This window comes from Gopherus evgoodei, chromosome 14 (genome assembly GCF_007399415.2).
Source record: "Gopherus evgoodei ecotype Sinaloan lineage chromosome 14, rGopEvg1_v1.p, whole genome shotgun sequence".
In the NCBI taxonomy this organism is placed as follows: Eukaryota; Metazoa; Chordata; order Testudines; family Testudinidae; genus Gopherus; species Gopherus evgoodei.
The window spans coordinates 13293911-13438089 of NC_044335.1; the positions used below are offsets into that span (position 1 = coordinate 13293911).

At 42.7% G+C, this 144179-nt stretch overlaps 4 protein-coding genes and 1 long non-coding RNA gene across 19 annotated transcripts; 2 read left to right on the forward strand and 3 right to left on the reverse strand.

Moving 5' to 3' along the window:
• Positions 1–3968: 3968 nt before the first annotated feature.
• CASS4 (Cas scaffold protein family member 4) lies at positions 3969–32865 on the reverse strand. 5 transcript variants are annotated; one of them, XM_030533483.1, is made up of 8 exons: positions 32659–32714; positions 29027–29185; positions 16444–16875; positions 11878–11982; positions 11249–11398; positions 7207–8565; positions 6039–6119; positions 3969–5243 (listed from the first exon to the last, which is right to left on the reverse strand). In XM_030533483.1, exons 2-8 carry the CDS (start codon positions 29036–29038, stop codon positions 4830–4832), a joined length of 2553 nt encoding a protein of 850 aa, XP_030389343.1. In that variant the 5' UTR covers positions 29039–29185; positions 32659–32714; the 3' UTR covers positions 3969–4829. The 5 variants fall into 5 exon arrangements, with proteins under 5 accessions (XP_030389343.1, XP_030389341.1, XP_030389342.1 ...); XM_030533481.1 differs by lacking the exon at positions 29027–29185 and having other exon boundaries at positions 32659–32863; XM_030533482.1 differs by lacking the exon at positions 32659–32714 and having other exon boundaries at positions 29027–29340.
• A 2503-nt stretch (positions 32866–35368) lies between these two features.
• CSTF1 (cleavage stimulation factor subunit 1) lies at positions 35369–51702 on the reverse strand. 2 transcript variants are annotated; one of them, XM_030533266.1, is made up of 6 exons: positions 51040–51702; positions 44901–45096; positions 41226–41503; positions 40381–40578; positions 38611–39001; positions 35369–36266 (listed from the first exon to the last, which is right to left on the reverse strand). In XM_030533266.1, exons 1-6 carry the CDS (start codon positions 51184–51186, stop codon positions 36007–36009), a joined length of 1470 nt encoding a protein of 489 aa, XP_030389126.1. In that variant the 5' UTR covers positions 51187–51702; the 3' UTR covers positions 35369–36006. The 2 variants fall into 2 exon arrangements, with proteins under 2 accessions (XP_030389126.1, XP_030389127.1); XM_030533267.1 differs by lacking the exon at positions 51040–51702 and adding an exon at positions 45794–48309.
• Positions 51703–51834: 132 nt separating this feature from the next.
• Positions 51835–68837, forward strand: AURKA (aurora kinase A). 7 transcript variants are annotated; one of them, XM_030533274.1, is made up of 9 exons: positions 51835–51913; positions 53862–53920; positions 55464–55752; positions 57059–57113; positions 58384–58575; positions 60007–60145; positions 61003–61151; positions 62935–63109; positions 64878–68837. In XM_030533274.1, exons 2-9 carry the CDS (start codon positions 53867–53869, stop codon positions 65067–65069), a joined length of 1245 nt encoding a protein of 414 aa, XP_030389134.1. In that variant the 5' UTR covers positions 51835–51913; positions 53862–53866; the 3' UTR covers positions 65070–68837. The 7 variants fall into 7 exon arrangements, with proteins under 7 accessions (XP_030389134.1, XP_030389130.1, XP_030389131.1 ...); XM_030533270.1 differs by lacking the exon at positions 51835–51913 and adding an exon at positions 52397–52513 and having other exon boundaries at positions 53859–53920; XM_030533271.1 differs by lacking the exon at positions 51835–51913 and adding an exon at positions 52397–52488.
• FAM210B (family with sequence similarity 210 member B) lies at positions 58455–80175 on the reverse strand. 2 transcript variants are annotated; one of them, XR_003996509.1, is made up of 4 exons: positions 79441–80175; positions 75707–75882; positions 72255–72594; positions 58455–58540 (listed from the first exon to the last, which is right to left on the reverse strand). XR_003996509.1 is itself a non-coding variant. In XM_030533277.1 (3 exons), exons 1-3 carry the CDS (start codon positions 79933–79935, stop codon positions 72378–72380), a joined length of 888 nt encoding a protein of 295 aa, XP_030389137.1. In that variant the 5' UTR covers positions 79936–80175; the 3' UTR covers positions 71665–72377. The 2 variants fall into 2 exon arrangements, 1 of the variants encoding a protein (XP_030389137.1); XM_030533277.1 differs by lacking the exon at positions 58455–58540 and having other exon boundaries at positions 71665–72594.
• LOC115635054 lies at positions 78583–91151 on the forward strand. Of its 3 annotated transcripts, none has more exons than XR_003996512.1 (3): positions 78583–79348; positions 83218–83286; positions 87837–88498. It is a non-coding gene; the product is annotated as an uncharacterized LOC115635054 (long non-coding RNA). The 3 variants fall into 3 exon arrangements; XR_003996510.1 differs by lacking the exons at positions 78583–79348; positions 87837–88498 and adding exons at positions 80116–80201; positions 91081–91151; XR_003996511.1 differs by lacking the exon at positions 78583–79348 and adding an exon at positions 80116–80201.
• Positions 91152–144179: the final 53028 nt, after the last annotated feature.

The following is a 144179-nucleotide window of genomic DNA, read 5'->3' on the forward strand; positions in this document are numbered from 1 at the left end:
GATGGGCACTAGGGTTGCCAACCTCCAGGATTGTTCTGGAGTAGGGGTCCCCAACACGGTGCCCACGGGTGCCATGGCGCCCACTGGGTTGTCTAAGTGTGCCTGCGTACTGGCCAGCGAATGAGCATCTGCCAAAATGCCACTGACAGGCTGCGTCATCCAGAGGCATCGCTGCTGAAATGCTACTTGGCGGCATTTCAGCAGCGCCGCCTATTGACGTTGCCAATTCTCAGTGGAATTTCGGCAGATGCTTGGGGGAGAAAGGTTGGGGACCACTGTCCTGGAGTCTCCAGAAATTAAAGATTAATCTGTAATTAATGATGAATATGTGATGAAGCCTCCAGGAATACATCCAACCAAAATTGGCAACCCTAGTGGGCACTGACAGGTGGGAGTGGACACTGATATATAGGCGCACGGAGATGGGCCTTGGGTTACAGGGAGGGCACTGACTTACAAGCACATGGGGATGGGCACTTGGACCCAGGGACAGGTACTGACACACAGGGATGGGAACTGATATATAGGCACACTAGAATGGCACAAACATATGGGGATGGACACTGATATGAAGGCACATGGATAGCATGGGTGCCTTAGGTTTGCCACCTGCCCGGGTTTTCCCAAGATCATCCCTTTTTGAGCTATCCTGGGAAATCTGTAAGGGTCCTCAGTATGCACCGCCAGCTGTCCAGTTTTTATGGGGGTCAGGACCATCCTGGATGTAGGGTAACCAGATAGCAAGTGTAAAAAATTGGGATGGGGGGGGGGTAAATAGATGCCTATATAAGAAAAAGTCTCCCAAATCAGGACTGTCCCTGTAAAATCAGGACATCTGGTCACCCTACCAGGATGTCGTGAGTTTTTGTACCTCAGAGGCAGGGCCGGCTCCAGGGTTTTTGCTGTCCCAAGCGGCAAGAAAAAAAAAAAAAGCCATGATCGTGATCGGCGGCAGCTCCACCGCGTCGCTTTCTTCTTTGGTGGCAATTCAGTGGCAGGTCCTTCCCTCCAAAAGGGACCCGCTGCCAAATTGCTACCAAAGACCCCAACATGCCGCCCCTTCCCCTTGGCCACCCCAAGCACCTGCTTGCTGGGCTGGTGCCTGGAGCCAGCCCTGCTCACAAGTGACAACCCTCGAGTGTATGGGGATGGACATTGGCAGAGGCACACAAGGACAACACAGGCACATAGGGATGGGCACTGACATACTGGCAAACTGAGATGGCACAGGTATAAGGGTCGGACACTAGCATGTTGGCACACAGGGACAGCACAGGCACAAAACACAGAAGATTGGGCACTGACATGTAGGTACACAAGGATGCATGGGCACATGGGGATAGACATTGGCATATTTGCATACACAGGGACCACACACAAAGACGAGTCCTGGCACAAGGGACAAATACCTGGGCCTGGGGACATGAGAACAGGTCAACAGAATGGATTCATGCACTGGCAGGCATGAATGAAAGATGTATGTAAATAAAATGAGCCCTTTTCTGAACCTTTTTCAGATTTCATTGGCCAGCCTCTGAGAACAGCCTGCCTTTAGGGTCTCTCTTTTGTGTACCTTTGACCTTGATTTATGTCAGTGTGAATGCAAAGCAGCAATAGTGATGTCACTTTCTCTTTCACATACGCACTTCTCATACACTTCATTTTACCTCCTCCAGCTCCTTCACCTTCACAAAACAAAATTTCAGTGGGAATTTTTCCAAAGTTAAGATTGCAGGATTGTGGTTTATTGCTATTCCTCATGTGTCTCCATCCAGTAAATTTCAAGGTCCATTAAGACCATATCCTTAGTGCTGAGCAGGGGTGGCTCTAGGGATTTTGCCGCCCCAAGCACGGCAGGCAGGCTGCCTCCAGCAGTTTGCCTACTGAGGGTCCACTGGTCCCGTCTGCGGGAGGTCCACCGAAGCCGCGGGACCAGCGGACCCTCCACAGGCAAACCACCGGAGGCAGCCTGCCTGCTGCCCTCGCAGCACCGGCAGAGTGCCCCCCGCGGCTTGCCGCCACAAGCATCCGTGCTTGGGGCCTGGAGCGTGCTTGGGGCCTGGAGCTGCCCCTGGTTCTGAGACTCTAAAAGGATGACAGTGGACACCCTCCCACTGAGAACTAGACTAAGATTAGATTTCTCGTAGGCCACTGAAAAAGGCAACAGAAAGGTTGAATTTAAACAAGCAGCCTAGAAGTAAAAGGTACTATATCCTTCTACCAAATCCTGGGCCAGTTTCTTTAATAAATCATTTTCATTATATTAAGACCCTTGTGTTTTTTAGTAATTTACTCTTCTTGTACCTGAATGTGATGCTTGCAATACTGTTTATGATATTCTCCTTTAAAACCCCTCCAATGATTACTGTTGGACATTGTGCAGTAAAATTACGTGCCCATTTTATATTTGAAAATCCCTACCTTAACATGTATCCTTTCCCATTCTTTCTTTGTTGATCAGAATAACAAATAGTAATAGTTATGTTGGGGTTCCATTTCTTTCAAGAGAAAATACTACCGTAACTTCCCCATCAAAGGGCCTACTTCTGCCCTGGTTTTATACATATACTATATTAGACTTCTTTGTGGTTGTTTCTTAGGCGATTTTCAGCAAGTTATAGCTCAGAGTTACTAAACCTACTTAATTGATACCATCGTTTAAAGTTTCTGATTCAAAGCAGAATTTGTTTCTGTTTGTTTTTTTGTTTTGTTTTGATAATAAGGTTCTAAAATTAAAATGCTTTCAGAAAACACAGCTAGGAGAATATGGGGAAATGAGCAAACTGGTTCAGCTATTAGTCTGAATTGATAGGATCAATGATAGCCTCATGACTACTTGTTCCTATTCTCACTCCCTTTTCTTGCATCAAATAACTAGAAAGAGATACCTAAACCGAGTACCCAATCTCCTGCCCTGCCCAATTAAGTCTGTGAGAGAGTTGTTAAGGACATAGGCACAACATCATTTTTGCAATGGTATATTGATAAATTAAACATATTTGTACTGATTTATTTATTAATATTTTGTGAACTACAAAAATTGTAAAACTAATTTAAAAGGGAAAATAGAAGAACAAAATTAAACATCAGAAATGCAGAGAACAAATTTCTGCAGATATCAGGCTAGGCCAAAATATATACTGTGTGTTCAAAATAAAGAGCGACTTAAATATTTTTTCTTTGCACTTCCATTGTAAATCTGTCTGAATGCAGCTGTTTCAGCAATGCATTCTGTTGCATGTTGGAACATTACACTGAGACAGCCAAATTTTCTTTACAGGGACAAATTGCACCCACATTTTTGCATCCACAAATGAATTGTGACTGCAAATACTGGCAAAACTATCTGCCTGATTATCAGAAGCAAATTATACAGATAGAAGTTGTACCTACAAAAGGAAGACAAGACTTGAAAATTTAAGCCATATTTTTTAAAAAATAAATTAGTTGGTAAAAAAAATACAAAACAACACACAAAAACCTATCTAGGTATTTATATGGCCCCCATCACTATAATATCTGAGCACCAGAGAGAGCAAAATCATACAAAAATCATTGGATCAAATTCCTGAACTATGCAGAAGTGTCTTCAAAATGAATGCACATGTATCCTGCAAAAGCAGCATTACTGTGCATGCATATTTTGGCCAGCAGCAGCCCAATAAACAGATTATTCCTGTCTTGACATTCACCCTAATTTTGCATGAACCGCCTGCACGGATCTTATGTGTGTTTAGTGATCATAAACATGCTGACCATGCTCCCTAAACTTTGAGGCCAATTCTGTAATGGTCCATTATAGCTTCTCTCATGGAAGACCTGTGAAGTTGCTCCATGGGTTTAGATGAGAGCCAGAATGGGGAGCACAGCTTTCTCTATGGTGCTGGGTATGGGTTTTCTAAGGCCTATATATACATAATCTGCCAGAATTTGTTCCATAATGTGCTCATAACACTGTAATATGAATGATCTGTAAATGACATTTTATTAAAAAATCTGTAGTTTAAAACAAATACGGTAAATAAACCCCTGGAAAAGGGAGAATGAAGATGGCTTCACATAAAAATATATCACAGTTTAAATCTTGGTCTGTTATCAAGAAAACCACTAAAACACTTACATTTCCAAGTGAAAAATAATAGAAAAATATATTTATCTGCTTTGTTTGGAAAGATAAGAAATCAGACAAATAATAAAATAATTGTATAACAATGCTCTATGGAAATTTTTGCCAAGCCGCTCAGACGATTGCTTGAAAGGGTTGACTTAGCATTTTCCAAACAGTGCTCTAAACTGTTGTGCAGAAAGTACAAATTCTATTCCTGGTCACAGTGGGTATTTCTACACAGCCCGTGGGAGTCAGCCTCCTCACCTAGGGCAATAGACTTGGGGTAGCTAGCTTTCATTAGCACTCTAAAGATAGGTGTATAGACAGCGCTTTGAAATTGCAGCTTGGGCTAGAGCACAAACTCTGAAGCCTAGGAGGGGTTAAGTTTCTCTGTCACTTCAAAGTGCTGTCTATACATCTGTTTTTAGAGCACCAGAACATGCCCTACTAACCCAAAACTCTCAACCTGGAATGGGAGGCTTGCTGACGCAGCCTGTGTAGACGTCCCTAGTGTCTCCTGCTCTCAGGGCCTTCATACACCTTTCATTGCCCAACAGCAACCTTTACAGGGTATGGCTGATATAAGACTCGCATTTGAGTTCTTGTGGAGTCCTGTCTTCCTCAGCTCTCAGGATACCATAGTTGAGGGGTTAAAACCCAGAAATAGGGGGAGATCCCAAAGTTTTCACCAGGATTCTCTTCTAAGAATGGAAAGACTTCTTCATTCCATCATCGCTCTAAACTGCTGAGTGTATTTAGACAGCTCTTTGGCTTGATTTTGAAGTTCCTGCATGGCACCTGCATTTGCATACTGTACTGCAGCATTTTTGGTGGCAACAGCCAAGTTCTTCAGCAGGCTACAAAAATGGCTGCTGCTGCAGAGGATGTCGTTCCGAATATCCTTTTCTTGAGTTTCCTGACAGAGAGAATCCACCAACTTTTGTCCCACCATAATGATCAGTTTGCTCTGTGCTATGAAGATTTCAGGTGGTTGATTATTGCTAAGACTACTGGTAAATACACTAATGGCCTTGTGAAGGGCCCCAAAATACAGTCGACAGTTTTCTGAGAGAGTGATTTTCTTTGCCAAGACCAGGTTGCTCTGAATATTATGCTTTTTTGAAGGTGGCAAAACCTAAAAAAGGGAGAAGAAAACAAGAAAGACATTCAGTTTGGTAACAGAGATTGTTTCCTTATCCTGTATTCTCCTGTAGTTTCAATTAAATAAATTATTCTTCTCGTCACTGCGGCTGATTTGCCACAGCCTCAAAATTGTCACAGCCTGGAGGTCTTTTGTAATGATAAAGCACTATTTCTAGCCTTGGTAGGCCATGAAATATCAGATCTTAAAATGATATGATCCTAACTGTAATCTGCCTTTTGCCCACATACACACACTTCACTTTCAACGTGATTTTAGTAGCTGATGTCACAGGAACTGCTGGAGTGAAAAATCAATGCTTTCAAAAGGTTGAACACTTTGAATTCTAGTTTTCAAATACTATAAAGCATTTAGGGCTGATTGTACAGGGTATTGGCTTCAGGGGAGTTGTTGCGGGTAATCAGAATTCTGAAAATCAAGGCTTTCGTCTCTTATTGTGGCTTTTGAGATATTAGCTGGTTCAGCCATACTCAAAATAAAGTGAACATGGCAAGACAGTAAATGATGCTATGATTTAAAAAGCCTGGATCTCATGACATGAGGATTAGAAGGACTTCCCTAGACTAGTACAAATGCTTTCAGGACTTGTAAATTGTTCCAAGCACTGGTCCCGGACAAAAGGTCAGTTAAAGACAAAATATCCCTTCATAAAAATTTATTTGTCCAGTCAAATTCTAGCTTTTAAAAATGTCAACAAGGTGTTGAAGCAATTTATAACTTCAGGGACCAAAAGCCTTTACTAGCAACAATTTTCAAAATCAGAAATACCTTTGTTTTTAAATCTGCATTCTTCTTTGCCACCTCTTTAGCTGAAAGGGGTTTTTGTGCCTGTTCCAACCCAGGAGACTTCTAAAAAATGAAAACACTTGAAATGATTTTTATATTGTTTTAACATACTATGTCAGGTTTTGTTTTATATAGTGGCATAAGAATTCCTTGTTTTAAAAATTACATGCAGCCCAAATGTTGCTACTGTATACAATGACACCTGCTGCTAGAAGCATAACTGATCAGCTGTAATTTCTACTACAGAATTTAGGAGCTGACCCTGAAAGGAGCAGTAGCATCGGGTCCATCATCAATGAACTACTTCCAGCTAATGATAGTATTCCAGTTATGACAGAGCCATTTACTGTCTGATACTTGTTCTTTATACTCTGTTCCCAGAGTAACTTCCAATATTGTTTAAGTCTAGATATTATATCCTGGCATTTGATTTAAATATTTTCTCTCTCTCTCTTTCCAGGTTTTATGCTTCTGCCCATAGTATCGGTGTAAAAGCAAGAGCTAGAGCAATGTTCCTAGTGAGCTTCTTTGAGTCTCTGGCATTTCTCCCTTTCTGGAAAAATTACTCAACTGACAAGCACCTGGAAAATTAATAAATAGGCCATGTAATCTACAGTATAAAATTTAGTTGCTTAGACCATTTGGTTTATTTGTTAACACATTTTGTAAATTACCCCTACACCTCAAAGCCATATTTTCCAGCAAATCACAAACAAGGAAGCTGACATTTCTTGCATCTGCACCGTAGCTGATGTGCACTCAAAACACAAAATTATGCCATATCCATTCATGTTGAGTATGCTGACTCAAAACAAATAGCACCCTAAAGATACACATTGTTTGAAACTGGGCTGAAAATTTAACCGTAAGCACATCTGTGTGGTGAGTTCAAGAATTGCTCTCGAAGAATGGACAAGCCCCACTTCTCTAGTCCTTCTATATTTGACTGACTGCCATGGTTGTGGCTGCTGTGGCACTTGTAGCCAGCCATAGCACTCCCAAAGCCCTGGAGGTAGGCAATTGGCTGGCAAGTGAAACTGAACATAAACCAAAGCGAGGTTTGTGATAAAGCAAAGTTAAAATAGAGCAAGTAAACTTCCCTGCAAACAACATGAAGCAGAAAATTGCCAGCAAATCATGTTACACTGACCTGTAACTGAACATAATCACAGTCTTCAGTGACATTTTCTCTTGATTTCTCAGAATAGACTTTGTTTTTGTTTGGTTTATCCAAAGTATTTCTTTGGAGTGAATCAAGTTCTCTTCTTCTGGGTATTGGGATCGGCTTTGCCATTTTATGGTCTGTACCAATTTTTGGTGACTTGATCTCTTGTTCCTTGCTATTCTTTTTGAAGAGAAGCTTTCCATTAGCTATGATAATAGAAACAAATCTCTTGATATCATCTGGAATTGCGCGGGCTACCATAACAAACCGATCAAGATCATCTGGGTTATTCTGAAGTTTCTTAATGACCAGAACTTCCAGTGACCATTTGCAGTTATTCAGTGCTTCTCTTGTTTCTACCAAGATCTGGAATGAGTCTTTAAGAATTTTCAGTTGTGTTTTAATTCTGGTTTGAAGGTTATTGTCAGTGACGCAAGAGGCATTCACCTTGATGACTTGAGCAAAGTCCAAGAATTCTCCCAAAGACACTTTTATGTGATCAATTGCTCTATGGATTTCCTCAAGGTTTGTCTCCAGGTGTTCCTGGAATCTCCACCTACTGCTTACAAAAATCATCAGACTTGCAACTGAACTGGATACACTGTGCTGCAGCTTGGTCAATGTCTCTATGGCTAAGTCAAGCTCCAAGTTAATTTCTTTTGCAGGTTCTTCTGATGATGACGTAGAAGAGGACTCAGCAGAAGTGCTTGATGATGTAGATAGGGTATTGATTCTACTGTCCGCACTGGAAACTGATAACCTGTCTTGTTCTAATTTGGCGTCTTTTGACAGTTGTGGAGGAATGTTGTAAGTATGGTTTCCAAAACTACTTTTGTTTTTTTCAGTCCCTTTCCTGTGCTGTAAAGCAGTAGGCAGCACTTTTGGAATATCATAAACATTTGGTTCAGAGTTCTGTTGCTCAACCCTTGGAGTCAGAAAGCTTGGTGGAACATGATAGTTACCGTTTTGCTGCAAAAGTAGCATGTCACGTGAGGATGGTACATTATAATGAGAGATATCAGGAAAGGTTAATTTTCTCTGTGTTGGTGGGACATCATACATTTGTGGATTCACTGATTTGCTTTTGATATTTGTTGGTTGAACATTTTGCAAACTAGTACCATATCTGGCTGGCGGTATGTCATACAGTACCTGCTTTTCCAGGGAACTATCGGAAGGATCTTTTTTTAAACCCATTTTTTCAGGTGATACCGGAATATCATAAATCCATTCTGACTTCCGAGGATTTGGCAAGGTGTTATAATGACCCAAACATTTTATTTGAGGCAAATTTTGTAGTGAAATGTCATGGTCTCTTGCAGTTGTGGGGGGAACATCATACACCTGGAAAGCAGTACACAAGGTTTATAAGTGGCATTTAGAAATATAAGGTCAGATCCATAGGCATAGGTCAATGAAATCCATGTAGCTATGCCGATTTACACCAGCTGTGGCTCTGGCACGTAGTTCTAATTCTGCTCCCTCTCTGAAATGCACAATCACATTACAAATATGAAATATCTAATATTTTGACCAAGTATATATTTGTCATATTCACAGATTATCAAACTGTAAGGTAATGTCGATCAAGGACAGTTTTATATAGTGCAGCAAACAAGATTTCATGAGCCTGTTAACTAGCAGAACTGATTCCAACCTCTTTAATTTCCTGTAGTCATATACACCCATGCACACACGCAAATTAAAAAAAGATGCATAGTTGACCACACTAAAATAATTGCACTGTGTTTACATTTTCAAAGGCTTCCTGAGATGCATACTGGTCTTATTCAATGGCCTACAATAGCTGCTTGTGTACATCTGACCTCTACAGCCTGCAAAATGATGACTGATTCTGGTGCAATAAGGCCAATATAAGAATAATATACACTTCAGGCCAGATAGTACTTTGCTGTTTTACAAGGGTGGTGAGGAGGGAGTTCAAGATGCAACAGGAGTGTGCAGTCGCTGAGCACAATTGCAGAGTCTGTGATTTGCCAAAGTTTCCAGGGGTGCAAGACACCCTCACAAGTGGCAGGGAAGAGGTGGATCCCTGACTTTCCCTTCTTCATTGGTCCATGCAGCTGGCCAGATATACAAGGCATGGGCAAGCTGCACCTCTAATGGCTCCCCTGAACAATGGGACGCTCACTGAGGCACAATCCCTCTCAGAGTTTAAGCTGGAGTGTGCCCCCTAACACTACCCCCAAAGCAAGCCAGTGTCCACTCATCACGACTGAGCCTACAGTTTTCACTTGTCACCCAAGGATCTCAAAATGCTTTAAAAATACTGGTGAAGTCTCACCACATCCCCATGAGGTGTAAGTATTATGTATTTAAAATTGTAAGTTCTTTGGGACATGGATCTCATTATCTATTTGGTTATCCTTGTAAAGCTCCCAGCACACTTTTTGGCATGATACAATTATTACTACTATTAATATAATTCCTATTTTTAAGTGGATGCAGTGTGATACGCATAGATTGAGTGTCTTGCCCAAGGTTGTACAGTAAGTCATTGGCAGAGCTATAGCCACTAGACCGCACTCTCTTCTTACAATACAATGCAAGTTATTTGTTTCTGCTTCAAGGTTACAAACATTCAGATATTCAAGAATATAAGAATCTGACATCACTTTTACTTACCAAATAGTTTCGTGAGTCACCTTTTTTAGTGACAATGTCACTTTAAATATAGTAAGCAAACAAATATAATGATAGTTCCATCTCCAGCAGATATCCAGTATAACTAGTCTCATTTCTTACTTTAAACTTACTTAATATTAAAAATAAGAAATCTACCAAATGTGGTCTAGATTAAATTACTATAAAATGGATGCACAACTGACTGAAAAACCACACTAAAAGAATAGTTATCAATGGTTCTCTGTAAAGCAGGGAGGACATGTCTATTGGGGTCCTGTGGGAGTCTGTTCTGGGTCAAGTACTATTCAACATTTTCATTAATGACTTGGATAATGGAGTGGAGAGTATGCTTATAAAATTTGCGGACTATATCAAGACAGGAGGTGTTGCAAGTACTTTTGAGGACAGGTTTAGAATTCAAAATGACCTTGACAAATTGGAGAATTGATCTGAAATCTATAAGATTACATTCAATACAAGAAAATGCAAAGTGCACTTAAGAAGGAAAAAAAGCACGAATACAAAAAGAGGAAATACAAAAAAGCTGGGTAATACTACTATAGAGAAGGATTTGGGGAGAGGGTTATAGTGGATCACAAATTGAATGTGAATCAACTGTGTAATGGAGTTGCAAAAAAAGGCTAGTACTCTGGGATATTGTGTCCAGTTTGGGGCAGCACACATTAAGAAAGATGTGAACAAAATGGAGAAAGTCCAGAGGAGAGAAACAAAAATGATAAAAGGTTTAGAAAACCTGATCTATGGTGAAAAGTTAAAAAAGTGGGTATGTTTAGACTTGAGGAAAAAAAGACCAAAGGGGGGACTTTATAACGGTCTTCAAATATGTTAAGGGCTGTTATAAAGAGGACCATGATCAACTGTTCTCCATGTCCTCTGAAGGTAGGAAATGAAATAATGGGCTTAATCTGTAGCGAGGGAGATTTACGTTAGATATTAGGAAAAACTTTCCAACTATAAGGACAGTTAAGTTCTCGAAGAGGTTATGGAGGGACTTTGTGGAATCCCCATCACTGGAGTTTTTAAAGAACAAGTTAGACAAACACTTGTCAAGGATCATCTAGGACAGGTGCACTTGGCCCTGTCTCAGCACAGGGGGAGGGACTAGATACCTCAAGGTCCCTTCCAGTCCTACATGTCTATGGTTCTATGATATTAAAGAAATGTAACATTCAAGTAGTGTTGTTTTTATGTTTATTCTTCCTGACAGATTGATGGCACTTAACTATTGTGCTGGTGCCCCATCTCAAATCAGAGGCATGTACAGCATATTAGTATAACCATACACCTTTTCATGTGTTCTGCTGTATGAGCGTGACAGTATTGAGAGACTATTCTCTGCCATTCAGTGAGTAACACTTACACTGCCCACTGGAGAGTCTTGCTGGACATAGATTTCTGCCTTTTCCAGGCTGGATGGGATGTCATAAAGCTGTTGCTGCTCTTCCTGGATATATTCTTTGTAGAGGATCGGCACAGAGCCCTTTCTGGCTGCGGGTGGAGTGGCACACCTCTGATAAAATACAAAAGTAAGGTTGGCTTAAATTCTGTTTATCACAGCACCAACTTGAAGACTTAGGGACGTAACTGTCTTGAGTTCATGCAGGTATTCTGCGTGTGTACGCAGAGCAGGATACAGTTCTTAGAATCTACTGGAGTGGACTGTAGAATAAAATCATAATGCTGTAGGGAGGGGGGATGGGCACTAGGTGGCGCAGTTGGATGTTACACTCAATTTTTGAAGATTTGGATTCAAATAAATTATTTTAAAAAAATCTATCAAATTTAAAAGAGAATGAGATTCTTATCAGTTTTTAAACTTTCCTATAGAATTCTCCACCAATCTTTATAGCATAGTTCAAACAATAAATTAATATAAAAGTTATCATTTACTTTTAAATTTTCTAGTACAGTTGCATATGATAAGGAACTCAGAAGTCCTGAATTCCAGTCCCACTTGATGGACATATTCAGGGACATGACAGGACTCACCTGAATGCATAAGGCCACCCGGTGTTGTGGTGATGGAACATCATAAACCTCCCTTTGTATATATGGTATGGAGGCCCGAGATGCTGTGGGAAGAGTAAATCGGTGCTTGTGGGGGGGAAAAAGAAGAATGTAATGAGAAAGTTAAAGTGACCTTAGGGCATCTGTGAGAATGGAAAGAGTCTGACGGCCATTGCTGGAAGAATTCCTTTTGGGGTGTTAATTAAAAAGCTTCTGTCAAATATTCATTGATCCTAAACTTGAAAACTGCTCATCGTCTACCTTTTAAGCAGACAGGGTTTATTTTTCCTATAAATCCCCTTTACTAGTATTTCCACTCTATTTCAGAGATGAATTATTGACATATTAAAAGCATTCTGCCTCACATATAGCCCAGGAAATAGAAAAGATGTGTAGTGAATAAATCCCGATCCAGATACCAACCAGATCTTTTGGCTCCCAAAAAGCAGAACAACTGAAAAGAGGTCCATGGGGTTTCTACATCAGCTTTCCTACGGGTTCAGGAACATAGGAACGGCCTTACTGAGTCAGACCACTGGTCCATCTAGCTAGTATCCTGTCTTCTGACAGTGGCCAGTGCAAGGTGCTTCAGAGGGAATGAAAAAAACAGGTAATCATCAAGTGATCCATTCCATGTCACCCATTCCCAGCTTCTGGCAAATAGAGGCTAGGGACACTTCAGAGCTTTTGCAAGACATCTGAAATTAGATTATAGTGGGTGGTAGCACCACAATTATTAAAGTATACGGTACTATAAAGGAGGTTGGACTTTTCTGAGAAGAAGCAAATCTGTTGTTCTCATCTTTACCTCTGGTCCTGTCCAACCCCTAGAGCACATGAGCCTGATGAGGGCGCTCTAATGCATAGACCAGTTACAGATTTATTTCATCGTTTGCTTGAAACGTTGTTTTAAGAGGCATAGAAATGAAAATACCTCCACAGACTGGAGGCTTTGGATAAGTTTAGCTAAAATGCTAGCAGACTGCTAATAGAAGCGAACACTGGGAAAAGAATTTTTCACTCACTCCAAAACCACCCTGAATTTTGTCTATTCAGCAGTGAGATGCCCTTGGGACTGCACAGTGGGTCTATAAATAAACCATTGCAACATCAAATTTCTGACCCGAAGGAGATTCTACTGAAGCTTTATGTTGCAATAAGCCATTTAAAAGTGAGAGGCAGTGTTCTTCTCCACCATATTAACAATCATACCCACCAAATTCAGAGCAATGTGGCAGAAGGACATATTGTGTGGCGGAAGGACAAGGTCCTAGCTTTTTATCTCCCTGTTTCATATTTGAGAAAGGCCTGGCTGACTGAAACGATGGTTTCTTGTAAGGACAGGAAATAAATAAATGAACATGAATTCCATTATTATTCTGCAAAAGGAGCCATCTCTCTTACAAACCATCTGCGCTGACAGAACTATAAGAGGAGGCTTTATTTTTCTGCGCAGAGTAGGTAAGAAGGTAAGTAGAGTCCAGCTAAAAGGTTCTGGTTTGGCCCAAACCTACTTTCACATACAGACAATCTTATTTGGTTGATAGTAAAATGTGAATATCGCACCCTATTACCAGATTTGCTACAGAAAATAAATCGCTTTGTATATTTTCAAGGTCAGGCAGGCTAAGACAACAAATGGCTGAAATTTTTATTGGATGAGAAGTAACAAAATTACAATCTTTAAAATGTAGGTGGAGAATGCTCGCAGTTTTTTTTTCAGAGGGGCTTATTTTTTTCAATCAGAGTCCCTCAAAGACTAAATAGCTTCACCCAGCTGCTGAGAGAACAGCTGAACATGTCAGAAGATATGCCAGTTGTCCCATACCATCTATATGGGGTAATCTAGGATACGTCAATTTGTACTGCTGCACTTAGATGGGCTGTCTACTTCTACACCTTTAAATGCGTGTGTATCTGTGGCTGCTGACTCCTGTGGTACAGTTGTTCTTTGTAGTAGCAACTGTGATATAGCTCAGACAAACCTGAAAGTGTAAGTATTAGAAACATCTTAAAGATTTTAAAGTATTTTTCGTTCCTTGTTAAAGAAAACAGCAAGAGCTGAACAAGGTAGATACAACATATAAGATAGCAGCTTAGCAGGTATCACAGGGCAACAGTATAGATAGATAGATAGATAGATAGATAGATAGATAGATAGATAGATAGCAAAGCCATGTAACTCTCAGCTTGTGCTCCTAATTCAATAGAAAATGGGTATGTGAAAATTTCAGAGCCTGATTTTTTTTTTAAAGTTGGGGGCACAATTGAATATACAAAATGTTCATGAAATGTCATACCCAATTAGTGTATGCCTTCTTTGTAATTAGGTGCATAGATCAGGTCATTGCCTGTGCAGAAGGCTAATTATGTTCCTTTGCACATTCAGTTACACAGTTCGATTGTGCAATTATGGTAATCACCCAGGGAAACTGGGAGTGCTATTTTGAAAAAAATGGACCTCAATCTCCACAGTGACACTAAGTTCACTTGGTTTTTCAGCATCTGTTCACCAGGTAATGCATAGAGCAACCCTGTTGTCACTGTATCTTTCCTTCTGATGCAAAGGTAGGGAAGATGGCTAAAGGAAGTAAATGGAGTGAAATGATGGCCCAGAGTAAATGATTAGATGAATCACCTGCATCCTTTATAGACTGACTTAATATTTAAATCTCTGCCTTAGATCATTTAACCTTTGTAGCATACGTTTCATTTAGGACAGGGGTTCTCAAACTGGGGATCGGGACCCCTCAAGGGTCGTGAGGTTATTACACGGGAGGTCGCAAGCTGTCAGCCTCCACCCCAAACCCTGCCTCCAGCATTTATAATGGTGTTAAATATATTAAAAAGTGTTTTTTTAATTTATAAGGGGGGGGGGGTCGCGCTCAGAGGCTTGCTATGTGAAAGGGGTCACCAGTACAAAAGTTTAAGAACTAATTTAGGGGATGATTAGTGTGAAGCTCCCATACCCAAGGCCCCATGAGCCTGTGAGACAAAACATAAAGTAAAGTAAAATAAACTGTAGTGAACTGCACTGATAAATCCCTGCTATTACTGCTCATTTTTAATTAGGAAGGCCTCTGAGGCAGTTATTTGCTACAGGGATGGCAGTTTTCAACTGCCTATGTTAGGGCACTCAATTCACGTTTAATAAGAATAATATGGGCACTTAAATGGGCTGTTGGAGCACCTGAGTATTGATGGGATCACCCAAATGTGAACTGGGTAATCATGCATCCAACCCTAAGAAAGCATGAACAGAGAAAGAGAGGGTCTCTCACTGAGAAGCTGAAACAAGGGAGCAGTTTTGAAGTGACTCCTGAAATGGGAGTCAATGGAGTTGACTGGAGAAGGGGGTGACCTGGTGCATGAGAAGACTGGCAGCAGCATTATGAACTTGTGAAAGAACTGGGATGTGGAGAGACTAAAGGGAAGAGCATTGCAGCATCTCAATGAGAGAAGATGACAGTCTGGCTGAGCAGTTCTATAACAGGGTTTCTCAAACAGCGGTCGGTGCTTGTATAGGGAAAGCCTCTGGTGGGCTGGGCTGGTGTGTTTACCTGTCCCGTCTGCAGGTCCAGCCAATCGTGGCTCCCACTGGCAGCGGATTGCTGCTCCGGGCTAATGAGAGTTGCTGGAAGCAGTGGCCAGTAAGTCCCACCCCCCGCATCGCTTCCAGCAGCCCCCATTGGCCCAGAGCAGCGATCCGCGGCCAGTGGGAGCCGCAATCAGCCAGACCTGTGGATGGGGCAGGTAAACACACCGGCCCGGCACTCCAGGGGCTTTCCCTACACAAGCAGCTGCCCCAGTTTGAGAAACCCTGTTGTATAACCACATTCTTACAAGAAAAAAAGAGTCCTGTGGCACCTTATAGATTAACAGATGTATTGGAGCATAAGCTTTCGTAGGTTAATATCCACTTTGTCGGATGCATGAAGTGGGTATTCACCCACGAAAGCTTATGCTCCAATACATATGTTAGTCTATAAGGTGCCCCAGGACTCTGTCGCTTTTTACAGATCTGGACTAACACAGCAACCCCTCTGATACTTGACACATTGTTACAAATTATCTTCTATAAGTGTCAACCCCACAAATGTGAAGAAATGTGTATCTGTGCCTCAACCACTGAAGTATGAAGCTCTGGAATTTTACAGCTTAAGGAATTTTAAGCAATTTTGTAGGACCCATAAATCTCATCTTCCACTCAAAGCAGTTATTATATTCCTCTTCACTTCCTGTCCTAAATGGTTGGGCGTTATATAACTGCCACTTACTGCCACAGAGGTGGCTGTATTTCAGTGGAGGATGTTATGATTCCAGGGATGACTGTATTGTTTTATAGGAACATTTCCAGTAGAATGCTATGAATGTATCACAGTATTTATTCAAGTTGCCTAAATAAAGCATCATTTACTTGACTGACTTCACTGCAACTTTCAACTGAAATTCTCAAGTCCATGAAAAAGTAAAAACCATCAGGCTTCCTTTCCCCTCTCACTGGTATTTTCCAACACTTGGCATCTTAATACTTGCTTATATTCTTACCTGATTGGTTAGGCTTTGGGTCTTTTCACTGAATAATTGTGCAGCTAAAGCTGGCACCTGATATATTTCTTGAGTAGGTGGAGAAGAAACAGGAGAACGAACTGGCTTAATCCAACTGTCCATCCGTTCATACGTAGGTGACAATGTGGAAGACTTGGGAGCTGATGGGACCTGGTAGATATTTTGTTGACAGATGTGCAATTCCCGGGAATCATGTTCAGAGGAGGGCGGCAACATGCCTGCCTGGGAACCAGCAAGGAGTTGGAGGCGATTAGCAGGAGCTAGGCCTTGTCTTCCATGGAGGGAACATTTCCACCATCCTTCACTCTCTAAGACATTCTGCTCAAGAACTGTTAGGATGTCTCCTTTGCGGAAGGCTAGCTCATCTGAACACTCAGCCTTGTTGTCATATAATGCTTTTGCCAAAGTATTCTAGAGAGGAAAAACAAATTTAAAAAACCACATGCAGTAACATTTGCACAGCTTGTATTATTTAAAAGTATTATATGGAGCTACCAGACTAACATTTCTCAGCACCTAAATTCATGCAAATTCAAAACTGCTAATATTTATCCTAAGGGTGAGTTCTCAAGGCACTGGTTTTATGAAGTTAAACTTTTTGAACATATGCCTGCCATGCTTTAGTGTGTTACAGAAATAAATAATACCAAAATAATACTGTGCATTTCTCCAGCACCTTCCATCGGAGGATCTCAATGAAAACATGAATTAAATAAGTCTCATGAACACCCCTGGAAAGTAGGAAAGCACATTAGCTGAGTTTTTCCTGATAAGGGTACTAAGGCAGAAAGCTACTAAAGTCACACAGGAAGTCTGAGGCAGATTCAAGAATAGAACCCTCATCTCCATCTTCTATCTAATCAATCTACCTATCTACAACTCTATCACATCTGGTATCTCAATGCCTCACAGCTTCTAGTGTTAACCACATATCCATCCTCCCTCTCTTTTCACATAAAACACAATGCTGGGGGTGTTATTATTCATTTCCTTTCTTAGAGCCAGATATAAATGAACCACCTGGTAGTCACTACCCTGAGGATTTCAAGAAAATATCATGAAAATAACCCAGCCATTCTAGATGACAAAGTACAGTAAATACAACAGTGGCCAGTCTACACTAGCATTTCCACCAGTGTTAGTACTGGGAGAGAAGCACCAGTGCCAGCACAGGGGTGGGGTGAGATTCCCCTAAAATATTCAGAGTAGGCAAGACCCTCTGCTATGAGCATGAGATTAAGGAAATTTCAAATCAATGAACATAATAACAGATCTGAGAATAATGATGTTATTTACTTTATTTGTGGAAGATAATCTCCATGAGATACTTATATTGCCCCCATTATGATAGCATCCAAGCATCTTCTCATGTATTTATCCTCACTGCATTCCCATTAGGTTAGGAAGTGCTATTAGCCACATTTTATAGGTGGGAACTAAGGCACACTACACATTTGTGACAGAGCAGGGACTTGAACCCACATCTGCTAAATCCCAGACAAGCATATTAACCCAGTGAACTATGCTTCCACTTGACTGAATATTTATGGTAATCATGTGCACGTGGCTAAACATGTTTTGTTCTTAGAACTCAGGGTTTTAGTAAGCAATTGATTTTACTATCATTAAAACAGCCAAAAGTAATAGCAAGCCTGGTGTTCATCATTGGAGGCATTTTGTACAATTTACTACAGCTGATGAAAGAACAAAAAGAAGTATGCACATACTATTTCCCATACGTGGATTTATTTTCAGCTTCAAAATAAGATCAACCACTTTCCCCATGGAATGTGGATTAGGAAAAACAGTTTCTTATCCAGAAGTAATGTCCAAAGAGATAGCGTCTGCACTGGAAACATAATGCCTTGTATTTTTATCCAGCGCATTTGCCATAAAGCAACAGCTGGTTTGAAGTATCAGGAGAAGAAAATCAATTTGTCAGCTCAGCTGATAAAAGTGGCCTGTTGTTGGTAGCATAAATTTCTTCATCGGGATGGCTGGGAACAATAGCCCTTTTATGATACATGGGTTTATCCACACATACTGCACTAGCAGCTGTCAGAGATGGACAGCAACAGTCCCACTTACCTTATGTCCTAGTCTGATTAAAATGCTCTTGTCGCCTTGTACGTGTCAGTCCCAAATTCTGCTTTGACGATACCAAATGCTTGGGACCACCTGTGTTTCAGTGAGACATTCTATAATCTCATCATACAGTATAACCCAGAGATGGATAGGGCATTTCACATTGTCACAATTGTGAATAAAGGCCAGATTTTCCTAGTATGATTAGCAGTAACATTACGATAGCAGCAAGCGACTCCAACCAATAGTGGGGTCCCACTGTGCTATGCACTGTATCAACATACAGTAACGGACAGTCCCTGCCCCTAAGAGCTTGTGAGCTAAATAGAAAGGATGAACAAAGGGAATATTTATATCATCATTTTGCAGATGGGGTGCAACTGAGGCATAGAGCAATTAAGTGACTTGTCTAAGCTCTCACAGGAAACCTGTGGCATAACCAGGAAATAAAGCCAGATAAAGGAGTTCCAAAATGGAATGGTAAGCACAAAACCATTTCCTAGTTGCACCAAAGTAAATGAGAGCTGATATCCATGATATGACTTGAAAAGACATTTGACCATCAACCTATCTGTCGCTAATTATTTGTTGAGAAAACGCTATGGTAAGTATTTTTATGCCTGAGTCTGCAATTGCAGTGTAAATAAAACAATCTGATTTCAGAAGGGTTGAATGCACTTGCAAGAAATTTAAGCTTGACCCATGTACTTCAGTAGGAATTTCTGCAAATAAGGACCACAAGTTATGGCCCATGTTATATGAATGTATGAAATAACAGTCACATCATCAGTTCTTCAGTGACACTCAAACGTGATTTCATCAGGCATTTCTGGAGGAAATATGCCAAGTACTCTCTAATCTCCTTGCATGGGAATAGATGGGTCTCCTTCTACTGTAAATATATGGGGCAAGACAATCCCACTCTCAGAGATGACACTGAAGAATCCTTAATCCCCATCCTTTATTCTTGTCTCTTAAAGTTCATTCTGCAGCAAAAATTGTTACAGAAAAGTTTTATTAGACCTGTACAAATAAATGTTTCATCTGGTGAATCATTATCAAGGTCCAATAATAACCAAGGGGGAACAAAAAATTAGTTGGAGGCTTAGCGAAAATGAGGCCTCATCTTCTTAAGTATAGGAGTCAGTTTGTCCCTTAAAAGCAGCAAAGAATCCTGTGGCACCTTATAGACTAACAGACGTTTTGGAGCATGAGCTTTCGTGGGTGAATACCCACTTCCTCAGATGCATGTAATATTGGCATTGTTAATAAAAACTGTGCACGTGGCCCAGAGTGCGTTATAACTTATAAGCAAACATTCATAAATATGATTGTTTGTGTTCTGTGGCTAAACTGGATTTGAGAAGGCAGTCAGTTTGGAACAAATGAAAACAAAGATGCCTCTACATTGCATATATTGACGTGTGGACTTTGGTCCCAAGGGAAGTCATTGTGTCACAAATACCTTAATGAGATTTACAGAAGGGCAAAGAGTAATTTTATGGCCATTAATATAGCTATGCAACCTAGAGTGATACTAAGGTAAATCTCGTGCTTCAGTGAATATGGTCAGCACCATGGGGGTCAGGAGCCAATTCCCTTCCATCTCCCTGTTCTGCACTGCACAATCAGGAGATACTATAGGATTTCTTCCTGTGCCTCTCCTCTGGAGCACAGGTACTGGCCACTGCTGGAAGTCTGATTCCAGAATAGAGAGACCAGTAATCTGACTGCTATAATAAATCTTATGATTGTAAGTGTTATTGTCTGTTCATCCGTTGGATGATATGATGTATGAAAATTGTCACTGTATGTTCAAAAGACATGGAAACTGCCCGAGTATATTAGTGAGGATTTTAGGCCTATTTTTCTTCGCACTCATATTTGAAGAGATTTTAGCAGCATGCGGAAACACTTACGAAACCTTATAAATGTGCTACAATGTTATCACCCAAATTCTAAATGTTTGTTAATTTACTGTTGTTACTTTAATCTCCTGGCACTAATTCCTGCCATAAATTGTAAAGCATTTTGCATCTAGATCTTGTTGCAAAACCCCAGCTTCCTCCTTTGAAAGGTTTCAGATTTCTGTGCATTTTCTGTGTTCACAGTAATGAAGGACTAAGGGAAAACCACAACAGCATATTGTTACACCAGCCCAGCAACACAAAGCCAGTGAAGCAGGTTCTGCAATTACCCCGAGCTCCACAAAATAAAGAAAAAAGAACATTTTTGAAGGGCATAAAAATGGTAAATTGTACAGCTTTGCCTTTGTTCCATGCCTTGTGTTCTCCTTTGCCTATCTATTAATAAGTATTGTAAGTACCATTTTTCCCCTCTCATTTCCTTTCTGACTATGGTGGTTAGTAATCATGACTCTTAGAACTTTGACAGCTAGGGAGTGAGCGAATGAGCATAATACTTTATGTAGTACCTTTTGTCTAAGGAATCTATATCAGCTTTTAATATAGCTTTTAGCAGCTCTATAATCATTACATATTATTTGTATCACAGTAATACTTTGGAGCCCCAATCATGGGCCAGCACCTGAATGGGTGATGTGCACACACTTTGAAAATCATTTGTAAGGCCATGGCTACACTAGAGAGTTGCAGCGCTGGTGAGGGGGTTACAGCGCTGCAACTTAGGATGTGGCCACACTTGCAAAGCACGGCCAGCGCTGGAACTCCCTGGTTGCAGCGCTGGCTGTACACCCGGTCGAGCCTCGGGTGTAGGGATTCCAGCGCTGGTGATCCAGCGCTGGTCAGCAAGTGTGGACGCCCACCAGCGCTTTTATTGACCTCCGGGGTATAAGGAAGTATCCCAGATTCCTGTCCACAACAAACTGGAAGAAAGGGAGAGCTCGGAGTTCAGCCAAACTGCTTATTTAAAAAACAAACACAGCTCCTGTTTGCTGAGCGAGCGGAGGCAGGCAGGGGAATTACTTTGGAATGTTCACAGCTGTTTGCTTGAAGAGAGAAACAGCACTCTCACACGGCAGAGGGGGAGGGGGGAGTCCGTGTTCAGCAGTTGCTTATCTGGTCTGACAGGTATTTAGAAGTACATAATTTGCATTTAGTGAATGAGAGAGGAGTGGGGGAAGGGAGTTAGAACTTTTAAAATGATTGAAGGTAGGCACTGTGTGTCTTCCAGTCCTTAGAACTTGCAAGGCAGGGAGCTGAGAACAGTGTCAACTCCAAAAATCCATTCTGTCTGTCTCCTCCACGCTCCCTGTCACATTCCACCCCACCCCCCTCTTTTGAAAAGCACGTTGCAGCCACTTGAATGCTGGGATAGCTGCCCACAATACACCACTCCCAACAGCGCTGCAAGTGCTGCAAATGTGGCCACACTGCAGCGCTGATAGCTGTCAGTGTGGCCACACTGCAGCGCTGGCCCTACACAGCTGTACGAACACAGCTGTAACTACCAGCGCTGCACAACTGTAAGTGTAGACATGGCCTAAGTAAATTTAGTGCTGGTGAAATATGCTAGATTGGCAGACTAAAGCCCTCTTTAATACCCCTGTGAGGAAGTTATTATTATACTGGTTTTATAGGTGACTAAACTGAGGTACAGTGAGATTAAGAGAGTCACTGACAGAACCTGGCATAACATCAGGAGCCATCATTCCCTGGTCTTTGCTCTGCCATTCACCAGTACTCTCACAGCATAGAAAACTGCACTCAGATCCTCCATTCTCGGATTTTCATTTACTCTGAGAAGCACAATGAATTACTAAACAGCCATTCGTTGCTCTAGTTGTTCCGAGACGCTTTACAATAAGACACTGACTCTTAAAGGAGCTCAGCCTGGTACCTGATTTTGTGCCCACAGTAACTATGTGCATAATTTTGTGGCTGCAAATAACTGCAGACCCATTTTATGAGATTTAAACACACATTTAAACCTGATCTGCCAGTACAGTCAGGCTGCTAGATATTTGTGTGTCATCAACAGTATCTGCAGTTATTTGCCCCAAGATTATTTGTGGGTGCAGAATTGGGGGCACCAAACTTCAGCTCATTTTTCAAAACCAGGCCCCAAATATGCTTTCACACTTGCCTGGGACATGTACAAAGGCTCACTATCACAGACTCTTTCTGTTATTTAAGCAGAAATGCTCCAGGAAGATTGTGTGTGTGTTTATTAGTCAATCATTCCCACGATCACTGAGACCTCTGTGGGCTGCTGGGATAAGAGATAGTTCTGCTCTGAAGCCAATGGGAATTGCATTTTTGTTTGTTACCAGAGAACCGGAAACTGGCTGTCTAACACCATCAGCCACACAATGCGGACTAGGCCAGCTGTATGCAGCTCTTGGGTAGTTTTACGTGATCTCTATACTTCTCTTTAATGCACACTTGAAATATTCAATTCAATAAACACTAAAGCAGCAGAGATCAGATCAAAGTATTTTTGTCTGTGTTGGTTGTTGCTTCTTTAAAGGTCCCATGTTCCCTAAAAAGGCAGTATAGCAAGGACACAAACATTTTCCCCATAAACCCCACTGCTATCATAAAAAGATAAAGGAACATGATTTATTAGAAACCAAATACAACACTTCATGAAGGTACCTCAACAGGTGATGTGTTAATCACTCCCAGCACCAGGCAAATTTCAGAGAGCCAATAACGAATTTAGGCCTAGAGAGTGAACATCATCCCTAAGCCTTCTTTGAATATGTATATATAACCCCTATTTATAACCACATGAATTAATTCCATAGCTTGAAGGGAGGAAAGTCACATTAAAGGCTGATAACGGAGATGGTTTTGCTGTCTCAAAACAGCAGTTTTAGTTCCCTGGCAACACAAGTTAGAATCCTAGTTCAGTTAACACAACCTTTCATCTTTCTGAAAAGGTAAATTAAATTCTTCCTTATCACATAATGCACTTGATCAGACAAAATCTGAAAAGGTTTTGCACTGACATAGGTCCCATGATCTGCCTGGCTGCTAATCTCCACTTCCCAACCTGAAATGATTCATGAACGTGCAGTACAAGAATTTGGGAAGCACTTTGGGATCCTTCAGGATGAAAGTTGCTCTGTAATTGTATGTCTATTAATGAAAAATAATGGGAAATAAAGTTGTTAGAAGTCCACAAAGCTGACAATGCAATTATTTAACCTCAAGTAGCTATAGCTACATATAGAAAAACATGGCATATATTTATAAATAAAGAAAAATGTTATTTTACAGCATGATATAGAATTAATATTTCCAAGAACTAAATTACACAACCATGGTAAAGAAGATAAAATCTAGTATAAATATAAGCAAATGTTACTAGCAAAATATTGCATGTTACAATAGTCAGCAAGGTTTCAAAGTGCTGGCATTTCACTTATGGACATCTGCAAATTGTTTTTGAAAATCCTTATGAATTATTAATTTTATTATTATTTAATACAATCCAAAACCATGATAGGCATTTGACAGAATCTTAATTTCTAAAGAAAAAGATTTTTTCCTTCTATTGTCTTTAGTTTGCTTTTTTTTTTTTTTTTTTTTAAAAAAGCTATTTAAAAGATCTGAACACAGATTTTTAGTCATGGGAATTCCTTCTGCACATTGAGACTTACATTCTTAAAAGATGTTGTAGCCACACTTTGAGTGTCTTTTAAAACCTTTAAAGTACGCTTTAGTGCAGGAAAAGATGACAAAATATTTGAGCAGAAGAAAAAGATACAATTAAAAGCTGTGGATAGTTTGCAAAACAATTATGTTGATGTATCAGTGACACCTCTTGGCATGTTTACTGAACTGTTTCCAGTTAATCTATTCACCTCTGAAAAGAGCTGAACAAACAAACAATCTCCACATGCCTTTTGAGATGTGGAATGAGGTTCCCAGATGAGTCCTTTTTAAATAGTAGTCTAAGTTAGGCCAATTTAACTTGACAAATTAAATTAACTGTAGATTGCGAACAGTTAAAATATATTAACACATGCAGAAGAAAAGGAAAAAAATCCTCAAATTGTCTGAAGTTTCCCTAAATATATGTGCCTTCATTCTGACTATGCCGGACCATATTTTTTTTTAATATAGATATATGTGGAAATATATCTCTCTCTTAGAACTGGAAGGGACCTTGAAAGGTCATTGAGTCTAGTCCCCTGCCTTTACAGCAGGACCACATACTGTCCCTGACAGATTTTTGCCCCAGATCCCTACATGGCCCCCTCAAGAATTGGTTTCACAACCCTGGGATTAGCAAGCCAATGCTCAAATCACTGAGCTATCCCTCTCTCCTTGGTTTGCTCTTGGTGTAGATGATGTGTAACATTTTTGGTGGAGCACAGCTGATCTGAGATGCTTTCATTACATCTGTTCCTCTGTTTGTGGTTAACGTAACTAGAAAAGAGCAAAAATGTAGCAAGCATTAACTATTTGGCTTGATTCGACACTTGTTCCATAAACAGAAGTCCCATGTTTTTGCATATGGAAATTTTTCAGAACTGGATATAAATAAGTGTTTGAGAGTTAGGAATGGAGAGGAACACTGTATCTATTTTATTCTCTATGTAAAGGGTTATCTAACTGTTAGAGGACCACTTAGGGATCTAATTAACTGTTCATTTCCTGTTTTTTAGTGGTTTGAGTGTTATTGAACTCTTCTGGAAGGGCATGAGATACCACAAGGCAACCATAGCTCTGCATTAATGAAGAGGTTTTTTGATCAGCGAATCTAAGCATCAGGTTTAAAATCCCAAGAACTACAAATTTCAGATCCAGAAGGATCAGCTTAGGTCTTGGAAGAATGAAGATCTTACCAAACTGGAAAAATTGGCTTCTATTCTATGGGCGGAACCTTTTGGAGGAGACTTTATACATGGAGTCCTGTTTCCTCAGTACTGTATTATGGGGAGTTGGTAGTTGCTCCATAGTTAAGCTAACTTCTTACTATAAATCTATTTTTCAACCCACCTCAAATTCCTTCCTCTCTCCCCCAAAACAGATCAATTCCTGACTCCACTGAAGTCAATGGCAAAACTCCCATTGACTTCAACAGGGCCAGATTTCACCCTGTTTCACTAAAATTTCGCATGCCACAGCTCCTGGCAGAACTTTTCTAGGAAGCTGGGGATCAAAAATAATAAATGAGTTTTAAAAATACAATTTTTTTTTAAATTCCCTGCACTTAACTTTTTGAAAACATTCACCCTCCACCCATTTTTTAATGTATTTAATTCATTTATTTATGTTTTGCCTGATTCTATCTCAAAATTGCCTTAGCCTAAAGGCTCCAAATGTGTTGGCTTGCTGGTTAGCAGCCTATTAATATTTTAGGTATGTTTAATGGGGCAATTACCAAGTTTAGATCTCAAGACATATTGAGAGCTTCAGCTGGGTTGTACATACCCATCACTAAAGTAGGCAACCAGGGGTGGCTCTAGGTATTTTGCCGCCCCAAGCACGGCAGGCAGGCTGCCTTCGGTGGCTTGCCTGCGGGAGGTCCACGGTCCCGCGGATTTGGTGGCACGCCTCCGGGAGGTCCGCCGAAGCCGCGAGACCAGCAGACTCTCCGCAGGCGTGCCACCAAAGGCAACCTGCCTGCCGCCCTCGTGGCGATTGGCATAGCGCCCCTTGTGGCTTGCCGCCCCAAGCACGCGCTTGGCGTGCTGGTGCCTGGAGCCGTCCGTGTAGGCAACAAAGAGGACTGACTAGAGCAAAGGTTCTCAACTTTTTTCTTTCTGAGGCCCCTCCAACAATCTATAAAAACTCCATGGCCGGCCTGTTTTTCACCATATAAAACCCAGGCCCAGTGTCAGGGGGTAGCAAGCAGGGCAATTGCCTAGGGCCTCATGCCATAGATAGCCCTGCGAAGCTAAGCTACTCAGGCTTTGGCTTCAGCCCCAGGTGGTGGGGCTCGGGGCAGTGGGTTTCAACCCCACAAGGAGAGTCTTCAGCTTTCTGCCCTGGGACCCAGTGAGTCTAACACCTGCCCTGTTTGCAGACCTTTTGAAACCTGCTTGTGGGCCCCCTGACCCCTGTTTGAGAACTGGCCACTGGTCTAGAGGATTATTAAAGGAGGGATATAGAAAAGAGGCAGAGAAAAGATCTGTCTTTTGTCCAGCCAGGAAACTTTGCCACCCAATAGGAACTGGAAGACAACGTCATTACTCTGCTTCATCCAAAGAGACTTTGTAAATTAAGGACCGTTTCCCCCCCCCCGAACTTTAGCCCCTCTGAGTAATACACTGTGCAGTACACCTTTTAAAAGCTCAAGTTGTAAAAAAGTCTGGAAACTGAGCAGTAAAGGGATTCAGTCAGTGCCCTAATCCCATCTATTGTTTCCTTTATTGCCCACTGGATCTAGAGGAAATTGATTTGCAGTAGTGCCATTATGCCATGTATCTAATCGGTTTCATTTTAGTTGTTGCTACATTTTCTTCCCCTTAATAGCATAATGGTGATTACATACTATCCCACAGGCTCATATGACATTTAAAATAAGATGACAGTGACAGGCTGAACTTGGTCAGAATTAAATTTGAAAGCCAAGGTAAAATAAAATGAAATTGGGGAAACAGGCTCATAGAAAATAATGACGAGTACTTGTGGCACCTTGGAGATTAATTTTGCCTGTTCATAGTGAATCAGTAGCCGGATCAGGACTAGAGGCCAGATCTCCTAGCTCCCAGGGCCCTAATCCTTGACAGAGGTGCCAGAAAATGTGCTCCCTTCCCCTCTTCCCCCCATTTGGAAAATGTCAACGAAAAGAAAAAAATGGTTAAATTCCCAAGTGTTTGTTTAAAGTTCCCCAAAGGCTTTTGTTTTCCTATTTCAAAATTTTAGAAAAGCAGGTACTTCTTGTGGAACTTTTCATTAAGTTGAAAACCTAGCTTTTCCACTTCAACAAACAAACAAAAGCTGATGGAATTTTTTTGACGAGCCATAATCACTAAATCATACTTCCACCTACATGCAGAAAACATAATTAGAAGGTGGTGAAGCTGATGATGTTAACATGACACTTATGTGCTAACGATGGGGAATTACCTGCTAAACTACAGTTGCCACAGGTCAACTTTATTTGCTAGACAAAAACCAAACACAGAGTTTTCCAGTTTGGGGCAGTTCTTATCTTTCTGCACAAAGGAAACTAATGCTAGAAGTCATCCCATCTGGCATCACAGGGTTAATAGAAAAATGTGGCCTGTGAAGTGCAGTCTTTTTAAAGCAGGGGTCTGGTAATCTGGACAATGATGTCTTCCCAGCTTGGCTGCTTTATAACCTTGGGCAAACATTTAAACTTCTCTGTGCCTCATGTTGCCCACTTATAAAATGGGGGAGCAAAATACTATTCACAAGATTTGCTGTGAGGACTGATACATCTTTGCAAAGTGTTTTGAGATAATCAGATGGAAGGAACAAGTGCAAAGAACGTTCATTACTAATATCAGCGGTTCAGCTTTCCATGACTAATGTGGGGGATCAATTTTGAAAATTACAACCTGCATCTCAAGCTGGACATTTTTATATGCTGTTACAGCAAGCTTGTGTGTGCAGTGCTGAAAATCCAGACCAAAATATTAAGACACATTTATAACAGATATATGATCAACCTGGCGTGGGGCTGTGTTGTTTTCCTATGAAAAAATGAGTGTATTCAAAACTTTCTAAAGACAAAAGGACGGGCTATTTGCTCTTTTTCAGTTCAGTCATTACTGTAGAACAGGTTTCAGAGGGGCAGCCGTGTTAGTCTGTATCAGCAAAAATGAGGAGGCGCCTTAGAAACTAACAAATCTATTTGGGCATAAGCTTTCGTGGGATAGTCCATGAAAGCTTATGCCCAAATAAATGTGTTAATCTCTAAGATGCCACAAGGACTTCTCAGTGTTTTTACTGCAGAACAGGATTTTTGATGTGTTCAGTCATTCTAGTGTATTTTGTCCTCTCTGCACAAATGTAACTCTTATTCATGTTACTTAACATTTGTACATCAAGGGGAGAATCATCAGCCCATAGGTTGTATTTGAACAGTTCCATAAATGATACATCTGTCTTCTACTATGCTGCAATTACATTGTTATAGCTTCCCTCTTTTGAATGAGATCCAAAATGAAGATGAGATGCAATCACTTGTGCTCATTAAAAATGCCATGGTAATTATGAAGGCACAATGGCCATTTAGACATTTAATAACCTGCCATTGTCATAAATGTTGCTTACCAGTACAGCATATCACTGTATAATTCTTACTTATAGAAGACTGAGTCAAACCTAACTTCTTTAGACAGAAACGTTTCCCCTCTTCTTGATAAAACAGAGTAGTGTTTTTTCAGATAACTATGTTAAAAATTAAGATTGTATGTTACAAAGTATCATGTTAGGAACTAACAAACAGGAATAGAGCATGCTTTAAACAGAGCTTGTAGCAGATGCAGATATACATTCCATATACATTCTCACAAAAAAATGAGATGCCATTAAATAAAATACAGCAGAGGTAATAATTTAGTACTTACATTGACTTTCATCTTGTCCTTTCTCTATTATTCCATTAGCTAAATGAATACAATACACTCTCCTCTTCCCAAGTGAAGTTCTTCAGCTCACACTGAAGTACGGTATGGTAAGGTTTGGCTAGAAGCCTACACCTCCCAGTGCTGGACTTGCTGTGAACCCTGCCGAGGGTGAAGTGAACAGCCACTGGGAATGAATGGAACTAATTACATAGTAAATTCTCTCTAACGTTACATGGCCTGCAGCTATGTTCATGCAAAAGAAGAAATGGCACTCGGTCAAGCCTCCAGGAAGAAAAGGAAGAAACCAAAACAGGAATTCTGATATTGTAGAGCTGTAAGAAGGTCAAATGGACACTGCAGTGAAGCTACAGATGAGTGTATTTTGGGGCTTTTTCCCAAGGCAGTATCAGTTCTTCTTCCTCCTTAGTTTGTATTTAAAAATACTTTGATTTTGAATTTTTCATGTTCCGGTCACTAGAAATGTCATGGCTCAGCAAGACCTTTACAGCTATATAAATCATTGCAGAAAAACCACATTTTAAAGGCAGAGAATCTGAGAGAACAACGCCTAACAGTTCATGTTTAACATCTTCTGTTTTGTACAGTTTTCAAAGGTTCCTTTATACAGAAAAGATCTTGCCTCCATTATTTCCCTTCCTCTTTCTACAATAAGTACGTTCCCTTTTTCTCCTCGAAACACTTTTGTAATGAAAAACTGTGCCTGTGTCTTGTAGGGGGCAACAGTTGGATTTTTTGATTTTCTTCTCTAAATTTTAATCTTTTGCACTTGGAGTGGACTTGGTAATGCAGAAGCATCCAACCAACTTTTCTAGTCATGCAAAATGTCTGGTACAATGAAGCTCACTTGCAACAAATTCTGATCCTTTTTAGGTGACAGGCATTTTAATTATCAGTTGTGAAAGCGCAAGAAGAGAATTCAGCCTAGAGAAATTGCACAAATGTACCACCACAGACCATAGAATTTTTTAAAATATATTTTAGGAACAACAATGCAATCTGTTGCCACAGAGCTGCCTTAAAGGTGGCATAACTGACCACAGGAAGACGACTATGCTGAAGGAACCTTCAATAGCATAGGGCCCACATAAGTCCTACGCTACTCCACAGCTGCCTCCTATACTAGAGGGTCAAGTGATTTAATTTAGAGAAAGAGAGCATGGCTGCCGATTCCATAACCCACATCTGCCTCCTGTTACCTAAGGCCCTTGGCAAGTAGTGTAAGTTAGGCTATTCTAACTTGTTGCTGGTGGCTGACTGGTACATAGCCAGCCCAGGCTCTGGGACCACAAAGATAGCTTAAAGTCCTTGCACAACACACAGCAGAGTCTGCGAGGTTGCTGTGGTTGCAAGGTGAGAATATGCAAATAAAATTCTAAGGGCTAGTTCAGGGGTTCTCAAACTGGGGGTTGGGACCCCTCAGGGGGTTGAGAGGTTATTACATGCGAGGTCATGAGCTGTCAACCTCCACCCCAAACCCCGCTTTGCCTCCAGCATTTATAATGATGTTAAATATATAAAGTTTTTAATTTATAAGGGGGGAGGTCACACTGAGGCTTGCTTTGTGAAAGGGGTCACCAGTACAAAAGTTTGAGAATCACTGTGCTAGGTGTTCTCCTCTGCAAGCTCGATCACTTACTTGCAAGTATGCAATTAAAAAAAGTGTGCGCACCTACTGAGCATTTCTTAAGGAGAGACATTTAAGAGTAAACTTAAGCATGTCTGACAGGAGCTTAGCTCTGTGCATCTTTTAGTTCTCACTTCATGCTGCTGCTAGACAGGAGCAACTTGGCAGCCACCCACTACAACTCAATATAGGACAGGCCCCTGTGCAGATACTGTGCTCCCTGCCCACCACTTTTTACTTTGTGCCATATGCATATAGGACTCTTCACTCGCAGGGTGTACAATCAGCGCTCAATACATATTCAAAAAAATGAGCAAGCTGTCTGTTGAGCATGCTAACGTACTGGATTCCTTTACAGAACCAGTTTATCCGGCAAAAGGGGGGACCCAAAATTGCTAACCATTAGCTGTGGCAGTAACACCCATAGACCCTAGAGCTGGGGGGAGAGGAGGCCCCCAGGCCACGGCCCTACCACTGTTTGGTCACAGTACCACTCACTCACATTGGCAAAGGAAGTGTCAGGAAGCTGATGGGGATGGGGGCTGAGGGGAAAAGGAGGGTCAGAGGTGTAAATCTACCTCTCCCGATACACACACACACACACACACACACTTAAATGGTGCTCAGGAGCCCTTGTTAACACTACTATTTAGTTCTTTCATCATAATGGGAATTTCTGCACAGCTACAGCTGCCAGCCACTCTGCTCCAGCTATAAAAGGACTCATTTTTGCCCACTCATCTTGCCAAAGTATTGCTATCTCAGAGTAAATTATAAAAAATGATGTAAGGCCATTAAAATGACATTGCCCGAGTTGCTGGGATAATAGGAACCAATAGGTCATTTAGCATGTTGCACCAGAATGGTTTCCTGATTTACCATACTTCATCTCCATAAGATGTGTATATTTGTATAAGGGCAATGCTCAGAATTTAAAAGTCAACTTGATTCTGCTAAATTCAGTGAGCCACTGCTAAACTATTTGTGACCAAAATATCATACCTAGAAATTTGCTAAATTGAAAATAAAAGTGTTAGGAGCCAAAGAGAGAGGTATAAGATAACTTCTTAATATAGGAGTTTCAAAACATAAATGGGTCAAAAGTTTTCATCTCAGTAATAGAGAGAAAAGTGTGTCCCATTTTCTTCTGATGGACTTAACATGGAATAAGAGAGGTCAATTTTTTTCAAACAGACCTTGACAGAAAACTCTGAACACAGTAAATGTTCCATGTAACTCGCATTGGGTGCTTTTCCTTATATTTCTGGTATCCAACTCCAATTCCCTCCGCTCCCCTGCAAAATCGTATTTACATTATCAAGGTCAAGAACATTGCACTGGGAGCCAAGAACACCAACATTCTCTTTGACCCTGACACACACTGTGACTTTTTGCAAGTTATTTATATTGCAGTCTGACCCACATTTTGCTAGGTAGAGTACGAAACACAGAGACAAGTTTCATAACCTGAAAAGCTTACAAACAGATTTTGTAACTCTGATAAAAAACCCTCAGTAATTTAACTTATTTTTTATTCTGCCTCTAAAATAGGGAACTAACTTATCTACCTTACAAATGTGTTGAGTATTTAGTTAGTAATAGTACATTATTATACCATCAAAGAGCTTTATGGGATGGTAATAAGAGAGGTGGTACCTTCAAGATAGAAGCTGGGGCTTACTTAACTTTTGTCAGTGTAATTAAGGCTTATAAAATCTCTTAGGTTTCCTTTCACTCAGAGTACCATCCAAGGAGAAATTTCTTCAGACACATTGCCACATCCAGGTCTCCAACAGCAGAAATACAGGCAATCATCAGGTACCTTAGCATCCAAACCAAAAACTCTCTTTCTACAATTAGCTGGTAAAGATATAAAACACGTATGATACAACAAGAGTTATTCTGAAGTGAAAAAATTTTAAAAATCACTTACTTGAGCTTCTAATATTTTAAGTCATTAAATTGTTCTCATGAACCATCAACTTACCTTTGCAGCTGTGTTGATTCTAGTATTTTTATCCATAGCTGTCACCAAGCAGCAATGTCACTTCCAATACTATAAATAATCACTGTATAACCAGTGTTATACAGAGCTGTTTTGCAAAGTCACAATGTGTCAGGAACCATTTCACAAGAAAAAAAAAAAAGAGTCTGACAAGTATTGTCCTGAAAGTATTTAGCTATACAAAAGGTTTCCCACAAGTCAATTTCTGTGACAGCAGACAAGATTAAAACAAAACCAAAAAAATACCCTAACAGTGTCTACAACTGAGAACAACGTGTGAAAAGTGGAGTTTTCCATGATCTGTCACAGACTTGTTGCAAATAACCACAGATACAAAAAAACCCACCCTTCTGCTTTGCTACATGTTCCTGTAGTTCCTAATTTAGAAGCTTGATGGAAGAACAGTTTACTACAAGTGTTTGCATAGCACTTTAATGAAATAAGACTGCCACAATCATATGAATTCAGGATTTCTGCCCCACATTTTCCATATGTTGCAAAATGTTCTCACATTTAATATAAAATATTTATTATAGCTGTGTTGTAATAGCCTGTAACTCTGTGGGGTAGGGAATTTGTGCTCTTACATACCTGTAAGGCACCAACCATATGTGTTGTAAGGTACATTTTGTATGAAAGACACTGAAAAATTTAAACAACTTTGACTCATCTCAGAAGACAAACTGATCCATCTGGTTTCCTGTGATGATTCCTCTCCATTTTAAGAGGAAGAATGGTGGACTATGACTCTCCCATCTAATTTACCATCTCCTCTGCTATCCAGCCACCTGGATTTTTTGTCTAACCATTTGGGCTGATGTCAAGTAGGTGCAGCATCAGCACATAAAAAGTGTTGAGTTAGAATGCTTGAAAAGTATCTGTCAAACTAAACAAGCTGAACAGAAATTTTCAGAAATCTTCGGAAAGAATTACTTGAACTGTGCTTTGACTTGTGGATTCTACTTTTGGTGTGCATGTGCTGTGTGAAAATGAGATCCAACTCATTTGGCAAGCAGTGTCTATTGGGGCCACACCTGTGCCCTAGATACTCTGCATTCCTCCCCCCACAGGGGCCCAACTGTTCCTCAGTTCCCTTTACTAATTCAGAATCCCACTTGTATAAGATGCTGTAGAAGCAGGAAAGGAAGGTGAGTCCCAGCATTTATGTGGACAACACTTCATGAAGAACCAGTTACTGTAGGATAACCATTCTCTCCCCCTCCCCCCAGTGACTGTACTGTCCCCATGGATTCCACTCTTGGTGGCTAACAGTCATCTATTTGCTTGGAAGTGGGTATAAGACCTATTTAAACAATGACTGCAGGACTAAATGGGCATCCAATTTTGAAGGTTCTGCCAAAGAGTAGGGACTTGTAAAGGTCTGGATTGAGCTTCACATTGCTGCCCACCGACTTCTGAGTCTAATCCTCACTAACTTAGAACACATTCTGATGTAGTCAGAATCCCACTTAAAAAAATCTCTGATAGTTCCCATTTCTTAACCTCTGCAAAGGTCCCAAATGGCCATGTTTGGCTTCAAAATTCGGCCCAAGCCAGACTTCTAAAGGGAAGAACAAAATGTCTCCCAAGAAGTGTGATGTAGTTTTTAGCATGTAAGCTTTTATATAAGGGCTTGCCTACATTTTCAGTGCTGTAGCAGCACAGATAACGGGAGAGCAACCATAAGTAGTCTGAATGGTTTTGTCCCATTAATGCAGTCTCTTATTACATTTGTGAAGTTTAACTTTCCCTGGGGTTGAATGAGATTTCAGAAAAAAGTGAGAGCTGAACTAGAATACTGAAACAAATATGGGCAGGAACTTGAGAGTGACCCTATCCTTACAAAATGCCATATAATGAGCAGCTGGTGTGGGGACCCCACAACTTTCCTACTCCTTCAGTTGATGTAATGGTTACTAAAGAGGCAGTCTTCATTGGTAGGTGGTATAGGGAGACCTATCCACCCTGTTAGAACAAGAGAGGGCGCTCCTCAACCTTGAACATAAATCAGGGCTCTAAGGAATCTTGCCACTGTAGGGAAGGAAAAAAACATGGCGGTGGAAAGTGTGGTGGTGTACAGATATTACTGCTGAACAGATAGCTGATAGACTTTCTATCTTATTCTCATAGCCCTGAAACAGTCTGCTGATTTTGTAGGTAGACACGCAGTGGGACCTTTACTGGCTTCTGGACCTTAAAAGATTAAGCTTATAGTTAGAGATGTGTAATGACTCATGTCTTGACTTGGTAGGAGTAAGATGACAATATGGACTTTGGGAGGCTGGGAGCCTGGTGTGGACTATGTGTCTGTGCACACCCTGGTGGCAGCTCATTAATGTACATTAGCCTAGTCTCTGAAATTGGACCAGATCAAAGCATATTAATGACTGTTAATGTATTCATTAGCAGGATGCAGTTAGTCTATGGCATGGGGGTGTGTGCATGTGAAACAGGGTGTGTACAGATTCACACTCCAATATGCCATGAACTAGTTCATATATACAAGCCCCGAGTGATAAGAGACTACCTAAATCAAACAAAGACCAAATGCATGCTATACAAATTACATGCTACCCGACACTTGTAATTGGGTCCTGGTCCTGATGGGTTCAGGTCAGCTTGCAAGCCTCTTATTTGCTTCAAGCTACAGCAGTTAGTTAAAAAAAAATTCAAATGAAAGAAAGTCAGCCACCAGATTTCAAGTCCAAGAGCTTTAATATCAGAACTAAAACATCATCATCTGTTGAATTCATCTAAACCTTTTAAAACTGGATGTTCAAATTCTTATGGCACAAAATTCTGGCTCAGAGATGAAGGGCTACTTGGCAAATTTAAAAAAGAAAATAGAATAAAAAGATACAAAACCAGAGCTTTCACTGCACAGTTCATATATCAAAACTGAAATACAACTTAATTCTTCTTTAAAATATCTGGACAAGTTCTGCTGAGAATTTGCGCAATCCATTCTTAAAAAAATTCTTTAATACGTTTGCACAGACGTAATGGAGAAATTCTACACAGATTGAGCAAGATTCACTTAAGTTACTAACATTCTGAAAATTCAGACATGTAAGAGCAAGTTTAAAACTATCCCTGCAGGAAGGATTAATTGTATTCAAGAATAATGGTTGAGACTACTTACACAACTGATGCCATACACACTAATAAGGTCAGTGAGTGAGGGAAAACTGAATTTCAGTACTTTTCTCACTATGTTTGACAAAGTTAAATACGGACACAGCATGGCTCTTGTTCAGGCATCTGTTGGCAGTACGCTTAATATAAGATGGTATAATTCATCTAGGTAATCACTGTTTTATTAAACTGTCTTTAGTCTGTGGTTGACCTTCGGTACCAAAATCGAGCTCTGTAGTCATCACTGCATGTCATGAAACCAGGATTGGTAGGAGAATGAACAATACACCGGACAATGCTGTTATGCCCCAATGACAGAAGATTTCGCCGTTCTGCCGTTCTTGAGTCCCAGCAGCAGAGACTTATGGTCCTTTCATCAGGAAGCAACACATAGTCCTCTGTGTGGTTAAAGACTGCCTGTGTTCTGTGTACTTGCCGTCCACTCAAACCAGCTCCTATAATAGCAGGGACATGATACTCATTAAAGCTGTAAGTAAAACATGTAACCTAGAGCAGCCTTGCTTAGGGGGGCAGATTGTCAAAAGCACAAGGAGTCTCTCTTTCAGATATTACTTGCTCAGGACCATCAACAAGGGCCAGCTTTGTGTTCACTGATTAACATTTAGAAGGGCTCTAACATTTCTCCTCCCACCCTCACTGCAGAAAGTGCTACTGAGATTTTGGCAAATAGCTTAAGGGAAACAGCAATAATCGCAGGCCTGAAGAATGACAATTACGATACGGAAAATGCTTTTTATATATGAGTGCACAATTTGCAAGGGCAACACACACATGCACACCTCTATGTCATGTAATAAAAAGATTAGTGTTAGAGGCCAAACACAGCTCAGATGGATTTGAGAATCAGATCACTAAAGAGTTTCAGCAAGTTTTGATGATAATACTGGACCATCAGAAGCCAGAGAACTGTAGAAAGAACTGTGAAATGGAGGCACAGCTTCATACTATTTTTTAAAATCTTTCTGGGCAGTTTCAGGATTTAAATCCTGATTTAAGTAATAAGAGATGAGTCTGGGAATAGGATGAAACCGTTTATTTATGCTGAATATTTAGCATGGTGGGCAATTTCTACTCAAGAGACTTAAAGAGTATTTTAACAGGGATGCTGAATTTCTCTTGTGATCTATCCAAGCTTGCACAGCACCTACCCACTTTTTACCCGACTCAACTAACAGTATTAGTCCCTCATGTGCAGATGCATTAAATTCAGATGCGCAGTGAAAGTGTATGCTTATTTATAGAGAAAATTCATGATGTTACATTTCCCTACATAACACCTATGCAGAAGTCATAACTATCGGTATTGGTGTTAGCAAAAACACATGTAGACTGCCTAACAAAATTTTATAAAAAATTTTTTTCCTCACTTAAAAAAATATGTCAGTGTGATCACTACAAGTGACTTTCAATGAGTTTGTTACAGCAGGAGGATTTTTTTTTTTCCCCAGCAGGGTGGTGGGGGTAGGGGTGAAAGAAATGATGCTGGACACAATACTTGCCAGATTTCAGCCTCTATATATAGGAAAGTTCAAAGAGCTGCTTAGAAATTTAAAAAAAAAAACAAAAACGAAAAGCCCTTTTAAATATGCAATTCCAGACTGTACTAGTCCATACCACCACAATGTGAGGGTTCAAAAACCATCTTAAGGAAAGAAAATCTATATACATTCCAACAAACAGTTTACCTGTGAAGGTAAGTATTCACACACCATTTCATAGAAATATAGAGAATACTTGAAGCCCTTCCTTCCTAACTGCAAACAAATCAAAAGACCTTTAGAGCAGTACACCAGTACTCTTAGTGAGAAACTTAGTAGGAAGCAATTGGTAATTAAAATTGGAAAGAGCACAGCTAATGGAGGAAAGTGCAAGTTCTCATTATCAATATCTATAAATATATAATCCATTATCTAGCTAGGCCATTACTCCCACTGTAGAAGTTTAGCATTAACTTTCTTATAAAAGTAAGATGTTTCAGATATAACTATGGCATACACAGACTTGATTTGATTAGAAAGATTATGTTTCTCTTATTTATCAAGCGAAGTGCTTTATAAACATTTTGAGGTTGTTTATGCAGGCTATGCTGCACCCTGCTGGTTAAAAATATTACTAGTTTATATTTTGGGCAACAAGATCACAGTTAAATTACTTTTGCAGATTGAATCAAAGTCTCAGTTCCTGGTTTTGGCAGATCAAACTGCCCTAATGTCTCTGGAATCTATTTCACAGCAACAAAATCTCCTGTGGAGGTTAGAGAAGACTGAAAGGAGCCCCCAGCCAGCAACTTCTTGCCAAAAAGATGTCTTGATATGTCTACTTTTCTTTTCTGGAGTAACCCAAGAGAGTTGTATTTGATGAAGCTTTCCCTTAACAGACAGCTAACAGCCAGCAGAATAGTAATACATCATTTGAACAAATGAAGTAATGATGGAAAGTTATCCAGATCCACTCAGATTAGTTTAAGATGATGACCAACATCTAAAGAAAGTCAAGAATGGAATGAGGTGACTTATCTGTGACCAAGAATAGAGAGAAAAACCTTGGGGAATCCTTGAACAGAAGAAACTTCCAATTAACTTTAGAGGTTACTGTTCAACAGCACAAGGCTATCATGATCTTATGAGTAAACTCTGAAAAATCGTTCACATATTTAACTGAGCACATCAGTCACTGGACTAAGCACTTAAAAATTTTGTACTGCATCAAATATTTATTCCCATCACTAGTTGATTACCACATGAACAATTTTTGCTTGATAAGTCATCTGCCACATACCTGTATATTTGACTAGTGTTCGACCTGTGGATATCTCCCACAGTTTAGCTACAGAATCTTTTCCACTTGACAGGATGTACTTTGAATTTTTGGAAAAGATGGCAGAACAGACTTCAGCTCCATCATGTGCTTTTTCAAAAGTAGTGATACATCGATTTGAAACTCCATCCCATAATTTGATGCATCCATCTTTGCTTCCTGTCACATACATGTTAGCACTTGCATTATAGTTTACTGAACATATAGCATCGGTATGTTGATCTTGAGGATTGCAAGACACAAAACACTGGAACGTATTGATATCATAAAGCCGTAAGGTAGGGTGCTGGGTACCAACAAGTATGAAGTCACCAGAAGGATGAAAAGAGATGGAGCGTAACATTTCTGCTTCCTGTGTGATAAGAAATATATCAATCTATAGAAAGAACCTATTTGCAGAAAGAAAATCCTGGTGGATTCACAAGTCTGAAGTTCTATGATATTTTCATATAAGTTCAATTCTTAATTAGTATAGTGTTTAGGGCAGGTTACAAATTGGAGAACACCACTCCCCTCTCCACTATATGGCAGTAACAAATTTAGATGGATCAGGATTATACTCTAAGCGGTTCTCACAAATTTTTTGGTGGCCTCAGAGTGCGGCCACCAACTCTTACTGGTGGCTGCTCTCATAATTTTTCCTAAAATACTTAATTAACTTTTGGAAAAACAAATACATATGCACATATACATATCCAAATAATTGTAATTTATTTATGTAGGATTTTTTCACAGACTCAATATTAAACAACATACAGTTGTCTCTATTCTTTATTGGACCTAATCAGAATAGAAACACAAATAAGGTGCTTTGCATGTTCCTGTCATTTCTTTTGCCTTTTTTTTTTTTTTTAAAAAAGACTTGCTAGAGAATACGTCTGTTGTGAAAAGTGCTAACAACAAACATACAAGTATCACTTTTCATAGCAGACTTACGGTCCAGCAAGACTGGGGACAAATTAAGACCTGGATGGGGAGGTGGATAGGGAGACAGTGGGGGTTGAGGTGATGGGGAGACAGCGGGGGGGGGGGGGAGGAGTAGGATGAGCTCAGGGACAGAGCCTGTCACCACGCGGCCAAGGAATGAAGCCTGAAGACCCATGGCTGGAGCCTGCCACCCAACAGCTGAAGCCCAATCCCACTGCTCCCAGGGAAGGTGAGGAAAACTCACTGGCTGCCTGCTCCTCTGTCTTGTGTCTCCCCAGAGCGGGGCAGGGCCCAACCACTACAGACATGACAGCCTCAGAGGGGCTGATGCTTTGTGCCCCCTCCATCCCTGCCTAGAAGGCTGTGGCCGCAAGGAAAGTCCCTTGTGGTTATATTTGAGAAAACATTGCTCTAAGTCCTATATCAATTTTCAATGCCTATTCATGGGATTGGGGGAGAGGAGGAAATTTCCCCCTTAACAACCGAAGAGAAATCCATAGAACTTCAATGCTGTTCATAAAGGAAATGCCAGAAGCACCACCCCTAACAGTTTCAGGTTTCCCCGGTGGCACGTATAGAAAGGAGAGCGGACATCAGATCTGAGAAGATGATCACAGGCACACATTTTATGTATCTAATTTGTATGCATAATTATCACAAGAGTATCTGCAAAACTGCATACTCCTGTGTATCTAGCTATTTCTCCATGCAGGTACAAATTAGATAATTGCTATCACTACAGTTGTAGACCTCAAGCTTTTGGGTTTTTGTTTTTTTTTTTTTTTAAAAAGACTAATCTCTAACCTGGATATACTTGAAGGCTCTTTTAGCAGAAGGTTTCGAATAGTCAAACAATTTAAGTGTATAGTCCCTTGAACCAGATGCCAGGATCTGTTCTGTTGGATGGAAAGCTAAACATGTAACCTCATCCACATGATCATACAGAGTCCGAATAACAGGATGATTTTCCATATTCTGCTGTGCTGTCTCATTCATCATGACCTACAGAAAACATTTAAACAAGTCAATGGAGAGTGTTTCCGAACCATAAACCACTATCCAACTCTTATGTTATTACTCTGGGCATTTAAAAACAAACATGTGGGATCTCCTGGTAGAAGAGAAAAAGTGAGTTTTAAACATGCATCAAAACCTGCCAACATCTTCCAAGCAAAGATTGCATTTTTTATGAAAAAACTATGCATATAATTAGAATGATAATGATTATCTCAAAGTTCTTTGCAAATATTGGTCATTAACATCCCTACGATAAATATACAATATCTTTCTTTTACAGAGAAGCAAAAAGAAACTGACAGAGGTTAGTGATTTGCCTAAAGTCAAAATGGAGTCAACAGCAGGAAAAAAATAAAACTCATCGGTCCCGAGTGTTAGTGCCCTGCTCTAACTCACAGTACTACTACCCTTCTTGAATAAAAATCACCTTTATAATTAAGACAAATGTTGCACTTATTTTGTTCACGGCAATATTCTTAAGACTGTGCACTGCTACTAGTTGTGTGCAGATTCTAGACAACAAAAAAAGGTACATGTCCTTAAGTACGCTATCGGAGGCAGAACAAATGCTATAAAATGGATGTAGCATTTTTATCATTCACTGACGGATCATGATTCATGTGATACTTTACCTCGATGGGCATGGCACTTTTTGCCAACATTCTCTCTGTATCGAGAATTTTTATTGAGGCATCAGCAGATCCTGTAGCTATTAATTGCCCATCTCTGCTATATGTAGCTACACGACATGGTCCTTTATGAGATGTGACGTAACAAGTCTCATATTCAGAAGCCTCGGGGGACATAGTCTGGACATCTGCATCAAATTCTAAGTCAATCCCTGTTCCTGGAGCTACTGTATCAGAGCGCCCAATTGCATACTGAACTGCGCTGTCATCATTCTCCATTCCTGAAGGATGAGAGATTAAATATATTTACTTTCTCCACAAAAAGGTTGACTAAGTCTTCATAAATATACTAGTAACTGCTTAGAGTAGCCATGATTGTATCTACAGCCAACTTTCACAAGAAACAGTAATGCCTGTATAGAAAAAAATATTTTTTTAAAAAGGACAAACATTTACAGAATCTTTTCCTTTGCAGCTCAATAAAGAATACCGGAACCACCACAATGAAGCAGTGTCACTAATAGGGTCGTGGTCCATGACTAGACCTCCTAGGTACTACAATAATTCAAATGAGAATAATGAGAAACATTATTCCTCCACACACTTATATCGCATATTTAACTCACTCTCTTCAAGGTTGCATCTACATTTCATTAGTGGAAGTTGCAGCTTAAGCAGCGTACAAGCTCATCATTTCAACCACATCATTAACCTAACTCTGAGCAAGGGTAAATGGTGTCCCTGGTCTATGTCATCTAACCCTGTTCAGAGTAGAATTGGATAACATGGTGTTGAAAATGCTTGCTGTTACCATCAGTAGTGCATTAGGGATCGTAATTTTCCTAGTTTAGATAGATCTAAAGTTTACTATATTTATGCTCCCAGAAATGTGTGAAGCACTGACTATTTCAATTTGCACCCTGTTATTACATTATTCAAGTAGATTTTCAAAGAGATCATGATGAAAGATAACTAGACTAAGACCTCAATTGTCTTAACACTAAAATATCATGCATAAATTAAATACCGCATTTCGGAGCTCCTTGTTAGTTACTGTCATTAGTTTTGTCTGTGCCAAACGCAAGCTAGTTGACATGCTAAGATTCAAAACTAGAGGATACACAAAATAAGGTAAGAAGGCAGTTTGAACCTTTGTTGTGATTTCCTAGCTCTTGAAGATTGTTAAAGCTTACAACACTTTAAATAATCGTTAAATAATTTTACTAATTTGGTAGTTAATTTTGCAGCACAGTTTTTTTTTTGCCAGTATAAATTTTATACTGGGGAGAATTTTTGTATCTGCTCCATGGAAAAATTAGGGGTATTTTCAGTAAACAGAATACTTTTATTCTCTGTCACTTTAACAATAAAAAGAATGGAGGTGTCCTTGTGGCACCTTAGAGACTAACAAATTTATTTGGACATAACCTTTCGTGGGCTAAAACCCACTTCATCGGATGCATGCCGTGGAAATATATATATACATACACACTCTCTCTCTATATCTATAGCTCTATCTAGATATAGAACTACACACACACACACAGAACATGAAAAAATGGGTGTTGTCATACCAACTATAACGAGACTAATCAATTAAGGTGGGCTATCATCAGCAGGAGGAAAAAAAAACAAAACAAAAACCACTTTTGTAGGGATAATCTGGATGGCCCATTTCCAATAGTTGACAAGAAGGTGTGATTAACAGGAGGGGAATGTTGTGTGTGTGTGTGTGTGTGTGTAATCTCTTCCTACTGTATTTTCCATGGCATGCATCTGATGAAGTGGGTTTTAGCCCACGAAAGCTTATGCCCAAATAAATTTATTAGTCTCTAAGGTGCCACATGTACTACTCATTCTTTCTGCTGATACAGACTAACACGGCTACCACTCTGAAACCTTTAACAATAATGTGTCCCCAAGACTAATACTGCAATAAACACACACACAAACCAGACTAGTGACAGATTAAGTTAACTTTGAAGCTAAGCTACCACACAGGGACACAATACTTTTTGATTTTAGCAGATTTCATTAACTTTTCCATTAGTATTCTTCTGCCTAACTCAATTATAAGACTCTCTACAATATTTTGTTATCTGTTGGTGAATAAATTACCCCACCAAACATTATTATTTACATTCCAGTAGCAGATAGAAGCCCCATCTGAGAGTGAGGTCCTGTGGTGCACACTAAGAGCCACTATACGCACTAAGAGAGTCTGTCATGGTAACAGACAGTTCCTATTCCAAAGACCTTATCCTGTAAATACAAGAGAAACAAAAGGGTGGAGAAAACACAGATGTACAGAGAGGTGAAGTGACTTGCCCGAAGTCACAAAGTAGAGAATAAAACCTAGGTCTGAGGCCACGTCTACACTACAGCATAAAATCGAAATTTATAAAACCGGTTTTATAAAATCGATTTTACGCGTCCACACTAGGGCACATTAATTCGGTGGTGTGCGTCCATGGTCCTAGGCTACCATCGATTTCTGGAGCGGTGCACTCTGGGTAGCTCAGTAAAAGAATGAGACCAATAACTTCAATTTCCGTCCACACTAACCCTAAATCGATATAGTAATATCTATTTTAGGGTTACTCCTCTCGTTGGGGAGGAGTACAGAAATCGATTTTAAGAGCCCTTAAAATCAATTTAAAGTGCCTTGTAGCGTGGGCGGGTACAGCGTTAAATCGATTTAACGCTGTAGTGTGGACCAGGCCTGAGTCCCAGTCCAGTATCCTAGCCACGGGACACTGCTTCAGTTGCACCCGATTAGACAGTAAACAACTTTTAACAGAGGTTTCCTATTAAGTTCCATCCTCCAATACATTGTGCATACCTGCTTAAAAAAGAAATATGTTTAGACTTACACCAGTCCCCAAACATTTGTCAGATAATTAAAAAAACACTGAAATTCTGATCTGACAAGTAATACCAGTGTCAGTAACAAAACTATTACAATATAACCTGAACAACCTGGGACCTACCTGCCTCCCCCACTTCTCTCCCCCCTAACATGAAACAGCCCTTGTGACATGTGGCAACCGAGCTGAAACCTCATAAGAGAGAGGGAGTGACTGGCAGAACATTCTCTGTGAGGGCCCTGGAACTCTGAAACCCATTTTCTTCTCAGATCTGTAACAGTCCACATTTGTCTGTCTTCAGGACACAATGCAAGGCCCACCATTTCTCCTCTGTCTGTGAGGAGACTGGTCTTGAGTACGTCTACTAGTGCTGATGTGTGATTTGGTGTCTCAGTTAGTTTCTATTATATTTATGAATGGATTATTTGATTTAATCTATGAGATCTAATGGCCCCATTTATTCAGTGTCCTTTTAGAAGATGTCAAGGATCCAGGGCATTGGATAGGCACTATTATAATTTGAAAAAGTATAAATAAATAAGTAGATCCCAGAAAAGATTTACTGAAAGACTTGTATTTTGTTATCTATGCATAAATATGACAACTGTACAGCAACATTAGGAGTTAAAGAGAACATTGACTTTTAGATTGCACTGAGTCCACTACAGAATCACAGAGATGTAGGGCTGGAAGGGACCTCTAGAGGTCATCAAATCCAGGCCCTGTGCTGAGCCAGGACCCACATACCTGAACTTCATCAAATAGTCTGCAATTCCTAGTTTATGTACATGAATCCTGCATTACAGTTTACCTAGTTTAATCAGATGCAGCAGTTGTTCAGAGGGTGCGCAGACTGATTGTGGTTTTATCTCATTTATCAGGCCATTGGCAATGTTTATGTATCCATCATACAGCAATTGACTAATAATCAGTTTGTAAAGTTGTTGACGATCTTTCAAGCTTACTTTTGTTCTATACATTGTGAGCAAGGAATGCCTTGCGGGTGCCTGAAACAAGAGAAAAAAATACTTACAAAACAGTTACATTGCAATGGTATAATCTTTCATACAGAACATACCCCAACACCTTTCAGCCTTAAACAGTGACTTTATAGTGATAAATTTAAAAGGTTTTGTATATGTAAAGGAAAGAGACTTTCAGCTAAGATTCCAAACTAGACAGACAAATGAGAAGAGATAACAGAAAGCTGTTGCAGACAGTAGCAACTACGGAGAAGACAGTCCACCAGTTACCAGCACTCAGACTGTAATTAAGGACTGTTACAAAGGTGAGTTAAGAGCAACACTGGCTAGCAACGTTTGTCTCCTGACAGTAACTTTTCTTTAATTTAATCAAGCAGGTGTTTTGTAGGGAAGCCTAGCGGCAAAACAAAACGTGTGTTGCAGGGTTTTCAGTGAAGCCACCAGCTGAAAAACCAAAACCTCCCCTGCACCCAATCCACCACCCCTTCCCCAATCCATTCATTTCCAGCCCCAAAGAACAATCGATTGTTATAAATGGGGAGGGGTGAAAGCAAACTAAAGGGGCGGGGGAGAAACTGACTGGAAGGAGAGTGAACTGCTTAGCGGTTCCGGGAGACCGCGGGCTAGAGGAAACGGCCTCCGGCAAGCAAGCAGAGCTGTACACCGCTCAGCTCAGCAGGGCATGTAGGAAAGGAGTTGTTCACACCGCCCCGGTACCTACCAGCCTGTCTTTCTGCCTCCCTTGCTCTCCCCCTAAAATGGCGACCGGAGCCCTGAGAACATCGATAGATGCTAGAGGCGGCAGCGGCTAAGTGTATCCCAATCGCTCCCCAGCGCAATATGCAGCTTTGCGCTACTGAGCATGCTCGTGGAGAGTGAACATACTCACGAACATCTGCGGCTGAAGCCCGCCTGCTGCCCTTACTGGGATACAAGGTCCCTGTTGTTCCCACAGCCGCGTTACAAGGGGACCGGGGACAAACCGGAGAGGTGGGATGCAATCTGCACTGCGGGGAGCCAGACTGCACGCCCCAAAGAGTCACGCAGCTAGCAGAAGGAGAGGGGCAAGATCAGGCATAGGGAATAGGGGGCAGGGTTAAAAGCCCCTGCCAGACAACGGGGAGAGAAGGGGGAAACTAGAAAAACAGGGATTTTACTAGAATTGGGGCTGTCTGTGGGGTTGCAAAAATAAGCTGTGCGTGGCAGAGAGGCTACTGTTTACTCATTTGGTAAGCAGCGTATCGCACCGCCCACTTACCACGGCTGTTTCTAAAGGCACAGTGCAACTCAATGCCTAAATAAGGCACCTCAACCTTATCTGAAATGATGTACCAAGCAGCTAAAGACTGAATACAGTGAAACGCAAACACAGATAGAAATCCTATGCATGCTTTTAGTATTTTACCGAATTCCCTTTTTGTTTATATGTCTGCATAAAGCCTCGGAGTAGTTCACTAATTTGTCTTATCTGCTGTTCCACTCCCTGAATTAGAGTCCCTTTCTTGTAATCCACTGTCAATGCAGTTTTCTGCCTCAATTATTTAGTTTTTTATAATTTATTACTCGCATTAATCTTACACTTCATTTACATTGTGCAAATAGATGCCATTGCACTATTTAATTTATACTTGAATAGCAAATACAGTAATTGAAAATATTAATAGTTGCTAGAGGTTAACAATCACATCTCACATCGTTTCTAGTCTAACACTATGTTTTTACTGTGATTTTGCAGTTTGCAATTTTTAATTTTTATTTGCACAATTTTTTTAAAATCAAATGAATAAGGCTGACATCTTTAGTTTCCCTTGCATTTCTTTGATTGGCCTGAAATTGTGCTTTCTGGGCACTGATCTAAATTTGGGGCCATTTGAACAAGGGGTTCATGAGATACAGTACCTGCTCCTCCCCCACCTTCCTTAACATTCGTGGGCTCTGATAATGAATGTTTGATCATAGATAGAGATCAAACCAGGTCTGAGATCATCATCACAGCAGGGCCTCAAATGCTTGAGAGCTACCTCAATGAAGTGCATGGTATCCACTATCCTTTTAGGGGAAATCAAATTACATTATTAGCAGAAAACTTTAATTCTCCTATTAGGCGCACCACTCTTTAAAGTGCTTGATGGCATGCCACATAGATTATACTAAGCCTATACAGAGAGAGAGTGTAGCTGGAAACTACCTCTACATCACACATCTTGAAAGGCTCCAGGGGAACTGTTATGATCACCAAACCTAAGCCACAGCCTGGTGGCAAATACAGCCCAGGACAGAAATCCGAAATAAAAGCAGTAGTTTGCTCCAATCTGCCTCTGGCAAAGGGAGTTTTGAATGTGTGGTAATGTAATCTGAGTACAGCACAATATTCTGAAAGTGCTGAAACTTTTTTGGTTTTTAAAGAACATGAATGGAGTGGAAGAGTAGGTGGGAATGGAGCAAGGGAGGGGGATAAATGGGGCTGGGTGGGAGGAGAGGGGTTGAGGTGGTTAGGTGATGGGGCGGAACACTGGAAAGAGGGAGTTATCGGGGACTGGGAGAATAGGAAGACAGGGCACCTCTCCTTTCTCACGTACATACCACAATCTAGAGGGCCCCAGCCCATCTACAGAGGCGTGGACCCCCCATGCAATATGTGGTGACTTGCCTTCCAGGGGGTCTAAGCCCCCTAACTCCCCCCGGTGGTGTGTGTGGCCCTTGTGTCTATATCTGGATCTTAGGAGGCTCTGCCCATCTATGGTAGTTGGGGCCCTCCCATACATGCCCCCCTCATGTGAGCCAGGTTCTGGAAGGGGTGTGTTTGTGTAGGGTGTCAAGGAATGTCTCACCCCATCTCCCTACCCCTCATGGTAAGCTAGAAGATGATCTTTTAGATATTTATAGTTGTAGTTAACATGCAGTGTAAGTGGGATACTATTTTCAATAAATGTGATGTAACAAGATTAAATTTCCTGATAGCTAAAGATAAAATCAGAAACTGCACATACTTGTGCTCACCCTTTTTAATAGCGGACATTGACTGAATTGGTAGGAATTGAACATGTGACTGTTTCACTCAGCTTGGGCTCAAAACACTAAAATTTAGCACGAGTATGAAAGGGTTATCAGTGGCACAGTACATAGCAAACATAGCACAAGACTCTGGCAGGTGGTATATGCATGTGTGTGCGTGTAGTGATTCCAAACATTATTTAAAGTAAACCATTACTAAACATTGAGAGTGACTTTATGAAAACATCAAATTCAATTATGAAGTCAGCTATTGGCTATTCATTTTAAAGTTTAGATTCTTCCTTCACTGAGAAACTGGAAAAAATCTACTATGTGACTCTGGAAAACAAAAATTGTGGAACACAAGATACTAGTGGTTGGGCCCAACTGTTGGGCCACTCATCCTGAAGGTAGTTAATGTCAAATTTTGACTGTTATGGAGTTTTCTATTTTAAAAATGCATTAGCTTATAGAAACATATTTGGAACATAAAGATACCACCACTGTGGAAACAACACAAGATATCCTATGCATGTACGGGAGAAAAAAAGCAATTCTCTTAATGGAAAAAGGTCAGGTATAGCTTTGTTATATATTCCTACTGAAGTCAGAGTATATGGGAAGGTAAACAGAGAGTGGAATGTCATTAGTTATTTTAATACATTTATTAAAATGTGTCACAAATTTGGTACCCTAATGAAAGAAACTGGGTTCTCTGTATGAATATTGTGTTTAATTAGTTAACAGTAAAAAAAAAAAAAAGGCTGAAACCAAAAGAGTACTGAAATACAGTAGGATATAGTTATATCTACAAGCTAACAGTTTAAGACAAATAGATATGGGTACCAAATATTATTTAAATATGACCCCCCAAAAGAAAATATTTGCAAATCATTAATGTAGTTCTTGAAATAAGTGACATTAATGAATCTATTTCTATTTATAGTTTCCGTAATTAGGAAATTTGATTAAATTATATTGATTTTGCATAGAGCACGGTAGTTTACTGCTGCAATCTTGTCATACACAAGAAGGAAAACAAAGATGGTAAGAAATGCAAAGTTGTATTAGAAACACATGCCAGACGTTTGGGCAGGTAAGAAAACAGAATATGATCTGTTCTTGTACCATGAACTGAAGTTATGGCCCAGTATCTAGACAGCTACATAAAGGTCAGATGGAATAACCTGGATAAGGATCGGGATTGTGGTAATAATTCTACATTAATAAATACTTCAACTGCAGCAGATAGTCATATCTTGACTACTGACATGTAGCTAGAAAGTTAAAAATCACAGCAGAAGTCCAATAAATATTTTACAATTTTGAGTTAACTGAAATTATATTTTGCACAATTAGTGACTTTTTTCCACCTATTTTTCAAAGACACAGTGTGACTCCTGGAAGAGGTGGGCACATGTGCTCTGCCTTCTAACAGGGAACCAATAAAAACATTCTGAGCAGTAAAAAGAAAGAAAGAGTGTACAAACTTTGTGCAATTATAGTTGTGGTGTTTACAAAATGTATATACTGTATAATTTTTTAAAGGTAAATATTTTGGTTTTCTTGCAATTATACAGTCAAAATACAAATGAGTAATAATAGCGGAGTTCAATTTTAATGTACTCTTAGCTACTCATAAAAATTAATTCTGTTTCTAAAAATAAGTTTAGATCTTTTTAAATGTTGACATGTAAAGTAAGCAATTCTTGTCTGCTGATAGCAAATTATGACAGATGGGACACTGCCATCACAATTTGCCAACTCTATTCTTCCTGTCCTCTGGTCCAGGGGCAGCAAATTGTGATGGGGGTTCTCCTCCTCAGTCACAATAGGCCACTTTGGACCAGGAGACAGGGAAGCATGGAGATAGCAAATTGTGACAGTGCAATAACAGAATATCTAGATGTCAAACTGTGCTTGGAGCATGGGGAGTACATGCTAAACAACCAAGGGTTCACTACCATAAGCTGGGTGACCCTGTGCATGCACACCACAAAAGTGCGAGCCTGGGAGCATGTACAGACCCTTGGCAAAAGCCTCTTTTTTGGGGGGAGGAAGGGCCTATAGGGTGGGACTAGGAGCATGGGAAGGCAAGCTCTATTCCTAGTCTGGAAGTGCAGGGAGTTCTAATGATAACAGCAGTCTATTCCAGGAGAGCACAGTTAATTTATTTCCAGCTCTAGCAGGAATAGAATCTAATGGTTAGCTCAGAGCAGGGGTAGGCAACTTATGGCATGTGTGCCGAAGGCAGCATGTGAACTGATTTTCAGTAGCACTCACACTGCCCAGATCCTGACCATCAGTCCGGGGGGGGGGGGGGGGGCTCTGCATTTTAATTTAAATTTTAAATGAAGCTTCTTAAAATTTTAAAAAGTTTTTACTTTACATACAACAATTGTTTAGTTATATATTATAGACTTATAGAAAGAGACCTTCTAAAAACATTAAAATGCATTATTGGCACGTGAAACCTTAAATTAGAGTGAATAAATGAAGACTTCGCACACCAGTCGACCCCTGGCTCAGAGCATGGTAAACTGAGAAACGATAAAGAGGCTACAGAGACAAATGGCAGTATTCCTTGGGACATTAAAGAGGGGCCTGGAAAGGGGTTAGGGACTGAGTCACCTAATAGGATCTGTAGTTGAAATTCAGAACTCCTGGGTTCAATTCCTTTGACAGAATGAGGGCAGTGGGATCTCAGGAGACTAGGGATTAAGACTGCTGGGTTTTATTGCGTCTGGGCTGAGAAACCGGACATCCCACATCCCCAAGCTTCACTGGAAGCAAACTGAACTGAAAGTCAGAGGCCTCACTGCTGGGTGCTGCAGGACTCTGGGATGACTCCAGAATTTAGTAGACAGCATAGTGGCACGCTGAGACAAGGCACTTCAGGGTGCCTCAGCAGCAGTGCTGAAGGCCTAGCCCACACACTCCCGCCCCGTCTCCCCAACAGACGGCCCTACTCACCTCAGCCTCCAGGAAAGGCAGCCGCAGTGGCCGTGGCTCAGGAGCGGGGGAGCCCACGTTACTCAGGCCCCGTGGAAGCGGACGTCTATCACACGCTGAGGGAACACGACGGCCTGACATCCTCCTCACACCTGGCCTCGCTGCCATCTATCACACGTCACCGCCACGCAGCCCCCCACACCGAGCTCACTTTCACACTTGTCCTCACGAGCACGGTGGCAACGGGAGTTGCCTTCTAGCTCACGCCTTCAAAGGCCTCAAGTCGTCCTCGCGCCGGGCCCGGCGGCCACGGATCACACAATGGCTCGAGAGCCCCTTCACGACTGTGCTTGACGGCCCAGGTCCTACGGGAGCCACCAGGCGAGTCGCCTTGATGCTAGTACAACAAAACTGCCCAACGTCCCCCTCCCGCTTGTCCTCGAGCGCCCAACGCCCCGCTGGTGTGACACGCTGTCCACTGACCACACGTCACCGCTGGTGCGACACGCTGGCCCGGCGCCCACTCACGTTTGTGCTCGAGAGCCACAGCCCGTAGCAACGGCCGCGGATCACACACCACCGAGCGCAGGGGCGACACGCTCCCCAGCAACAGCCGAGCCACCCCTCTCCGCCTGAAGCTAAGGCTTAGTACCTCCTAAGGCGGCCCCCTGACCGCCTTCCCGTCCCCACCCCCGAGGCTCTGTGCGCACTCCCTGCGCCAGGTCTTAATGGCCGGCTGTGAGGAACAAGAATGCCTGCCGATTGGCTTCTCTTCAGCTGCGCCGCCCGCCGATTGGTTCCTAACCGTTCCTCTGGTTGCTGAGCGAGCCTCCAACGTCACAGGCACACTCGGGCGCATGCGTGACCGCTACCTGCCGCCTGCTACGTGCTTTCTGTACGTATCATCTGCCTCTCGTTTCCTCCCTACGCTAATTTCGTAGACCGACGCGCCAATTACGGAGTTTCCTCTACAAAGTCTCTGCTTGGTCGATCCTTTCCTTACGCAAATCGCGTAATTCCAGGCCGCCCACCCATGGCAACGCAGCTACCATAAGCGGATTTGGGCTTGGGGAGAGGACTTCCTTTTAAAATGGTTGCTTCCAACTTTCAGCGAGAAGCGACGACCATTTTAAAAGAAGCCCCACCCCCCCCCGTCGACGTGAGCGTGGCCTCGTAAGCGCGTCGCGTCGTATCCCTTCACTTCTCTCCGTTTTGCCAAAAATGGCCGGTGTCCAGATCACGTGGGCTCAGGAGGCCAATCATCTGCCTCAATTTTTAAAAAAATCAGCGGATTATAGTAATTGGCTGCTTTCCTTGTCACGTGGCCTCGATAGGCCAATCCTGGGCCTCCGCGGGCGGGAGCCTGAAAAGGAATCGAACTATCAGCAGCAGATCGTTTAATTATCTGTTGTACGGTACTGCTTGCCAGTAGTACGGTGGCGGGGGGGAGCCGTGCGTCAGTTGCTGGCTGTGAGTGGCCGGCGGTCACACGCTGTGTGTGCTGCGGCAGCACTGCCGGGTGCTGGACGGGGGGTCGCGCGGGGAGTGGGGGCGTGCAGCGGTCGCAGCCTTCTGTGTCCCGGCAACATTAGGAGGCGGGGGTGAGACTCGAGTGGCAGAGGCGGGGCTCGGGATGGGCCAATGGAGAGCAGCGGCGGTTTAAAGGGTATCCTAGGAGGGCGGTTTGAATTCAAACAGCTCGGGCGGTCGGGGCCGGCGGAGTGGTGACGGTGAGGGGAACACGGGGCTGGGAGGGATCTGGGAAAGGGGTCGCCTAGGGGCTGAGGAGAGAGAAGGGGCGTGGGGTAGGGAATGAGGATTCTAGTGGGAACCGGGCCGCAACGGGGACTTGGGGGCTACAAGGGTGGGGGCGGCTTTGGGGGGGGCTGCAGCAGGAGTGGATAGGGGCGCATGGAGCAGCAGGAGCGGGGCTTCACGGCTGGGGACCGCGTGGGGGATCCAGCAGGAGGGGGGCTTCACGGCTGGGGACCGCGTGGGGGGTGCAGCAGGAGGGGGGCTTCACGGCTGGGGACCGCGTGGGGGGGTGCAGCAGGAGGGGGGCTTCACGGCTGGGGACCGCGTGGGGGGGGTGCAGCAGGAGGGGGGCTTCACGGCTGGGGACCGCGTAGGGGGGTGCAGCAGGAGGGGGGCTTCACGGCTGGGGACCGCGTGGGGGGTGCAGCAGGAGGGGGGCTTCACGGCTGGGGACCGCGTGGGGGGTGCAGCAGGAGGGGGGCTTCACGGCTGGGGACCGCGTGGGAGGGTTCCATCAGGAGCGGGTAGGGACCGCGTGGGGGGGTGCAGCAGGCGGGGAAGTATTAAGCCTCTGCAGTTGCATTTGAGGCAGCTCGTGAGCAGCAGCTGTAGGGAAGTGAAGCGTTGTAATGGGGAGAGGGTTGCAGGGGGAGCTGGATTTGAGCGGTATAATGTGTCGGTTACAGTGCCAGGGGATTGTACTGGAGGAAGGGGCGGGGGGGCCACTGTAAAGGATACCGGGTTCCGAGACTCGGACTTTTCTGGCCAAAAGGAACCATTATGATCCTGATAGTAGTGGGAAGAGATTGTGCAGAGACCGGATGTGGGAGAATACCAGAGGCATGGGAGTGGGAAGACTCCATCTATGGTGGTGTCGGGTTTCGCTGGGGAGGGGAATTGAAGGTATGAAAACCGCAGTAGGGCATAGGTTGGTATAGAGTGTGGATGAGGAAGGCAGAGTGTGAGGATGGGGGTATGAGGAAGATGTGCAAGGGGTGATGAGGAAAAGGGTGCTCTGTATATAAGATATTTCTAGTTAATAATGTCCCTACATGAGATATCTCTGCAACTGAATGTTCTGTATTTAGGCAACATGGAGAAAAATGGTAAAGAGAACCACAATGGGCTCCCTGGTCACAGTGTCAAGGTAAAGTGGTCTTGCACACTTACTAGACAAATGCATTTTACTTGGCTTGATCATACGAGGACTATTAGCCTCTATAAATTCACTCCACAAATTATCAGTGACAATTATTGCTGAATCTTCATCAAATAGGTTCCCCTTTTTTTCCTGAAGTATTATACTCTGACACAGGGCATATTCTCCAAGCTACTCTGTCAGTAGCTCACTGCTGTGGAGACTTAGCCACCTGGAATACAACTTGTTAAGGCTTCTACAGATTGCTTCTCCATGCTGCTAGTGTTAAAATGTTTTCTTGTGGGGTGGCAGCCAGAATTGTGATATGGGTCTTTAAATATCTAAGACTGTGAACATCATGCTGGGATGTATTGATAGGAATGTTTCAAGCAAGACACAAGAAGTAATTCTTCCACTTCACTCAGCATTGATAAAGCCTCAGCTGGAGTATTGTGTTCAGTTCTGGGCATCATACTTTGGGAAGGATGTGAACAAATTAGAGAAAGTCCAATGGAGAGCAGCAAAAATGGTTTAAGGTATAGAAAAATAGACCTATGAGGAAAGATTGAAAAAATTGGACCTGCTTAGTCTAGAGAAGAGAGGGGGATATAAGTCTTCAAGTGTGTAAAAGGTAGTTAGAATGAAGAGGGTGATACATTGTTCTCCTTATCCTCTGAGGACAGGACAAGAAGTAGTGGGCTTAAATTGAAGCAAGGGAGATTTAGGTTAGATATTAGGAAAAACTTCCTAACTGTAAGGGTAGTTAAACACTGGAACAAATTGCTTAGGGAGGTTGTGTAATCTCTGTCATTAGAGGTTTTCAAGAACAGGTTTTAACAACAAGAATACCTGTCAGGGTGGTCTAGATAATACCTAGAGCATGTCTACAGTATAAAATTAAGTTGACTTAAGTCCATGTACGGCCACTGCAGTAATTAAAGCAGGGTTTCATATCCCTACTGTACTCTTTCTGCAGTGCACGTCTTCACTAGAAGCACTTTCCACCAGCTTAACTGTGTGGGGCATTATGGCACAGTGATAGCCGGGCCCTCCAGCGATGTAACGCTGTGTCTACATGGACAAAGCGTCAACCTAACTTCATCAATCTAAGCGCTCTGCCTCTCGTGGAGGTGGAATTAAGTCGATGTAGTGGGCAACTGACATCAGTGGAAGCTACCTTTTAGTGTAGATGCTTACAGAGTTAGGTTGATGAGAGCTGCCTTATGTCAACCTAACTCTAGTATAGACTAGGTCTTAGTCCTGACTCAGTGCAGGGGACTGGACTAGCTGACCTATCAATGTTCCTTTCAGTCTGACATTTCTATGATTTTATGATATCATCCTTTCTGTCTGATTTACTTTTTTTTTTAAACTCTTAATGGGTATATTAATTTATTATAATGGAGCTAATTAGTCCATGCACAGGTAGGAAAAAACAGTTGCCTGCTTGTATTAATAAGTGGACAGGACCAAGGAACAAACTACAGGAAAAGCAGAACTTCTAGTATGTTGTACTTGCCTCAACTGTAATTAAATGTGTTGGGTTTTTTAGACTCTACCCACCATTGGGGATGGTCCAAAACGGATCCCTGTACATCAGCAGCATCCTCAGAATAGGGTTCCTGGAGGTGGAATTCAAGCACAGCGTATTTTGTGTCCTTCAAATTTGGCTCAGCGAGTTCCTGTACAGTCACAAACTCAAAAATCTGTGCTATCAAACCAGAAACAGTCTCAAAACCAGCTGATGCAGCAGCCTCGTCCAACTTCTCTAGTTCAACCAATTTCTAGGCCTCAGGCTCCAAGTAAAAACAATGAGGAACCTCCACAGACCTCACTATCTGGTAAATATGACTGTAAATAAATGTTTCATCTTCAGTAATTTGCGGTCAGCTACAGCATATTAACTAAATCAGCATATATTCCTCCTGCATGCGTAAGAGATTGTCTAGTTTCACTTTGGGCCATAATCCTTTTCTATTATTTTTATTATCATAGCACCTGAGAGTCCTAATCATGGACCAGGACTCACCTGGGTTAGGTGCTGTGCAAGAACAGAACAAAAAGTCATTCCCTGACCAGAATACCTTATAAGCTACAAGAGAATGCTTTACTAATGGGAAGACAAGTTAGAAGGGTAGTACAGACTTGTACAGAAAGTTTTTTCCTGGATTAAAAAATCCCTTGTAGCTGTGATGCACTAACTAATGTGATGCTGCTTACTCTTTCATAGGCCAGCTTAGTATCTTATTCATATGAGACTAATATAGTTGTCACTGATGCTCAGATACCATGGTAATGGTTGCAGTAGGAGAAACAAAGGGCTTGGCTACACTTGCGAGTTAAAGTGTGATAAAGGAGCCCCAGGTGCACTAGCTCATTACCCATCCACACTGGCAAGGCACATACAGAGCTCAGACTTCACAGCTACAGCGCTCCTGGTACTCCATCTCGGTGAGTAGAATAAGGTTTGATGTGCCCCAGCGTCAGTGTGAACGAGGTGTTGCATTACTGTGCTCTGACCAGCCTCTGGAAAGGTCCCATACTCCCCTTAAGTCAAGTGTCCACTCTTGTATTTGTTTTGGATATGCCCTTTGAAAGCTCCGTTTAACATCTGGCATGCTTATCTGCTCTGAGACAAAGCAACCATTACTGTGGAATGCTGTGGGGGGGGGAGAGGTCTTCTGCTGTCTGAACTTAAAAGACAGCATGCTGACGTGCTCTCAGCCCCTCAAAACCCGACTTTTTCCCCTCCCATACACACAACACACTCCCTGTGACCCCCTCATCCCCCATTTGAGAAGCACGTTGAAGCCACTTGGATGCTGGGATAGCTACCACAATGCACTGCTCTCTGTGGCCATTGCAGGAGCTGCTAATGTGGCCACACCAGTGCGCTGTCAGCTGTCAGTGTGGACAGACTACAGCACTTTCCCTACTGCGCTCTACAAAGGCTGGTTTAACTCAAAGTGCTCTACATCTGCAAGTGTAGCCATGCCCTAAATAGGTTCAGGCTGTCCTTGGAGACTGAGCCTGGCTTGTATGCAAAACTTGGGAACCAGATTGAGAAAAATCATTTTGGAAGCAGACAGTGGTGGCAGTTGTGTTTATGAACTATAGTTATGAAGGTTCAATTCTCTTTATGTGTAGCAAAAAACCCTGAAGCAGAAGGGACATCCATCCAGAAAAATGAAGAAACAAAAAAGTAAGTCCATGGGTATGTTGCCATTGATGATTGTGGGGCCAGGGTTTCACTCTTTGTATTTAGGACTAAATAAGGTAGCAATTTGGATGCAAAGTATTTTGTCACTTAACCATGACTATTGTTTTGTAGTCCATTCATTATTAGGAATGCTGTCTCTGCATTTGTAAATACCACAAAATATTTTGGAGCTATGAATATGAGATACTTTCATGAAGTTCTAGGACATCTTTAATCTGTTTCATGACCTGATAAACCAGGGGTTGGCAGCCTTTCAGCAGTGGTGTGCCCCGTCTTCATTTATTCACTCTAATTCAAGGTTTCGCATGCCGGTAATACATTTAACATTTTTAGAACGTCTTTTTCTATAAGTCTATAATATATAACTAAACTATGGTTGTAAGTAAAGTAAATAAGGTTTTTAAAATGTTTAAGAAGCTTCATTTAAAATTAAATTAAAATGAAGAGCCTCCTGGACTGGTGGCCAGGACCTGGGCAGTGTGAGTGTCACTGAAAATCAGCTCGCCTGCCATAGGTTGCGTACCCCTGTGATAAACTATGAAAGCCTTTGCTCTTGAAGGTTATTTAAAAAAAAAGGAAAATCTCCATACTCTTTAGCCAAAAAAGAACGATATGCTTTTTATTTAAGAAACTATTCTGAGTGAAGATTTTTTTTTTTTTTCCTCCTTGTATGGAACACCACAACTTAATGGGATTTTTTTCCATGAAGCTTGACAAGATTTATATTTTGAAACTAAATGCAAAATGCCTCTTTCCAGACTCAAATCTTCTTCACGTATACGTGAACATAGGAAGAAAATGTATTAATAGCATGTGCTCAGTTTGCAAGAGCATGCGTACTAAATTAGGTGCATACGCTCTGGTATATCCCAACCGCTAATATGTGCGCACCTTGATTTGTGTGCACAAATTGGGCATTTGTGTCCATGCATGCTTTTTTCTTGGCACAGTCAATCTGGCTGTGTGCACTATTCCCTGCACAACTGAAGATTTGGATACAGAAATCTGAAAAGAGAACTGACCCTTACATATCGCATTCCTTTTCCAAAAGATAGGGTCAGTCACCCAAGAAATGCAGACCTGGAAAGGGGGAATACTTGGGGCCAGATTTTGATCTTGGTTAAATTGATATAAATGTGGAGTAACTCATTTGACTTCAGTGGAGTTATTCTGGGGCATTACCCCATGTATCAAGAAATTCTAGTCCCTGCTGTGACTTCTAGCAACTTAAAACTATTTAACTTTTTCATAGAAGGCAGTGGTGTCTTGATGACTTCGAAATTGGCCGTCCTCTGGGGAAAGGAAAGTTTGGAAATGTGTATCTGGCTCGTGAAAAGCAAAGTAAATTTATCCTAGCGCTGAAGGTGTTGTTTAAAACACAGCTGGAGAAAGCGGGAGTAGAACATCAGCTGCGGAGAGAAGTAGAAATACAGTCTCATCTTAGGTAAAATTTATCTAAAACTAGTTTTTTAGATATTCTTCCAGAGAATAGGGGAGACACAATGGAATCCAACTATCTCCTGACCCTGAATTAAAGGAGGCAGGTAGGAATATCATGTGAAGTTACTCTTTTGGGATGGCCTGGGCAAACCAGTCTCCTGTGTCACTTATATGATATTAGGGTAGATGCTCTAATTTTTGTACAGTGCCAAGCATTTTCTTGATATCTAACCAAGACATCTTACAGACTATCACATGTGCAGAACTTGCAATATGAATCTACAAGTCAGATTTTTTATGCTTTGCCACACCAACCTCTCAAAGCAGCAAGTCAATTGCATGTCTCTGTATTTTATCCTGACCCTTATGCAATGCATGAGGAAACAATTAAAGGAATTGGCCTTATAAACCCACTCTGTTGTCAAATATTATATAAGGGGACTTCTCCCACTTACTGCTCAGTTTTAGATGGCACAAGTCTGTACCGCTCCTTTAAATGTTCCTTAAACTTTCTAGTATTCTACGTTCTGGAGTGGGGGGAAAGGGAGATATTTAACATCCGTGAGGCTATGGCTACACTACAGAGATTACAGCGGCATACCTGCACCGATGCAGCTGCGCCACTATAGTGTTGCTAGTGCAGACCCTCTAAGCTGATGGGAGAGAGCTCTCCCATCGACTTAGCTACCACTTCTTGTGGAGGCTGGAATAATTATGTTGGCGGGAGAAGCTCTCCCATCAACATGGCACTGTCCACACTGGTGCTTAAGTTGGTATAACTTCTTGCTAAGAGGAGTGGCTTATTCACACTCCTGAGTGACCTAAGTTATACCAACATATACTTTGATCTTGGTAGCCTAGTTGGGAAGGCTGTCTAGAGAAGTGAGGTACACAGACAAGGTGCCTCTGAAAAGCTGTATAAAGACGGGAGGCGAGGGAGCTTAAACCTTTGCTCAATTGAGGAGAAAGGAAAGGAAAGGAAGTTAAAAATATGCACTCTAAGCTTTAGTAACTCCAGAATTGTAATTACTAACCTAAAAGCACTAAGATATACAGCAGGCGTGCCAAACAGAAGCACTCTGAGGTGAAATTTACAGAACTACACTCAAGAATTTACAGAACTACACTCAAGAAATTTCTTGAATGCCATGGCTGGCAGACTAAAAAAGTGTCTACAAAGTAAAATCAGTCAAAAGCTGATATGTCACTAGTGTAAACTGTAGGGAGTGATAACTCAGTCTAGCTCCTCCAGTGCATGAAACTCAAACTAGGTGCTAGTAACTATATAATATATAACTATATAACATCTATATAGTTAACCCCCCCCCCCCCCAAAAAAAAAAAAACCCAACCCCAAAACAAACAAACAACCCACCATATTTTGTTTCTGTATAGAGATGTCTTCTGGTAGAAAAATATACACATTTTCTTGCAGGCATCCCAATATTCTCAGGCTATATGGCTACTTCCATGATGCCACAAGAGTCTACCTAATTCTAGAATATGCACCTCGTGGAGAAGTCTACAAAGAGTTGCAGAAGCTAACCAAATTTGATGAGCAGAGAACTGCTACTGTAAGTGTCGCTAGTGTTGTTTTTTATCATCCACCAACTTTTTTCAACTGCAGCTATCTGAAGCACAAAGTTTAGACCTTTAGACCAAAATCTGACATTAGGTACATGAGTGCATCTCCACTGAAGTCAGTACATTTGGTAACTAAGAGCAGAACTGATTTTTTTTTTTTTTTTTAATCTTTAGTTTTGAAACTAGATATTTAGGAATCGTCTGGAAAGTTAGTCAGTATGTGCATCATGACAGTTCACTGTTGGCTGCTACTTTAGGGTCCTAGACATCTCAGGTATGTACAGAGGAGGGATGGGTGCTGTAGAGCAGAGGTTCTCAACATTTTTCTTTCTGAGGCCCCTCCAACCTGCTATAAAAACTCCAGTACCCACCTGTGCCGCCACAACTGTTTCCCTGCATATAAAAGGCAGGGGCAGCAAGCAGGGAAATTACTTGGGGCCTGTCGTCACAGGGGTGCCCTGTGAAGCTAAGTTGTTCAGGCTTCGGCTTCAGCCTTGGGGGGCAGGGCTTGGATCCCCAGGCTTCAGCCCCATGCGGTGGGGCTTTAACTTTCTGCCCTGGGCCACAGCAAGTCAAATGCTGTCCCTGCTTCGCGGATCTCCTGAAACCTGCTCGGGGGCGGGACTGGACCCCTAGTTGAGAACCACTGCTGTAGAGTACAGCACTAAGTAGTCAAAGGGGCTTAAAAGGGTGAACTAACAAAGTGTTAAAATAGACCTTACTGGGATGAAACTGACGACACGTCCAGTTTCACAATGGATGTCTAGATACCAAGTTCTCTAATAGTTAAGCTAAGGAGGTTACTAGGTCTTTAATGTATACTATTTCATGGGATCACTCTTTACAGTATATGACAGAATTGGCAGATGCTCTATCATACTGTCATTCAAAGAGAGTGATTCACAGAGACATCAAGCCAGAAAACTTGCTGCTTGGTTCTAATGGAGAGCTGAAGATTGCTGACTTTGGATGGTCTGTGCATGCTCCATCATCTAGGTAAGAACTCAGACACTACATACCCTATCATCTCTTGATGCGGCACAAAGCTTCATGGCTCTAAATAAAATCTTAGTATGTATTAAAGAACGTACACCACTGTCACAGCACTAATTGAAAAAGGATGGTGCATAGAGACTGAATCACACAACTGCAGCCAAGGCTTTGGAGCAGAGCCTGGAGTTGGAGCGTGGACCACTAGGTTTTTGCCTGGAGCCACAGTGGAGCACTTCAGAAGTATGATTGCTCCAAATCCCTGCCTGCAACTTGCCTAGAAATATGCACACTATATCACGAGAACCCCAAAACTGGTTGGTTTGCCCAGTTTACTTACAGGTTACCGTCCTACCTTCATCCCAATCCCCTTCAATGTGTTGGTGCAGAGTGTAGCAAGAAAGCACTGTATTTGGAGCCTTGCATGCCTCTGGGGAGAACAGTAGGATTTCCGTTGTTAATTCTCAAGAGCAGGGATTCTCAATCTTCGAGTCCCTCCAACACCTGTGCCATAACTGTTTTTCTGCATATAAAAGCCAGGGCTGGTGTTGGGGGATAGCAAGCAGGGCAATTGCCCGGGACCCCGTGCCACAGGGGCCACCTACGAAGCTACACTGCACAGGCTTCTGCTTCGGGTGGCAAGACTCAAGGCCCCAGGCTACAGTTCTATGCGGTAGGGCTTTGGCTTTCTGCCTTGACCTAAGTTCCCTCTAAGCTGCGCAGCTGCCTATTAAGCGCTGCACAGGTGCTTAGGGCTGCGGTATGGGGAGATGCCTCTCCCAAAGCCCCAGACCTGCCGTGGCAGCCCAGCCACAGACCTGCTGCGGCTGGAAGACGGGCACCCTAGCCCAGCCCCAAACCTGCCGGGGGACAAGCGCCCTGACCCAGCCCGTCCTGGACCTGCTGTGGCTGGGAGAGAGGTGCCTCTTCCCACTATAGCCCCGGGGAGCCCCACTGCACCCTAAACCCCTCATCCTCACCCCAGAGCCCACACTCCCAGCTGGAGCCCTTCCCCCCTGCATCCCAACCCTCTGCCCCAGCCCTGAGCCCGTTGTCCTTGGGCCCACACCCCAGCTCTGAGCCTCCTCCCACACTCTGAACCCCTCTGCCCCAGCCTGACACATGAATTTTATGTGCACCAGTACGGAGGTGATGTGCACATAACATTCATTCTGCACATGGGTGGGAAAAATTAGAGGGAACACTGGCCCTGAACCCCAACAAGTCTTAACACTGGCCCTACTTGGTTCCCCCTCCACCCCCATCTGCTTGCAGTTCCCCAGGGGGCCCCTGGTTAAGAACCACTGCTCAAGAGTACAGACCTGCCCCCTCTGTCATTGTCCAATGTGTGAAAGTTGAAGTGAGCTCTTTGGAGTAAAGGGAGCATCAACTACTATGTGTACTTACACAAGGAAGTGCATAACACCAAGTTATCAGTACAGATGTTGCCCTCAAGATGGAGTCTACAAGTTAATCTACTTATATGAACTTGATAGTTAAGTATAAGAGAAACTAGAATTTGTGGGTGGAAGCTGGTACTATCAAAGTAACTTTGAGTGACTCTTAGGGTATAGCTACACTTGCAGCTGTACAGCACTGTCGTGGGAGTGCTCCCGCAGCAGTGCTTTTAAGCGCTGTAACTTGCTGCACTCGGGGGTGTTTTTTCACACCCCTGAGAAAGTTGCAGCGCTGTAAAGTGCCAGTGTAGCCAAGGCCTTAGAAATGGAGAATACTGCTGCATAAAGACAAAACTATAGTTTCTGTATGAAGCCATTTGTATGTGTTTTAGAAGGACAACTCTTTGTGGTACACTTGACTACTTGCCTCCTGAAATGATTGAAGGGAGAACACATGACGAAAAGGTGGATCTCTGGAGCCTGGGGGTTCTGTGCTATGAATTTCTAGTAGGGAAACCTCCTTTTGAGGCAGAGACATACCAGGAAACTTACAGAAGTATTTCAAAGGCAAGTATTGGGTCACTTTCATTTCTTCCTTCTAAGTCACCTATTCAGTGACATTAAATAGATATGGGGTGATAAAACTTAAACTGTGTTTTCTCAACTATTTACAGGAAGGAAAATGGGGCCTCAATTTCCTGTGGTTTCCCCTGGCTAATCAAAGAGCAGCCTAGCAGCTCTGATACATCAGGAATTACCCTGATTCTATCTAAATCAATCTTTGGAGAAGGCTGGTTTCTTCTCTTAATATGGGCTGTAACCCCGTGTAAATTAACATACAAGCCACAGCAAAACTTGTACTGTCAGTGGGAGGTGTGCATAAAAATCAATGTAGTAAATAACATTCAGTTACCTGTAACTTTGTTCAGTACGCTGTTGCTACATTCATCATCCCTCTGAGGGAAAATAGTCACTTTTAGGACCACTACTTTCCTTTGTTTCTCTTCCTTCTCCTATGCCAGGATTTCCCCTCCCTTTCCCTTTTTCTCTTTTCCCTACAGTAATTCCCTTTTTTTCTCCTCCAGAGGCTTCTTATCTCTTTTTTTCCATTTCAGCTACTAGAAATGAGTGATTGAATAGTTGAATTCTGGCATTTAAGGTGCCATTGGTATTTAGATTTACCCTAGTTTCATGGGAGCGTTGGGTCAAATTTGTAACTTCATCAGTGTTTCAGGCTGCATGAAGGCTTCTACTTGCTTCACATATGTAAGGTTGCTTTAGTAATTATGAGGACAACAAAATTTCTAGTTCAGTGTCTCACACTGAATTGGTTCACGTACCACCTTCTTAAAAATCATTGTGAAGTGAATGGATGGAACACGAAGCTACATGTACCACGTTTTAGGGATTCCTGGTTTTACTCCTGGGGGAATTCTGTGCCACTGCACAATGCAGAATTTCTTTTCCCCCACAGAAATTGGCTGCAGTGCTGCTGGACCTGACAGAGCCTAGCTTGTGCATAGAAGACACTGTGGTGGGAGGGGGAGGGAGCTAGAGGGTTCCTGGCAGCTGCAGTTCCCCATGTGCCCTGAGCGAAGGAGACAGCAGTGTGCAGGAAACTCCACACAAGCTTGGGACCCACTGTCAGGCTGTTTCTCTTGCTGGATCCCTGGGTTCTGAGGGGTGGGAGGTCTCTGGGCTGGGGCACAGCTGGGCTCTGGGGTGTAAGAGGGTGGGGGTGTGGGCTGGGTGGGGGGCATGGCTGGGATTTGGTGAGGAGGAGGTGTGAGTATCTGGGTTTGGGGGGCCCTGGCTGGGCTCCAAGAGGGAAGGGTGTGAGTATCTGGCCACTCGGCTAGGCTGTGGGAGTGAGCAGAGAAACAGGAACTGGGCTGTCATAAGGATTTCTTTAATTCTCTACTCCTGGGGGAAAATTTTGTCTGTATTGTTACAGGCATACTTGGTGACAGGTATTTTGAAATAAATTGCCAAAATAACTGAAAATTGGAGTGATCATGTAGTATTATTTTGACTCTCATAATTTGCATAATTTTTAAATATTGTGTACAGAATTTAACTTTTTTTTGGTGCAGAATTCCCTCAGGAGTAACCTGGTTTGCTTCTGTATAGTTGAAATGTGACATGAAGCTAAGGGGGAAAAAAATCAGTCGGATCTCATGGGCTGATGGATAACACTCTTCTAAACTTTCCTTTGGCTCATCTACATCCCAGTATTCTCTGCTTTACTCCCTGTACAACTACAAACAATTTCTAACACCTGGAAATGTTAGTTCTATATTTACCACTAGAATCCTAACTTATTGCTTGTTTTTAGGTGGAATTCAGAGTTCCTCCTTTTGTAACAGAGGGAGCTAAGGACTTAATTGTAAAGCTCCTGAAGCATAATCCATATCATCGGCTGCCACTGAAAGACGTACTTGCACACCCATGGATTACCACAAACTCTACAAAACAACCAAGCAGCCGGAAGAGTGAGGCTGCTACCAGTAACAGAACACCATCTTAGCAAGGTGTCCCTTTCATACTATAAACAATCTCAAATGAACCATAAACAAAAAGAGCCTTGTAACCATGACTACTGTAATGCAGCCAGTAAAGGTTGCTTGCAAGGAGACTTTAATAAAAGACCTGCTAATTAAAACAGACTGGGGGAGTGCAGAACAATTCAGTTGTGTGAGCTATTTACCATTTTAAACTCTCTCCTATTGTAACAGAGAACTTTTTTATATATATAGAGAGAGCAGTTTGACAAGAAGTGCACTTAAAGAAGTTGATAGAATATTAGCTAACATACTTGAAGTCCAGTTTGCATATGGGTCATAGGTATCAAGATGAGGCAAAGCTAAACATTGTGTTCTTGCCAAGGGCCCTATGATGTGATCAGTCTTAATTTTTGGCTCATGCTTCCCAATAGCAAGAGACAGTTGTGGTTCTGGGTATCTGTCATGGTCAAATAGTGCAATAGTAAATCCTTGAGTTACCTGCATTCTAATTTATTGGGCTGCTAAGGTTATCACAAATGTGCAGTGATCTGAAGTTGAGTGAAAACATGAATGTGCCTCTTCATAAATGTGTCCTAATAATTGTGTGCATTTCTTGCTTCTGTGTACTCTTTGGCCTGTTGTTGTCTTGAGGGGTGAGGCACTTAAAACTTGTTAAATAAAGACTTGTTACATTTTGACAGGATGGTAAGGTTTACTTTATTGCACATACTGCTGAACCTATTAGACATCAACATTCTTAAACCAGAAAAATATAGCAAAATGTATCAAACTAAAATGTAGACACTTCCTATTCTATGAAACATAAGAGCCTGATCTCAGACACTAGTATGTTTTGTAGAGCCTAGTGACTTTACTGTACAGTTCCATGGAGGGGTCATTAGCAATTGCTTCAAATCGTTATTGTTCAGCTAAGTTATTGGTGTAACTGCTGTAAGACTAGTGTTGAGGTAAAGAGTGAAGGGTGGGAGTAGGCTAATAATTCTTAAACAAAACTAGCTTTTCATAACTAATATGGAAGCATTTATACTAATTAAAGTAACCCTTGCAGCACTATAACTGCATAGTGTGCATCAATTTAAATGACTTAAGGACCCACCTGTGTTTTAAAAACAAGTTACTAAAACTTCTGCCCTAACCAGCATAGGGAACAGCAATGAAGGGGTGGTGTGTGTGTCTGCCTTAACTGGCAGGGTTTAAAAATGTGAATACAAGGAAGGTGGTTAGTGCTGAAATGTCAAACTCTACAAAGTTTGGTATCCTTAATCTACAGGTAATAAACTCATGTTAATTTTCCTTTGCATGTTGTCATGCTGCAAGGAAAATCCAAAACCTGAGATGGAAAGAGGTGCCAGTAGTAGCTTGTTTATGGATCTGTGGATATGTTTGTCTAAAGTTTCTGTATTGAATTAACTAAGCTAGTAGAAAAAGAAGCTCAAAGTGCTTCAACTCGCTACTGTGGATACAGTAACCAAGACTTCCACATGTAAAGGTGAGCACTGAGGCACTTGAATGATGTCTGTGGTTAGAAGTGAGCTAATGTTTTGGCTTGCAGTCATCTCTCCTGTCAGTTTCCAGTGAAGTGTCTCAGACTGCATCCACAGAAGGGAATAAGTGTATTCTTACATCATGTTAGCAAGACAGTCTAGTTTTAATGTGTCAGTATGTACAGAAACACTAGTAGGGAGCCTGTAGAACTCATTTTTTTCAAGATGCCACTGCATTAGGGATCTTGTTTAAGTGCGACATGCCTATAGTTGCCTCTTGCTCTTTGGCCTTCCTCACAAGGTCAGTTAATGGGTTCCCAGAACATAGTAATTGCACTGTTTCACAAAACTGGGCAGCACTAGGAAGCCAGCATTTACATCCAGCTTGCAGCTAAGGTATAGGTAGACAAGTAGCAGCGGGTGAGCTAAGCAACTTGGAGATAAGGGGAGAAGCTGAGCTCAGGAAAAAGCAACTGAAGTGACTAGTTCTTTTCTTGGAGGCACACAACAGGAAAGAGGTTCTGAAGATCACTTAAGCAGTAATGCAGAAGTCCAGATAGTGGTCCCATCCCATTATCAAAACATCCTAGATTAATTTTCTATAGATTATTTTCTAGCTATGATCTAATTGCTACTCCTGGGTGAATTCTGTGCACAATATTTTAAATGTCTGCAAACTGTCAAACAACACTAAATGCTCACAGTACTTTTAATTGGGTAATTTGTTTCAAAATACCTGTCAGCAAGTAATATAGAGAGACAAAAAAAAATTCCCCCAGGAGCAGAGAGTTAAAGAAACTCCCTTTGACAATCCAGTTCCTGGTTCTCTGCCCCTTCCCTGAGCCCAGATGGGTGGCCAGAAACCCATATCCCCTGAGCCCAGCCATGGCCCCCCTCAGCCTAGATACCCGCATTCCCTCCTCACCAAAGCCCAGGGATCCCAAAGGAGAAACAACCTGATGGTGGGTCCCAGGCTTGTGTGGAGTTTCCTGCACACTGATGTCTCCTCAGGAAACTGCAGCTGCTCAGAACCCTCTAGCTCCCTCTCTCTTCCCCACCAGGCACTGTCTTCTATGTGCAAGCTGGGCTCTGCAGCTACCACCACTGCAGCTGATTTCTGTGGGGGAAATTCTGCATTGCAATGGTGCTGAATTCCCCCAGGAGTAAATTGCATGTGATGGGGCAAAATGGGAAAAGGATATTATAGGGGAAAAAATTATGTTGCCACAGGATTTGATCCTGCAGTGAGTATATACAGGACCCCCGTCTTCAACAATTTCAGTGGGAATCTGTGCAATCGCTGGTCCATGCCTATGATTCTCAGTCTTCACTTTTACAAGATGCAGTGATGCAACTCTACTTAAGTACTGCTGTTTCACATGCAATAAATTTTCCACTGCACATTGCTTTGGTGTTTGGGGGGACCAGGGTTTTTACAATTGTATACATATAATTTAGTTTATGGAATTGCAATGCATACAAGCCTAAGATATTTCTTAGTGGGAAAATAACTAGAAGGGAAAAAAAAAAATTTATTGTATTTTCTACCAGTGTTGACAATTCTATAAGACCTTTACCACTGTTTCACAAACTAATTGTTTTCAAGCTTACAAATGATTCAGAAATTCAAAATATATTCTTGATTTAAAGTACATTGCAAAAAGGTTAATCTAAACGAAGGTTGCAAATGACAGTTTTTACAACCAGATTTGTCTAATTCAGAGGTAAAAAATAGTGTGTCAATCTGATTTAAAGGGGACAAATGCAGTTTAGTTACTTTACTCAGCAAATGAAATTAACTTTTAAAATATAAGCAGTGCCTGGCATGCTGGTGACTTTTAAAGCAACCACAAACCACTTTCCAGAAACCTCAAAATCATGACTGCATTACAGGAAGTAACAGATAGAAGGACTGGAATGCTACTTGTTTTTCTAATAGTGATAATAGAAAAATACACATTTTACTTAGAAATGAAAAAATAAAGTGATGTGACACTTTGAATACTTTAAAAAGTAGAATTTTTTGTATCTTGCAGAGTCACTTTTTGATATTAATGATATAGCAACGGTACTAAAGATCAGAGAACTCTAAAGCAATAAAGAGCCCATCAGAGAAAATGGCTCTATTAGAAATAATTATGGGAAAGGGAATAAAACCAAAAATGTTTCCCTTTAAAAAAAAATAAATCAGTGTTTGACCTTGAGTACAATGTCTAAATTTCCTTAAAATCCCCCAAATGTTTTAGCAGCTAGCAAATTGTAGGAGACTAGGGAAGTTACTGTTAAGAATTAACAATGCAACAACTCCACCACCACCTTCAATGGTTACTTAAAAATATTTCAATTTTAGCCAGAAAGTCTATTATTCAGTAGCATCACCAGAAGGCAATTTCAATAAAAAAGTCAAAACATTCCAGCAATTAAAATAAAATGTAAACTGCTTGATAAGCTGATTTCAGGGTTACTTATGGACTCAGTCACAAACTAGCTTACACACCACTGCAGGGATGTGAGGCACCTCATTTTGCCTCTGCACAAACTACCTGCAGCATGGGTCACAATACAAGAGGGAATACAGCCACCTAGGAGCAGCTAACTCCTAGCCAGGCAGTGAGCCGGCCAGAGCAGCAGAACAGGTGGACAAGGTGATTTAAGCTACATTAGAAAGAAGGCTGGCACAGCTTACATCTCCCATGGAGCAAAGAGGAAGCAGGGACCACACTGCAACTCTTTGTCACAATATGGCCTCTGCTCCTAGGGTAGTGCAGTTATATGCGTCCCCTTACTCAGGGCAGCTTGCAAGCTGCCAGTCTAGCCCTAAATCATCAAAATCCCTTGAGGCATACGCTAACTCTGTATTGCATAGCTATATGTACCACATTATGATAGGAACATTGTCACAGTAGTAAAATATTTTAAGAAGCAATTTTCAACCAATTATTTAAAAGGATAAATAAGTTTATAATAATGCAATTTTGACAGCTCCTTAGGTCTTTGCACTTCCCTCAGCTTGGAGGGTGAAGCTAAACTAATCTGTTTATATTCCATTTCACTTGCATTATGCTACAGTGTTCGTTTTACCAACACTGCAGAGGAACATCCAGATTAAACTACTGAGACTATTTCTATTTCATTTTGTAATTAAAAACAAAAAAATCTAAATCTTGGGCCTAAAATTACTACCAAGTGCTCATTTAGGTCAATCTCACTTAGGGCAGGTCTACACTACAGGGTTAAGTTGACCTAAGTGTCTAAGTGAAAAACAAAGCTGGACCTGATGTAGCTTAGGTCGACTTACTGTCGTGCCTACACTGCGCTGGGTCGACAGGAGAAGCTTTCCTGTCAACTTTCCAGTACTCCACCAGAATGAGAAGCATAAGGTGTCGACGAGAGAGTGATCTGTGGTCAATTTAGCGGGTCTTCACTGGACCTGCTAAATAAACGCCCCCAGTGGATTGATTGCGGCAGCATTGATCCACGATAAGTGTAGACATACCCTTGACATCACTGTAATGCTTCTGCAGTGCAAGAGCAATGTAGCACATTGGTAAGTGTTCGGAATTTACTGTAGAGATCAGAACTAAGCTTTTTTTCTGTTCACATTAAAATAGTTAATATGCATCCCATAGTAGGTAGCTCAGACCTGCAGATTTCTTGGCTTGATGAAGTATAGACATTGCAGCAGTTTGTAGAAACATGCCATATTGAGTTGTGAACAGCAAGCCAAATGGACAACTCAAACATCTAAGGAAACAGCACTTTAAAATGGTATCTGATGTGAGCTAACCAATAAACAGTCCTAAAAGTATAGATCATTCCCATATTAAGTCTTCCTTAGGGCTTGTCTACATCAGAAAGTTGCAGCGCTGGTGAGGGAGTTACAGCGCTGCAACTTTGAGAGTGTCCACATCTGCAGGGCATCACCAGCGCTGCAACTCCCTCTTTGCAGCGCTGGCCGTACTCCCGTTTTGTCTCGGGTGTAGAGGATCCAGCGCTGGTGATCCAGCGCTGGTAATGCAATGTAGACACTCACCAGCGCTTTTCTTGACCTCCGTGGAAGGAGGAAGCCTCTGGTAATCAAGCTGGTTTCCTTTCCCGGTTTGCCCTCTCGGTCCCGGAGCCAGCCAGCAAACCGCAGGGAAGGAGACCTGCTTGCTCGGGGTTCCGGGACCGAGAGAGCAAACCGCGGCGTTCCCGGTTTGCTCTCTCGGTCCCGGAGCCAGCCAGCAAACCGCGGGGAAGGAGACCTGCTTGCTCGGGGTTCCGGGACCGAGAGAGCAAACCGGGAACGCCGCGGTTTGCTCTCTCGGTCCCGGAACCCCGAGCAAGCAGGTCTCCTTCCCTGCGGTTTGCTGGCTGGCTCCGGGACCGAGAGAGCAAACCGCGGCGAAGCTGGTTTCCTTTCCCGGTTTGCTCTCTCGGTCCCGGAGCCAGCCAGCAAACCGCGGGGAAGGAGACCTGCTTGCTCGGGGTTCCGGGACCGAGAGAGCAAACCGGGAAAGGAAACCAGCTTCGCCGCGGTTTGCTCTCTCGGTCCCGGAACCCCGAGCAAGCAGGTCTCCTTCCCCGCGGTTTGCTGGCTGGCTCCGGGACCGAGAGAGCAAACCGCGGCGTTCCCGGTTTGCTCTCTCGGTCCCGGAACCCCGAGCAAGCAGGTCTCCTTCCCCGCGGTTTGCTGGCTGGCTCCGGGACCGAGAGAGCAAACCGCGGCGTTCCCGGTTTGCTCTCTCGGTCCCGGAACCCCGAGCAAGCAGGTCTCCTTCCCCGCGGTTTGCTGGCTGGCTCCGGGACCGAGAGAGCAAACCGCGGCGTTCCCGGTTTGCTCTCTCGGTCCCGGAACCCCGAGCAAGCAGGTCTCCTTCCCTGCGGTTTGCTGGCTGGCTCCGGGACCGAGAGAGCAAACCGCGGCGAAGCTGGTTTCCTTTCCCGGTTTGCTCTCTCGGTCCCGGAACCCCCCTTGAAGCCGCCCAACAGCGCTGCAGTGTGGCCACATCTAACACCACTTGCAGCGCTGGTTGCTGTAAGTGTGGCCACTCTGCAGCGCTGGCCCTATACAGCTGTACTAATACAGCTGTAACAACCAGCGCTGCAAAATTTTAGATGTAGGCATGGCCTTAGTTTAATATAAGAATCAAGTAACTAGCTGGTGCACACAACAGTCTGCAAAATTATAGCATATGGACTTCAGGAATGTATATGAGCTTCTGCAGGGGTTGAGAACATGCTACAGCTTGGTTCCAGTTATAAACATGTCTGCTAATACAGGGCCTGATCCACCACATCAAAGCCTATCGGAGTTTTGCCACTGACTTCAATGGGCTTTGGATCATGCCCACAGACTGAAATTGTGGTCCTCTTGAAGTCAGTAACAAAACTTCCATTGATTACAGGGGAGTCAGGATTTCACTCACTCAAATAGTCTACAGCACTCTAGTATAAATAAGATTCCAGTAGGGCAAGCTGCTAGCCAACCAGGACAGTGAACTTACATCCATACAACTTAGAAGTATGGAAGTACAGCATGGCAAGAGTGTCTTTTCAGAGCAACAAATTATACTAAGATATGTTCTAAACAGTTTTCTCATTGGTAGGTAAGTGCTTATGTTATCACTTGCAGGAGTTTTCAGATACCATTTTAACAAAGTTCTCAAGGGAACAGAAAGAAAGCAAAGTGGATATCATTTTCCCGAAAGAAACACTTACCTGAAAAGACAAGTCAAAAATGCAAGATGAGATCAGTACTAACATGAGTCCAAACAGGGTAACTGCAGTTGCACAGCACTTCAAAAAGCTATATGAACATGACTCTTGAAATCTTTTTTTAAATCATGGGTTTGAGGCAGGAGGTTTGAAGAAACCAATCTTACGGAAATATCGGACAAGGAATGGCACAGAAACTAAGGTAATGCTGATTCGGACTGGAGCAAACACTTTGTGAATAGCGTAGGCCAACACAAATGTGCTTGTACCAGCAGCCAGTTTGGAGTGCACCAATGCTTCATTGAATCCAAGTTTTAGGAGAACTGCGGTCATGTCCACACCACTGGGGAAGGAAAAAGGAAAAAAGAATTTATTGTAATTTTTTTGTTTTTTAAAAATCAAAAAGTTGTACCCATTCCCTTATGTTAGTAAAGGGATCTTTTGATTACTTAGGATAATCTGGGAACTTATGCGTCTGTTCCCGAACTGAACACCTACCTTAGTTACAGCAGAACAGTGTTAATGTTTACGTCATTACTTAAAGTAAAGCAGTTAAACAGTGTGCCAGATTCTGATTTCATACAATGGATGAGTTTCTAAAATGGAGCCACTCTAGGTTTATACTGCTCTCACTGAGATTAGATTGCAATCTTTCTGACAATTCAGGAGGCCCATGCTGTTTGACATTTCCCTTTTTCTATGTAAAATCAAAAACCTAAAGCACAGATGCATTAAGAAATTAAAATTCCAACAAATACAATAAACTGATGGACTTAAAGAGGCACCATCAACTAGAAATCTAATCAATTATAAATTGTAACTTGAGATACTACATTTGTCTCTGAGCCCTCCCATACCTCCTAGCTAATTTTTGTGGTTTTACAAGTTTTTATTTTTTTTAAACATTTTTCCTCTTCCCCTATGGCTGTGTGAAAGGCCCACACAACATGCAGAAACTGAAAAAGCACAAAGTGCTGTCAAATGCATAGTGTGATATTTTTGACAACTTCATATGATGCCTGTTACGAGAATAGGAAACAACTTTTCAGACTGAAGTGTGATATCTCCCCTTTCCAGATTGGTGTCCCTATAAAACCAAATACCTTCTCATTCATCCCCCTTTCTCTGCTTTCACAATCGTACAGCTGCAGCATCAGCCCAATAGTCAGATGAGATCCCTTCCAGCCCTACATTTTTATTATTTTTTAACTGTAAGGGACTTAAGAGGTCACCTAGACCAGGGGTCGGCAACCTTTCAGCAGTGCTGTGCCGAATCTTCATTTATTCCCTCTAATCTAAGGTTTTGCATGCTGGTAATACATTTTAACATTTTTAGAAAGTCTCTTTCTACATGTCTATAATATATAACTAAACTATTGTTGTATGTAAAGTAAATAAGGTTTTCAAAATGTTTAAGAAGCTTCATTTAAAATTAAATTAAAATGCAGAGCGCCCTGGACTGGTGGCCAGGACCTGGGTAGTGCGAGTGCCACTGAAAACCAGCTCACATGCCGCCTTCGGCACCCGTGCCATAGGTAGCCTGCCCCTGACCTAGACCATCCCCAACAGGTGTTTGCCTAACCTGTTCTTAAAAACCTCCAATGACAAGGATTCCACAACCTCCCTAGATAACATCCCTGTTCTATTATTCTACCTTCTGAATTAAAAAAAATAATTGGAAGTTTGTAAATAATCTTTACAAGATTTAAAGTTTAACCAACGTGCAAAATGAAACAGACCACCTGTAAATCTGACCTAGAGTAAGACAACAAACATCATGCTGAAAGTTCGCTAATGGAGGAGTAAAAAGGCTGTTTGAATGCTGAATAACTTAGTGAAAACAGACCAAAGGAAAGAAAGAGGGACTTGTCCACTCCTGCCATCGATCAGTCACGTATACATTGCAGATAAGGAAGCCACAACCATTTTCAATTGTCTAGAATAGGCTCTAAATTCTGGAGTATTTCCCACATGACATTGCAATGGTCCACTTTTTCCCACTGCACTTCTCACACTTGGCCATACAATTAGACTTAGCAGGATTTGATTTACGTCCTTAGTCATTGGTAAGTGTGCAGGAATCTGGTGTCACTGGCCTCACAGCTGTGCAGGGAGCCCTCTGCAGTCCTGGTGACTCACTCCATCTCTGGATAGGAGCCATTCACCAGCTGGGGGTATCCCCCCCAGCTGGTGGCTCCTTCTCCTCCTGACGATTCTGGCCAAAGGTCTCTGTTCTAAGCCAAGCCAGGACCACAGCCTCTCCTGCCCCTTGTGCCCTCCTGTCTCAGGCCTCTCAGCCACATAGGGAGCCCCCTGAAGCCTTGATGTCAGGGCTACCCTACCCCCACTTTATTCCCTACAAATGTGAAAATTAAAATAAAAATAAAAAAAAAACTTAAAAATCAAAATCAATATTGTCGAACTTACAAAAAAAATTGAGTTCTGCTGTGCCTACATGTAATGGTACATTAATTGTTTCGTAACGGGAGTTATGTTTGTACAGTGCATGAGGGATCTTTGCTGCCATCATGTGCTCTGTTCCTGTAAATAATTGTGTACATTTCTAAAAATAGGACATGATCCCACCAAAAGCCATGTACAAACTCCTCTCTCTCTCTCTCCTCCCTGGTTGTCGCCCTTCTGTTTTTTTTTTAAATCCAGTCCTATATTTGTTTTAATCTTTCTGTTCCTTCTGCAGTTATAGGCAAAATTCTAACTGGTGTCTTTCAAGGAACCTACCAGCCTTATTCTTTCGCTCTCCTTTCTTGCATGCAAGTGCCCAAGTAGATCTCCAGGGTAACCAGGGCTGGATTTACACCTTATGCGTCCCTAGGCACAGCATCTTCAGCACACACCCTGCCTACATGTGACCTTTCATTAATTATTATTATTATTATGGAAAACACAAACTTTTAACCCTCTTTTAATTTTCAGGTGCCCCTAGGCACATACCTGCAATGCCTCACTGGAAATCTGGCCCTGAGGGTAATCGCCTTGTTTTGGATATAATTCTATTTTTATTTGATTTATACTGAATTAAAACAACAGTCTTCAGCTCCAGCACACAGCGGTGGCCCTCAGATCTACACCGCTCAAGCCAGTGTTTCATTAAAATAGCATGTCCCCAGAACATGAACAAACTCCCTTCTGGATGGCTGCACTTGGCACACTCCCCATCCTGCATGCCCCCAAGTGTAGAGCAAGGTACATTTTAAATGCAAACCCTCATCTTTACTCTTGCTTGTCTCAATACAGACTAGTCCCAGATCTGCAGCTGCAGATACATGGATCTCCAGCTGGGTGCCATGAGGCTTCTGCACATACAGCAGGCACAACATTGGACTCTGACTAGTCTCAGAAATTAAGTACTACCTCAAAAATCCATGCCTGCTTCATATTTCTTATTTTATACACAAGATTACCCAAGGCCTGAGAGTCTGCAAGAGAAACCACACCTTGAAACAGCCAGGTAGAATATTCCCAAAGACATTAACGAAATTCCAACGTGGAATGAAACTCCTACAGCGCCATATTCTTTAAAAACTTTTTTCAGTTGCTGGGATTTGTTGGGTTTCTTCTCATCTTCATCACTGGGATCCGTGACTTCCTTTTCAGGGGATCTACTTGTGTCCTAGCCGAAAAGAAAACGATGATTTAGAACGAACATTTACGTGACACACAATGTCCAGGTTCCAGTTAATTGTCTCAAGCTACTTGCCGAGAAGCAAAATAAAGCACAGAACTCTATGCCGCGCTGTTCTTGGGTGCTTTGGATAGGGGGGCAAAACAGAGATGCACAGTATTAGGTGCAATTTACCCATGGAAGAGAGTCCACATGAGCCATTAATCCAGGCTTAAGGGATCATTGAGCTCTGCGTGGACCCCAGCACTAGGGCAAGATTTCCTATTACAGAATAATAAATATAGACAATATAATCCCGATCCTAAAAATGACTCTGTTCAGGCAGAGTTCCACCCACACAGTCACTTGTAGGATAGGATCCTTAGTTTGCATGCCAGAATGATTTTGCTTTGTACCTCAATGCTCAGCCTCACAGTGCAGATTAAAGAGCACTGTATTGCCAAAGGCCAAATGATTGGTAACACAGAAAGCACATTTGACACTCCTGGATAAGGTCCAACATTTTAAGCTCTTGTAAATCATGTTCTGTGCATCAGCAACATAGAGAAAGAACCTGGGAATTATTGCTGTAGCTTGGTAGCAATGAGCAGCACTATCCCCTGGCTGTAAAAATGCTGCAGCAGCAGCAAATGCAAATATGCTAGCACTGGTTTGGCAGCCACCGACAGACTTCTGCCATAGCCACTGGGGAACCCATTTCATTTCTTCTTCTGGCATTTCTATAACAGAATAAGGTTTAAAACAGAATTTTTATATTAGAAGTAGGTTTCAAAGCAACCTGGTCCTAACCGTGCAGGTAGAGCCTCAGGTACTAGATCTGACACAGTCTTGGACATTATCTTGTCTTAACCCCAGAGGAAATGTTGGCCAAGACAAGAGGGAAACCCTTGGGACCTCTCACTTATTACTGGACAACAGAATGGACATAAGGGTTCCCTCTTCTTCAATTTACTTAATAGTAGTGGTGGCATTCTGACAGCCACTGAGACTGAAGCCCCCTGTTTATTTACAGGGGAGGCAGTGCCACTAGATACTTCCCACTAGTCAATGTGCCTCAAACCTTGACCTGGACAGAAGAGAGACTATTTCAGTTTCCTTTGCCCATTCAGTCTTTTGACTCTCTCAGCCTGCCAATAAGTAGGCCCAGTTAAGCTCCATATTATATATGCTTTCAATTTACAGTGCTAAAGGGCATCTCAGGCAGTCATCACACAACCAGGAGAGGATTCTCCGGAACTCCAGGCTCATTATATCAAAGCCAGCTCTGCAAAATGAAATCTGAGCTATGTAGCCTGTTCTTGTCACCCAAGCTGTTTCCATTTCTTTCAATTTCGCTCTCACTGATCTAGGGCACTAGACTAAAATGCATTGAGGCAGCTTCTGAATCTGTATTGGCAGTAAGGCAAGAGATTAAGCCAATACCACGTTAGCAGCTGTTTATTATGACTACCCGGTGTGATCACGCCCCCTGTATCTACTTGCTGAGTAAAGAAAGCTGAATTATTTTCTATAATATCTCTGTAGAAAGTCTGTTTTTCTAGGATCCAGGGAGTCCTGTAATGCCAGAAATCAACCCACCAGAATATTAAGGTGCTCATCCTGTTTAAGAATTCAACAGTGACTGAAAGCAACCAAAAGCACAGACTTGGCCACAATCTTGGAGCTGAATCCCTTTGCCCATATACATCTGGTTGATGAACTGGGGCCTCAATGAGGGCAGATCCATATTAATGAAATTTTATTTTTAGATTATTGTTTTGAGAGAATGGAAATGCAGTGTTTACTTGTAGAACCAGTCCTGCAGAAATGCAATGAAAGAAAATATATTTTAGTTTAGAAAACCCCACAACATATTAGAGAGACTACTTTGAATTGCGAGCATCTGTAGTTATATGACGTTCTTTTGCAATACCAACAGGACTATCTCCCCCTAAAAAAAAAATCTAACTATTAAGAATAAAAAATTAGTATAGGTCACAGAAGGATCTCATACAAGAGCATTTTATCTAATTAAAAAAAACACACGTGGATAATAGTGTGCAGACAGTGGGTGGCCTGACACAGAAGGGAAAGATGCTCATGTCAAGAGCTCTAAGTGATACACATTCAATTCTCCTCACGGCATTGCTCTCTTCAGCATTTCTAGTGAAAACAGTATCATTACTTCCATCATAATTTGCTATTTTTCAGAGGTACTGTACTCTGGAATTCCCATTGATCTTAATGGGCACTAGCTGATGCAAAGCACCCCTGAAAAACAAAAGAGACGTGCTTTTTATGGTTTTACTTGGCCATAAAAATTAACCTGGAGCTGAACCTTCACATTTAGAAATTCTGGCACAAACAAGTTTAAAAACAACCTCCCCCCAAAAAGAGAAAGAAACAAAAATCCAAAACACCCACATACAGTTCAGCCAAGTTATGGAATGTTAAAATATTACACATTTTGTTCTAACGGACTCACGTTGCATTTCTAACCAAGATCACTCCTTTTTTTTTTTTTTAAAGTTACATGTATTGAATAGTGAAAATACATGTGCAGATAACTAAGGACACTTCCACACTCTGTCTTTGAATTGAAATAGGGAAGAGGATAAAAGAGGTAAGATAGACCATTAGTCCCCTACCCCCCTATATTTTTAAGTGTCCTGCCCAGTGTAGTTTTAAGTGTCCCAAGTGACCGGGCCTCTACCACATATCCTGGGAAACTATTCTGCAGGCTAATAGGTATTGCTGCCTGGAACATTCAACTTAAACTTTCCCACTGAATTTCATCCCTTTTCTCTTGTTTCTTAACTGTCACTTTGGAAAACCTGGGTACTTGAGATCTTCTATAAAATTCAAAATATGCAGTTCGCACAGGGCAGAAAGTGAGACTCCTGTATTTTTTGAGAATATGATGCACACACACACACATTACAAGTACTAGAACTATTTCCTCTATTTTAACACTTTCTGTTCTTAAAACCGATCCAAAGAAACTGCAGCAGCTTGAAAACAAGTAATGTTTCTGGCCACTGTGTGGAGAGGACATTATATTTAAAAAAAGTAGCTGTTTTACTGTCTGTTAAAACTGTGTCCAGTCTGTCCAAATTGGCATTAGCTATTACAACAACATAATGAGAAAGATTTCAAAGAACAAACAACTTCCTATGGGATGGAATAAGAATATTTCCCTCCCTCTGTACCCTGCTGTGAGACCACCTCCCCAATGGCGACTCCTTGGCATCTTTATTCCCTCGATAAATCTTGATGCTAACGTAGAAAATTAACCCATTTTGGACGGAAACACTGCAGGACCTGAGAATTTTTGTCGCACAGATTAGGTCCTTACAGTTAGCGGACCTTTTCCTCTCAGTGGGACAGCGCTTCCCACTCCAGACCCCATGCATGATTCAGCTTCATAAGACACAAGTGGACTGTGTGGAATGGGAGGAAGCCTAGGGCGGTATCGGTATGTGCCAAAATCGACCGGGATACACGGACAATACAGAGCAGCAAAACTAAACCCATTTAGCAAGTTGCCGCTGACTCAGCCTCACCCACCTTCCCGGAGCTCCCGCTGCTGGGGAAGTTGCTGGCAGTTGCTTGCAGAGTTATCTGGGGCTGCAGATGGCTGGACTCGGCGTCCTTTTGCACCTGCTGTTTGTAGCCGAAGTCCTTGTGGTGGGGCAGATAACCCGCCTTAGCCGCGCTGCAGCCGGCCCGGCGGCTAGGATCGGCTGGGGCAAGCAGCGCAGCAGCGGGCAGGAGGCGGAGGGGGCTTTGCAGGCGCAGGACCCCCAAGGCGAGCCAGCTGCACCCCTGTCGGAAGCTGGGTCGATGCTGCCTCTTGTGCGGAGCCTCTCTAGCTTCGCCTCCAGCGGGGACAGCCTGCACCTGGCTGCCTAGGAACGGCGGGGCCCCCGCTGCTGCTCCGGGGCTGCTCCCGCCGCCGCTGCCCACCTTGCTCCGGACGATGCGCGCGGCAGCTTGGAGCAGCACCCCAGAGCCCAGCGAGCGCTGCGCCGCAGGAGGGCCCAGGTGCACCAGCCAGAGCATTGCTAGAACAGGGCCCCTTGGCCCGCGAGCCCGGCAAGGGATGGAGCCCGGGCCCGCAGAGACTAACAGCCACCCCCGCCAACCCAGGCACCCTCCTCCTTAAAGAGACAGCGCCCCTGCCCAGCGAGCAGGACGGCAGCCCAGTTTGGAGCAGCCTCCTCCCCGGACCCTGGCGGGGAGGGAGAAGCCAGGTCCCCTCCCCCGCAGGTCGTCCTCAGTAGAGCCAGGCCTGCCCGTCGCGTCTTTGCACCACTTCAGCCCCCAGGGTACGCGCTGCAGATGGGGGAGGGTTCAGCCCGAGACTGGGGCGGACGGGCCATGAGGCGTGGGGCCAGCGCAGCCCCGGCTCATGCAAGTGTAGGAGGGGGCGCTGAGTCAGCAGTTCAGGGTAAAAGGCAGAGGGGGCCAGTGAACTGAGCAGAGAGACAGCTAACAGGCTAGCTGGGTGGAGAAGACTCCTCCTGTCCTCCCAACTGCTAAGACTATATAAGCTGCCAGGAAGGAAAGGCTGGGGAGGAGAGTAGAAAGTCTGGAGGAAGGCAGGACTAGCTGCTAGTAATTAAACTGTACCCTTCCCCGGAAGCAAGCTGGGGGGAAGCTAGTCAATATGGTGTGCAAATAACACGCTAGGCTCTCTGGCACAGTGGGGGGTGGCTTCGAATGCCAGCAGTTGTGGTGGCCAGGCTAGAAAAGGCTCCCAGGGCCAGGGATTCCATGCCAGCACGTCTAATGGCTGCAGGAGTGCAGAGGGAAGCCCGCAGGGTCTGGGGCCAGTCTACAGCCCTCCCTTAATTCCCAGCACGAAGCCCTGTTGTTTGGGATGGTGCATGTGTGTGACTCTCACCTTAAATGCAAACCTGTGAATTTAAGCATCACCGAGTTTGGCAAAGAACATGGGAATAGCCTTATTGGGTCAGACTAATGATTCATCCAGCCCAGTATCCTGTCCTCCAACAATGGCCAGTGCCAGATGATTCAGAGGGAATGAACAGGGCATGGTTAAGGACTCATCATAAAAGGTCAGTTGCAAAGGGACAAAAACTGGCTTGTGCCCTTTTTAGCTTTTTTGTGAGCTAGAAAGAAGTCCTTAAAAATATCTGCCTTACCAAAAAAAGGAGTGGAAGAGAAGGTTATGGAGAAGGAGTGTTGCTTGTTTTCACATTGGAAATGTAGGTGGACGAGTTAATGGCAGCTGGAAATCTAGTGAATTTATGACAGTGCCACATACTGCCATATGCATCTGATGAAGTGGGTATTCACCCATGAAAGCTCATGCTCCAATACGTCTGTTAGTCTGTAAGGTGCCACAGGACTCTTTGTTGCTTTTTATATGAGCATTTGACAGTGAAAAGGCTCATGCAGGAGTGCAAGAGGCAGAAATTTCACAGCGGCTGGCCGTAGACTGTGGAACTCATTCCCACAGGAGACTAAGAATGACCTCACTTTCAGAGCTAAGGCCTCTGAGAGTGGCCTTCCATTTTAGTTTTCTTTACATATACACGGAACCACTCATTGACGTACACAAGGAAACATACATTTAAAAAAAAAATCCTTTAGAACCTTATTGAGCTATTTGTCCTGCCACCAGACAGGAGGGAAGGAAGAAAGAAGGAAATATTGTTTTTGTCATGTCTATATTTAAATACCTGGGAGGTACAGATGGATATGTACCTAGGTGAACAGGTAGATAGAATGCTCCTGCTCATTCATTTCTGGCATGAGATGTCACAGTACACGTTTATCATCAGGATTAATTATTTGCATTGTGGTAGCATCTGGGGCCCAGTGATGGGCCACAACCCCATTGTGCTAAGTGCAGAATAAAAAGATGGTCCCTGCTCCAAACAGCTCACAACATCTTTGAGATGCCAATTGTCCCCTCTCCCATGAAAAAGCAGGGAAAATTGACTGTTAATTCTAAGCTATAAATATAACAAGGAAAACAGGAAGTAAAAATACCATCTAGGTGTTACATAGCTCAGGTGAAACCTTAGGTCCTGATCCAGCAAGTTATTCTCTACATGTGGAGGCCAGTGCCTGTGTAGAGTTCCATTATCTTCAGTAGGACTCACTCTGCATAAAGGGGTGTACAAGGTGTGCATAGTGGGGGTCTGCCCATATGGAGTAATTTGCAGGATCAATGCCTAATCTTCTATGATTTTTAACTGTGCAATCTTCACATTATTGAATATAGTTCAGAGCTGGGCTTTTACACAGCAACTTTCACCTTAGAGTCCTTCATAAACAGAAATCACTTCACACTTTGCTCAAATGAATCTACTGCTGGGGTAGAAGTGGCTTCCAAATGGCACACACAATGCTGCTCCAAAGTTGGGGAGGGGAAATCTTTGCATCACCATAATTGTATGGAAACACTTAATGAACCTAAATTTAAATTCTAAGTTGTGACTTAGAAAGGTTTTTCTTCTCCCCGTTCCCTAATGACCCAACCTTTCTTCCCTATGTGTGTTATTAGTTCTGTAGTGCTGTATGCATACACAGCCCTGTACAAAAGGAGAACCGTGTCAAATACATAGGAGGTTTCCTGCCCGGAAAGGCTTGTAGTGTAGGAACACATGCTGGAACTGCACAGGACAACAAAGAATGCTACAATGCAGAAACAGCATGGTGGGTGGCCATTATCAGTAGGATGCGTCACAGAGCAGATGGGTTTTGCAGAGTCTTTTGAAAGAAGAAAGTAGGAGAGCTTTGCATATATTAAATGAGCATCTGTTCCAAACATAATGGGCAGCAAACACTGTACAAGCATATTAGTCCTTGCTCCATAAATCCAGTCCCTTTCTGAGAGCTTGGAATATGGATAGTTTCCAAGACCACAACTGTTTATTCTACCAGGTGTTTCTATTACTGCTTCAAGACATTTGCACATTTGTTTCCTTTGCCTATCTACATAGGAGCATTTACTATGCTGGGGGACAGAGTTATTAACGTGGTAGTGCCAGGACCATTTGGCCTTACCAATGTGAACATAACCACCTCATATTATAATAATGCCACTGAACTATGGCACAGCCCTGCAAATACCAGAGGCCTGTTTCTTACTTCTCATTAACACTATACTGAGAAGTAAGTCTGTTGAAGACAATGACATTTCATAGGCATAACCAAAATCAGCATAGAGCCCCTGGTCTTACAGGTTTGATGTGCTCCATACAGGCCAGGCCAAACCACAGCACTACCATAGACTATCCAATCTAATCTTTTCTAATGATCAATCTATCCATCCCCATACATGTTCATCTATCTATGGTATTTTTATAGGACCTGTTACCAGATGATCTACATGGATCCTATCTGTGATAGAAAAGTTACAAGAGGAACCTTGTGAAGGTAGAACCTTGCATTTTCTTTAATCCAGTATTAAAACAATCACCTGTTTCTAATGTTTTGGTGGTTACAGAAATTACATAAAGGGTCATTTTATAGTTAAACTACTGAATTTGTGATGTCGAAAACTTTTCAGCTGACTAATCGGTGCTCAGACCCTCCTCTGGGGAATTTGTTGCCATTATAGAAAAGGTACATTACATGTACATGTTATACTGATTGTGCCCTATAACAATGAGAGCCTTAGTTAAGGCTGCCATATACAGTGCATATAAAGGAAAAAGCCATCAGACATGTTATTGTGCTATGCAGCAACCTGCCACCAGATTGGGAATGGACACCTAAGACAAGTTGTTGCACCTCCAAACACAGTGTACAGTCTTATCCTGGGTGGCTCGTACTTATAGCTGACGGATACCTGAGAGATCAGCTTCACTTTTACACTTTGGCAACACTTCTATAATTTGTCATGCCAATAAAGTTTGAGTGAATTGAAACTGAACAATACACTGAAGAAACAAGCATCCTCTTGAGTTTGATGCATTCACTTCTACTAAAGTGCTGCTGTTTCAGAGCAGTGCCCAATATAATCAGAGGAAGGAGCGTTGATTTGTAGGTGACAGTGGCCACATATTGGTTGACAGTGTGAATGGCAAAAGGCACGCACTGCCTTCTTTGTGAGCTCAAGCAAGCTCCAGTCACAGCTGGCTTAGGAACAGGAGACAAGACCCTGGCTCCTCCAGTGGTAATTGAATGAAACAAGGCACTCGCTGCTCACAGGTATGATCCCAGACTATGACACTTTGGGGACTATGACACTTCAGGGACAAGTGACTGAGGTCAAGGATCAAATGTGGAATTGCAGTGTGGCCATCTGGAACATTAACCACAGGATCAGGCTGATCTTTCTCTGCATAAAATAAAATAATTGGTGAGCCATTTTGCATAGACATTTCCAGGCAGGGAGCAATCCAAGTACAAAATTAGAAACAAACAATAACAGCAAACATGGAAAAAGAAACAAACATCCCAACTTCACATACCATAAAGCCAAAGAGAGCACACAAGTGCCAAGAGAAGAGATATTTGCTCCAGCCCTCTGGGCGTAATGGACCAAGAACATAGGAGGAGACACACCTGTCAGAGCCAGATTAAGAATACATGCCCACTGCTAGGATTTGCAGGGCCTGGTATAAATTCACACATGCAGCACCCATTCCTCTCCCACCTATGACTGCAATCTCCTTCCTTCATGTTGTCACAACCTAGCCTCACCTCTTTACAAACTCCTATGGCCTCAAGTAACTAACCCATACACCTGGGAATACCTGAAATCCTAATAGTGGAGCTGAAAAATTTGTACCATGCGAGGAGGTAAGGAGGACAGTTAGGGGATTCATTCCCTGCTGTGCTTCTTTCAGGGGTGAAAGTAACTTAAAGGACTTACTGGTAGTCCAGAGTCTTGCGGTGGGGGAGGGCCCTCAACTGGAAGAGGTGTGGCCTTTAAATCCTGGGGCTTTTAAATCAGGATTTAAAGGGCTCAGGGATTCGGCTGAAGCTAGGAGCTAGGCCTTTTAAATTAACCCCAGAGCTACCAGCTGCAGAGGTGGCTGGGAGCCTTGGGGTTTGGGCAGGGGTGAAAGTAATTTACATTTCTTACCCATATGGTCCAATCGCAAGCAACCCACCCACTTCTCCTACGTACTTCATGGATCCCTCCCATTGCATGACATAGATAGAGAAAATAAAGCTACTATTACTACTACCAGCACTGTCTGTAATAAAACTTTACTATTGGAATAAGCCTGAAAAAGTGAAAACTCACTGTCACTTTGATGAGCCATGGAGAATGGGGTGAGCATGGTGAGCACTGGAATGTGGGATGGTGCCCAGGCTTGCAGGACAGTTGTGTATGTCATGTCAGGGTACTGGGAGAACAAGGCTGTTTGCAGCCCTTTTGGTTGCATAGGATTAATATTGCCAATGTTGTGGCTGTTACCTAGCCTACATCAGGAGTATGTGTTAGTGTTCTGCAGTTTTAGCATCTGAATCATCTGGTTTGATGTCCCTCTGGAATGCAGGGCACATTGGGTCATAGCCACCAAAGACAAGTTGTCTTTGGTGCAAAACACCCAGGATTTAACTTTCAAAGTTAATCCTGGGGCACCAATCAGGAAAATGTTCTGTGAAGCAGGCTTTCCAGCCTCTAAACACTAAGTGTGCTGTATCACATCTCATTAATATTTCAGCTTTGGTTTGCTTTTACTTTAGTCCCTTGTGTTAAAAGACCCTCCTTGAACTTCTAAAATATTGACTAGCTGTTAGTATTACAGGTCCCATGAGGGAAAGATGAAATTTTATCCACTGCAGTGATTGTGATATCTACTCAATATTAATGAGAAGCACTTGCTTCTCTGGTTTCTGTATTCCTTTACCTCATGTAGAGGATGTAGCATGTTCAGCTTCCGTATAAACATAAGTTAGTGCTTACATCTCTGTTAGCTTTGTAACACTTTTGGTGTCAGCATTTCTCAGGGTCATCATGAGGACAGATGTAGGTAATTTCCATTTCTCCAGATTACCAAAAGATCTCAGATTTGACCTTTTGCCTCAGCGTAATAAACATGGGCTTTCCTAATATAACCATTCCTCAAACAGGCACCAGCAAGCACAAGGTTGTCTTATATTTCTGTATGTCTCTCTCTGTAACCTTTCCCTTCCCCAGCCAAGGTACTTTACATACACATACTGTAACTATACCAAAAATATACTAGTTACTATTTATATACAAACATAAAGCAAACTGGAGTAGTTGCTAAATAAATGTAACCAGATTTTTAACATTTTGCATTTTTGCATTAGTATTTTTGCTGATAAAAACATCAACAGCCCCTCAAAATTGTCATAAGGTATCAGTTGTGATTAAAATTTAAGTGCTTTATAAACTAGTTTTAATGGGCTAATTTTCTGTTTTTAAACTAAGTATTTATTTTTTAAAAAAGTTACACACATACCTAAAAAAATACATGTTCATCTGTGGTTGACAGAAAGACTACGCCCCTGCTTTGTGCTCAGCCATAAAACAAGAATGTGCAGCTCTTGCAGTGGATATGACTTTTAAGAAGTGCTGCAGTATGATGACACAGTGCCACACTTTAAAAATTATCTACGATTTTGCACTAGCAGTTTCTGTGGCTGCAGTCAGCTGCTGGCACAGATTCAGTCTTTTTTACATATACTTGATTTATGGGATTTATGGCTTCAAATGTCTTCTCTTGTGGCGTTATTTAGTTAACATCTTTTCTAGAGGGCAAAAGGGCATAAAACCCGATAATATTGTTGCTATTGTTTAAAAAGACAAACTAGGCACATCCCATCCATAGAGACAATAATAAAATGTAAGGGATATCAAATGACTCCTAGGTTTGAGAACCTGTATATGGCAGTGTATGGCTTTTGCTCTTGTTTGTTGATGCTGCAGGTGTGAGTGCGTGTATGCAGAAGTCTTAGGTCTGGTCATTAAGTGAAGAGGGAAGTGGACAAGGCCTCTCACATTTTACTTTGCACAAGGCTGTACTAAGCTCAGGCCAAGATCCCACTGAGCTCCAAGTCGGCATGGGGGTCGCAGGCTGAGCTCAGGGCTGCCCTGGATTTTTGTAGCCCCTCCCACTGTTACGGTTTGATCCTACCTGGTGTTCAATGAGTGCTTCCTAATAGGTGTGAGCATGCTCAACTGCCATTAAAGTCAATCGGACTTGAGGGCACTCAGCTCCTTGCAGGATTATTGAGTCCTCAACTACATTGTTCACAGTCATCAAAGCCATTTTTAAATCATCAGTCTTATTTTTTTTTTTTTTAAATCTTTTAAATGTAGATATTATTTTCAAATTTTGTTTCTTATTAAATGAAATATCCTTTGCCCAGATCTGCCTTGGGTTGGGTTTTTCTACTCCAGACTTTACTGAAAGATCAGAATAATCCCTAAACATCGCCTTTGACATTGATTGTCCATTCGCAATCATCAGCCCTCCCTTTACATCCTCCATCTCTAGGTGTTAGTGTGTAAGGCACACTTTTTCTCCCTAGGTTTCCAGCACTAGAGCTTGTTAGTCTATGAATGCCATCTGGTGACTGAATGTTGCATGTGCATGCTAATGAGTCCTAACAGAAGCCTTGACTCTATTTCTGTCCTAAACCTTATGATTTGTGGGCCCCTAACCAGCAGAGGTGCTAACTGTTACAAGTATATTAGGATCTGAGTTGCCTCCCTTAATCCCTCTGCCAGGAAGTACACAGGACTTGACTATGTGTTGCCAAGTCTATTCAAGACTGTGGAGCCCTGAGTGGAAATTTGTGTTATCAGTTGCCAAGACTGGCCCTGTCTATGCCTCCTGTTTCTACCACTAAAAACTAGCTCATTTCTCTAAAGTGAAATATTAGCTAGTTTCTCTAGTAAACTCAGCCATGACACAGAAATGATGTGAGTTGGACCACATTTTTAATAGTGATTTCTGATTTTGAGTGCCTCCATTTTTGGACACCTTTTTTCCTAGGTGCAGAGAACTCACAGCTCCCCTTGGCTTCCACTGGAGTTGTTGGTGCTCAGCAGTTCTGGGAATAATGCCCAAGATATCTCAAGATGGAGATCCAAAAATCCAAACACCCCCAATTTCTGTCTACTTTTGAAAACTTCAGCCTCAGTGACTTGCCAGGCACTTTATTTAACTGCTGCATTCACCTTCTATCTATAATAATTCTTGTTTGCCTAGATTGAATGTAGCCATTGTGGTTTCTAAACTGTAGTTGCTGTTGTTTTAGGGTTACTACACTTTGTCCTTGGTAGTTTTAATCTTTGAGCAGCCAGATGGCTGCTCTCATTTTATGTCATGACACTATTATAACTATTATTACACTGTTATTATTGATCATCATAATCAAAAATAAAGGAAGTAATTACAATATGCAATTAAAGTATATTGAAGACCAGGGGTGAAATCCTGGCCTCACTGAAGTCAATGGGAGTTTTGCTATTAATTTCAGTGGGGCCAGGATTTCAGTGTTATGATTGTTCTCATTTAGATGGACTCAGAAATATTCTTCTTGCTTGTACTGGTGGAATAAATTTATAATCAAGTATTTAATCAAGTCAAGTAATATAAGATTATCTTTAACAAGATCCTTTCCTTTCATTCCTGCTGGCAATCTTAGCACTTATAAGTTTTTAATGCAAAAGTTATCTAAAAATGTTGTGTATTCTTTTGAATCAGTGAATTTGAAAAAAAATAGACATCTTCCTCCATTTGAAGTGTTTCTTGTTCGTTAGTTACAGTTCATAATTTAACTTGAACATTTTCTTCCTGTTCCTCAGTTTTAATGATTTAGTGAGAATGAACACTTAATTCATCCACATTCATTTTGGTAGCCCCTAAAATAACTTCCAAAGATGGTTCAGATTTTTAATCACTGTTCACAATATCCCTAGTCAAAGTAGTGGTGTTTTGAGAATGAGGAAAGCTTACTATTTTTTTTTTAAATTTCATAAAAATGCATGGTAGCAAATTGAATTTACATTTTACAACATTTTTGTGTCTGTTCGTAATGCAGGGATTGAGAAGCCGATCAGTCCAACATATGATGCTCTTTAATGGGGAAATGAGTGAGACAGATCTTGCAAATGAGTGGGAGGTGATTGCATCTGCATGTCTGAGGCTGGATAATTTCATATTAGTATTCATATGTCATTAATGTAATGAGGAAAGCCAGGAGCTGATCATGAACCTCATTCAGAAAAGGAACTAGGATGGATTTTCTATAGAAATTAGGGGTCAGGATATTTTTAAAGTAGAAGGAGAAATTGTTAAATGCTTTAACATAGTGTTTTTTTCACATCAGGAGACACAAGTTCCATGACTTAGGTCATAAAGAAAATGAGAGAGTGAGTGTAGCAAGCACATTGGGAAGATTAACATAGTCCCTGTTGCTAAGGTAACATGCATGAAGAGAATCTACCTCTGTGCAGCATAATTATCAGCACAAGGTCTAAGAACCACTTAGGTCCCACTTACATCCTATTCTGACGGTCTGGGTGCTTGGGCCTATGTACTGGCCCTCTGCCCAGAGGTGAATTATGCCCTCTGAGCAGAGCTGCTGCTTTGTCCATTGTTCCCATTGTATTGTGTTGGAAAGGGTGGGTAAAGCGAGATGAAACTAAGAAAAAAATAAAACAACTTACTGTACACACAGCAGCCTTCTAGTGGAGGGATGTGCGCAGATGAGCCGGGTATTTCTGTCTGAATAGGGAGTAGTGAGTCCCTGTCATTGAGAAGGAAGCCTAGTTTCTGCTGTGCTCTCATTTGTGTCTTGTTGGTGCAATGCTGAAGAAGAAATTCCAAAATTAATTCCCCTTTCCATCGAAGGGTTCCCCACAGCACTTCTATGCTGTGAGGCTTTTTCATTTTGGAGGGCGTGATGTACAGTCAGTGTGTGTGTGTGTGTGTGTATGTGTGTGTGTCATTTAATGGTTCCTGATAAGTGTAGAATTGGCATTCCCAGGAAGTGCTTTATTTATCCACATACTGGCAGCAGCAGTTCTCCATGTGCCTTACCACTAACCTGGAGGGGAGTTCAGGCTCCATGACCATTAAAACCTTGGCCACTCTCCTGAGAGTGCCAACTGTGGGATTGTTTTATGATGCAGACATTGAACAAAGACCCACCAAACTCATTTCACACAAGCCACTAAAGAAACAATCTGTTGGGATCCACTCAGTCACTATTAATATGGTCTGCATTTGAAGCAATAATCACAAGGTGAGTTACTCTAATATCGCATTGCCAATTCCGAGCCATCCAGTGCCTATACATTCACACTTGATACCTACTGGAAGCAGGTATCTAATTCAGATCTAATTTACTAAAGTATTAGCTCAGTACACAAAGTCACCTTTTTTGATATTCACCAAAACTTTCCCAACACCCATGTTGAAGTTACCCTCTTCACACTGCAGTGAAGTTTGCTGATTCATTCATACAGCTCAGCTCTAACTTGGCCTGCTGGCATTTGGATACAATTTCATCTGACTATTTACTTTGCCATTTGGTTCAGTCTACATCTCAATAAAAAGTGGAGTGAGATGCCCTCTTCAAACTTGTACCTCTGTGGAAAAGCAATGAACAAATTACAGCTAACCTTTCTGAATGGATGAAGTCACCTAGCCCAACCAAACAGTTCCCCTCGATTCACATACGTAACAATGAAAGTGATGCAAAGTAATACTGTTTTGTGAACCTTTTATAGAGTATGTGTTGCTGTTGTGGTCTGATGCATGGCATGTTGTGGCACACAGGGCCAAATTCAGAGGTGTGTCTAAGCTGATTACTCCTGCTGTTTCTGGCCTTCTTAGCATATAATTTACACGATTTTAGATACACATACTTTGACTCAAAGGGCGTCCAGTAGACTCACCGAATTACTGAAGACTCCTTTACTCATGACCTCTGAATTTTTTCTCTCGGTCTACATTGGTATTAGTTACATTTACGTGTTGAAGGGGTAGGAAGAAGTAAATTACATCAGTTTAGATCCTCTTAGGTTTATCTAAGATAACTAACATAATTTAGCTCTGTGAGAATTTAGGAAAACCAGATGAGAAGTAATCTAATTATATATGTTTTTAAAATAAGAATTTCACCAACTCCAAGTTACTTTCACAGAGTGGGAAGGCAATTGTCTCTGCCCATTAAACTCCATGTGAATAATTAACCACTGTTCTTCTGTTCCTATAATCTGTGGTTCAGATACAGATTTCCTGCCTGTTACAACCTGCTGGTGCAACTGTAAGACAGATGTCAAGGCATTTATGCAAAACAGGTAACACTCAAAGCCAGACTTTCTCTCCTCCACCACACAGTGTGTAATAGTATAATGAGGGTCTGGTCAAGCTATTTACAATGTGTGGTCTTCCCCCTGCGGTGTGCTCAGAGCAGCGGGTGTAAACGGCTGAATATTATCAATATTTGTACTTAGCCGGTCAGCCCTCTAATTAGCTTAAATGTTGAGGTCAGTGAAATTGCTCTCACAGTTTTCAGACAGGCGATCCAGCCACTTTGTAGCATATCACTTAAAGCTGTGCTGACAGTAAATAGCACGGCCAAATGAGTACTCTTCTGTCCATGCCCATGCATTGATTTTTGAGCACAGTTTGCAGCTTTTAGATACGCACCTGTATCTGAAAGCAGCTCTGTATGTTATGGGCCATCAGGGAAGAATCCTGCCATGACCTTCCCTCTAGTTCTTTAGGATTCAATTCAGAAAATTATAGTAAAAGATGACAAAACATTTTAACACTTTTCCCCCATCCACCTTCAAACGTGGGATTGTTCCTTATTAAATACAAATAATAAATATTATAATATTTATATATCACATTTCATCAGAGGATCTCAAAGTGCTTCAGAAATGTTAATTAAGCTTCATAATGTCCACCCCATGAGGTGGATACTGTAGGTAATTATCATATCTAAAATGTACAAATGGTGAAACAGAGGCAGAGAGAAGTTAATGATTTGAGCTTGCTCACAGGGGCAGAAATCCAGAGTCCTAGCTTCCATTCCCCATGTTGTTAGGACTCATTAAAAAAGGGATAGAGAATAAGACAGAGAATATCTTACTGCCCTTATATAAATCCATGGTTCTCCCACATCTTGAATACTGCATACAGATGTGGTCTCCCCATCTCAAAAAAGATACACTGGCATTAGAAAAAGTTCAGAGAAGGGCAGCTAAAATGATTAGGGGTTTGGAATGGGTCCCATATGAGGAGAGATTAAAGAGGCTAGGACATTTCAGCTTGGAAAAGAGGAGACTAAGGGGGGATATGATAGGGGTATATAAAATCATGAGTGGTATGGAGAAAGTGAATAAGGAAAAGTCATTTACTTGTTCCCATAATATAAGAACTAGGGGGCACCAAATGAAATTGAAGGGCAGCAGATTTAAAACAAATAAAAGGAAGTTCTTGTTCACACAGCGCACAGTCAACCTGCGGAACTCCTTGCCTGAGGAGGTTGTGAAGACTAGTACTCTAACAGGGTTTAAAAGAGAACTAGATAAATTCATGGAGGTTAAGTCTATTAATGACTATTAGCCAGGATGGATAAGGAATGGTGTCCCTAGCCTCTGTTTGTCAGAGAGTGGAGATGGATGGCAGGAGAAAGATCACTTGATCATTACCTGTTAGGTTCACTCCTTCTGGGGCACCTGGCATTGGCCACTGTCAGTAGACAGGATACTGGGCTGGATGGACCTTTGGTCTGACCCAGTATGGCCATTCTTATGTTCTCTCCTTGCCTCTTTACTTCAAAGTATCTAAAATAGTTTCCCATTTAGGACAGCATGTGTTACTGAACTGATTGAGATAACAGAGTAACTTATACACAACAGTGAGCATTTCAGAGTCAAATCTCAATGAACTGCCTGGATTAATTCATTGTTATATTTCAGCTTGGTTAGCACTGCACTATTGTGTTAATGATTCTGGAGTTCAGGACACGGGAGCAAGTTAAGTGTCTTAAGATAAAGCCAGTCACGAGCTCCTGTTTTCATGTGGTGCTCCTGTTGGCTAGGCGGATTTATCATAGAGGCCAACCATAGAGGGATGAACTACAAGACCAAGGAGGTCCTTTCTATCCCTGTAGTATAAGATGCCACCTTTCTGATGTAGTAGCATTCTGCACTCTCTTTGAACAAGACACAAGGTGCAAAGCAGGGGAGAATCAGGCCCTATGATAAGAGTCATGGAATTTAAGGCCAGAAGGGACCACCAGATCATCTAGTCTGATCTCCTGTATGTTACAGGCTGCCAATACCACTTCAAGGCTCACTAGTGATCATGAAATTCTTTTTTAAAGCTATTGGGTTATAAAAGTTAGAAATGCAGAAATCTAGTGTTCTCAACCTTTTTCATACCAAGCACCTATTTCCACACCAGGAGTTTCCAGTCCATTTAGTTGGGATCTAGCCAGGCTCCCAACTAACTCCTATTTAGCAAAATGGGAAAGGCCACTACCCCCAGGGTGGAGGCCACTCATTTAGTCTTTAGATATAAACTATGCGGGATTGGATAGGGTTTTGAGATTTTTGGTCCAGGGGCACAAAGATATTTAGGTGCCTAACTCCCATTGATTTCAGTAGGAGATAGGCGCTTAAATACCTTTGAGTATGTCTACACTTTGAGCTGGGGATGTGATTCTCAGCTCAGGGAGACCTATCCGCACTAGCGCTGATCAAGCTAGCACTCCAAAAGTTGAACGTAGCCACTGCAGCATGAGAACCGCTGCCCTGATAATGTATCTAGCATCTCTGAAGGGTGCACACTTGAGGAAGCTAGCCCCTTTCTGGTGCTTTGGCTGTCATGGCTAGACTATTTTTAGCGCACTAGCTCAATAAGAATTAGCATGAATATGTGTCCTCGAACTGGGAATCACACCCCTTTTCAACCGTTCTTTATGGCTTCCTAAATTAGTTTAAATTACACTGCTCAGTGCTGACATTTTACCAAATTTTTGTATGGACAACTTCCTTTCAAACTGTATGTTGTCTGGAGGTTGGTGGTTGGTTTTTTTTTTTTTGTATTAAATAAGTAAATAGAACCTGATTTTCTTAAATACATCTCCTTCATTTCCCCAGAACTCTTAAATACTTGCTGCTTGAAACCTAGTACACTGAGTTCTCTGGCAGTTTTCATTCACTGTGTAGGAGGCAAAGAGATACATGATGAGAAAGCAAGCAAGTGGTTACTACATTGCCAATCCTTATTCCGGTCCCTTCGTAACACTGTGTTGAGAGAAAGTTCAGATGCCCTTTTAGGGCAGGTTTCCAGCTGGATGCAGGGCTGAAGATGGAACCCCAAATGATGAAGAATTTTATCAGGCAACTCCTACTGAAGTCAATAGTCTGAGTGAAAACTGAGGGCCTAATGCCTTTGGAGACCCCAGAGGAGAAGTTAAATGGAAGTAGGCTGGGAGTCTCCATGAGTTTCTCTTTGTGTAGACTTTTTCTTGATTGCTCCACACAGGGTTCTGGGTTTGCCTTCCAACAGGACAGGCCACAGGACCAGCCATCAGGCCCCTAAGACTCCTGGGGTCTGCCTGGATCTCTGGGGATCAGCAGGAGGTCAGAGCCATCTGTGTGGGGACCAGATATTCTTGTGCCAGACCTGGGTGTCTTTCCTCTCCAGCAAATCGAGTCCAGCAAAATTGCACTGACAAGGCTCCTGCAGCTGGTGTCTGCTCTACTGATCCATTTTTAAGGATATGATAATATGCTCTAATTTAGATCTCAGTGGTGGCACCTCTTGTATCTCTTTATTCAGTCAGAAGTAAAATGCACCCAAAGCTACAAGCATTTTTAAAGGTCACATTATAACTCGAACCTTAATTTTTAAATGTTTTATAAATTATTAATAACTGTTATAAGCATGTTGCAGACATGAGTAACGTATTACAACCCCATTGCTAGAAGATGTCATAGATGATTATAAACTATAGTTATAAGCAGCCTGTAGATTTGTTGGACTTGCTGTTGGACTGATCTGTAACAACTGATTAATCATTTATTAAAACATCTACCAATCAAGTATTAGACATTTACAACCTCTGTAGAAATGGAATGTTCCTATAAAGTGTGACAAGTTTTTATTAATACCATGGTACTTTTTTTTTTTTAAATAAATTGGAGATATACCTACTATCTCCTAGAACTGGAAGGGACCTTGAAAGGTCATTGAGTCCAGCCCCCTGCCTTCACTAGCAGGACCAAGTACTGATTTTTGCCCCAGATTCCTAAGTGGCCCCCTCAAGGACTGAACTCACAATCCTGGTGTCATAAGTGGATAGTTAAGAGTTAATAGAACAGAAGTACTTCATATCTCTTTTGCCTGTAAAGGGTTAACAAGATCAGTGAGCCAGGCTATCACCTGACCAGAGGACCAATCAGGGGGCAGGATACTTTCAAATCTCAAAGGAGAGAAGTTTGTGTGTGTGCTGTTAGTTTTTGGTTGTTGTTCACTCTGGGGGCTCAGAGGGACCAGACGTGCAACCAGGTTTCTCTCCAATCTCTCCAATACAGGCTCTTATAAGTTCAGAATAATAAGTACTAAGTAGATAAGGCGAGTTAGGCTTATGTTTGTTTTCTTTATTTGCAAATGTGTATTTGGCTGGAAGGAGTTCAAATTTGTATTTTGCTGAAAGGATTTTAATTTGTACTTGTATACTTAGGCTGGGAGGGTATTCCCAGTGTCTATAGCTGAAAGACTCTGTAACATATTCCATCTTAAATTTACAAAGATAATTTTTACTGTTTTTTCTTTCTTTAATTAAAAGCTTTTCTTGTTTAAGAACCCTGATTGTTTTTTTTATTCTGGTGTAAGACCCCAGGGGATGGGGTCTCGATTCACCAGGGAATTGGTGGGGAGAAAGCGGGAGAGAGAGGCTAGTTTCTCTCTGTGTTAGGATTACTGTCTCTCTCAGGGAGAGCCTGGGAGGGGGAGAGAGAAGGAGGGGGGGAAGGTGCATTTTCCTCTCTGTTTTAAGATTCAAGGAGTTTGAATCACAGTGATCTTCCAGGGTAACCCAGGGAGGGGAAGCCTGGGAGAGGCAACAGTGGGGGAAAGGGGTTACTTTCCTTGTGTTAAGATCCAGAGGTTCTGGGTCTTGGGGTTCCCCGGGCAAGATCTTGCCAGGACCAGAGTGTACCTAGAACTGGAATTCCTGGTTGATGGCAGCGCTACAGGTTCTAAGCTGGTAATTGAACGTAGAGGAATTCATGCTGGTACCCCATCTTTTGTACGCTAAGGTTCAGAGTGGGGAATTATACCATGACACCTGGGTTTAGCAGGCCTATGCTCAAACCACTGAGCTATCCCTGCCCCCTGTGTCTGGCTGTGGTCATGCATTATGGTACTGTCAGTTGTGAGGGGAAAATAAGGAGCCTATTCTTTGGCTCTGGATATGTGGTCACCCTGCTAGCTGTCCTGTTCCTTTTGTCCCACTAATTAGCTGGCACAAACATCCTTCTTAATATTCACAAGTCAACAAGTGCAAGGGGAGTTATCCTGCCTGTGTGAGCGGTGCCTTATTACAGGACTGCCAGCTGTTGTCTTCTGGAGAAGAGGCAAAACAGAAGTCCACATCCTGCCAAAGGCCTAGTTTGCTAATGTTCATGTTTGTAAATTATCTGCAATAATAAGAAAGCATAAGGAGAAATGTCATTTGCTGTAATGTTGTAGTTCTAGCTGTCCCCTCAAAATGTTTCTGTAATGCTGAGGAGTACATGCTGTACGACACACAGTCAATGGATGGCACTGCCGGCTCTTCTACAGCTGAGCTTGCCTCCCGGGAGCTACCTTGGGTAAGGCATCTGTAGCTGTTTGCTCAATTTAAACCATGCTTTCGAACTTGCTGCAAAGTGTGTACTGCAACATAACTGACAGCTACAGAGGGACTGATTCGCGTTTCCACTAAATGGCTCTTTATGACACCCTGACAGTATTAAGGAGTCTTAAAGTGTGGATGTAATTTACACCCTCTGTAATAATACCTAACTCTTACATAGTGTTTTTATAAGTAGATCCCAAAGCATTTTACAAGGGAGGTCAGTACCATTATCCAAATTTTTACATATAGGCAACTGATGCACAGAGAGGGGCAGTGACTTGTCTAAGGTCATTCAGCAGGCCAGAGCTGGGAATAGAACCCAAGTCCCCATCCAGTGTTCTAGCCACTAGGCAGTATTGCCAGGGCAGTGTAAAGGGGCCAAAGGTTTTGTCTTCCCTGCAAAACAAAAAAACAAACAAACAAAAAAACAGCATGCTTTTTTTTAATAGACCTCACTATCTTGATGTGCAGTTGTGAAGGAGACACCATATGGGTCCTCTTGAGGAGACATAGTACAGGTAGTCTTCACCTTGATGTAGCTAGTCAAGGTCAACCCCATTACCCACCCCCCCAAAACCTGGGGTTTACCTCAGCCAGCTACCTGGACATAAAAGCTACCCTCACTTTTTTGTCTACTTGGATTTTCCACTGAGATGGCTATATTGAGTTACCTACCCCGAGTTTAAAACACATCTTTTTTTCAGAGAAGACACAGCCAAATGTAAATAAGAATCTGGTCAGAGTGTTTACTTAGTTCAACTATAAATCTTAATTCCACAGTCTCTTAATCTCAGGACTCTGTATTAATTGTGTTGCAGAAGTCAGTTCTCTTAAATGTTTAAACAATTGATTAGTATTCTGTCCCAGACTCTTGTCAACTCCTTAGATCAAACCACAGAGATTCAATAATGAGCCACATAACTGTGGGCATTGGGATCCACAAGGCACAGAACAGACTCCCAAAGTCTTTCCCAGCATGCACTGGCTTTACTTGTAAACCTGGACTAGATTCTCTTTGCGTGTTGGAGGACAATATTGAAAAATCATAGGTGAGACATACAAAAGAAATGCTTAAGAAGCTCATGGAAAATTTCAAAACAATTCTGTTTAAAAACAATTAATTTGATCTGTAATTGTTTTTCTTCCTTAATTATCTTTAATATGAGGAATATTTGCATAAAAAAAAATCTTTCTTCCTGTACATAGCAGTTCATCTGTTTCTGCTGGCTGAGAATAAAGAGACATTCTGCACCTGAGGCCACTGGACCATATTCTGCTTTGTTACACTGGTGTAAATTTAGAGTACTAATTAACTGAATAATGTTACTCGAGAGGAAAATTTGTCCAGGTGACTTTTAGATGGTGAATAAACAGCAAGAATGGACAACATCCTAAGCAACAAAGATCCTGATTTCATGCAAATGTCCTTGATAATTCAAAGAAAAGAAGAAAATAAACAGAAAAATAGATGAATGAGGGAGAAGCAGAATTGTCTGTAAATGGAGTGTTTTTCAAAGTTCCCCAGCACGTGTAAGTGGGTGTTTTAAAAGGCATTACTATTGATCCAGGCTCAAAGGACTCTTTGTAATGAAACTCAGGATCTGACTCCACCCTCATTTTCACTGGGTATAAATCAGGAGTAACTCTATTGAATAAATGGTGTGGGGTTGAGGTAAAACTGATATAAGTGAAAGAAGGATTAGGGCCTTAATTACTAATTGGCCATAACAGAAAATTCAGCCCTATGGAAATTCTGAGTGGTTTCCATGGTACATCATCTCCCATGTGTGAGCTAGTCATTTTCCTCCTGGAAATGCTTTTGGTATAATTATCAATTTACTGTTCTTGCTTGGACTATTTTGTTTCTAACTGAGGACCCCAATTTGCAAAGTACTGAGCTCCCTCAACTCCACTGGTTTCAATGAGAGTTTGAGGGGGCTCCACATTTTACAGAGTCAATCACTGTGTCTAGAGTTTTATATTCTAAACTCACTTATACCGTACAATTTCCCGTAAACTACTGCAAGCTATTGGATTATATGTTCTGGAAAAGAACAAAATTATTCCAAGAAGAAAATGCTTCCAGCAGCTTTCAAATGTAGCTTCAGTTCTGGAAAAGAACAAAATTAACACAATGCTTCCCATGTTAAGTAAACATCTTCATTTGTAGTCAAATATCCATTTCTCTTCACACAAGTTAATGTAGACTCAGACTTATATTACTTATATAGACCTTTATACTGCTTTTGGGTGGAGGGAAAGGCAGAATTTAGCCTTAAAAAAAAAATTATGCACAGTGCCAACTTTTGAAATGTTTTGTGTCAGAAATTATAGGTTTTGGAAGATCTCTCTCTCTGCAGGCCATGATCTATTCCAAAGTGAATAGTACGAGTTATATCCTGCAGTCTCTTTCCTGGAGGGGGATATATATGTGTTTACTTTTCAGCATTCCCTTCTGTAAATAAAATTTGCCATGCTTGTATAGACTGGTGTTCACTAGCTGTTGCTAGCTCCCCCTTTGAGTTAAATGGTGCAAATTGTCCCTCAGAGGTACAATCCCACACACTGAGAGACCTGGGAATCACAGCCGCACTGGCACAAAGCCATTATTACTAGTAAAACTTTGCTCTTCTGCCACATTCCATCCAAGGATCAAAGTGTGCTACAAACATTAACCGAGTCTTACAACTCCCTGTGAGATAAGTATTGCTGTGCTAATTTTATAGTTATGAAAACTGGTGCAGAGAGACTATATTAACATTTTTGAGAAGTTGAAGGTGCGATTATGCTAATACTTAACATGTAAGTGTGCAGGGTCACTGATTGTCTCCTTCAAGGCAGGATGTGACTCTTGGCAACGTACGGGACATAATTGATGGATTTGCAGCAATGGGGATCTTGAACTGTGGTGGAATAGTAGATGGCATGCGTATCCCTATTTTGATTGCCACAGAGTACATCGACAGAAAGGGCTACTTTTCTGTGAGTATGCTAGCATTAGTGAATCACCAAGTATGCTTCGCTGACATCAGTATTGGCTGGTCAGGAACGGTGTACAACACTTGAATCTTTAAGAACACAAGACTATTCAGAAAGCTACAAGCAGGGACTTTCTTTCCTGAGTGGCAGATTACTATTGGGAATGTTGAAATGTCAGTGGTGATCTTGGGGGATCCAGCCTACCCTTTGCTCCCCTGGCTCATGAAGCTGTACACTGGTCACCTTTACAGCACTAAAGAAAGATTCAACTACTGGCTCAGCACATGCAGAACTGAATGCACATTTGATAGATTGAAGGGGTGCTGGTGTTTACTCAAAAGATTGGGATATTTTTCTCACTGAAATCCAATGGTTATACCTGCCTGCATTTTTTAGTCAGGGTGTGTAAAGCCATTGAACAAAACTGTAAACCATGTATTTGATGCAAAGCTCTTCAAACCAGAGGGTGCTGCCACACCCCCAGCACCTCTTGTTCCAGCACCTATGACTGCTTGCTGTGTCCTGCAAAATATTTGTGAAACAAAAAGAGAAAAGTTGCCACTGGGAGGTGGAATGGCTGTCTGCTGCGTTTGAACAGCCAGACACAATCGTGTTAGAAGAGCTCAGTGTAGAGCTATCCAGCTCCATTATGTCCTAGTGCATCTCCCTCTCCTTTTCCTGCTGGGAGTCTTGGGCCTTTTTCCTGTCCGCTCTTTCCTTCTCCATACAGTCTCTAATATTCATCCTCCAGGCTCTCAATTCACAGTCTGATGCAGCACCAGCTTGCAGGATCTTGCTGAACATGTCATCCAGAGTCCTCTTTTTTCTCTTCATCTACCTTAGGCATTGCTTGGGTGTGGAGAGGGAACCTCTCAAGGCTGCAACAGCAGTAGCTACAGAGAAAACACAGAGAGGTACCATTGTGAGTATAGTCAGAACAGAAAACAAAAGATTCAGAACTCTCTTCGCTTGCTCCCCTAAAGTTTTAAACAAGACATACTTATTGACACGTCTGCATCAACATACTTGTTCATGGTGCCAGTCACAGGACCAGCTATGGTGAGCCTGGCCTGCCAGGAGTGAGGGAAATGAGGGAATTGCTCGGTTGCATGAGTATAGGCAGTGGCACTGAATACTGGCACCATTTTCCCCAGGCAATGATGATTTTAGCTGATATCTCACTCCTAAGGGTAACAAAGACACAGAAAACACAGCTGCTGCTGGTGTCCTGAAGCTGCCTGGGCCCGTATGCTGCTAGCCTGTGTACTGCAGTGGTATCTGCTGAAGTTATAGCTGACTGGCGTGGGAAGCTGTCTGACTGCAAAGGAAGAAATAAGGCTGTCACCCCTGGAAACCTTTGAGAGAGGATTGCAGATTACCTCCACGGAAGTTTCATTCAGATCTCCCAGGAGGATTTAAGGGACATCTCTGCATACATAACAAACTGCTCCATATGCCACCTTCCCTGCTGCCTAACTTGAGAGGGGAATGAAAAGCAGGTAACAACTCCTCCTCTCACCCATGCTTGACTGCCAGGAGTGACTGGACTGCAGCGGAGTCTCCAACAGGTCTTGGCTCGCAGCAGAGCTGGATGTCCCTCCTCCTCCTCCTCTTCCTCTTCTCCTCCTCCTCGCTGTTGACACCAGGAGCCTGTAACTGAGGCTTCTTGGAGGTATCTGTGGAGTGGTGGTGGGTTCTCCACCAAGTATGGCATGCAGCTCTTTGTAAAAGTGGCAGCTCTGCCACTCTGGGGTATGAAAAATTCACACCTTGAGAGATGTAGTTAAGCCAACTTAAGCCCTGGTGCAGACACTGTGAGGTTGATGGAAGAATTCTTCCATTGACCTAGATACCACATCTTGAGGGGGTGGTTTTCCTACAGTGATGGAAAAACCCCTTCTGATGCTGTAGCATCCATGCTATAGTGACTGTTCTGCTGTAACACTTGTAGTGTAGACAAAGCCAAAGTAAATTGGACAGAGACACATGATGAGTAAGCAAGACAGCTAGGAAGAGAACCTAGAACTCTTGACTCCCTTGTCTCTCGCTCTGACCCGCAGACAAGAGCATTTCCTTCATTCTTTGGTTAAAATTATTCTGATCTGTAGTGGAGCCTTTAGTGAGCTACAGCATGTTTATAACTGAACTTTTAATTAGATCTTTCCACTACTCAACAGCTTGCACACGTTATATGGTTTCTGGAATGGGAGTAACAAATGTAAAGTAAGCAGGGGATGGGGAGAGATGCTAATGGTTTGATGAAACAGAGCAACGGCTGAAACTTGCCAGTGGATTTGGAAGACTCACTGAGCATGGATTTGAACTGGGATCTGCCACCGCTCAGGTGAGTGGCCCTGCCACTAGTTTATGAGATATTCTGAGATGGGGCTCCCTCACTTTCAGTTACTGAAGTTGTTCTACTTTATTTAAATAATTAAATATTAATTGGGCCAGAGACAGTATTAGAATGATACTAAGCCTAGTGGTTAAGGCACTCATCTGAGTGATAGCAGATCATCATATCAATAGCTTTTCATCAGGCGGAAGGGGGACTTGAACTCTAGGGTGTTCCACATCCTGGGTAAGTGTCCTAGCCACTTGGCTAAAGGTTGAAAGAGAGGGTGTTATCCTTCTCCTTCCCACCCAACCCAGCTATTTTGTGTGAACTTGTGTGCAGGGCCTGATTGATAGGTGACTTCTGAGAGCACGTGCTGATTGAGCCTTGTGTGCAATTTTAGGCAGCTGAATGCCTTTTCCCCCCTCTTTTGTGAATCACAAGTAGCGGTAGGCACTAGGGTGACCAGATGTCCTGATTTTATAGGGACAGTCCTGCTATTCAGGGCTTTTTCTTATATAGGCGCCTATTACCCTCCACCCCCTGTCCTGATTTTTCACATTTGCTATCTGGTCACATTTTCCTATAATCTTCTTGCAGCTGGAATTTAGGTGCTGAACTCTGTGAGAAATGCGGGACTTAACACCACCCCTCCCCTTGGCAGCCTCTCCTATTGGCTAGCTTCAGTGCCTCCTCGCATAGCATGCTGGCTTTGTGACTTGCTGTCTCTCCCCATTCATTGTGTAGGAGCATAGTCATCTAACTGAGGCTTTGTGGATCACAGTGTTGTTCCTGTGATTTTCTAGGCACCTAAAAGTGAGATGCCCTGACACTCAGCGTCACAACAGCCAACTCCCTTTGTGGAGGTAGGCCTAGGCTTTTAAGGTGCTGAGCTGAATGAGACTCAGCTGTGTCTAACGAGCTCCCCAGCTGGAGCTGCCTCCCTGAGCTGCCCCTGAACTGTAAATCTGTTCCACCAAATCCCAGCTCACTGTCTGGCTTTGCAGGACCTCTTGCTAAGGTCACCTTTGGATTGGGGTGCATAAAAGCTGTGGGGATCCCTCCCAGCAGCACCAAGAGATCTGTACATCTCAACATAATTCACAACATTAATATGCTTAAATAGTATAGGTTGGGCCCTACCAAATTCACAGTCCAATTTTAAGAATTTAAAAAATCTTAAATTTCCTGGTTTCAGATATTTAAATCTGAAATTTCATGGTGTTGTAACCTTGGGGGTCCCACCCAAAAGGCAGTTGTGTGTGGGTGTGTGTGTGTGGGGGGGGGTGTAGGAAGGTTATGGTATTGGCACCCTTACTTCTGTGCTGCTGCTGACAGTGGCGCTGCCTTCAGAGCTGGGCTCCCAGCCAGCAACTGCAGAGCTTCCTGCAGCCGAGAGAGGTTCCCTGAGGTGGGTCTGACTGACCAAGCCTGTGCTGGGGAAGAGGAGTCCAGTCCCTCCTCAGCCCATCTGGGACTAGAAGCTGGAACCTAGCACGTGGTCAGGGCTGGATTAACTGTTTGTGGGCCCGGCGCCAAACATATTTGTGGCCCCCCAGGGGAATGATTGTAAAAGGGGCCGGGGGCAAAAGCACAGTGGGGTCGGAGCTGGGGTTGGTCTCTGGAGCAAGGGAGGGGTCAGGGGTAAACTGCAAGTGCAGCAGGGCTGGAGAGGGGGTAAACAGGATCCCGCCGCCCCTGCCCATATAGTGCGGGTACCTACCTGGTTCTAGCCCATTCTCTTTGTCTCTCTGCACTGCAGCAGCAGGGCAGGTTCTCTTCCAGCCCTCTGGGGTGGGTGTTGGGAGTGGGAGGAGCGGAGGCTAATGTGGTTACTCCTATAATCGGACATTTAGTTTCCAGTCAGCACTGCTAACCGGACACTCAGGTCCCATTTTCTACTGAAGTTTCCAGTCTAAAACTGAATACCTGGCAACAGGGCTGCCAGAAAAGCCTGAGGAGGGGAGAGGGGCCAGCAATCATTTTTTAAAGTAAGAGAGCTAAACTTTAAGGGGGGTCAAGTGGTGGGTGGGCTAGGGAGTGGAGAGGAGCTAGTGGGCAGGGCCATGGCTGCTGTACTGCCCAGGTAGGTTGTGGGGATCGGCTGACACAGAATCTAAGGCTGGTGCAAGCATATTTTGCACCTTAGGTGAAGCTTCCACTTTGCCCTCCCTGGAGCATCACTTATTATAAATTTTCAAAAATGAATACAGCAGAGTCACATCTTACGCAGGGGTTAGGTTCTAAGGTCAGTGCGTAAGAGGAAAATCGTGTATAGTGAAAATTACCATAAACTACAGTATACACTAGAAAAGCGGTCCTCAACCTACGGCACGCGTGCCAAAGGTGGCACGTGAGCTGATTTTTTTTTTTAATGGCAGACTATGGGTCCCCGTCACTGCTGAGCCTGCTGCCGGCCTGGAGTTCTGTTCACTCAGCTACCAGCCGGGTCCCAGCCAGCGATTCCGTTCAGCCTCCTGCCGTTTACCCAGGCCGGCAGGAGGCTGAGCGGGGCCAGTGGCTGAGACCCTGGCTGGCAAGGGGCCAGCAGCTGGAACCCCAGATCATCAGTGGGCTGAGCAGGGCCAGCAGCCGGGATCCCGGCTGGCAAGAGCTGGCCCACTGCTGGCCCTGCTCAGCCTGCTGCCGGCTGAGTGAACAGAACCCCAGGTCAGCAGCAGGCTCAGCGACAGCTGGGACCCATAGCCTGCCATTAAAAAAGAATCGGCTTGCGCGCCACCTTTGGCACATGTGCCGTAGGTTGAGGACTCCTGTTCTAGTGTATACTGTACTTTATGGTCATTTTCACTATATACGATTTTCCTCTTACGTGGTGACTTAGAACCTAACCCTTGTGTAAGGTGTGATTCCACTGTAGTGTAAAAAAATTTTTTTGGGCATCGCTTTTTGGCACCCCCAAATCTTGAAGCCCTAGGCAGTCGCCTAGTTTGCCTAGTGGTTACACTGGCCCTGATAGTATCCCCAGCCCAGGTGACGTGACAGCCAGTGGTGGATTTAGAATTAGTGGGGCCCCCCAGCCCTGTGCTCAGCTTCATTTTGGGGATTCCTCTTTGGGACCCAGCCAAGAAAAAGAACATTCTCTCTTATCTCCCCCTGCCTCCATTTTTCATTCTTTTTTTCTTTCTCCTCCTCCTATAAGTAATAGCAAGTAAATGAAAATAAAGTGAGGTACCTTGATTGTTCTTGTAGTCTAACTTATTTTTCCACAGACCACTTGAAAATCACAGAGGGTCTCGAAGGACCATTTAATGATCTTTCCAAATATTGTAAAAAAATGTTCAGGTGCGGGGTCTAGCCAGGAGCTAGGGCGAGGGAGGGGGCTCGGGGTTGGGGCAGGAGGTTGGGGTGTGGAGCATTTACATGGGGCAGCTCCTGTTTGGTTCTCAGGATGGGGGTGGGGATGTGGAGGGGTGCAGGAGTCAGGGCAGGGGGCTGAGTGTGTGTTAGGGGGGTTGCAGGAGTCAGGGCTGGGGCTGGGGAGGTGGGGATCCAGGGGTCAGGACAGGGGGCTGGATGTCTGTGAGGGGGTGCAAGGAGCTGGGTGTGTGGGGGGGGTGCAGGAGTCAGGGAAAGGGGCTCAGGGAATGTGAGGGGGTGAAGTGGTCAGGATGGGAAGGGGGCTGGTGGTGTGGGCTGGGGTCGTGGGGGTGCTCATGCAGGGGTCTGGAGGGGGTATGCCCCAACTGAGGGTTAGTTAATTGTTAACAGACTTTTCATCCATTATGACAGTAGAATTAATCAAGTTTAAGCCTGCTGAGCCATCATCCAGGCAGACCTGTCACTCCTTGGGATACGGAACTATCACTGCTGGTGGGTTTGAAATGATTGTGTCTGCTTGAACTCAAAGAAAGAAACAATTATTTTGAGATATTGACCAAGGCCATCAGACTTCTGCTTCTGAAAACAGGAACAGTAAATTGAATATCTATCCAGGGAACATTTGTACCAAGGAGGAACATTCAGAGGATTTTTGGTGGGCAGGGATGGGATCCTCAACATTTATTCAAGGCTGAGTCTGTTAGAATCATTATTCCCTGTTACATAGCAGTACCACACCACAGGCTTTTTATATGTCAAAGCAGCCAGATAACAAACCCTATTGTTTCCCACTCAGATCTTCAGGAAACAGGATGATATTTTAACTGACTTAGCAATGAAAATTGTCTGCTGTAAGCTTTACTATGCTAAGCAGATCCATGGGGTGCTACCTCATGCCACAGGTACAAATGTCTGTGCTGGTAAACAGTCCATGTGAGTTCTGCTTTTAAATGCAGCCTGTGGATTCAAAGATGTTCTTGATATCTTACTTCATAGTGCCTGACCCTGGGAACATTATGTACAAGGGTTGTAAGCACAGTTTGCCTGGGGAGTGTATTAAACAGTATTTACAGAAAGATGGGAAGAACAACAACGCTTGTGTAGCTTTCACAATTATTAATGTCAATAATTGGCAAAAAGGAATATATATCGTAATACAATAAGGCTTACACTTGATTAATTCTTCCATTATAATGGGTGATGAGCTGGTGATAATGAATAAGTTAAAATAAATAGAAAAAATAGCTCCTAGTAGGAATTCCTTGGAGAGAGAGAGAAAGAAAGAGTGATTGTCAATGAAAATAACGTCTCTACATATGGTCTCCCATTGTGTTTTAAAATTTTATTGTGAAGGGAGTGATGTTTTAGGGTTTGGCTACCTCAACTCACACTTAACTTAATGAGAGACTTTCCTTCCAGTTGTAGTTCCATTGAATCACAGCTGTTGCTTTAGGAGGGATTCAGTGTTTTCCCTCTCCAGTTCAGCATCCACCACTAAGACATAGTGAGAAGGAAATGCAGACACAGGGCTGTATGCATAATGCATGTTTTTCTGGAACAGCATAAACAGTATCTGTACCATGCTATCCTGTGAATAGGCTATTTCCTGCAAAATATAAAGTAGGGCAATCCACACTTGAGCTAGAGCTCTAGACACAACCCAACAAGGACCCAGTCCAACTCACAGAGAAGTCAATGGCTATGTCTACACTATCACTGCAAGTCAAACCTAAGTTATGCAACTCCAGCTACACGAATAACATAGCTGGAGTTGACGTAGCTTAGGTCGACTTACTGCGGTGTCTACACCACACTGAGTTGACAGGAGACACTCTCCGGTTGACTTATCTTCTCTCATTCCTGGTGGAGTACCGTGGTCGACTAGAGAGCTCTCTGCCGTCGATTTTGCTTGTCTTCAGTAGATGCATTGATGAACCTCGATTTCCTCTACCCCCCTGGAGGAAAAGCTGCTTATAGAATCTTTTGCCGGTATAGCTGCATCTACTCAGGTTTTTTTTTGCTAACAGAGCTGTGTTGGTTAAGGGTGTGGATTTTTTCACATCCCTGACCAACATAGGTACGATTGCAAAACTTTGTATTGTAGACCTGGCCAATGGCTTTGGAAGTGAATTAAGTAAACCTAATTAAGGCCATTCTAATTCTGAATGAGAGTATCCACACATGGATTTAATGCAGTTTAACAAATCCGATTTGAATGCACACCTTTAGTTATTTCAGATTATTATTATTATTATTATTATTTATTATTTTGAGAGTCCCTGTGTAGACAACCGTAAATGAAGCAGTCTTCTGGGATAAGCCTTAAGGGAAAGAAGAACAGCGTGCCCTGGCCTATCTTCCAACACTCCCTACCAAAATCTGAAGCTCATTTAGAAAGGAGCAGTATGAATCCTAGAATATTAACCAAAACTGAGGCTTGGTCTACCATCTAAAACTAAGATCAACCTAGCTATGTCACTCAGGGCTGTGAAAAATTTCACATGTTTTCCACCATAGTTAGGTCAACCTAACCCCCTGTGTAGACGTGGCTAGGTCAATGGAAGGATTCTTCCGTCAACCTAGCAACTGCCTCTTGAAGAGGTTTATTACCTACATCAATGGAAAAACCTTTTCCGTTGCTGTAGGAAGAATCTATGCTACAGTGGCATAGCTGTAGCACCCTAATTGTGACACTGTAGTATAAACATACCCCAAGCCTTCACCTAACTAAAATCCCTGACATAGGGTATTGGTTGGTAACAATGCCAACAGAAGAGTGTTACTGTGCTTAGCTAATATTGTTCAGGAAGGTGATTTAGCTATGCAGGCAGAACTCCTTTTGTAGGCTTACATTATGTCTCCACTAGAGGGCTCTGCCGGAATAGTTGTACCAGCAAAGACTCCATAATGAAGACAAGCCGGAAATAACATTTAATATAGACTCATAGATTCTAGAGCATAGCTTTGATGTTAATAATCCTTTTCTCCTGTTTTTGTAACGACATTCAGGGTTTGAAGAGTAGTAAAGTTGTTGCATGTTTAGTGTGTGGCTGGACTACTTTTTTCCGCAAGAAAAATGTTACTGCAAGAGGCAGTCCTTTAAATATTGTAGGAAGAACTTTGCTAAGATCATAACAAAATGCTCTGCCAGTTAGGGTATTGAGCAGAGGGCCTAAAGGCAAACCATGGATGAAATTATGGCCAATCTGACTAAATTGTAGAATTCTGGGGGTTACACATGCATGATATAAGGTGCATAAATGGAATATGAAAAGGTGTTCTTAACTAGGTAAGGTCTTTACATTACACCTTTTATGACTGATCCTTGCATGCCATGCATCGACTAAGATGATCCATGCACTTTTGTTGGTCTGGGCAGAACTTCTGCATAGGAGGCAGGCACTTTGGCTACTTATGTGCCAAGAGCGTGGGGGTTGGGCAGGGAGGCTCATACATTCATAGATTTTTAAGGCCAGAAGGGACTGTTGTGATTATCTGTTTTGATCTTCTGCTTGAGAAGCCATAGAATTTCCATGATTTAATTCCTGCTTCAAGTCAGACAGCTGTGGTTGAACTAGAGCATATCTCAGAAAAACATCCAATGATGTAGAATCCGTCACAACTCTTGCTAAGTTGTTCTAATGGTCAATTACCTTCACTGTTTAAAAAAATCATCTTCCGTCTAATCTGATTTTTGTCTAGCTTCATCTTCCATCCATTGGGTCCAGCCACTGCTATACCTGTGTCTGCTAGATTGAAGAACCCTCTATTATCATGTTTCTGCCCCCCATGTATAGATTTTGCTCAAGTCATTCCTTAAACTTGTTAAACAGATCTCACAAATAATGCATGCTGCCCAAACCTTTAATCATTCTTGTGGCAGGGACTGGATGGATGCAGAGCGGAAAGCATGGTTCATCCTCCAAGGTCCCTAGAGTGAGTTTCCCAGAGCTCCCCCCTAGGGTGGTGTGTCTTAGTCCTTTCTCAGCACAAGCTCAGCCCTGTAAGGGTGCTAGCTGGCCTCCAAAGTGCTTCAGTGAGAGAAAGATGTTTTGATTGCAAAAGAGCAATTCAGATTTCTTTAAACCCATTATTTGGTTACCAGGAAGCTGTAGATCTAGTTTAGTTTAGCTCTCTCTAGCCCATATTTGTAATTAAAGCTAGTATTTGGCACAAGAGACAAAAACTAAGGTATTTAGGAGCCTTTATATAAAGTATAGCTAAAAGAAGCAGCCAGGAAGACAAAGCAGTCTTTCCTCTGTTTCTTTACCATGCTAAACAACTCTTAGGCTACGTCTAGACTACCTGCCGTATCGGCGGGTTAAAATCGATTGCTCGGGGATCGATATATCGCGTCTAATGACGCGATATATCGATCCACGAGCGCGCTTATATCGATTCCGGAACTCCATCAACCCCAACGGAGTTGCGGAATCGACATGCGGAGCCGCAAATATCGATCCCGCGTGGTGTGGACGGGTGAGTAATCCGATCTTAGATATTCGACTTCAGCTACGTTATTCACGTAGCTGAAGTTGCGTATCTAAGATCGATTTCCCCCCCGTAGTGTGGACCAGCCCTCAGTAATAAAGACTTTAACAGAGTGTAAAATGTTGGGCACCTTGACTACTTGCTTCAATGCAGAGAAAACCTTCCATGTTGAAAGAAAACTGTTCCATGCCTCTTTGCAATCCTTTTGTTTCTCTGGCAACCAAATAAAGGAGGTATTTGCATCCCGCTGAGCTCATTAAGTGTGTGAGTGAGAATTTAAGGGTTTTAGCATACTATGTAATCCCTGTGGCTGGAGCTCTAGGGGTAGGGAGCTGGCTACTATCATCTGTGGGTGAACTGGAGAAAAAGCAGACAGAAGCTCCACAGGGAAGGAGCTCTCTGCACCATCTAGTGGTGAACCAAGAGATCTATTTAAATAAGCTTTCTACCCAGAAATCCTCCAACTAAGGGTCTGGGGAAACACCAGAACCGTACACAGACTCTGAGTTGAACTGAGAGGGAAGGGATGGGAAAGGCCTGCCTTGTGGCAAGGATTCTGCTCAGTGGTCCTATATGCTATTTTGATCTTGCTCCAGAAAAGACTTCACAAAGACACAACATACAGGCATCTTCACAAGAAAAGACTGTGCAGAGTTGACTTTGTGGGAAGAGGTGACCTGGGATGATGTAGCTCTTTGCTGACGCTGCAGAGGGCAGCAACAGAGCTGAATGAACTCCCAGGAGGGTCCCCTTTCACAGTACCAATACAGCTGAAATTGCTAAAGTAGGGTTATGTGGGGGAGTCTCAGAATCAGACCAGATAGCACTTCCCCTTGGAGCTGGAGCCAGGGCTGCCTGACTGCTCTCTTGAACTCTGGTATTATTCTAACCATTGACACCAAACTGTGAGTGGGGTGTAATGGAGGGGGGAAGTAGTGTGATAAAGGGATATTTGTTTATTGGATGCTTATTGGTGGGTGGGAATCTGAGTTAAAAGATGCTTTGGGGCTGGATGTTTTATTTTATGATTTAATTATATAGCTATATTGTTGCTGTGTTCCATGGTTCCCTAACAGTCTTTCCTTGTTTCCTATGCAGACTCAGTCCTTGCAAGTGGGGAAGTATTGACTCTGAAGTATGTCCTGGGAAGGTAATTTGTTATTCGCAGGTTTATAGGCGGGGACGCGAGTTGCTGGTGTTGGTTAGTTTTTAGCAGAACTGCTAGATCAGGGGTAGGCAACCTATGGCACGTGTGCCGAAGGCGGCACGTGAACTGATTTTCAGTGGTACTCACACTGCCTGGATCCTGGCCACTGGTCCAGGAGGCTCTGCATTTTAATTTAATTTTAAATGAAGCTTCTTAAACATTATAAAAACCTTATTTACTTTACATACGATAGTTTAGTTATATATTATAGACTTAGAGAAGGAGACCTTCTAAAAACATTAAAATGTATTACTGGCACGCAAAACCTTAAATTAGAGGGAACAAATGAAGACTCGGCACAGCACTTCTGAAAGATTGCCGACCCCTGTGCTAGATCTTTGACCCTCGCCTGTGTTGCAGCTGACAACACCAGCAGAAGGGTTGCAGTTACCTAAAATGGATAGCATGGTCCAGACATCCCGGCAGCCTGAGTTAACACTGGCTTGCTTCTTCCCATTCTGTTCTTCAAATGGCCAGGGAGGCAGAGTTGATTAGGCACAATATTTGCCTTGTGTCTTTTGTTCCTTTATCAGTTTTGCAAAATCAGTGTAATTCAGGGGTTCTCAAACTTCATTGCACCACAATCCCCTTCTGACAACAAAAATTACTACATAACCCCAAAAGGGGAGATTGAAGCCTGAGCCTACCCGAGTCCTGCCAAAGCCCAAGCCCCACCACCCTGGGCTGGTGGACCAAAGCCCCATGGCTTCAGATCCAGGCAGGAGGCCTGTAACCTGAGCCCTGCCATCCAGGGCTGAAGCCCTCAGGCTTTGGATTAGGCCCCAGATGGTGGGGCTTGGGCTTTGGCCCTGGGCCCGAGCAAGTCTAATGCAAGCCCTGGTGACCCCATTAGAATGGAGTTGCCACCCATTTTGGGGTCCTGACCCACAGTTTGAGAACCACTGGTGTAATTCTTTAGGAGATGGGGCCCAAGGTAGAAAGCTTGGATTTAGATTTCCCTAAAGTGCCTAGTGTTCAGAGCTAGTGTGACAAAGGTAACCTAGAGCTGGTGTCGATGGTTCCCGGACAATGGGAGCTGCAGAGCTGGCACTCGGAAGTGCATGGAGCCTCCCTGGCCACCCATGCGTCTAGGGGCTGCAGGGACCTGATGGCCATTTTCGGGAGCCACGCAGAGCTAGGGCAGGCAGGGAGCCTGCCTTAGCCCTGGGCCTGGACTTTTAACAGCACCACCAACCAGAGCCACGAGGGTGCCTTTTCGACTGGGCACTCCGGTCGAAAACTGGACATCTGGCAACCTTGGTGCTGCCTGTAATGGGTACTATACAAGTCAACCATGAATTTCTGATCTGGATCCAAACTTGTCTCAGAGTGCTGATCCAGGGTGTTCATCCAGGCATGTCTCTGTACTTTAAAGATACGTCTTAAACAGATTCTTCTGTGCTTCTTTCTTAAAAGCTAGTAGTTGAGAACACATAAAACACCCTGTAATAATAAATCAGTGTGCAGAGCACAGCACCTGTTAGCACCTCTACAACAACAAACCAATGTGCACTGTCTAGCAATCAGGAGCAGCCCTACAATAACAAACCAGCATGCACAGCACCAATTAGCAACCAAGCAAAACCAAACCTCCCTGCACAGCCCTTTTGAGTGACCCTATGCTAACAGTAAGCAGCAGCAAGGCAGTGTGGGAGAAAAACTACATTAAAAATATTAGTTGCAAGCTGGCAAATAGCAGTTAATAACAGAACAGAAATGATGGATTTGATAATTTCTGAAAAATGCCTCATCATTTTCATTCTACACTAATCCAGCTTCATCCCAGGGTTGGAAAGCCTGAGGTGTTCCCATTTGTTTAGATAGAACTAATCTAATAACAGAATGTAAAACAGGAACTTGATTATAAAATAATACTGTGTGGATTACACCAAGTGCAGCTGTCTTTCACCAGTGGTAATGTTCCCATCCAACTGAGACAATGAAATGAGTTTTCTCACATGCCACAGGCAGACGTTGTCTCCTGGGAAGCTATAGACACACAATGATCAGGTTGCCAGTCTTAATAACTTTCTGCATCATCTACAAACGACTTTATACATGTGAGACTGGAGGGAAATAGTCCTTGAGCTGTCAGCATCCTGTTCTCCTATGGCTGTTTCCCAAGTAACAGGATCTGCACAGCATCTCTTCTTCATGGTTGCGCAGCTTCAAAGGTAGCTGTTTGGTCTGCCTGGCTTGTTTGTGCCCAGCCACATGTTCGTGTGCAATTTAGTATTTGCTTATGGAAACTGCTTCTATGCATTGGTAACCAACGGGTTGGATATTGGACCAATGAAAAATTGCTTCTTTCAGAATCTTGCCCTTTCTTATTGGGCAGATACAATAACCAGATGCTTAACACACATGAATTATTTTGCAGTCTGTATTGTTACTGGATATTTTGAGCCCAGTCTTACCATCCATACTTGGACATAATTCCTATTGAATCAATGAGTCTCTGCTCTGAAGGACTGTAGGACTGAGTCTCTAGGCCCTGACCTTGTGGTGACCGGTGTACTTCTTGCAAGGCGTTCAAAGCCCTCCCTTGACAATTCCGATTGCAGGAGAAACTTGGGATCTCATAGGTCCTCTTAGGATCTGGCCCATAGTTTGCAAAGAATTGAATTAGCTGTGAGGAAATGAGAAGCTGATCAGTTCACAAAATATACATTAGTGGACACAGTCTGTGATGGGGTGCCCAAGCTCATGCAGGCCCAGTGGGGGTGGACCAATCCCTGTGGGCCCAGGAGGCCAAGCCCCCTTCCCCTGCTGAACATGCTCCAGGTGGAAGAGCCAGATAAAAGCAGGCAGCCCAGCTCAGTTGAGGTGGTCGGCGGAGGGAGCAGGACGTGTACTGCGGGTTCCTGTAGGAGTACCTGCGACGCGCCAAGCGGTAGAGCTGGTAGAGACAGACTATGCTGTGGACAACTCACTGACTGACAGGAAAGCCGACGTGCCACCAGCTGTGGAGACGCCTAGGATGCAACTAGTGGTAGGAGGTGACCCGGGGAGGTAGTAGAAGCAGATACCTGAAACCTGATGAGGAGTTCTCTAGCTCGTAGGGCCCTGGGTCAGAAGCCGGTGGAGAGGGCAGGGCCAGGTTTCCCTACCACATCCCAAGTGCTACTGTTTGCCCCAGCCAGGAGGCTGCAGGACTACAGACTGTTTGTTTTTCCCCGCCCAGGGCTGCAGCCTGATTTCGGGCTTTGCCTTGCCCGGAGGGCTGATTTCCCAAGTGTTACTGCCTGCCCCAGCCAGGAGGCTGCAGGGCTCTAGATCAGGGTTTCACAAACTTCATTGCACCATGACCCCCTTCTGACAACAAAAATTACTACATGACCCCAGAAGGGAGGACCGAAGCCTGAGCCTGCCTGAACCCCGACGAAGCCCGAACCCCACCGCCCCAGATGGGGAAACCAAAGGCCAAGGGCTTCAGCCCCATGCAGGAGGCCTGTAATCTGAGCCTTGCCACCCCATTAGAACAGAGTTGTGACCCACTTTGGGGTCCCAACCCACAGTTTGAGAGCTGTTGCTTTAGACTGTTTGTTTGTTTTTCCTGCCCAGGGGCTACAGACCATTCGTTTGTGACCCCGTCAGGGGAATGGAACCCACTTGGCCACAATCACCCGCTTAACAGGGAGTCCCGATGTCTGAGTGATGATGGGGTGTACCAACCCCGTACGGGACCAACGGGGGCAACCCATTTTGGCACGCAGGGCACCTGTCACAGACACTACCAATGACATTGAAATTCTGTGCCGTAAATTCATGCCCTGCAGTATTTCTTAAGATCATAGATAAAGCTAGCTGGAAAAGTGATTTCCATCTAAAACTGACAACAGTTGTTTGGGCTATAGCACCTACAGCTTAAAAAATTCATAAAAATTCCTTTCTGAAATCTTCTAAATGGAACTGACTAAAGATAAAAAATAGGAATAATTTCCCCCCAATCATCCACAGTATGTTTGACGTGCTATTACTGACATCTGAATTACATTGCTGAACCAATTACCACATGTGCTTGCAAATTAGGACCCCTTTGCAGGCTTTTATTTCTAAATTATAAAAATGCTCTCATATGAAGCAAATGCTATTGTTAGAAGGAGTCCCCATTCCCCCCCCCCCCCAAACTGCTCTTGTTTCTATTCTGTTCTATTCCATGTAGCTTTTTATACCACGCTTATCAGTGTAGTATCTGAGTGCCTACCAGTCGTGCCTTAAGCAACGTGACTTCACATCTGTCACATGTTGTTTGTTCTCTCATCCTTTCTCCAGAGAAAGAAGCGCATGCAATGGAGTGTCTTGTTTTGGAAGGTTGTTTCCAATATACCTGTTGCTATGACAGGCTATTCTAACTAATGAAGTGTAATTACAATGAATACTAGAGTTGTGAACATTCTGTAAATGTAAAATTACATAAACATAGATAAATAAATGATCTATATTACAAGACTCTTAAGGTTGCAATTTCATCACTCAGAAGTTAGGACATGCCAGAACTGAGGTTGCCTTAAAACCTTAATTCAGTCCCTTTGTGCATATGCATTATGATACATTGGTTAATTACGTGATAGCATACTATTTTTTCTACAGGACTGCTGCTTTATTCAGTTCACAGGATGGATTTGCTCTCGGGATAAATCAGGGCTGTGTAGTGAAAGAGGCTGTTGTCCGTAGGACCCCTGCTTCATTTGTAGTAGAAGGAGGAAAGTGTGCAGTAAATGGGGCAGAGGACCAAAGGAGGAAAAGAGATGGTCTCATGATTAAGGTGGTTGAATGCTGCCCCGGAGAACTGAATTCTACCCCTGCCTCTTCCAAAGAATGCCTGCATGATACTGGGCAGTTGACTTAAACCAAACTTTTGCAGGTGTTTGCTAATTGTCTGTTCCTCATTTCTGGGTACCCAGAGACACTTGAGGCTAGAATTGCAGGAGTGCTGAGCACTCACAACTGTAACTGAAGTCAGTGAGAGTTGTGCTTGAATATATAACGTGCTATCAAAATGCTAAGTACTCTGGAAAATCAAGAGTAGGCCCTAGGTGTCTTAAATTGGGTACCCAAAATTAGTGGATTTTTTTTTGACAATTTTGGCCTCCATCTCTCTGAGCCTGAGTTCCCCACGTGTAAAATGGAAATAATACTGCCACTTAATCTCACTGGTGGTGAAGATTAATTCATGTTTATGAAGCATTCAGAAATTATGATGAGAATGCCACAGAAACACTCAGGAGGAAAGTAATAATTGTGTATTTGGAGCAGGGATTGGATGTATAGATTAACTAAGGGCTGGGCCACACATTGAATGAGAAAGATAAAGAGATATTGAATAATTGCACTGAACGAGACAGAGGTGATGTAGAAAAATAGCATGTGATTATGTAGACAGCATACAACACAGGATTTGAATGCTGCCTTCTAGCTGTTGCTTTTACATTGAAATGTAGTGCAGGTCCTTGTTTGCCAGCTTCTGGAGAGTGAGGCTCATGTATTTCAACTTATATCATGATTGACCCTGAGAAGCAATCCTGGCTATGCCTGCATGCAGCTGATTTTAATTCTGTATTAAACCCAGCTGTTTGTCTCAGGTTCTGCTTATGAGCAGATCTTTACCTGGGTCCATTCCAGGGTTCATTCTATATGCCTGGGTTCCTAACAGAGTGCATATCACTAGGAAGGAAGCATCAGAATCAGAAAAATATTCTGTTCCTTTAACATCCAGCAAGACTGTGATGCAAACATTTGAAAAACAGTTGTGGTTGCAAAGGACCATTATGGTTATTCATCCTTTCTCAGATAATCTGCTATCTGCTCTGTTTCTCTCTTTGAACATTGTGGAGTTGAAGACAAAAATCAGTCTCCCAGAAGACATAGAACTTTGGAAGAAAAAGATTATTTTGTAATTAATTTGATACTTTTAATATTTTCTGACTAGAGATGACAGACATACTTGGCACAATGGTTGCTCTAGTTTCTCAGAAACAAATGACACCAATTGTTGTGATTTTTCTAGATGGATTATTAAAAAGAATATTTTGGTAACTGGGTGTGTAGATCAAAATCTGGTAGAGCACTGCTCCCCGGGATGTTGTCTATTGACAGGATGTTGGAGCTTACATAACATAGACAGAAGATGCAGCAAATAATTTTTGCTGTACTGTTGTAGCATGTGGACTATAAACCCTAGATTGAAGTTATTTCAAGGTGGACACTGAAAATCAGAGGCTGCTTTGGAGAAGGCTGATTGTAATCTCCCTCTGTCTAAATGTAAAATGAAGATTATTATTTATATTTCAGTAATGCTTAGAAGCCTCAGACATGGACCATGACCCATTATGCTAGGTGCTGTACAAATACAACAGTAAATAGTTTCCTACCTCACAGGGGCATTTGTCAATTCACATTTGTGAGGTGATTAGACAGTACTGTAATGAGCCTTATAGAAAAGCTTATAAGTGTATTTTCTTCAACACAAAATATACGGCTTTGCACAGCACAATGAAGATGTTATAGATAAAGGTACCTCTGACCAGAGATGCATCCTTTGGAGTGCATTTCATATGGACTTATTTAATAAAGTATTCTTGAAAAAAATAGGAGCAGTTTCTCATCTTATGTGAATTGATGTACCTTCATTGACTTCCTCTGATGATTTGTCCCCTAAAACTAATTTTAAAAGTTCTGGGTTATACGTGAGTGTTCTGTTTCACCAGCTGGATATTGAATAGGTGGAATGTTCCAAGTTGCTGGTATTTCTGAGAGTCTGCTTCAGATGTACAGGTTAGAATTTAAGATCTGAGATAGATAACGAGTTTTAAAATTAAATAAACCATGAAGACCTGAGCATCCTGAAAGTGGATAGCACAAGCTGTGGACCTACAATGAATTTAATTGGAAATAACTAAGATTTAAATAGCTCATGACCCTGGCATTTATTTTCAAGTTTCAGAGTAGCAGCCTTGTTAGTCTGTATCCGCAAAAAAGAACAGGAGTACTTGTGGAACCTTAGAGACTAACAAATTTATTTCAGCATAAAATAAGCACTTCATCCTCTCTAACCACTCAATGACAGACTTAAAGGTGGCAATTTTACAACAACAAAAAAAGAAACATCAGAAACAGACTCCAAAGAGAGACCGCTGAACTTGAACTAATATGCAAATTAGATACAATTAACTTAGGTTTGAACAGAGACTGGGAATAATTGGGCCATTACACTAATTTAATCTATCCATGTTAAGTATCCTCACACCTTCTATGGGTCATCTCGATTATCACGTCAAAAGTTTTTTTTCTCTTGCTGATGATAACTCATCTTAATTGATTGGCCTCTTACAGTTGGTATGGCTACTTCCACCTTTTCATGTTCTCTGTATGTATAAATATCTTCTTGCTGTATGTTCCAGTCTATGCAGCCGATGAAGTGGCCTGTAACCTGTGAAAGCTTATGCTCAAATAAATTTGTTAGTCTCTAAGGTGCCACAAGTACTCCTGTTCTTTTTTGTGGATACAGACTAACACGGCTGCTACTCTGAGACTTAAAGGTGGCAATTTTGCACCAAAAAAGCTTCAAAAACAGACTCCAGTGAGAAACTGCTGAGCTTGAATTAATATGCAAACTAGATACCATTAACTTGGGTTTGAATAGCGACTGGGAGTGGTTGGGTCATTACACATGTTGAATCTATTTCCCCTTGTTAAGTATCCTCACACCTTCTTGTCAACTATCTAAAATGGACCATCTTGATTATCACTACAAATTTTCTCCTGCTGATAATAGAGGCTAATTAATTAAGATGAGCTAACAGCTAGTATGGTTACTTCCACTTTTTCATGTTCTCTGTATGTATATATATCTTCTTACTATATGTTCCATTCTGGGTATCTAATGAAGTGGACTGTAGCCCACGAAAGCTTATGCTCAAATAAATTTGTTAGTCTCTAAGGTGCCACAAGTACACCTATTTATTTTCAAGGATTTCTTGATAGTCGTCTTCTGACTTCCTTTTTCGTTTTGGATAAGGATATTTTATTTAATGGAATTGTCAGCCTTTACATCCTGTCAAACATAAAACATTTATAATAGGATCTGCAAGCCGAGGAAGTGGGTTATTTATTGTTTTTCTGCACACATGATATCCTCAAGGAGGAAATAGTTCAGGACCTGATCCTGTAGCTCTCTTCACAGGAAAACTCCATCAGCCATAGATTCTTGATGAAGATGTCACCAACAAGCCATCTTTGCACTTTGCAGACCCTGTTATTAATGGATGAGTGTGTGAGATGTCTAATCTGATGTATTGCTGGATGGGAGTTTTTTCTGAAAAGGGCTCTTAAAAAGGCTTGTATTTATTAGCCTTCCACATCAGCAGAGGATGGTTCTCAGCCTACATTTCAATAATGTAGAGTTGTTTGTATTTATGAACAGAGCTGGCTGAAACTGGATTTCTGATTCAAGGGCAACGTTGATATTTTAAAATTTGGTTTTGCTCCAAGTTGGTTTTGATGTTTTAGTACTGACAGCATGAGGCCTCCAGCATATGTCACTCAAACCGAAGTTCCCCGTGATCACACAGTTTCCCCCTTATACATTATAGACAGGTGCCTAAGGAGCTGCTCACCCTGTTCTCTAGTGTGATTTGGTGGTCTGTAGCAGACACCAAATAATATCCCAATTTGTGCTTGATCTGTTAGGATGATGAATCCATAAGCATGAAGATCATTTTCTTCCAGATTATCCCGTGATTTAGAAACAGGTAATGTCATTTTTGACATAGAGTGCCAACTCCTCCCATTTTGTCCACGCATTCCTTCTTAAATAGATTATAACCATTGATTTTAATATTCCAATTGTGCGTATCATTTAGTAAAACCAGCTGGATCACATTTATGCTCATAAATGAGTAAATCCAGTTCCTTACACAGGCTCTTAGCATTGATGTAAAGGCAAGAATTTCTTCTCTTCATGTGCTTTGGTTCCTTGATTTATTTTTTCTCAGCATCTTGATTCTGTGCTAAATGACTGTTCATATCTTCCCTCTTTTTATCATCCTCTTTTGTTATTAGTTTAATGCCATTCTGACTACTCTAGCCAGCCAGTCCCTGAGGAAATTAGTTCCCATTCTACTGATTTAGAGACCATTCAAACTATATAGCCCATCTTCCCATAGAATGTGGACTAGTGTTCCACAGAACCACAACCCTACACTCTACACCACTTACCTAGCCAGTGGTTCACATCCACAATCTTTGTTCATGGACCAGGAAAGATCTCAGAGAAGATTGTGTGGACATTCTTCTTCTTTAGCACACTTCCGAGTTTCCTGAAGTCCTCTCTCATCTGTAAGATATCATAAGATGCAGTGTCATTACTGCTGATATAAAACATCGCTAATGGATCCTTGCCCAACAGTGTCAGAACCCTATCCAATCTTAGAGTGGCATCTTCTTTTGCCTTGGCTCCAGGCAGGCAGCACTTGTCCCTTGTCCCTTGCAGAGTGCTCTTTGGATCCGTCCTAGTATTGAATCACCAGCAGGGATCATCTGTCTTGCGTAGGTTGTTGGAGAATTCTTTGTGGACAAGCTTGCTTTTCTTACAGGTTGCGCTGAGCTGCCATCCATAGGTGTGTCCTATACATCTCTCCATTCCCTTGGACCAGCTAGATCTTGACAGGTATTATCCACAGTTTCCACACTGAGTACCTGTTACTGATTGGAGACTTCTAGGTGCATGGAATTCCTTCTGGTCCTCTCCTCTCTGGTTCCAGAGCCTTCCCATCCTCATCTGTCTGCAGTTGTGAAGAATGTCAATGTGATCTCTTGCCTCTAGTGGTTACAAACTGCCAGACCTCCTCTCTGACTTCCTGTTTCTCCAACTCCTTGGTGCCAGCACCTTTCTTCCTTGAGCCTGGGGTACTAGTGTTTCCCAAACCTGACTGTCTAGGAACTTCTCAGCTTCTCTGACTCTCAGTAGCATCTTTAGTTGCCTCCTCAATTCAAGGGTCTTTTCCTCCAGCATAGCCACCAAATTGCACTTCATGCACAGGAAGACAACAAGGCACATCTGTTGCAGGTCACCACCTCTCTTCCATCACTGGCCATCTTGAAATCGCACACACAGCTGAACCTGGAAGGAAAGCCTCTCACATCTCCCTATTCTTAAAAACCTCCAGTAATGGAGATTCCACAACTTCTCTAGGTAATTTGTTCCAGTGCTTACCTACCCTTACAGTTAGGAAGTTTTTGCTAATGTCAAAATCTTCTTTTTTGCAATTTAGGCGCATTACTTCTTGTCCTGTCCCCTGTGGTTAAAGAGAACAATTTAGCACTCTCCTCTTTGTAGCAACCCTTTATGTACATAAATACTGTTATTATGTTCCTCCTCAATCTTCTCTTTTCCAGACTAAACAAACCCATTTTTTTCAATCTTCCTCATAGGTCAAGTTTTTTAGGCCTTTAATCATGTTTGTTGCTCTCTTCTGCTTCTCCAATTTGTCTATATCTTTCCTGAAGTGTGGTGCCCAGTTGAGGCCTTATCAGTGCTAAGTAGAGTGGAAGAATTACTTCTTGTGTCTTGCTTACAACATTCCAGTTAATACATCCCAGAATAATGTTTGCTTTTTTTGCAGCAGTATTATATTGTTGACTCATATTTAGTTTATTATCCACTATAACCCCCAGATTCTTTTCTCCAGTGCTCCTTCCTAGGCAAGCATTTCCCAGTTGATTATTCCTTCTTAAGTGCAGTACTTTGCTTTTGTCCTTATTGAATTTCATCTATTTAATTCAGACCATTTCTGAATGGTATAGTATTTTCCTTGTATAAATCTAAAAAATCTTTATCCCCATTGTATAGATGGAGAAATGGAGGCACAGAGGAAGGTTAAACATCTTGCCCAAATTATCTCAGCAAGTCAATGGCAGAGTTGGGAACAGAATCCAGGTCACCTGACTTCTAATCTAGTACCCTGACTTCTGGACTACTGTTCTGAGCTGGTGAAACTTTGTTATGGGTTAAGTTAAAACCTCATTGAGATTGGGTGTGAATGCAACCTTCAATTAACATAATTATCAGGATGAGTTAATTAGAAGGCCCCCCCCCAACATAAGACAAAAGTGGGTTCTTACCCCCATCTCAGGAGTTTGAACCGAGTGGAAGGAATCTTTTGCTGAATATTTTGTGTATGAGAGAGAAGAGAGCAGAACATCCAGAAACTGAGAACAGATAGAGCAGAGAGGCAGAGGGAAAAAAAGGCTTTTGGGTCTGTGGGCTGAAGAGGCTTGGGGCTATATACTAAGAAACTGTTTTTCTTGTTCTTGGTATCAGAGGGGTAGCCATGTTAGTCTGTATCCACAAAAACAACGAGGAGTCCAGTGGCACTTTAAAGAATAACAGATTTATTTGGGCATAAGCTTTCGTGGATAAAAACCCACATCTTCAGATGCAACCCCAAAGTGGGTTTTTTACCCATGAAAGCTTATGCCCAAATAAATCCGTTAGGCTTTAAGGTGCCACCGGACTCTTGTTGTTTTTCTTATTCTTGGTTTCCCCTGCGTTTGGAGGAGCAGGAGTTTGTACGTGCCTTGTAAATAAACAATATTGCAGAAAGAAAATGCCAGGCTATGGCCAACTTCTCCTCCTAATTGAAATGTCCCTAGGGCCCAAATGTTGACATGCTGCAGGGATCAAAAACAGGAAACAATATCTACCATAAGAAAACTCTGAAATGAGAAAGGACACGACAATTGCACTGCACACATTGTAGTGATTTGAAACACAATTTATGTGCACAAATTAGAGTCCTTGATTCTAGTTGTCTGATTTGAACCCACAATCATGTAGCGACACAGGTACACGGATTTGCACTCACGGTGTGTGTTGTGGCCAGAAATTGTACTCAGCAAAGGAGACTCAGCGCCTTTTCAAAATGTGGGTTTATAGCCTGAATATTCTTCACTGGGATAGTCTGAGGATTAGATAATGTACGTAAAATGAGATGAGATCTTCATGTGAAAGGCAATAAAGAAGTACAAGATAATAGTGTAACACACTACTACCAATCCTTGAACAACTTTACCTCTTTCCCACTTCATGCTTTATTGGTGTAGCCCATCAACCAATGCCTCTGGGCTCGGGAGTCAAACTTGCTAATATTTTTTAAAGCAAACATTGTCTCTTGCCTAACTCTCAGGCTATGGGTAGATAGTAGCTTCTAAGTTGGGATCAAGATGAAATGTAGGCATTGAGTCTGTTCTTAAAAAACGTGATCTTTCCTGACCCTAAATCAAAACTGTTTTTGGAAGCATCACCATGGTGACACACAACTAACTGCATCATCATTGCTGGAGTTATCAAGAGATTTACTGCAAAATTTTGTGATAAATAAGACATAACACTGTGATGTGTCATGCTGCGTTAGAGGGCAGACTTGCAGTAGGATGCGATATACCACTTAACACAGTCCCTCAAAGAAGGCCAAGGTGTACTTATCAGAAAATTAAAAATGTTTTATTTCCATTTATGCTCCCGCCAAATATATGTATGTAATTTATCATAGTAATTAGGTGCTCTAGCTAAAACTGGGCCTTTCTAAAGCACCAAGGAAAAATGTTTTGCAAGTAAACTTCTGTTTTAGAATGTTGGCATCTATCTAGCTTCTAGACCAGGAGTGGGTAAACTTTTTGGCTGGAGGGCCGCATCCAGTTTCCAAAATTGTATGGCGGGCCACTTAGGGGAGGCTGTGCCTCCTCAAAACAGCCAGGTACGGCCCAGCCCCCGCCCCCTATCTGACTCCCCCCTGCTTCTTGCCCCCTGATGGCCCTCCCTCAGGACTCCTACCCCATCCAACTCCCCCGTTCCCTGTCCCCTGACAGCCCCCGGACTCTTGCTGCCCCCCCCCCAGTCCCCCCTTCCTGACTGCCCCACCAGGACCCCTGCCCCATCCAACCACCCCTTCTCCCTGCCCCTGACTGCCTCCCGCCACCCCATCCAACCCCCTCTCTCCTTCCTGACTGCCCCCCTGGGAATCTCTGTCCCCTTCAACTGCCATGTTCCCTGCCCTCTGACCACCCCAACCCCTGCCCTCTATACAACTCCTCCGCTCCCACCCCTTACACGCGCCACGTGGCTGGAGCCGGGCCATGCCACCATGCAGCACAGAGCATCGGATCAGGTCGTGGCTCTGCAGCTGCACTGCCCCAGGAGCTTGCAGCCCTACAGCCCAGAGCATTGCGCCAGCAGCGGGGTGAGCTGATGCTGCAGGGGAGGGGGAACAGCAGGGGAGGGGCCGGGGGTGAGCCTCCCAGGGCAGGAGTTAGGGGCTGGAAGGAGGGTCCTGTGGGCCAGATGTGGCCCACGGACCTTTGTTTGCCCACCTCTGTTCTACACATATCTTCAGTTTTATTCTTTTCCTAAGAAACTCCTTTGGATTCACAGTGTGTTTTGCTATGATGATATTAAAATGTATTATTTTTAATGACTATGTTATTTCATTTCCATTGCAAAAAAAGCAACCTCTTGTTATAGAAAAATACGAGCATTTCAATTCTGGGCTGGGTCTAACAAAATTGCCGCAGATTCAAGGTGTAATGATATGTGCACTGACATAAATAAAAAATGTTTGATCACATTCTGCTGATTATTATGTAGGCTTCCCTTTTATGTGGTTAATTTATTTTACATCTTTGTTAGACCTTTGTCTTTTGTCTCAAATATTGATCAGTTGGTCAGAGTGAGTTAGGATTTCTAGCTGCCCCCACCCCCGACAACGTATATAAGTGATACGTAATTTCTTATACCTCTCATTGAATATGCCCAATTTAGAATAATAAATATCTTGCAAACTTTATATACTAGGCATGATTCTACTGCCATTGAAATCAATGGCAAAACTCCATTGAGGTAAATGGTGCAGGATCAGGCCCCATGGGTGAAATCCTGGCTTGCTGCTTTACTGAAGTCAATTGGAATGCTGCCATGGTTGTCAATGTGGCTCAAGTTACACCCCAGGTATATACTCTGCATCCAGGGAAACTAATTGCAAAATTCCCATTGCCTTCCCTCAGTTCAGAATCAGGTCCAAAGCTTCCAAAGTTTTAAATATATAAAGCCTAACTCTGATCTCACTTGAACGGGTGTAATTACATTCATGTTACTTCTGATTTACACTGGTGTGAGAGCAGGCAGAACCAAATATTTTAGCTTAGCCTGTCATCATTATCTTTAAAGTATTTTGTAATTTACTTTCAAAATTCATTAAGAGGAATTAAATGGCCATTAAATGTGCTAATGTCCTTGATTGCAGAGTTGTGTTAACAGTACTCTTAGAAAAATCAATATTATTTGAAAGTATCTTTAATTACATGTACCCATATATATTTGGTTTTATTTCTCACCAGCTGTAAGGTTGCTAAATTGTTATTTCAGTTATGTTGATCAGTTCATTCATATTTATCTCTGTCATTTTGCTCCATTACATATGGTAGCTTTTAAAATGTTGATATTTACTGCATTTAAATATTAGACTTCTAAGAGGCCTTATGATAAAGGTGCAGCAGTCCACATTTCCTTTGCAAAAGAAGAATGAAAGCAAATAGAAATGGTCAATGTGGTTTTCAGGGGAGATTACTCAAAGATTTGTAGGAGACAGTGTGCCCTACTGAATAATGCCTGGCACTGGGTTCTAGAGGCCTGGGTTCTATTTCCAATTCTACCACTCACCTGGTGGGTGACCTTGAGTAAATCACTTCATCTCTGTGCCTCAGTTTCCCCATCTATACAATGAGGATAATTATACTGATTTCCTCTATAAAGCACTTTGAGATCTACTGATAAGAGCTCAGTATTATTGGAGAGAAACTTGCACTAGAAATAGAGAGAGACTGTCAAACAAGGATCATGAGTAAATTGCAGCCTGTAGGGGAAGTTCAGGTCAGAAATAACCATGCTGTGAGTTAAAGGTAATTGAAGTGGCTCTGGGTAATAAGAAAAATAAAAAAAGACTTTTACAGATACATTACTGGTAAAAGCCGAATACTTCCAAAGAGAAAGCGGGCAGGGACTCTAACATCACTCTGGCATCTAGGCTGGAATTTCAGCCTTGCTATCTCCTACAAAGGATGCACCTGACATTTGCTAGGCCATTACTTAAATAATGGAACAGATTGAAGATATTATTTTAGGATTAAACAGGACATTTAGCTCTACACTCTTGATCAGGGGATGGCCGGGCTGCAAAGGCACTCATGGTAGTTCTTATTCTCTTACCAATCACTTGAATCTAATTTTTCATAATTGTAGAAATGAATGAATAATCCAGACTGCCATGAGAACTCCTCTGTGAGCTCTTAATGTGGGATAGAAGCATTTCTCTCAGACAGGGAAATAATTCCTCAACCTCTCCTTTTTCAGATCTATCCTTAAAACTTGCTGCTTCTACAGGGCCTATTAATCCCTTTCAAAAGTGATGGTGAAAAAAATAATGAAAATGCAACAGCAAAACCCCAAATAAGGAATCACAGGGCATATGACTGAGCTTTATTGCTCACTCAGTTATTTGTTTGCATACCATCTCCTATCTGTGTACTTGATAATACTTGTACATAAGCTGTTATTTGGGGGTACACAGCAGATTGACACACAGGGCTTTCTTTTCTTGGCCACTTATTATAATCTGAACCAGGTTATTAGAGACTGAAAATGATAATGGTCTTTTATAGACTTAGAGAGACAACGTGGGCAAGGTAATATTTTTGTATTTGACCAACTTCTGTCGGTAAGAGAGACAAGCTTTTGAGCTTACACGGAGCTCTTCTTCAGAACTAAAGATAGAGACACCCAAATTCAGAAAACGCACCAAAAAAACTGGTACGTCCACACAAGTTTACTGTAATCTTCATGAAAAAGTTTAACACTATAGATCTGTGCCAGACTTATCGAGAGAAATGTCAGATTATCTGCAACACGTCTGGTTTAAGGCCTGATCCTACACAATAGGAGTTTTGCCAGTGGAGGCAGGATTGGGTCCATAGTTGGAGAGCTGAAATGTTCATGATGTTTGCAAAGCTATAGATGAATTTTACTAGCTGAATTATCGTTACTCACTATTCAGTTTATGTTTTTGGGTGGAAAGCAGAAGAAAATCAATGGTTTTGGCTAAGTAGAAACTAAAAGAAACTCGGTAGTTTCAGCAGCATTTCATTGAATTTGCTTGATTGGATTTCTTACGGCATATCGACACTGCAATTGGAGGTATGTTTGCAGCACAGGTAGACATATTTGCATTAGCTTTAATCTAGTTAGCACAGTGAAAAATAACAGAGATATGGTAGCACAGATTTCAGCCTGGGTTAGCAACTCAAGTACATACTGAGGGGGCCCTGGCATGCTTGTACAGCCTGTGCTGTTCAGTAGAGTGCTTCATCCCACTTGGACTATGGATCACATTCTACTTTGTGGATTCACCTTCTAAATAATTCTCCTTCATACAGTGGCTATCGAACATTATTTTTTTCCTATTGCGTGGGAATGAGTTTGGGAACGTAGTAAAAGGCAGGGTATGTGTTTTGTATACAGAGACGTTGACTCAAACTACCCCTTTTGAACAATATTTTAAATCAAGCATACAATTTGGATTTTTCTTCTTCTACTCAGTCACAAAGTGATGTAATAACATAGAACTGTAACTTCCGAGTTGCTGGGCTGCAGTACATTGCGTGAGTGCAAAATCAGATGAATTTCAGTGGGAGTTGAGTATTCAGCAATTTGCAGGAGGCACTTTGTAGCTCCTAGAACTGGGGTCCTAACCTGTAGGTAATCATTCACAAAATAAAATGCAGACACATAGCCAAAATTAGCCCTGTAGTGTAACTAACATCCCTAGCTGGTAGCTACAGTTAGTGAAATAACCTTCATTGAATAATATATCTGATGAATTTTTGCATTTAAAAATGGTCAAAATGGTCAATGGTCAAAGAGTTTTGGGAAAATCTTCAAATAAAATATCAACAGTCATCTCCACTCTTTACTGAGCTCAGTTTGTAGCTTGGGGAAGAGAAATACTATTTCACCCATTGGTGAATAGAAACCCTATGGGTTTTTGGAGTGTACAGTGTGACATTAGACTTCATATGCTTATGAATATGACATAACTGGAATATGCTTTATGCTAAATACCCCTTGTATGGTGTTATTAGAAAGCTTATAATCTGCTAAGTGTGTTCATCCTAAGATATAAACTTGTATCACTGATGTAAACATATTAAATGGATGCCATTAACAGTGTTCCAGAAACAACCAGTTGTAAATGACCTCAGTTACTTAAAAGCCTTCCTGTGTACATGTGCGCCAGCCCAAGAAAAGTAGAGACTAGGGGTTTTACAGTGACATGTGACCATGTCACCTGATAATAAAATCCATCTTAAATCTGGTACTTTTCCATTTAGGAGGAGAGGTGGAGACCCAGAGAGACAAAAGATTCCTGCCTTGTGCCAAAGCTATAAAAGGGGGTGGAGCAGGACAAAGGGAGCTGCTAGTCACAAGAAAATCTCTGCTTACCACCTGAGATGTCTGTTGGATCTAACAAAGACTGTACCAGAGGAAAGGATTTGGCCCAGACTAGGAAGGAGTCTGGTCTGTGAAAGAAGCTTATTGGAACATCTCTGAGGGTGAGATATTACCTGTAATCAGTTTCTTAATGTATTAGGCTTAGACTTGCGTGTTTTTGCTTTATTTTGCTTGGTGACTTACTTTGTTCTGTCTGTTATTACTTGAAACCACTTAAATCCTACTTTTTATACTTAATAAAATCACTTTTGTTTATTAATAAAACCAGAGTAAATGATTAATACCCGGGGGGAGCAAACAGCTGTGTATATCTCTCTATCAGTGTTACAGACGGCAAGCAATTTACGAATTTACCCTGTATAAGTTTTATACAGAGCAAAACTGATTTATTTGGGGTTTGGATCCCATAGGGAGCTGGGTGTCTGGATAATGGAGGCAGGTAACCTGCTGAGCAGTTTTTAGTTAAAGTCTGCAGCTCTGAGGGCATGGACCAGACCTGGGTCTGGACTGCAGCAGACTAGCATGCCTGACTCAAGAAGGCAGGGTTCTGGAGTCCCAAGATGGCAGGGAAAATGAGCTCAGAGATAATTTCAGCACATCAAGTGACCAAGGGGGTCTCTATGACCAAATCCATCACATACAAATTTTACTAGCATCCATGATGTCCCCAGTTTATCACAGAACCGAAAAGTATACCTATGTAAGTATTAGCCTTTCAAACTGGTTTTACACTAATGTAACTCTCTTTACTTCAGCAGTTACTGCTGATTTGCATCCCTAAGACCTTAATCTTAGAATAAGGTTCACTAGCAGGGACCCATAGAGAGCCCCTTTGATATCATTTGGGCTCTGCAGAGGTGTAGTTGTCTACACTAGCAGATCCAGTTGTAAGACTGGGGCCTGACTGAGGGAAGAAAGCTCAAAGAGTTGAGAGAGGGTTTTAAAATACATTAGAACAAGCTCAAGGTGTCTCTCTTGTTTCATATGTTGAATTAGTTTGCTGCGTTGCTTGGGAACAGCTTCAATGTCACTCATTTCCCGAGCGGAAGAAAACAGACATACTCTCTGATAATGGGAATGAAGCCATCAAGGACAATGCTCTCATGCAGTGGGTTAATTAGGAGAACATCAGCCTGTTTCACCAACCAAATATTGCTTTTCTTTTCTCATGTAACTGAAAGGAGCAATGCTTTTTGGGGGGGTGGGGGGAAGAGTATTGAACTATTATAGTGTAGACACTTCCTGTATCAATGGAAGGAATTTTTCCATTGACATAATTGTGATGGGTTGGATCACAGAAACAACTGATGTGCCAAGACTACTTCTGCCCCTGCTTTCCCTGCCAGCTTGGGACTCCAGCACCCTGTCTTGTTCAGCCAGACACACGAGTCTACTCCAACACAGACCCAGGGTCTGAACCACATGCCCCAAAGCTGCAGACTTAACTGAAAGCAACTTAAGAAGTGTTCTTGACTTTAACATTGAGATGCCCAACTCCCAAGGGGGTCTAAACCCCAAATAAATCTGTTTTACATTGTATAAAGCTTATACAGGGTAAACGCATAAATTGTTTGCCCTCTATAACACTGATAGAGAGGTATGCACAGCTTTTTGCCTCCCCCCCCAGGTATTAATATATACTCTAGGTTAATTAATAAGTAAAAAGTGATTTTAATAAATACAGAAAGTAGGATTTAAGTGGTTCCAGATAATAGCAGACAGAACAAAATGAATTACCAAGCAAAATAAAATAGAACATGCAAATCTATGTCTAATCCCATAAGAAAACTGAATACAGATAAAAACCTCACCGTTAGAAGAATCTCTTTTACTGACTGGTCTGTAGCTTCCTTTTCCGTTTAGTCTTCTTCTAGTCTGGGTCCAGCAATCACTCACACTCGCTTTAATTACTGTCCTATGTTCCAGTTTCTTTCAGGCATTCTTAGGGGTTGAGAGGCTGGCTGTTTAGCCAGCTGAAGACAAAATGGAGGGGTCTCCCAGGGGTTTAAGTAGACTTTCTCTTGTGGGTGGAGACCCCCTCCTCTCTCCTATGCAAAGTCCAGCTTCAAGATGGAGTTTTGGAGCCACATAGGCAAGTCACATGTCCATGCATGACTCAGTTTTTACAAGCAGCAGCCATTGTTTACATGCTACCCTGAACGTCCTCAGGTAGACTTCTTATGTGGATTGGAGTTTTCCAAGATTCATTGTCCTTTAAGTGTTTCTTGATTGGGCACTTAATTTGCACATTCCTTTCTCAAGAAGCTAACCAAATGCTTTACTAAGGTTACTTAGAAATCAATCAAGTACGCGGCCAATATTCATAACTTTGAATACAACAATGACACATGCATACAAATAGGATGAATAGATTCAGTAGATTATAACCTTTACAGAGATATGTTACATGGAATATATAGCATAAAACATATTCCAGTTATGTCATATATATACATTCATAAGCAAAATTTCCATGAAGCCTTATGGGGTGCACCATCACAGTAATTAATCCACCGCTCCAAGAGGCGATAGCTAGGTTGACAGAAGAATTCTTCTGTCTACCTAGTGGCATGTACGAGGGGGTTAGGTTGACCTAACAGGATGCAAAAATTTTCACAGCCCTCAGCGATGTAGCTAGGTCAATCTAAATTTTAGGTGTAGACCATCCGAGGGTCTTGAGAAAAAAGTGGAATTTTGAGGATGTTTTTATGCATAGCATGAATAATATAACTGGAGCAAAGTACAGTACTTGCTTTCCCACAGTCCTATAGTAGAGAGCTAGAAAACCCAAACCCATTATTCTATGCCACTTGTACTTGCTACTTTCTGAGCTAATTGTTAAGCTTGTAGTCAGTAGCACTTACTTTATAATTAGGTTTATCATCTTTTTTTGGGGGGGGACAGAATTATTTATTCTAAATGTATACAATGGAACAAACAAGCTTTCCTGCAGTAAGTAATTATTGGAAATGACTTTGATTGCAGACTGACGTTGTGCCATGTTGCACATGGTGATCACAGGAAATGAAAAGCATTACCGCCTGGAATTTGGACTTCTTGGGGAAGAGACGCCTGGGAGATCTGACATATGTTTTTCATTTCACAGATATTTTATCTGTGGATGCCTCATACTCCCTACTTTTCCTCCCGCCTCCAAATGGTGGATTTTTTAGAATTTACCAGAGTGGTATGTACCAAGGAGAGCACATCAAGCTGCTGCTGAAGAGAGGCTGATGTGTAGGTGAGTAAAGATCAGTGCTTAGATCAGATCCAAATAGGTGGCACTCATCAGTTTTGTGGGCTTTCATCTGGGGTCTGCATGTCATGTGATGGAGTGGTATTGCATCATCTTGTGGGGGTCAATGGGAAGAGAATGGGGAAAAGAAAATAAATTGGTGTTAAAGGAGTCTGTGTTTCCAAAAACAGCTGTAGCCTGTCAAGCAAAATTGTATGCACAGTGTGTGGAGATGAGTAGGGGAACATTCCATGTTCTCCCTATCCCTTTTCCCACCACCTCCATCACACAGACAGTTGTGGAATGCCAGGAGGGGACAACGAACTGGCAAGGACATTTGTTGCCCTGGGAGTCTGGCTGAGAGTGGAGGGGAGAGAGAGCAAGAATCAGTGCTCCTTCTCTCCACCTCCCCCAAGGGAGAGGGGAACCAGTAGGGGGACTGATAAGTTTTGTGGTCGAGGAGTGGATCCAGATATGCAAAGGCTCTGAAATCTTTTCATAGTGTGGATCACATCTTAATAAGAAGACTGTCGTGTGGACACCTACATCTCCCCTACTGCAAACTTCACCTTCCCTCCCATTCACAATCTCTTGTCAGCCAGAGGAATTGCTTAACCTAATATTACGCATGTTTATGATGTATGTCATGGTTGTCAGCGTAGTGGCTGGGCACAAGGAGAACCAGCCCCATGTGGTCAGTTGAATCTCCATGGGCCACTGTTAGGGAACAACTCGATAGGGTATTCCCAGCTCAGACAGGTCTTCTCTCATCAGGTATTACTGCTGCTGCTGCTCCGCCTACTGGTGGGAAGGTTTGGATTCCTATTAGATACCCAGCCACGCACCAGCTACTTCTGTCCATATACTTCAGATTCACCTGCCTGATGAATCTTCACTTTCGCCAGCCAGTAAAGAGGCAGGAGGAGCTGGAAACCTTCATTAGCAAGGTTCTTCCTAGCCAGGAAACAGATAGGAAAGGGAAGGGCTTTCTCTGCTTTTAGTTTAACCCTGGTAAAGAGTGATGCACTCATTCACAGGATGCAGTCTACAAAATAAGTCCCAGCACACACCAGGTAGACACCAAAATCAGGCTCCAACTCAGCTTGAACAGTCAGTCAACGCTGGTAAGGCTGGATAGACTAAGCAAGTTTGCTTGAGTTCGTGGTTATGCACATCCATCTGGCTTATTTATTATGGAGGTTAATTTCCCTGTGTCTTGTAACAAAACAAAATTGCTAAGACTTTAATGTACCTTTTAATTCTTCATGTTTAGTGAGATGGAGCTACGCTGAGGAAGTGTGTTGTCAGGAGAGGGGGAAAACTACTTGCATGGGCAATTTTCTTTGCTTCTATTTATGCAGGGCAGAGCTCTTGTGGAATTAGGGAATTAACGACAAGTCGTCTAATTTGACACTGGCTAGACACTAAGGGACTGCTACAACTGAAAAATGGTTGCTGGTGAATTATTCCCAGGGACTATGGGATTTCTGGCAAATCCTGACAATTAATCAGAGTTTACACTGTCACCAGGCAAAAAATCCAGGCAGGAGTTTCTTGCCTATTCTAAATACATTCTAAACATTCACCTCGCCCTAGAGCCATTCCAGAATGGCTTTTTGCTTGTCTTATCAAACCCTCACAGCAAGAGTCCCTCTCCTTTTCCAGGTAATGACTACCTGGTAAGTTAGCCAGGGTGAAAGGGACATCCCAAGGCTTTCACTCACATCTTCATAGAGGGCCACTTCATGTCTTCAGTCTTCATGGGTCATTGAATCTTTGGCCTCTCTACTGCTGCCCTGGAATGAGACCACCACACTAATTGCACATACTAATATTCACCCACGAAAGCTCATGCTCCAAAACGTCTGTTAGTCTATAAGGTGCCACAGGACTCTTTGCTGCTAATTGCACATAGACAGCTGAACAACTATTGGTCTCTGATTTGAGCTGGACTGATACTGATGACCGTAGAGGCCAGAATCTGCACATCTTGTTGCCAGTCACCTGATTCCCTCAAACTCCGCCCCCCCCCCCCGGGCCGGCTCCAGGCCACAGCGCGCCAAGCTCATCCTTGGGGCAGCACGCCGTGGGGGGCGCTCTGCTGGTTGCTGGGAGAGCGGCAGGCGGCTGTGGTGGAGCTGCCGCAGGCATGGCTGCGGCAGCTCCACCGGAGCCGCGGGACCATCAGACCCTCTGCAGAAACGCCTGCGGCAGCTCCACTGGAGCCATGGGACCAGCTGACCATCCGCAGAAACGCCTGCGGGAGGTCCACTGGAGCCACGGGACTGGTGAGCATCAGAGCACTCCCCGCAGTGTGCCGCCATGCTTGGGATGGCAAAATTGCTAGAGCTGGCCCTGGCCCCCCCCCCCCATTCAGTATTCTTCGTACTGCTAGGAATTTCTGAAATCTTTTAGTGTAATTTAAGAAAATTTCATTACCCTTCTCCCAAGTAGTAATTTGGGAAACAGTTGTAGGAGTCTATCTTTGTCTCTAGAAACTGGGCTCTCAGCTCCCATCATGCCAGCAGTGTTTTGTCTTTTAATCTTCCGGGGGAAAAAAAAGAAACAAGACTGAGATGAGCAGTGGTGCAGCTTGGCACACTTTAAGTACATTGGAGTAAATATAGATGAAGGCTCCTAACGTTCAGAAATAAAACAACATGTTTCACTGAATCTGCTTTTGCAGATGCATCCTAGAGAGAAGGAGAATGATCTTATAACAATGGATGATTTTCTTTCTAATTGTTCAGTAATATTAAGAACAAATTCTGGAATCCCTGGGATGTGTTGGAAATGATGGCAAAGCAGAGACAATAGGCAGTCAGAGCAAGCTCTTATGGGAGGCCTAACAAGGCAATATTTGATGTGACTTATGAACATTACAATGCATTTTAAAGAAGGTTACACTTGATAAAAGTGTTTTGCTTCCTTTGGTTTGTGGAAATGGGCCAGATATTCATCTGGTGTCATCTGGCTTAACTCCACTGATTTCAATCCATTGATTTCAATCGCTTTATGTTGGTTTACACCCGCTGATCTGGCCCAACATCTCTCTCATTCCTTCTTGCGGAAAATCAGCTGCTGGGAAGCAACTAGTTAAAATTTGAACATACACTGCTCTATCTTTTGTCCTGTGCACTCAGTACCCCCTGGCTTCCGGGAAGCCGGCAATCTGCTGACAAACACGCAGAGGGTAGAGGTTTGAGGCATCAACTCAGAGGAAAAGAAAAAAACCTGATGTAGAGAAAAAAATTGCCACTTGCCATAAGAAACATTGCCCTAAGGAGATATATCATGTACTGTGATGTCCTTGACATCATCCATTCCTCACACACTTCAACAAGTGCTAAAATCAGCCAACCATATGCCTGTATTGCTGCCTTCTTGATCCTGAAAGGGTTAGGGAGCCCTATGGGAAATGAGGTGCCTATTGCAGCTTCTTTTGGGACCTGATCCTACTTCTACTGGCCAGAATTTTCAGATGGGTTTGACACCCACATTTGGGCCAAATTTTCAGAAGAGTCCAGCATGTTGGGCTTAGAGCTCTTTTGAAAATCTGGCCATTAGTGTCAGAGTGGATGCTTCTGGGTGCTGTACTCTTTTGAAAATCCGGCCTGTACTTGTGTACCTAAGAGGGAGTTGCTGAGCTCTATTGAAAATCTGGCCCACTGAAGTCAGTGATAAGCCTCCCAAAGACTGCAATGGTAGCAGTTCAGGTCCTTGGTTCACAGTTTCATGTGTTTCTAAAGGTTGTTGAGTAAACCCTTTATTTGACAGGCTCAAGGTTAGAAACAGCTGTTTTTCTTTTCGGGCACAAAGGAGGCCTTCAGTAATGCAAGACTAGTAGTAAATAAGCATTAATCTGCAAGGTACTTGGTAATTTTAAACTACAGCTCTATTTGTCTGCGCTGTAGTCCTGCCTTTCTTTGGACACAAGCAACTTATTTCTGATCTCATTACCTTTAGCCCGTCAGTATTAACAAATAAAAATTCAGTTCTCATTGAACAAATCAGGCAAGTAGACCTTCAAGATCAATGAGACTCAGTACAGGCTTAAAGGTCTGCCCGTGATGATAGTTTTTCAGGAAGGGGGCCTAGATCACAAATATTTTTTTCCCTATCCACAGCCCTTCCTAATCATAGAATCATAGGACTGGAAGGGACCTTGAGAGGTAATCTACTCCAGTCCTCTGCACTCATGGCAGGACTATGTATTATCTAAAGCAATGGTTCCCAAACTTGTTCCGCTGCTTGTGCAGGGAAAGACCCTGGTGGGCCAGGCCAGTTTGTTTACCTCCCGCATCCGCAGGTTCAGCTGATCACGGCTCCCAGTGGCCAGGGTTCCGCTGCTCCAGGCCAATGGGAGCTGCTGGAAGCGGTGCGGGCCAAGAGATATACTGGCTGCCACTTTCAGCAGCTCCCATTGGCCTGGAGCAGTGAACTGCGGCCACTGGGAGCTGCAATCGGCTGAACCTGTGGATGTGGCAGGTGAACAAACTGGCCCAGCCCTTCAGGGGCTTTCCCTGAACAAGCGATGGAACAAGTTTGGGAACCACTGATCTAGAGCAGGGATGGGCAAACTTTTTGGCCTGAGGACCACATCGGGTTTCTGAAATTGTATGGAGGGCCAGTTAGGGAGGGCTGTGCCTCCTCAAACAGCCAGGCGTGGCCCGGCCCCTGCCGTCTATCTGACGCCCCCTCTGCTTCTTGCCCCCTGATAACCCCTCCGGGACTCCTACCCCATCCAATGCCCCCATTCCCTGTCCCCTGATGGCCCTCCCGGGACTCCTGCCCCCTACTACCCAATCCAACCCCTCCTCTCATTCCTGACTGCCCCTCCCCCCGGGACCCATGCCCCATCCAACCACCCCTTCTCCCTGTCTCCTGACTGCCTCCCTGGGACCCCTGCCCCATCCAACCACCCCTTCTCTCTGTCCCCTGACCACCCCCAGAACCCCTGCCCCGACTGCTCCCCGTCGCCCCATCCAACCCCCCCCCTTCCTGACAGCCCGCCCCATTCAACCTCCCTGTTCCCCGCCCTCTGACTGTCCCGACTCCTATCCACATCCCCACCCCCAACCACTACCCCAAACTCCCCTGCCCTCTATCCAACCCCCTCTGCTCCCTGCCCCCTTAGTGCACTGCCTGGAGCACCAATGGTTGGTGGCGCTACAGCCGCACTGCCCAGAGCACCAGGATAGGCAGCCGTGCCGCCTGACTGGAACCAGCCACACCACCGCACAGCACAGAGCACTAGATCAGGCCGGGCTTTGCAGCTGTACTGCCCAGCAAGAGCTCGCAGCCCCGCCGCCCAGAGCATTGTGCCAGCGACGCAGTGAGCTGAGGCTGTGGGAGAGGGGAAGAACAGCAGGGGAGGGGCTGGGGGCTAGCCTCCTGGGTCAGGAGCTCGGGGGCTGGGCAGCAGGGCCGGCTCCAGGCTCCAGTGCGCCAAGCACGTGCTTGGGGTGGCACGCTGCAGGGGGCACTCTGCTGGTTGCCGAGAGGGCGATAGGTGGCTCCGGTGGACCTCCCGCAGGCGTGGTCCCGTGGCTTCGGTGGAGCATCCGCAGGCACGCCTGCGGGAGGTCCACCGGAGCCGCGGGACTGGCGGACCCTCCACAAGGATGCCTGTGGGAGATCCACCGGAGCCGCAGGACCGGCGAGCGACAGAGCGCCCCCCGCGGCGTGCCACCATGCTTGGGACGGCAAAATGGCTAGAGCCGGCCCTGCTGGGCAGAAGGGTCCTGTGAGTCATAGTTTGCCCACCACTGATCTAGACCATTCCTGACAGGTGTTTGTCTAACCGGTTCTTAAAAATCTCCAGTGATGGAGATTCCACATCCTCCCTAGGCAATTTATTCCAGTGCTTAACCACCCTGTCAATTAGGAAATTTTTCCTAATGTCCAACCTAAACCTCCCTTGCTGCAATTTAAGCCCATTGCTTCTTGTCCTATCCTCAGAGATTAAGAAGAACAATTCTTCTCCCTCCTCCTTGTAACAACCTTTTATGTACTTGAAAAGTGTTATCATGCCCCCTCTCAGATTTCTCTTTTCCAGACTAAACAAACCCAATTTTTTCAATCTTCCCTCATAGGTCATGTTTTCTAGCCCTTTAATCATTTTTGTTGCTCTTCTCTGGACTTTCTCCAATTTGTCCACATGTTTCCTGAAATGTGGTGCCCAGAACTGGACACAATACTCCAGTTGAGGCCTAATCAGTGCGGAGTAGAGCGGAAGAATTACTTCTCGTGTCTTGCTTACAACGCTCCTGCTAATACATCCCAGAATGATGTTTGCTTTTTTTGCAACAGTGTTACACTGTTGACTCATATTTAGCTTGTGGTCCACTATGATCCCCAGATTCCTTTCTGCAGTACTCCTTCCTAGGCAGTCATTACCATTTTGTATGTGTGCAACTGATTGTTCCTTCCCAAATGGAGTACTTTGCTTTTGTCCTTATTGAATTTCATGCTGTTTACTTCAGAGCATTTCTCCCGTTTGTGCAGATCATTTTGAATTTTTATCCTATTCTCCAAAGCACTTGCAACCCCTCCCAGCTTGTTATTGTCCTAAAACTTTATGTCTACTCTTTATGCCATTATCTAAATCATTGATGAAGATATTGAACAGAACTGGATCCAGAACTGATCCCTGCAGAACCCCACTCATTATGCCCTTCCAGCATCACTGTGAACCACTGATAACTACTCTCTGGGAACGGTTTTCTAACTAGTTTTGCACCCACTTTATAGGTGCTCTGTCTAGGTTGCATTTCCCTAGTTTGTTTATGAGAATTATGGGAGAGAGGAGAGGCTGCAGTCCATTCCTAACGCATTGTTGAAGTGTTGAGCTTTTGCATAGTTCTGACGCAGAACACTGTTATGAGTCATGGCCTGAGGCAGTTTTGATACTTCACAGAAAAATAAATCTATGAATGTCTCAGTCTGGTGTTGTCAGATGCCTGCTGGTGTGGTGCTCTGCTCTCTTCAATGTTGATATCACTCGGCTGCATGTGTGTGTTCTCTCTGTGTGCTGTCCCAGCTCTTCGAAGATAGCTGACACAGCAGACCCGAAGAGAACCCCCAATGACCACAGAGTCTAGTAAGGTACGAAGGCACGTCGGCCAGGTTTATTGCCGTATTGAGCACAATAATAGTTCCCTGTAGATTTTTACTCTAGCGCAGGGCATACTACAAATATGTGCCCCCCGGTCAATGGACTCAGCTCAGTCAATGGTGGGACTTTCCACTGCCCCCTCGGCTGGACAAACACACCGCCTCAGGGATGCATTCTTATACACAGGTACAAACAAGTTACACATCACTCCTGACGTATGAGGTGCAACCCCTCTATGCAGCAAGGTACAACCCCTCTACGTAGTAAGGTGCCGTCTCTCACCTTGTACATGTTGGTTCGAACAAAACAACTCTATCCATCATATTACCCTTTTGCCCCTGTCATTGGGCTGGGTTAGCCTGTTCCTTGTTATCTGTGTGGAGTGTACAAATATGCGAATGTTCTGATATCTGGTGTCCAGTACCTTTTAGCTATGTCTCTTTCTGCAGCATCAGCCCTTTCCTTGCCATCTTCTGTGAGCAGGGCCTGCTTTATGTTAGAAAAGTCTTGATCATTACTTTAGTTCAGGCCTTAGGCCTCATACCAGGCGTCTGATACCAAGGTTTATATCTCAGGGACTCCTCTTACTACATCTGGTAGTGGGGAGTTGAGAGTAAAGACATTCTTTACTTTCATGATTTCTGTTGCTGAAATCACTGCTATGTATTTGCTCTTTTAGAAGAAATCATTGACTACTCAGTGTCATCCAAAGTGTTTTTTTTTTAAACAAACAGATCCTTTTCTGTTGCAGTTAGTTTGCTCCATGGAAGTCTAACTCATTGGATTAACACTAGTGTAGCTCCGCCGGTGATAGGCAGGTGCAGGTCTTGTTACTGCCATGTCATCTAGCTCTGCTCAGAGAAGGTCTAGAAGAGTATTTAGTAGCAAAGGCCCAGATCCATCGGTAGACTTAAGTGCCCAAACCCCAAGTTTAGGTGCTACTGCATTCCCAAAAACTTTCTGCCTAACCCTGTAGGGATCTAAACTCACTTGGTGTCAAAATTTTCATTGTAAATGTTCCCATGGCATCTAAGTTTCCACCTCTGGGCATGTGCTCTGCTGGCTCAGGCAGGCTTTTGGGTGCTGTCTCACATAGACTCATAGTCTTTAAGGTCAGAAGGGACCACCGTGATCATCTAGTCTGACCTCCTGCACAACACAGGCCACAGAATCTCACCCACCTACTCCTGCAACAAACCCCTAACCTATGTCGGAGTCACTGAAGTCCTCAAATTGTGGTTCAAATACCTCAAGGTGCAGAGCATCCTCCAGCAAGTGACCTGTGTCCCAAGCTGCAGAGGAAGACGAAAAACCTCACATCTAAGCCCCAGCTTGATGCACAAGCCAGGTGAAGATAGGTGTTCCCTTGCTAGCTTGTCTGTAGGGCCCAATCCAGTATGTGTGGTCAGAGCATGTTTACCTTCACCCAAAGTGGCTGGTGGGTGGGAGAAGGGTGAAGGAAGAGGCATCAGCTGCAGCAGTGACTTTGCTTGTAACTTTTAGGTCAGTGGTTAGTCTACTTACATGGATGTGGGAGACCCAAGTTCAGTTCCGTCCTCTGTCTAATGAGGAGAGCGGATTTGAATTAGGGGTCTTGAAAGAATTAATTGTGAAGCCTTGGCCAACTTTCAGTTTATGATGACTGTGGAAGTTGGATACTGGCCACTTACATGCTGGGAAAGTGACTCCCATGTGCAGTTGAAAGGGGCAATAGTAATCGAACACCCACAGACTTCATTAGCCATTATGTCAACATGCACACTGCTGTGCACTAACCATTTTATCCCCAATCTGTGGAGTAGGAATATGAATTAGAATAGCCTCTGAGAGAGAGGATGGTAAATGAATGCAGAATAAATGTAATTTTTCATTTGAGGCACAAACAAATTGCTGCAGATCAGTATTGCAAAATAGCCAGAAGTTATATATTGTTTTGCTTCCTAATGGACCTTTCCCTCCAAAGTTGGTTAATAAAAGTCTTACAGCACCACCAGCTCATTGGTTTTTTGTTTCTTTTTTGTTTTGTTTTGCCTGTGAATGTTTCTGATCAGGCAGAGTGGGCAGCTTTGTATAAGGTCTGTACCGTTGATGAACTTTGTCAGTCTTCAGTCTCTTCTATAGAATGGTTAGTGCCGCATTTCATGAATCTCTAAGCCTCTTTTGCTGATTAATCCTATGCAGCAGGCTGGCTTGCACTTCCTCTCAGGTTGACTTTTGTTGTAGGAATAACAACCCAGCTCACTGAGAAAGGTCAGACTTGTGGTACCTGATGGTATAAGAATGAACTATATTTAAATTCCTTGCAGGAAAACAAGCTTCCCTACATACAATGAACAGGACAAAACAGATGAGTGGATGGGGTAGATAGACAGTCAATTAATTTCCAGCATTTCTCTGAGTCCTCAGGGACTGGACTAAAATAAGCTCCTGAAGCCACCTAGAATACAGATGTTTGTCCACAGAACGTATGATGAGAACAAAATTTTTAATTAATAAACTGATCTTAATTATAAGCTGGAAGTAATATGCAGAATTACCTGATACACTCATGCAAATGTAGGAATTACAGGCACAGTGGTTGCATGCCAATGACGCAGGTACTTTTTAAAATGTGGTCTTTAATTTTACAGCAGCGTATAGCCACAAATGGTGAATGACTGTTTTGCCATAAAGGAAAGACTATTAATATTGAAAGAAAATATTGATGTGACTATGAATGTATAGATTTAAAGGAGAGAAACCACACTGAAAGTAGCACCACTTTCTTCATATTTACTTTAGCCTTGGGAATGGATTATCTTCATTTAATCAAAATAAATGAAAAGACACAGTTAGGACACTGTCAACTTGAATGTTTTGAAATTGACTGATTAGCAGTAATATCCATTACTGAATGGAACCAGCTGCCTTCATATACAGCCACCTTTGGTACATCTTTAATTTTTAGAATGATTCTGTGAAAATATTTGATTAGTCATTCAGCTCTTCAACTGGTGTATGCAAAATCTTTTAGCAAGGGAGAAACTGACTAAGAGCCTGATTCAAAGCCCATTGTAGTTAATGGGAATCTTCAATGGATTTTGGATTAAGCTGTCACGGAGTCACCGGGCGATGCTCTGGAACTGCTCCCCACCAAGCCAGGCAGGACTTTGGGGAGCCTCCTCTCTCTCGGAGCAGACTTGTTCAGGGCAAGAAGCTCACACGTCTTCACCTCCTGGGTCTCTCCTTGGAGCATTCAGCATCCTCTGCCCCTCCATGCGCTTCCCACAGCGAGTCCACCCCAGCGGGGTCCTGGGGAAGCCACCGGGTTCTTCACCCCCACTTTGCAGTCAGACGTGACTCTCAGCCAGCCAGTAAAACAGAGGTTTATTCGATGACAGGAACAGGGTCTAAAACAGAGCTTGTAGATACAGCGAACCGGCCCCCTCGGCTGGGTCCATTCTGGGGGGTAGTGAGCCAGACCCCCAGGTCTGCCCTCCACCCTCGACCCCAGCCAGCTCCAGACTAACAACCCCTCCCTCAGTCCCTCCTCTCTGCTCAGCCCCTTTCCTGGGCCAGGAGGTCACCTGATCCCTTTGTCTCCAACACCTTCAGCTGGCACCTTTGCAGAGGAGGGGCCCAGGCCATCAGTTGCTAGGAGACAGAGTGTCAGGCATTTAGGTGCACTGGCCCTTGGCTTTGCCAGATACTTAAGAACTGCCATGGGGACGCTGAGGCACCAACATAGTACTCAGAGAAAACATTAAGAACTTTCCCAGTTCGTCACATAAGCACTATCTGATTACACAGGTATTGAAACTATCAGCAAAGAGCTGCCATAATGTAAGATCCATAATATAAGCAAATGCAAGAAAAGAAGGATTATTTTCTAACTTCATTCTGTTATAGCAGCATTGCAGTGTTACATAAGGGTGGAAATAGTAAAATGGTTGTCTTGTATTTTTTTTGATGATTTTTCTAAACATTGTATTGTATGTTTTGTTTTCAAATCTTCCATTAAAACATGTGTGCTGGTATTATATCAGCCAGATTTTATTTTCTAAATGATAATATTTGTGCATATACTTAGGAAAGCTATTTTCTATTTTTTATTAAATGAGCCATTATGTAATGAATTAGGAATAATTGTCACATTGGAAGGAAAGTATTACTTCAGTTAATCAGAACTATTTTTAAATAAGGGTAGCTACAGAGGGAAATGGATAAAAAGGAGCTATCATATGGCTGTAATAATCTGGAAAGTTCTGTTCCCTGAGCCAAATTCTCTTCCCCTTAACTCTATTTACATTAATAGAGTAACACCAGCAAAGAACTAGGAGTGTTTGTGGCACCTTTGAGACTAACACATTTATTTGGGCATGAGTTTTGTGGGCTAAAACCCACTTCATCAGATGCATGCAGTGGAAAATACAGTAGGAAGAGATCTATATACAGAGAACATGGAAAAAAGGGGATTGCCATACCAACTCTAACAGGACTAATCAATTAAGGTGGGCTATCGTCAGCAGGAGAAAAAAACTTCTGTAGTGATAATCAGGATGGCCCATTTCAAACAATTCACAAGAAGGTGTGAGTAACAGTAGGGGGAAAATTAGCATTGGGAAATAGTTTTCAGTTTGTGTAATCGCCCATCCACTCCCAGTCTTTATTCAAGCCTAATTTTATGGTTTCCAGTTTGCAAATTAATTCCAGTTCTGCAGTTTCTTGTTGGAGTCTGTTTTTGAAGTTTTTTTGTTGAAGAATTGCAACTTTTAGGTCTGTAATTGAGTATACAGGGAGGATGAAGTGTTCTCCAGCTGGTTTTTGAATGTTATAATTCTTGATGTCTGATTTGTGTCCATTTATTCTTTTGCGTAGAGATTGTCTGGTTTGGCCAATGTACATGGCAGAGGGGCATTGCTGGCACATGATGGCATATATCACATTGGTAGATGTGCAGCAAAGAACTGGCCCTCCGTATTTCTAACCAGAATGTTGGAGGACATAAACTAGAGCAGAGGTTCCCAAATTTTTCTTATTGCATAGCACCTTCCAGATTTACAAGCTGCCCATGTACTCCCTTCCAATTTTCCCATTGCCAGTGTCTCCCTATGGAGACACTGGCACTTTGTGTGATCAAAGTATCACTGATACTTTGTGTGTTCTTCAACTCTGATACTTTGTGTGTCTTTAGCCATCTGTCCATATTTCACTGTTACA

What these genes read in the sequence shown, in the direction of transcription:
- CASS4 (XM_030533481.1), bottom strand. Translation starts at nt 32,694, where the DNA reads ATGGATAAAAATACTAGAATCAACACAGCTGCAAAG. An exon ending in GGGTGGCCTTATGCATTCAG is followed by an intron (nt 11,399 to 11,877) that starts GTGAGTCCTGTC and finishes GTATTTTATCAG; the next exon opens with AGGTGTGCCACTCCACCCGC. An exon ending in ATGCAGATTTAAAAACAAAG is followed by an intron (nt 5,244 to 6,038) that starts GTATTTCTGATT and finishes TCCCTTTTTTAG; the next exon opens with GTTTTGCCACCTTCAAAAAA.
- CSTF1 (XM_030533266.1), bottom strand. Translation starts at nt 51,186, where the DNA reads ATGGCAGCGAGGCCAGGTGTGAGGAGGATGTCAGGCCGTCGTGTTCCC. An exon ending in TGCCTTTCCTGGAGGCTGAG is followed by an intron (nt 45,097 to 51,039) that starts GTGAGTAGGGCC and finishes CTCTTGTTTCAG; the next exon opens with GCACCCGCAAGGCATTCCTT. An exon ending in GCTGCATCTGATTAAACTAG is followed by an intron (nt 41,504 to 44,900) that starts GTAAACTGTAAT and finishes CTCATCCTTCAG; the next exon opens with GAATGGAGAATGATGACAGC.
- AURKA (XM_030533268.1), top strand. Translation starts at nt 53,595, where the DNA reads ATGTGGGAGAATACCAGAGGCATGGGAGTGGGAAGACTCCATCTATGG. An exon ending in GCTGGGGAGGGGAATTGAAG is followed by an intron (nt 53,677 to 53,861) that starts GTATGAAAACCG and finishes TTCTGTATTTAG; the next exon opens with GCAACATGGAGAAAAATGGT. An exon ending in TCCACAGACCTCACTATCTG is followed by an intron (nt 55,753 to 57,058) that starts GTAAATATGACT and finishes CTTTATGTGTAG; the next exon opens with CAAAAAACCCTGAAGCAGAA.
- FAM210B (XM_030533277.1), bottom strand. Translation starts at nt 79,935, where the DNA reads ATGCTCTGGCTGGTGCACCTGGGCCCTCCTGCGGCGCAGCGCTCGCTG. An exon ending in GCAGCGGGAGCTCCGGGAAG is followed by an intron (nt 75,883 to 79,440) that starts GTGGGTGAGGCT and finishes CTTTTCGGCTAG; the next exon opens with GACACAAGTAGATCCCCTGA. An exon ending in TTCTACCTGGCTGTTTCAAG is followed by an intron (nt 72,595 to 75,706) that starts GTGTGGTTTCTC and finishes TTCCTTCCCCAG; the next exon opens with TGGTGTGGACATGACCGCAG.